Source organism: Drosophila novamexicana, unplaced genomic scaffold (assembly GCF_003285875.2).
Source record: "Drosophila novamexicana strain 15010-1031.04,08,12 unplaced genomic scaffold, DnovRS2.1 tig00002118-arrow-arrow-pilon, whole genome shotgun sequence".
NCBI lineage: Eukaryota > Metazoa > Arthropoda > Insecta > Diptera > Drosophilidae > Drosophila > Drosophila novamexicana.
This window is the reverse complement of record NW_020824942.1, coordinates 32,049-169,611: the sequence shown is the minus strand read 5'-3', so window position 1 is coordinate 169,611 and position 137,563 is coordinate 32,049. Positions and strand designations below refer to the sequence as shown.

The 137,563-nt window shown below is 40.3% G+C and overlaps 2 protein-coding genes across 3 annotated transcripts; one reads left to right on the top strand and one right to left on the bottom strand.

Annotated features, from left to right (window-relative positions):
* The first annotated feature begins 16,732 nt into the window (after positions 1-16,732).
* Positions 16,733-84,682, top strand: LOC115768947. The gene is made up of 4 exons (XM_030713666.1): positions 16,733-16,812; positions 16,867-17,221; positions 84,445-84,581; positions 84,637-84,682. The coding sequence occupies exons 1-4, from the start codon at positions 16,760-16,762 to the stop codon at positions 84,680-84,682; spliced, it is 591 nt and encodes a 196-aa protein (XP_030569526.1). The 5' UTR covers positions 16,733-16,759.
* Positions 84,683-124,381: 39,699 nt separating this feature from the next.
* On the bottom strand, positions 124,382-126,011 carry LOC115768946. Of its 2 annotated transcripts, none has more exons than XM_030713665.1 (2): positions 124,742-126,011; positions 124,382-124,686 (listed from the first exon to the last, which is right to left on the bottom strand). In XM_030713665.1, exons 1-2 carry the CDS (start codon positions 125,918-125,920, stop codon positions 124,675-124,677), a joined length of 1,191 nt encoding a protein of 396 aa, XP_030569525.1. In that variant the 5' UTR covers positions 125,921-126,011; the 3' UTR covers positions 124,382-124,674. The 2 variants fall into 2 exon arrangements, with proteins under 2 accessions (XP_030569525.1, XP_030569524.1); XM_030713664.1 differs by having other exon boundaries at positions 124,764-126,011.
* Positions 126,012-137,563: the final 11,552 nt, after the last annotated feature.

Genomic DNA, 137,563 nt, shown 5'->3' with positions numbered 1-137,563 from the left:
TAGTTATAAAAGCGTAATTGACGAAACACACAAGCCATTGAACCAATTTAAACAACAATTACTTGTTTCTAAAAACAACATAACAATTCATGAAAAATATGAAGCTTTCAACAAAACAAGACATATTATAGAATACGACACAGTGCACAATTTAATAATCATACTTATAGAATTTCTTCAACCAAACCTGACTACAGGAGTTCATTGCAGTCTCGAAGATTAATACGAAATCCAAAACTCATTAAAAAACACTTTTTATTTACTAAAAAGTTTGTCCTAGGCATCGAAAACAAAAATGACCAAGAAATTATAATAGAAGAAACACATGTTCGTGCTCATAGAGGTTTGGACGAAAATCTTAAGCAAATTCTCAAATACTATTATTGGCCAACATTATATAAAACCCTTAAGCAACTCATACGCTACTGCGAAATTTGTAATAAAAATAAATATTACAGAAACCCTAAGCAAATTCCTATTTCTGAAGCCCCTATTCCAGAGAGAGAAGGTGAACAATTACATATTGACATTTTTTATGCTCAAAAATTAACATTCTTGACATGCCTTGACGCATATTCTAAATTTTTAGTGATTAAGGAAATCAATCACAAATCAGATATGGCAAACAAAGTGTTGGAACTTATCCAAACTTTTCCTTTCGCTAAATCCATAATGATGGACAACGAACCTACGTTTTCCTCGACACAATTCAAATCGTCAATGTCTCGTTCAGGTATAGCGATTTATCATGCAGACCCCAGACACAGTTTAAGCAACGGTCAGGTAGAAAGAGTTCATTCAACAATTATCGAAATTTCTCGTTGTATTCAAGAAGAATACAATATAATGGATCATTCCGAAGTCGTATACCGAGCAGTTAAAGAGTATAACAACACAATTCAATCGACAACTCAGCAAAAACCATGTGACATATTATTTAACAAAATAGAACACCCAAAATTGTCAGAAAAATTAAAATCAGCCCAAGCCAAAATGTTAGAGTACCATAACAAAAAGAGGTCACCAAAAAATTACCAAGTAGGTGAAATAATTTATGAAAAAATACATGGCGAACGAAACAAACTACAACCTAGATTTAAAAAACAGGTAGTTAAAGAAGACTTAGGAAAAAAGTCAAAATAAACAATAGGGATCGTATTATTCACAAAGACAATATCAAATTCTAACCTATTTTCTGCTTTTTTAATGTATTTTTAGAATGCACATTTCATGTATCTTATCTGTTATACTGCCGTTTTGCGGTGCAGACATTATTAATTATTCAAATGATGACTATGTCCTACTTGAGGATACAGATAATCTTTTTTTATACGAAGCATACGGAGAAGTTTTTCATGTTACTAATCTAAGTTTTTATAACGATATTTTTGAAAAAGAATTAAATTTAAAAAAAAAAAACAATACAATTGATTGGGAAGTAACCTTGGAATTGAATTTAATCAAAAGACTCCTTTCTGAACTTACACCTCACAAAATTGCCAAACGTAGTATCAATGAACTAAGCACAATTTTTAAATGGATCACAGGAACACCAGACCATGATGACATGATAACTATCCAAACTAAAATCAATGAACTTGTTCAAAACAATAATAAGCAAACTCAAATCAATTCTGCAATTTTCAAAGAAGTCACTAAAATCAGAAATCTTTTAAGAGATATTAAATTTAATCAGGAATTATTTATGAAAAAATATCGACTTAAGTTGTTATCACTTGACCTAGAAAATCTGCTGGATACTATCACATTTTCCAAAGCCAGAATAGTGAATCCAAAAATCTTAAATAAACAAGACATGATAAATATATTTAATCACGAAACACTCAATATCACTCTAATCGATTTTTTAGACATTTCCTCCTTTTCGATCGTTTCATACCAAGGTTTAATCATAGTTTTTATAAAATACTCTTCAATTAATTACAATTGTAAGTTATACCACGCTAAAGCCATATCCCAAACAGATGGAAAAATTTTCGTTAACGACAAAATTGCTAAATGTAATAACACGTTTTACCTCATTGATAACTTTAAAAGAGAAATTTATAATAGTTTTGCCCACATTAATTTTGAACCAAGCTGTTTTGTAAATCTCCTTAATAAAAACTTTACAAGTTGTATAAAATTTCCGAAAAAAATAAACCAATAGAATTTATAACAGACGGCGCTATTTTAGTATCAGGCACAAACTGTATTAACGAAACCTGGCTTACAGGCATTTACCTTGTTACATTTAAAACCATAGTAACCATAAACAATGTTACCTACACCAATGTAAAAGAAAAAATTCTTAATTATGTAAAACACAATAAATTCACAAACTACTTAGTTAGTGAATATCAAGTTACTAATAATACTGAACTCCAATTAGAAAATACAAATATACTGTCAAAAATTGTTATAAAATTAGAAAGTAATCATTCAAAAATAATCTTTTTATTATTTATACTAATTTTTATTTTTATTATGGTAAAGCTTCTTAAACGCTGCCCTTTAATAAATCTAAATCCCCTCAAAATACTGAAATTGAACACTCAAACTACAGAAACAGAGCTTGACATATTAAACCAATTAAACGAACAAATTGAATCTTTAAAAAGAAATCATTAAGAATCGGGGACGATTCTTTTTAAGAAAGGGAGGAGTTATCACCCAGCCCGCAAGGCAATTCTTATTGCAATCATAAACAACATTTCAGTATAAGTCGCTATCCCAATTACTTAGCCCTTTCAGACTTATTAGACCCGTTTCAATCACTACGTCCACTTAACGCACAGCTGCAGCTCTGCTAACATAAATATCCAGATTCCCGGCTCTAACATAAACATAACAGCGCAACCACTTAACATAAATATTCATATTCTCATGCGCAATTTATAACGTAAACTAAAGACCCAGTCTCTAGAACGCAATTGCTAACGTAAACATGACTCAAAGCGTCTAGCTTACGCAAGCCACCCCCGCGAGCTTTTAAACTTTAAGGAAAGAAGCTTTAGCATAAACACAGCTGATTCGCAGCATAAGATCACCGCGAGCTTTTGAGCTTTAAGAGAATAAGCTTTATCATAACCATAGCTGACTTGCAGCATAAGTTCTCAATTGTACTTTAGTTCCAATCTTGGATTCTAATAAATCGGAAGCCTTCAGCCTCCCACTTAAAAACATATTTTTTTCCAATTAGTAGCCACTAATCGGTTAATTGGCGCCCAACGTGGGGCTCGCGATTATAAACACAAAAAATGATAATTAAAAGAAACAAAATCCTTAGTGATTCGCGAGTGAGCAAAAGTGCCGATTTACCAGTCCAAGATTGTCTCAAAAGAGCATTAAAAATTTTCTAAGAAGGAAAATATCGAGTGCCTCTTAAAGAAACATTAAAAATTTCCGACGAACGGAAATACCCTGTTTCTGAAAACTTGAAGAGTAGTGAAAATACCCTGAGCTGGAAATATTGATTGTTCACAAGACTTAAAAATGAAATCAAATTTTCCCCTTCAAGCTAAACAAAAACATTCCAATAAATTAATCGATCAAAGAAGCGCAACAAATATTTTCGCCAACAAAAATTTGTTCACCAATCAAAAACTTTTAACCAAATAAAAAATATCACGTCAACTTGAGACCCCCATAAAAAAAAGACCCTAACACCCAGAAGGATAGAAGGAAGGAAGGAAGACTTGAACGACATATGTATAATCACCCATAAAGAAAGACCTTTTACTTGAGCCATCATCATTTACTTTAAAAAGAAATTTTTTTTACTTAAGTAATTAGAGTTTAAATTTGTGTAAGCATTTGTTAGAATAATAAGTGTTATAAGCTGGATAACCATATAGAAAGTTTAATTGAAGATTTTCAAAATTTAAAAATGACTAACAATAATAACTTGACAGCTGATTTGGTAGCTCAGTTGATTGCAACTCAGACCAGAGCGCTTCAAGAACAATTGCAGAATTGAAGTTACAAATCACTCTCTAATCTAATAATGAACAAGAATATAAGATTACTGAAATAAATGACCTTATTCGTTGCGATGAATCTTTTGATGTTATCAAGTCCATACCAGAATTCTCAGGCAGCTATAATGCATATGTTAGTTGGCGCGAGGCCGCTTGCTGTGCCATGCGAATGTATAAAGAAAGAAGTAGAAAGTACGAAGGTTCTTTAACAATATTAAGAAATAAAATAACAGGTAAAGCTAATGACACCTTGACTAATCACGGTACCGTTCTTAATTTTGAAGCTTTACTTGCAAGGTTGGACTTCGCCTACAGTGATAGACGACCAATCTATATAATAGAACAGGAGTTAAGTATTTTACGACAGGGTATCTTATCCGTTCTCGAATACTACAATTAGTTAATAAAAAACTAACCCTTTTGATAAACAAAACTATTATGACGTATGGTGACAAAGCCCACATCATTACGGAAATGAATAAAAAAACAGAGACAACGCTTTAAGAATTTTCATCACAGGTCTTAACGGTTCTTTATCAGAAGTTTTGTTCTCCCTTAAACCTGAAAATTTTCCAAATACCCATCAACGTAACAATCTAAACCCAGGGCATAACAATCAGCAAAAGAAACCTAAATCCCCAAAACAACCTAATAAAAGATATGACAATCACTTAAGGTTCAATCAAGTTCCACAAAATCAAATTTTTGCGCGAAGCAACAAGACTCCTCAACCTTCACCGGAGCCCATGGATGTAGACAAATCCATACAACTACAGAATAAACCTTATCCGTATCCCCAAAATCGAAATTCGGCTCAACCAAAGAAACGGGAATACGCTCCCCCTTCGGTTCAGCAACTTAACAAACTCATGCGTATCAATAACCTCGAGGAAGACCATTTTGTAGAAGAAGAGGGGGAGACCTCCCGAACATTTTCAGAATAGACAAACAAATAAATAAAATTTTAAAAATATTAATTGACACCGGTGCCGCCGCTAGTTATATAAAAGAGGGTATATACGATAACGCAGAAGAATTAGTTATAAAAAAAAAATTAAAACTGTAAATGGCTACAGTATCATAACTCATTTTCATAACATAAACATATTTTGCAAACGCCACAGATTTTATGAAATTAATAATCTAGCCGCAGATCTATTAGCCGGTTATAATCTACTGAAGGAGATTAAGGCAGTAATCGACTTGTCAAAGAAAACTTTGTTTTATAATAACAAAAAGGAAAATATTAATTTTACATATCCAAGAAACGGTTGGCCATTGTATGGGCATTAAAAAACCTTAGGAACTACTTGTATGGTGTTACAAATTTAGAAATCCAAACAGACCATCAACCACTTTCTTTTGCAGTTTCTGCACGAAACCCTAACTCAAAAATGAAAAGATGGCATGCTTTCATAGAAGATTTTTCCCCTAAAATATTTTACAAACCAGGATCTACCAATATCGTCGCTGACGCGTTATCAAGGGTAATGATCAATCATATTTCCAATGAAAGTAATTTCGTGTCCGAAGAAGAACCGTCGTCCGATAATGAAACCATCCATTCAACCTACAGTAGTTATAAAAGCGTAATTGACGAAACACACAAACCATTGAACCAATTTAAACAACAATTACTTGTTTCTAAAAACAACATAACAATTCATGAAAAATATGAAGCTTTCAACAAAACAAGACATATTATAGAATACGACACAGTGCACAATTTAATAATCATACTTATAGAATTTCTTCAACCAAACCTGACTACAGGAGTTCATTGCAGTCTCGAAGATTTATACGAAATCCAAAACTCATTAAAAAACACTTTTAACAACAAATTTTTATTTACTAAAAAGTTTGTCCTAGGCATCGAAAACAAAAATGACCAAGAAATTATAATAGAAGAAACACATGTTCGTGCTCATAGAGGTTTGGACGAAAATCTTAAGCAAATTCTCAAATACTATTATTGGCCAACATTATATAAAACCCTTAAGCAACTCATACGCTACTGCGAAATTTGTAATAAAAATAAATATTACAGAAACCCTAAGCAAATTCCTATTTCTGAAGCCCCTATTCCAGAGAGAGAAGGTGAACAATTACATATTGACATTTTTTATGCTCAAAAATTAACATTCTTGACATGCCTTGACGCATATTCTAAATTTTTAGTGATTAAGGAAATCAATCACAAATCAGATATGGCAAACAAAGTGTTGGAACTTATCCAAACTTTTCCTTTCGCTAAATCCATAATGATGGACAACGAACCTACGTTTTCCTCGACACAATTCAAATCGTCAATGTCTCGTCCAGGTATAGCGATTTATCATGCAGACCCCAGACACAGTTTAAGGAACGGTCAGGTAGAAAGAGTTCATTCAACAATTATCGAAATTTCCCGTTGTATTCAAGAAGAATACAATATAATGGATCATTCCGAAGTCGTATACCGAGCAGTTAAAGAGTATAACAACACAATTCAATCGACAACTCAACAAAAACCATGTGACATATTATTTAACAAAATAGAACACCCAAAATTGTCAGAAAAATTAAAATCAGCCCAAGCCAAAATGTTAGAGTACCATAACAAAAAGAGGTCACCAAAAAATTACCAAGTAGGTGAAATAATTTATGAAAAAATACATGGCGAACGAAACAAACTACAACCTAGATTTAAAAAACAGGTAGTTAAAGAAGACTTAGGAAAAAAGTCAAAATAAACAATAGGGATCGTATTATTCACAAAGACAATATCAAATTCTAACCTATTTTCTGCTTTTTTAATGTATTTTTAGAATGCACATTTCATGTATCTTATCTGTTATACTGCCGTTTTGCGGTGCAGACATTATTAATTATTCAAATGATGACTATGTCCTACTTGAGGATACAGATAATCTTTTTTTATACGAAGCATACGGAGAAGTTTTTCATGTTACTAATCTAAGTTTTTATAACGATATTTTTGAAAAAGAATTAAATTTAAAAAAAAAAAAACAATACAATTGATTGGGAAGTAACCTTGGAATTGAATTTAATCAAAAGACTCCTTTCTGAACTTACACCTCACAAAATTGCCAAACGTAGTATCAATGAACTAGGCACAATTTTTAAATGGATCACAGGAACACCAGACCATGATGACATGATAACTATCCAAACTAAAATCAATGAACTTGTTCAAAACAATAATAAGCAAACTCAAATCAATTCTGCAATTTTCAAAGAAGTCACTAAAATCAGAAATCTTTTAAGAGATATTAAATTTAATCAGGAATTATTTATGAAAAAATATCGACTTAAGTTGTTATCACTTGACCTAGAAAATCTGCTGGATACTATCACATTTTCCAAAGCCAGAATATTGAATCCAAAAATCTTAAATAAACAAGACATGATAAATATATTTAATCACGAAACACTCAATATCACTCTAATCGATTTTTTAGACATTTCCTCCTTTTCGATCGTTTCATACCAATTGTAAATTATACCACGCTAAAGCCATATCCCAAACAGATGGAAAAATTTTCGTTAACGACAAAATTGCTAAATGTAATAACACGTTTTACCTCATTGATAACTTTAAAAGAGAAATTTATAATAGTTTTGCCCACATTAATTTTGAACCAAGCTGTTTTGTAAATCTCCTTAATAAAAACTTTACAAGTTGTATAAAATTTCCGAAAAAAATAAACCAATAGAATTTATAACAGACGGCGCTATTTTAGTATCAGGCACAAACTGTATTAACGAAACCTGGCTTACAGGCATTTACCTTGTTACATTTAAAACCATAGTAACCATAAACAATGTTACCTACACCAATGTAAAAGAAAAAATTCTTAATTATGTAAAACACAATAAATTCACAAACTACTTAGTTAGTGAATATCAAGTTACTAATAATACTGAACTCCAATTAGAAAATACAAATATACTGTCAAAAATTGTTATAAAATTAGAAAGTAATCATTCAAAAATAATCTTTTTATTATTTATACTAATTTTTATTTTTATTATGGTAAAGCTTCTTAAACGCTGCCCTTTAATAAATCTAAATCCCCTCAAAATACTGAAATTGAACACTCAAACTACAGAAACAGAGCTTGACATATTAAACCAATTAAACGAACAAATTGAATCTTTAAAAAGAAATCATTAAGAATCGGGGACGATTCTTTTTAAGAAAGGGAGGAGTTATCACCCAGCCCGCAAGGCAATTCTTATTGCAATCATAAACAACATTTCAGTATAAGTCGCTATCCCAATTACTTAGCCCTTTCAGACTTATTAGACCCGTTTCAATCACTACGTCCTTAACGCACAGCTGCAGCTCTGCTAACATAAATATCCAGATTCCCGGCTCTAACATAAACATAACAGCGCAACCACTTAACATAAATATTCATATTCTCATGCGCAATTTATAACGTAAACTAAAGACCCAGTCTCTAGAACGCAATTGCTAACGTAAACATGACTCAAAGCGTCTAGCTTACGCAAGCCACCCCCGCGAGCTTTTAAACTTTAAGGAAAGAAGCTTTAGCATAAACACAGCTGATTCGCAGCATAAGATCACCGCGAGCTTTTGAGCTTTAAGAGAATAAGCTTTATCATAACCATAGCTGACTTGCAGCATAAGTTCTCAATTGTACTTTAGTTCTAATCTTGGATTCTAATAAATCGGCAGCCTTCAGCCTCCCACTTAAAAACATATTTTTTTCCAATAAGTAGCCACTAATCGGTTAATTTGTATACAGAAATTCTTGAAGCTGCTGCCCCATCCAATTGCGCAGTTGCATATAACTTTATTTTATTCTTAACCGATCTTTATGAAATTTTGCTACTGTATATCTTATTGTACCATAGAATATTTGTGTATTCTATATAAGTCAATTGCAGTTGAATTGTGGCTTAAATTGGTTGGCAATAAATGTTAGGTTATTAACTTTATATATAGCTTTATGATGTTAGCGGGGAGGTGGCGATAGGTATAAAATAAAAGATACTTGACATAAATATAATATTCTAGAAGCAACATATCATGCTTGGTGACTCTTATTATTTACCCAATTTGCTCAAAACACAGGATGTCGATATCGATTTTTATCGATTGCTTGGAAACGGAGTAAGTTATCGATTATCGGAAACAAACTCGATATGCGCAGTCACTAGGAGCACCTACATGTAAAATTTCAAGTCTCTAACTCTTGTAGGTTCTGAGATCCTTGCGTTCATACATACGGAAGGACGATCGGACGGAAGGACGGACGGACAGACAGACGGACATGGCTAGATCGGCTCGGCTATTGATGCTGACCAAGAATATATATAATTTATGGGGTCGGAGATGCCTCCTTCTGTCTGTTTCATACATTTGGATTTTGCACATATACAATATACCCTTATACCCATTTTTAATGGGTTAAGGGTATAAAAATGTTTCAATACAAAAACTTAATTTTCGAAAAATCTTTCCCATGGCAACTTTATGATATAGTGGTCCGATCTTAATAGGATTTTGTATAAATGAGGAACATAGTAAAACTAATTAATGCCGAGTTTTGTTTGTCATGATATCTTAATAAACAAAATATATTTTCATACAACAACTTAATTTTCGACCGATCGTTGTTATAGCAGCGATATGATATAGCGGTCCGATCTTGATAGGATTTTGCATATATTAGAAGAGCATAGTTAAACTAATAAATGCCGGCTTTGGTCAAAATATCCTGATAAACAAAAATCTTTTTTTAACACAACAACTTAATTTTTGACCGATCCCTCCTATGGCACCTATCCGATCTCAAAAGGATCTTGCAAATATATGATTAGCATAGTAAAACAAATGAATGTCGAGTTTAATAAAGACATCGTGAAAAACAAGAAGCGTTAATTTTCGACCGATGTTTCCAATGGCAGCTATTTCATATAGTGGTCCAATTTATTAGGATTTTGCATATATATGAGGAACATAGTTAAACTAATAAATGCCGAGATTGATACAGATATCTTGATAAACAAAATTTTTTTTCCATACAACAATTTAATTTTCAACTGATTGTTCCTATGGCAGATGTATAATATAGTGGTCCGATGCTGATAGGATTTTGCATATATTTGGGGAGCATAGTTAAACTAAGAAATGCCGAGTTTGGTTAACATATCTTGATAAATTAAATATTTTCAGTACAACATCTTAATTTTCGACCGATCGTTCCTATATCAGCTATATGATATAGTGGTCCAAATCGTTTGTAATGTTAGTATCACGACTTTGTCCAGAGTGTTCTCTCGGTTTTATTCAATTTTATATTTTGCTTATTACATACAATATTTTAAGTGAGCTCTGCCGCTAAGAGCGTTTTTTATACCCTGAACCCATTGAAAATGGGTAAAAACTGTATATTATATTTGTGCAAAATGCAAATGTATATCAAAGGCAGAAGAAGGCATCTCCGACCCCAAAAAGTATAGATATTCTTGATCAGCATCAATAGTCCAGTCGATATAGCCATGTCCGTTTGTCTGTCCGTCCGTCCGTCCGTCCGTCCGTTTCGCGGTCCGATCTTGATAGGAATTTGCATATATATGGGGAGCATAGTTAAACTTAGAATTGCCGAGTTTGATCAAGACATCGTTAAAATCAAAAAATTTTTCCATACAACAACTTAGTTTTCGACCGATCTCTTCTATGACAGCTATATGATATAGTGGTCCAATCTTAACAGAATTTTGCATACATATAAGGATCATAGTAAAACTAATAAATGCCGAGTTTGATCAAGATATCGTGAAAAACAAAAATTTTTTTCCATGCAACAATTTAATTATCGACAGATCGGTCCTATGGCTGTTTAATCATTTATCATATATCATATATCATATATCATATATCATATATCATATATCATATATCATATATCATATATCATATATCATATATCATATATCATATATCATATATCATATATCATATATCATATATCATATATCATATATCATATATCATATATCATATATCATATATCATATATCATATATCATATATCATATATCATATATCATATATCATATATCATATATCATATATCATATATCATATATCATATATCATATATCATATATCATATATCATATATCATATATCATATATCATATATCATATCAGATAGTCAGAGAGCAGAAGCATAAGCAGAGATCAGAGCATCAGCAGAGGATCAGATGCATAGAGCAGATAGCATTATGATCAGAGAGCATATAGCTATAGCATATATCAGAAGCAGTAGCAGATATCATATATCATAGATCATATACGAGCAGATTGCATATATCATATAGCATATATCAGATATCAGATCCAATCGTCAGATTCAGATTCAGCTCATAGATCATATAGCATAATCATATCTCATATATCATATATATCATATATCATATATCATATATCATTATATATATATCTATATCATATATCATATTAATCTCATATATATCATATATCATATATCATATATCATATATATATATGATATATGATATTTCATTATAGTTTCACACATTGGTCCAATTCCAGCTGGTTCCCGACTTTACTGCATATACCCAAAGAGGCACTTTGATTTAGCTTTTAAACTGGGAGACCATTTTGCATCTAAACAAACAGACGGACAGACGGAGAAGTGGACATGGCTGCTTCGACTCGACTATTGATTCTGATCAAGAATATATATACGTTATGGGGTCGGATATGTCTCCTTCTATGCATTACACATTTCATGACAAAATTATAATATCCTCTGCAAAACATAGATTTAAACAACGAGCACGACTATTTCAGAAAACTAAACAAATTTAGATACGAGCTATAACCACAAATCGAAGTACACGCCATAGAAAATCGAATAATACCTTATGTGGAATATGTTGATTTGTACACTCACGCCTCTGGGATAAGAAATTATTGGGAGGTTGAGACTTGCCGTTAGAGTACAGAAAAGTACATATGAATATTCAAAATTGGCGGATATGTATACGTGTGCATGCCTGTGTAATATTCCACCGCTGCAAGCTTAAAAGAGTAGCCAAAATCAATATTGCGATAAAAATATGTTATGACTCAAAGATTGTGCTGGGCCGGACTACGAAAAAAATTGTTCTAGCCATACAAAAATGGTTCCAATTAAATTTTACTACTTCAAGCATACTATGCGGCATGAACACGATATATATTCATTTAAAATAAACTGATTGCATTCGATTCCACCATTCCTAGTTGTTATAGATGCATTTCAATATGTGGATTTTATTAGAAGACATTTAAAAAAATACGTGGTAAATTTATGGATTATCCAAAGTTGGTAAAAAAGTTAAATCATACACATGACATTCAATACCGTAATCAATTTTCTTCAGTTTTACTTTTATAATAAAAGGTAATATAATATTTCCAACAATACCTAATTTTTTTTAAGTAATTAATTTACTAGATTATTTTGGATATGTGTAATAGTTATTTCGGCATGGAATATGGGCTCGATTTTCCTTCTCACGGTGACAAGATTTCATACAGATTCGACAAGTATAGGAGTAACGACTACGTATATTCATTGGTCTAACACTTTTCCCTCAACCAGTATATGTCTTATAAAAAATAAGATAACCAATGATTTTATAGAAGCTTTAAAGAAACGCACCACTAAGAACAAACCTCTTGCAAGTACTTATATAAAAACTATATTTGACTACCTGTTTGTAAGCTCCGAAAACAGTAATATTAAAGAAGTATATTGTAAAGGCTATAATTCCACATGTGGTGTTAATATTTTGGAAATGCGAAGAGAGGTATGTACTTTCGATTATATACAGACATTAGTACAATGAAATAAGTAGTCTCGCCTTTATCGAATGTTTTAATATGTTTTTTTTACCCTGAACCCATTGAAAATGGGTAAAAACTGTATATTGTATTTGTGCAAAATGCAAATGTATGTCAAAGGCAGAAGAAGGCATCTCCGACCCCAAAAAGTATAGATATTCTTGATCAGCATCAATAGTCCAGTCGATATAGCCATGTCCGTTTATCTGTCCGTCCGTCCGTCCGTCCGTCCGACCGTCCGTATATATGAACGCAAGGATCTCAGAACCTATAAGAGCTAGAGACTTGAAATTTTAGATGTAGGTGCTCCTAATGCCTGCGCAGATCGAGTTTGTTTCCGATAATCTATAACTTACTCCGTTTCCAAGCAATCGATAAAAATCGATATCTTATTTTTTGGGCAATTTTGGTAAATAGTAAGAGCTAGAGTCACCAAACTTGACATATAGCTTATAAAATAGAATATATATATGCATTTGATGTTGGGAGAAGAGGGTTCAGGGTATCCTCTAGTCGGGAGCACCCGACTAGAACCTCTCACTTATTTTATCATAACCACTTAATTATTGGTGTGTCTGCTAAGTAGAGGCATAGCAAGTGGTACGGTCTATCGCGAGATCGAGCCCTACCGGGAAAGTATTTTTTATACCCTGAACCCATTAAAAATGGGTATAAGGGTATATTGTATTTGTGCTATATCCAAATGCATGTAACAGGCCGTAACCCTGAACCCATTAAAAATGGGTATAAGGGTATATTGTATTTGTGCTAAATCCAAATGCATGTAACAGGCCGAAGGAAGCATCTCCGACCCCATAAAGTATATATTCTTGATCAGCATCAATAGCCGAGTCGATCTAGCCATGTCCGTCCGTCTGTCCGCCCGTCCGTCCGTCCGTATATATGAACCCATTTTAGATGTAGGTGCTCCTAGTGCCTGCGCAGATCGAGTTTGTTTCCGATAATCGATAACTTACTCCGTTTACAAGCAATCGCTAAAAATTGTTATCGATATCCTGCTTTTTTTTGGGCAATTTTGGTAAGTAATAAGAGCTAGAGTCACCAAACTTGACGTATAGCTTCTGAAATAGAATATATATATGCATTAGATGTTGGCAAATGAGGGTTCAATATCCCCTAGTCGGGAGCTCCCGACTAGAACATCTTCCTTGTTTTATACCCTTGCAGAGGGTATTATAATTTTTTCGTGAAATGTGTAACGCATAGAGGGAGACATCTCCGACCCCATAAAGTATATATATTCTTGATCAGCATCAACAGCCGAGTCGATATAGCCATGTCTGTCTGTCCGTCTGACCATCTGTCCGTCTGTCTGTTTCTATGCGATCTAGTCCCTCGATATCGTGAAAAAACAAAAAATGTTTTCATACTACTTAATTTTCGGCCTATCGCTGCTATGGCAGCTATATGATATAGAGGTCCGATCTTAATAGAATTTTGCGTATATTTGAGGAGCATAGAAAAACTTATAAATGCCAAGTTTGATCAAGACATCGTGAAAAACAAAAAATGTTTCCATATATGAACTTAATTTTCGACCGTTCTCTCCTATGGCAGCTATATAATAAAGTGGTCCAATTTTAATAGGTTTTTGCATAGATATAAGGAGCATAGTTAAACTAATAAATGCCGAGATTGATACAGATATCTTGATAAACAAGATTTTCCATACAACAATTTAATTTTCAACTGATCGTTCCTATGGCAGATGTATAATATAGTGGTCCGATGCTGATAGGATTTTGCATATATTTGGGGAGCATAGTTAAACTAAGAAATGCCGAGTTTGGTTAACATATCTCGATAAATTAAATATTTTCAGTCAACATCTTAATTTTCGACCGATCGTTCCTATGGCAGCTATATGATATAGTGGTCCAAATCGTTTGTAATGTTAGTATCACGACTTCGTCGAGAGTGTTCTCTCGGTTTTATTCAATTTTATATTTTGCTTATTACATACAATATTTTAAGTGAGCTCTGCCGCTAAGAACGTTTTTTATACCCTGAACCCATTGAAAATGGGTAAAAACTGTATATTGTATTTGTGCAAAATGCAAATGTATGTCAAAGGCAGAAGAAGGCATCTCCGACCCCAAAAAGTATAGATATTCTTGATCAGCATCAATAGTCCAGTCGATATAGCCATGTCCGTTTGTCTGTCCGTCCGTCCGTCCGTCCGTCCGTTTCGCGGTCCGATCTTGATAGGAATTTGCATATATATGGGGAGCATAGTTAAACTTAGAATTGCCGAGTTTGATCAAGACATCTTGAAAATCAAAAAATGTTTCCATACAACAACTTAGTTTTCGACCGATCTCTCCTATGGCAGCTATATGATATAGTGGTCCAATCTTAACAGAATTTTGCATACATATAAGGATCATAGTAAAACTAATAAATGCCGAGTTTGATCAAGATATCGTGAAAAACAAAAATTTTTTTCCATGCAACAATTTAATTATCGACAGATCGGTCCTATGGCTGCTTAATCATATATCATATATCATATAACATATATCATATATCATATATCATATATCATATATCATAAATCATAAATCATAAATCATATATCATATATCATATATCATATATCATATATCATATATCATATATCATATATCATATATCATATATCATATATCATATATCATATATCATATATCATATATCATATATCATATATCATATATCATATATCATATATCATATATCATATATCATATATCATATATCATATATCATATATCATATATCATATATCATATATCATATATCATATATCATATATCATATATCATATATCATATATCATATATCATATATCATATATCATATATCATATATCATATATCATATATCATATATCATATATCATATATCATATATCATATATCATATATCATATATATATCATATATCATATATCATATATCATATATCATATATCATATATCATATATCATATATCATATATCATATATCATATATCATATATCATATATCATATATCATATATCATATATCATATAGTTACACACATTGGTCCAATCCAGCTGGTTCCCGCTTGTACTGCATGATACCCAAAGAGGCACTTTTGATTTTAGCTTTTAAACTGGGAGACCATTTTGCATCTAAACAAACAGACGGACAGACGGAGAAGTGGACATGGCTGCTTCGACTCGACTATTGATTCTGATCAAGAATATATATACGTTATGGGGTCGGATATGTCTCCTTCTATGCATTACACATTTCATGACAAAATTATAATATCCTCTGCAAAACATAGATTTAAACAACGAGCACGACTATTTCAGAAAACTAAACAAATTTAGATACGAGCTATAACCACAAATCGAAGTACACGCCATAGAAAATCGAATAATACCTTATGTGAAATATGTTGATTTGTACACTCACGCCTCTGGGATAAGAAATTATTGGGAGGTTGAGACTTGCCGTTAGAGTACAGAAAAGTACATATGAATATTCAAAATTGGCGGATATGTATACGTGTGCATGCCTGTGTAATATTCCACCGCTGCAAGCTTAGAAGAGTAGCCAAAATCAATATTGCGATAAAAATATGTTATGACTCAAAGATTGTGCTTGGCCGGACTACGAAAAAAATTGTTCTAGCCATACAAAAATGGTTCCAATTAAATTTTACAACTTCAAGCATGCTATGCGGCATGAACACGATATATATTCATTTAAAATAAACTGATTGCATTCGATTCCACCATTCCTAGTTGTTATAGATGCATTTCAATATGTGGATTTGATTAGAAGACATTTAAAAAAATACGTGGTAAATTTATGGATTATCCAAAGTTGGTAAAAAAGTTAAATCATACACATGACATTCAATACCGTAATCAATTTTCTTCAGTTTTACTTTTATAATAAAAGGTAATATAATATTTCCAACAATACCTAATTTTTTTTAAGTAATTAATTTACTAGATTATTTTGGATATGTGTAATAGTTATTTCGGCATGGAATATGGGCTCGATTTTCCTTCTCACGGTGACAAGATTTCATACAGATTCGACAAGTATAGGAGTAACGACTACGTATATTCATTGGTCTAACACTTTTCCCACAACCAGTATATGTCTTATAAAAAATAAGATAACCAATGATTTTATAGAAGCTTTAAAGAAACGCACCACTAAGAACAAACCTCTTGCAAGTACTTATATAAAAACTATATTTGACTACCTGTTTGTAAGCTCCGAAAACAGTAATATTAAAGAAGTATATTGTAAAGGCTATAATTCCACATGTGGTGTTAATATTTTGGAAATGCGAAGAGAGGTATGTACTTTCGATTATATACAGACATTAGTACAATGAAATAAGTAGTCTCGCCTTTATCGAATGTTTTAATATGTTTTTTTTACCCTGAACCCATTGAAAATGGGTAAAAACTGTATATTGTATTTGTGCAAAATGCAAATGTATGTCAAAGGCAGAAGAAGGCATCTCCGACCCCAAAAAGTATAGATATTCTTGATCAGCATCAATAGTCCAGTCGATATAGCCATGTCCGTTTATCTGTCCGTCCGTCCGTCCGTCCGTCCGTCCGTATATATAAACGCAAGGATCTCAGAACCTATAAGAGCTAGAGACTTGAAATTTTAGATGTAGGTGCTCCTAATGCCTGCGCAGATCGAGTTTGTTTCCGATAATCTATAACTTACTCCGTTTCCAAGCAATCGATAAAAATCGATATCTTATTTTTTGGGCAATTTTGGTAAATAGTAAGAGCTAGAGTCACCAAACTTGACATATAGCTTATAAAATAGAATATATATATGCATTTGATGTTGGGAGAAGAGGGTTCAGGGTATCCTCTAGTCGGGAGCACCCGACTAGAACCTCTCACTTATTAAAATTATGATAAATCATAACCACTTAATTATTGGTGTGGCTGCTAAGTAGAGGCATAGCAAGTGGTACGGTCTATCGCGAGATCGAGCCCTACCGGGAAAGTATTTTTTATACCCTGAACCCATTAAAAATGGGTATAAGGGTATATTGTATTTGTGCTAAATCCAAATGCATGTAACAGGCCGTAACCCTGAACCCATTAAAAATGGGTATAAGGGTATATTGTATTTGTGCTAAATCCAAATGCATGTAACAGGCCGAAGGAAGCATCTCCGACCCCATAAAGTATATATTCTTGATCAGCATCAATAGCCGAGTCGATCTAGCCATGTCCGTCCGTCTGTCCGCCCGTCCGTCCGTCCGTATATATGAACCCATTTTAGATGTAGGTGCTCCTAGTGCCTGCGCAGATCGAGTTTGTTTCCGATAATCGATAACTTACTCCGTTTACAAGCAATCGCTAAAAATTGTTATCGATATCCTGCTTTTTTTTGGGCAATTTTGGTAAATAATAAGAGCTAGAGTCACCAAACTTGACGTATAGCTTCTGAAATAGAATATATATATGCATTAGATGTTGGCAAATGAGGGTTCAATATCCCCTAGTCGGGAGCTCCCGACTAGAACATCTTCCTTGTTTTATACCCTTGCAGAGGGTATTATAATTTTTTCGTGAAGTGTGTAACGCATAGAAGGAGACATCTCCGACCCCATAAAGTATATATATTCTTGATCAGCATCAACAGCCGAGTCGATATAGCCATGTCTGTCTGTCCGTCTGACCATCTGGCCGTCTGTCTGTTTCTATGCGATCTAGTACCTCAGTTTTAAAGCTATCTTAATGAAACTTTGCAGAAGTCCCTTTTCTGTTGCACGCGGCACATATGTCAAAACCAGCTGGATCGGACAACTATATCATACAGCTGCCATAGGAATGATCGGTCGAAAATTAAGTTTTTGTATGAAAAAACATTTTGTTTATCAAGATATCTTGACCAAGCTCGGCAATAACTATTTTCCCTGTGCTTCTTGGATACGGGCAAAGCACTATAAGCATTATAAAAAGGTTGAGTCTGCAAGGGCATTAGATCTTCGGCGTGCCGAAGATTGCCTTTCTTTCTCGTTCTTATATAATTTGTATTAAGCCATGAACCAATTAGGGTTTTTCTGGGTTTAATCCTAGAACTAGTTTTTAAAAATAACTATTTCTGGACAAATGTGGATCATTAATATTGTTCCCAGAAGACACAACTTCTTTTTAGAAGAAACTGTATTGTAACATTTTCAATTATAATTAAAAAGGTCAATGTATCTTTTGAGGAGGCGTGTTGGAATAATGAGTTTTGAAATACACACAAACACATTCATACAAAAGGTACAATGACCAAGTAGGCTTTTGTTATTTTCAGTTTTGATTCTGAAATGCTTTTATAGCTTAGCCTCACTCTGCTCTGAACCTTAGAGAGTAAAACAAGTTTACGTGCCCAGAAAAGTAAATTAATAAATATTGAGATCAACTAAACCAAACAAAGTATATTATTTAATTTAATTTAACACATTTCAATAGAAGCATTTTGGGGGATGGTGTAGGAGGGCAAATTACCTGCTAGCTTTGGAAGAACATAAGCCGAGGTTTCAATATGAACCCGGGGCGTTATCGAAGAGCCGATATTAAAACAAGTAAGAGGTTCTAGTCGGGAGCTCCCGACTAGGGGATACCCTGAACCCTCTTCTTCCAACATCAAATATATATATATATATATATTCAATTTTAGTAGCTTTATGTCAAGTTTGGTGACTCTAGCCCTTATTATTTACCAAAATTGATCAGAATATATATACTTTATGGGGTCGGAGATACTTCATTCTGCCTGTTACATACATTTGGATTTTGCACAAATACAATATACCCCTATACCCATTTTTAACGGGTTCAGGGTATAAAAAGACGTATGCTTATTGTTTGGTAATTGTTAAGCTCAAGAAGCAGCACGTTTATTCTAAACGCCGCTCAGTGGAAACTTCTTAACTTATAATTATTTTTTATAAATTTTTATAAGAATAAAGAAGAATAATGCATGTGATTGTATTTCATTAATTAAACGCATTTCGATGGCAAAGTGGAAACATACAAAAATATAAAAGTGGCTCAAAATCTCAGATCTTGATATTTTACAACCCTGATGTTGTTTACTTTTTGCACTTGCCAATTAATTGAAAAAAATGAATATTGTCACCAATTGACCGCGCAAGAATACTCCCGGACACATATCCCTCCGTAGCGCATAGGTGACCTATGGCGCATTTATTTAAATAAATGCCAATATTCCAACGCTTGGCCCACATTTCAAATTTGTGAAGATATTGCTGCAGGACATCGGTAGCTTCGTAGACACATTCATTTCTTGATAAGATGGCTGTGTCATCTGCAAAGGTGGCGATGGTAAGGTCGTGTGGATCCGCGCTTTCAATTGTAGAGCCAGTGGGCATGTCGTAGGTAAAGAGGGTGTAGAGCGTGGGCCCTAGCACACTCCCTTGAGGAACGCCAGCCCCGATGGCCTTCATTTTGGACTCAACTCCATCGAGTACTAACGAAAATGACCGGTTTGTCAAATAACTTTGCTCAATCAAATATAGTTGAGGTGGCAACAAGGGCTTGATTTTGCAGAGAAGTCCATCATGCCAGACTCTGTCGAAGGCTTGTTTTATATCTAAGTACGCTGCCACTACTTACTCTTTGGCTTCGAAACCCTCGAGGATAAAATTCACCACCCTATTTAGCTGTTCCGGTGTGCCATGAGATTATCAGAACCCGAACTGAAAGGGGGGAATTTTTTCTTTAATTTTAGCCATAGACATCAGTCTCGTAAGCAGACAACGTTCGAAGAGTTTACCAATCGTGGGCAACAAACTAATAGGCCTGTATGACTCTAGGGGCGAGGGGCTTTTTCGAGCCTTATGGATCATGCATATCCTCGCCTTTTTCCATTGGCTTGGAACATGCCCCACTCTCAATACCGCATTAATGATTAACACAAAAATAGGACTACTCTGACCGGCAATGCTTTAAGTTCTATGTTGTCGATCCCATCTTCGCCAGGAGCTTTTTTTGTCTTAAGTGCTGCTATGTGGTCTGATACTTCGTTGGCAGAGATAGGAGCAACTGGGAGGCTGAGCTGGCCTGGGCTTTCCAGTGTGAGTTGAACCCTCCCGTTCATGCTTGCCGAGCTTGTATTAAAAGGCTTGAAGCGATCCTCCAAGTCTGCGGCGAATGCATCAGCCCGTCCCTTTGGGGATCTGGCCCAAGATTCATCAGGCGTTTGTACCTTCTCGTCAGTCTCCATAGGGAGTGTCTTGAAGATTCATCTGGAGAAACATTTTCCAAAAAACGGTCGGTTTCCCTTTGTCTAATCAGCTGAAGCAGCTTTTTTACGGTTCGACACTCTGCGATAGATCCTGTCCACAATTGGATCTCCGGTTCCACTGTACTGCCTTCTAATCCTTCTCTTAATCAGCAGAAGTGTATAGATTGCTGGCGGAAGTCTTACTTGTGGTCGTGAGCTTTCAGATCGGCGTACTGGCGCAGAAATGAGGGCTGCCGAGTGAACCTTGTTCAGGAATAGCGCATATACATCTTTGATGTCTTCTTCTGCAAGTATTTCCAAGTTTAGGTCTAGAGTTTCCTCTAGATCTCGTCGAAAAGCAGCAATGTTGGCTCCAGGAGGCAGCAGGCGACCTTTAATTGTTTTGCCCTTTGGAAAACAGTTGTAACCATCTACTAGTGGGATATAATCAGAGGATAGCTGAAACTCAGGCCTTATACTTAAGCCATCTGGTTAATGTCCGTTATAAATAAAGAAGTCAATGGCACTCGGCGTGTAACTTTGGGCAAACGGGAAATGAGTGGCTTGTCCAGTCGCTAGTATTTCAGATGATAAGTTTTGCACCGCGTCCAATAAGCAGGTGCCTAAAGCAACCCCAGCATCTGTTTTTGGCGTTCAAATCGCCTCCCATAAGGAACATTTTTCCTAGTCCACTGAAAAGTTGTTGGAACTCCATTGCTGACCACGACAGTTGCGGCGGGAGATATGCCGAAGCAATGGTTGATTCACTCCTGCTAGTTGCAATCTGGATGCTAGCCATTTGTAATTTCTCCATCCTTACCGGTTCAACTTGGGAATATTCAATCTCCTGCTTAATAAGCACAGCCGCCCTCCTCTTGCTCTGTTGCTAGGATGATCAGCTTTGAATTTTGTAGCCTGGAATAAAGATGGATACACCGGCATGTAGCTAGGTCTCTGTAATTAGCATCACATCAATATTATGTTCAGTTAGGAAGTGCTTAAGCTCCTCCACATGCCCAGAGATACCACGGGCATTCCACAATCCGAGGCTTAGTGAACTCTGCATCATTTTTTGGCGTTCAATAGACTGAGAAGGACACTGTGTCCATATCGCATAAACTCCTCTTTAATGCTATCTTCAGGGGTGGTGCTAGCCAAATTGCGGACGATAAGCCAGAAGGCCTTGTCTTCCTTGAGTTGGTATGTAAAGTGTGTGCATTATTTTCTTTGAGAAACTGTACTAGACTACGATAAGAGTTCGAGTTTTCAACGTGAACTTTTGCTTTTCCTTGTGTTCCAACGTAGGAGGGTATAACTCTCTGACCCAATGACTGCATCAAGCTCTGCCTCCATCTGGGTCACATTGTTTACATTTTCGATGAAGATGGGGGGTGGCTTCCTTGATCTGGGTACTCTGACTTCTTTTTCCGCATTCCATCCATCTCTTCTGCAAGTTCCTCGGCATGGACTACTTCCTCCTCTGTAGGATCATCGTTCGCTCCATTAGCCAGCAATGCAAATTTGTTTTTAGAGTTTGTCGGGATCTCCTTTAGACGTCTGTCCGTCGATATCTGAGATCCAATTAACCTCCCTTTTTTACCGTTGGCTTTTGGCAAGCTTAGTTTACGTTTTATTTTGGTAGTCATTCAGTTGAGTGATTTCACAGATGACTTTCCTTGTTCAAGTATATTATTTTCCGATTCGCTTGCAACTACACTTTTGTAGCTAATATTTGGGATAGTACATACTCCTCCGCTTGAAGGGGATGTGGTAGTGTAGGTAGACGCGTAGTTTGAGTTTGGCGGCGTCAAAGTACATGTCGTTGCAGCAAAATTACTATAACTGCATTTAATTGTAGCGTTTGGAGCTTTCGCAGTATTTATGGAAATCATTGAACGAATTTCGGCAGGTGTAGCACCAGCAATACTCATCATTTCCACCAATTCTGGTCGGAGCACCCTTGGCTGAGAGGGAGAGGGTGTATCATCCATACTAGCAACTACGAAACTTTACTCCAAAATTAACCAGTATTTTTGGGAAAGTCACTGTTCTAGAGAGTTATTTGTGGTGATCAAATCATGAGGTGATCGCTCAGCGCCGACACTGTTTATGTCAGTTGCGCAGCACTGGCAAGCTTCCTATTGGTCACTAGTCTGTTCGTATTAGTGAGCGGATTAAAAGGTCGCTCGCGAAAGCTCTAAAGCTCTCACGTACTCGGATAAGAGAGTTATTAGAAGTAAGCTTTTGCAGTTTGACTCGCGCAAGACAACCGGCACGTGTTGACTTGCATTTATTGTTTCTTTAATAATTAAATTAAGCACTGCACCTTAGCTCCCAGCGGCAGTATTCGTAGTTTGAAGAACCACTATGTGAGGGGTTTGTTAAAGGTGCCCTGGAGCGGGCGAGGTAAGTGTCACTTTCACTTTAATGAAGAAGTTTTGTTTAACCGGCACACTATCACAGGCACCCACGGGAGCAGATCGTCACAACAGCATTGAACTGATAGCGTTTCTTAATTTTTTTTGTATGCATTGCATACACTTTTAATGCTAGTGATTCAAGAGATATTGTAGTAATTATAATTAGCGAAATAGTAATATTTTCTAAATTTTCTTTATGGTCAATTACTTTTACGTTATTTATAACATTTGCGGCTAATTTTTATACCCTTGCAGAGGGTATTATAATTTAGTCGTGAAATGTGTAACGCATAGAAGGAGACATCTCCGACCCCATAAAGTATATATATTCTTGATCAGCATCAACAGCCGAGTCGATATAGCCATGTCCGTCTATCCGTCTGTCTGTTTCTATGCGAACTAGTCTCTCAGTTTAACAGCTATCTTAATGAAATTTTGCAGAAGTCCGTCTTTCTGTTGCACGCAGCACATATGTGAAAACCAGCTGGATCGGACCACTATATCATATAGCTGCCATAGGAACGATCGGTCGAAAATTAAGTTTTTGTATGAAAAATCATGTTTTTTATCAAGATATCTTGACCAAACTCGGCATTTATTAGTTTTACTTTATTCCTCATATATATGCAAAATCCTATTAAGATCGGACCACTATATCATATAGCTGCCATAGGAAGGATCGGTCAAAAATTAAGTTTTTGTATGAAAAAACATGTTTTTTGTCAAGGTATCTTGACCAAACTCGGCATTTATTAGTTTTACTTTATTCCTCATATATATGCAAAATCCTATTAAGATCGGACCACTATATCATATAGCTGCCATAGGAAGGATCGGTCGAAAATTAAGTTTTTGTATGAAAAAACATTTTGTTTTTCAAGATATGTTGACCAAAATCGGCGTTTATTAGTTTTACTTTACTCCTCATATATATGCAAAATCCTATTAAGATCGGACCACTATATCATATAGATGTCATAGGATCGATAGGTCGAAAATTAAGTTTTTGTATGAAAAAACATTTTGTTTTTCAAGATATCTTGACCAAACTCGGCATTTAAAGGTTTTACTATGCTCCTCATATATATGCAAAATCCTATTAAGATCGGATCACTAAATCATATAGCTGCCATAGGAACGATCGGTCGAAAATTAAGTTTTTGTATGAAAAAACATTTGGTTTATCTCTTGCCCAAACTCGGCATTAACTATTTTCCCTGAGCTTCTTATATACGGACAAAGCACTATAAGCATTATGAAATGGTTGGGTCTGCAAGGGTATTAGATCTGCGGCGTGCCGAAGAAAGCCTTTCTTTCTCATTTAACCTTGGATTATTTCAAACCGAATACAATGTTTTTAAATTCATATAATGATTTTATGTAAGATATAATGTTTTTAGTTTTAAATGCCAATGTTTTTAGGTTCAAGGTTTCAATATTACTAACAACACAAAATACTACCTAGCGCTTCGCATAGCTTTACGGGCTATTCTGCTAATCGAGCGGAGGTGTTTCCGCTCAATTTAACAAAATATTTTTATTTTATAATTAAAAGTAATTAAGGATATAACTGCATATGTTGTTCATCCGTTGCATAAGCTGGGCGTCGCCGGATGTGGCACGCTGATGCTCCCTCGTATGCGCAAGTGGCGGTGTGCCTCTCGCACTTATTCCGAAGGCACAGCTTGTTGCGCTTGCGGTACCGGTGCTGGTCCTCGCACAGGTGTTTATTTGTTGGAGGTGCCGGCTGTGCAGTGTCTGCACGTATATTCGCAGAAGGGGCTGTCGAATAGGCCTTCGCAATCCCGTGGGCACATTCGTTTTACTTTTGGCAGGCTGGTTGCAGCAATGGGTGTAACTTTATTAGTTGTTTGGTTTATTATAGCTCTTATATTTGAGTGAGTAGTGGTGTTTGGTTTTCTCTGCTTGTCGACCATGCGGGTTTTGGCTGTTTTGTGTATAGCAGCCACCTTAGGTGCAGTATTCTTTTATTAATTTTATTTTTTAAGCCACCGCGCTTATGAGCCATAACACTCACTCTCTACTCACTCAGAATACGGGATGCTCAATGTCCAAGTTACGACGGAGGGTGTTATAGATGGCCTCTTTGTTGATCATGAAGTTCCTTTTCCATTTGGATGTTATACATGGCCTCTTTGTTGACCATGAAGTTCCTTTTCCAATTGGTCTACTGCCTCCAGGCAGGGATATTTGAGTTGATACAGCACGTCAGTGCTTGTTTGGTTATTGAAATCGAATGAATTTATTTAAAGTCAATGTCATGAGCTTATTGGTTAACAGCTACAAAGAGAGGGAGAGTGAGTAGCTAGCATATGCCTGTATAAGTGGGCACTTATATATTGCTTATGGAATGCGCTCAGCGTAAACATAAATGGTCAGGTGCTAGTGAATCGCGCTGCGTAATATGAGACACAGCCAATACATAAAGTGGTTCTGGGTTTGTTTAATGTATATTTGTTATTGTATGCAAGTCCCACATACTTTATATATGAATAGTGGGTGTTATTTTTAGGCATATACACACTACAACTAATTGCTGAACTCTTTCCCTTAAATGTGGGTCTCTTAAATAAACTTCGGCTATCGCTTTGTTGGTAGCTATTCGGATTATTTAGGAGAGATCAAAAAGAAATTAATGGTTTTTATTTTATTTTCTTTTAATTCGTTTAACAAAATATTATGGTTTTATTTTATATCTTATCTAAGTCGTTTGCACGACTCAAATATTTTTTCTTAAGGCACCTCGACTCTATTAATTATATTGGCGGTGGAATCCACCTAATAATCTTATTGTGGAACAAGGGAGATGATTATGTAGAGTGAATAAAGCCTCCGTTTTGAAGGTTTGAAATATAAACAAGAGGTTCTAGTCGGGAGCTCCCTACTAGGGGATACCCTGAACCGTCTTCTTCCAACATCAAATGCATATATATATTATATTTTTGAAGCTATATGTCAAGTTTGGTGACTCTATCTCTTATTATTTGCCAAAATTGCCCAAAAAACAGGATATCGATATCGATTTTTATCGATTGCTTGCAAATGGAGTAAGCTAACGATTATCGGAAACAAACACTAGGAGGACCTGCAGCCAAAATTCTCTAGTCTCTAGGTTCTGATATCCTTGCGTTCATACATACTGACAGACGGACTGACGAACAGACGGACAGACAGACGGACATCCGCTTATGAGCTAAGCTAAGTCAGCAGTCCCACGCTGACCACTTGTAGCATATATATATGTCGAAGCGGCCGTAGTGTCAGAATTTTTTACATTTTGAGCAGCGAGTCCCGGCATCTTTGTTGGTGGCATTTGCTTCTCTTTTCTAAATTTCACAGTGCACAATCACGTCCGTTCGCTCAGACCATTTACTTCTGTCTGTCCACATCAATCCTTTGCCTCGCAACGCCACGAATAGTAACGAAAACCAGCGGTAACCGCTTTTGCTTCTTGCAACGCATCGAAAACCAGCCGTAACCGCTTTTGCTTCTTGTAACGCAACGAAAACCACCCGTAACCGCTTTTTCTTCTTGCAACGCTTTCTTCGTGTCCTTACACGAATCAGCTTACAATGAACTGCACGCACACCAACAACTCTATGCACGGGTCTCACTCAGTGAGAGAATTAACAGTTAGTCCTCTCACCGACTCTCAGTGATATAAGAAATACAAGTCGACAATGACAGTTACTCTGTTTTCTCTATTCTTCTTTCTTTTAATTTCGACTCATACAATATTCATGTTGCTGTACTTAAATTCGAATAACAATAACAATAACAATAGCAATGCTCTGACACGGCCAATTCTGACAATTACACGTCCTCGTGTATGAATTTAGCAATTCATGTTGATATGCTCCGCTCAAGTGTTCTTTCGCCTTTCCTTAAATCAATGTTAAAATAATCTTTACAACTTATTTGATAGCCAAATCATACAGATGAATGTCCAGATAGCGCACCAAATCTACCTATGTTTCTCGAAGAGGCCTTTTGATCATGACGTTACACATTTATGCGGCTGTTTCAACGCTAGTACCTTCACTGGCACTGTCTCTTGCGTCTGTTTCAACGCCAACACCTGTACCTTCACTTGTACCAATTGCGTCTGTTTCAACGCCAACACCTGTACTTTCACTGGTACCAATTGCGTCTGTTTCAACGCTACTACTCATCATATCCTCATCCATCTCCGCAGTAACTGTCTCGACCGGTAACGCTCTTAAACACTCATGAGGATACTTGTAGGTGCGCTTGCTTGTTAATGATTTCAAACCATATCGGTCTCCTTCAAATACTTCTGTTATGACAAATGCGCCTTTAAATTTGGGATCTAGTTTGCCTTTATCGCTTCTGTTTTTATCATAATAGGCATTATTTTCTATATTCTCTTTTGCTTGTGCTCTTAGATTTTGTAGATTATCATATTTTTCATCAACAATGTTTGATAGCATCCCTAATGGTCTTACATCTTTTCCAATTAAAAGCTGTAACGGACTAAACTTAGTGACCCGATTGACTGTGCAATTTATTGCTAACTGTACCTCTTTTAATGCCTCTTGCCACGAACGTTGGCCCGTCTCTGCCGCTGTTAGTAAACTTTTAAGTGTACTCATTACGCGTTCGACCTGTCCATTTGCTCGACTAGCTCCTATGGCAATTAAATGCAACTCGATGTTGTGTGCAGAGCAAAATTCCTTAAACCCAGATCCTGCAAAGCATCGCCCCTGATCTGCTATGATACGGGATGGTACACCAAACAAGGAAATAACCACCTTCAGTGATACTATACAATTAGCTGCATCTATCTTCAGTGTATGGTGCAAATAAACGTACTTTTTAAACGCATCTATAAAGACTATAACATACTCTTTTTGATCGTTCTTGCCACTTAGTTTACCGGTGATGTCTACATGTACCGTATGCCAGGGTATTTCGATTTTAGGAATCGGATGCATCTCTTGTTGAATTTTCCCAGATTGCGGTTTCGATAGCTTGCACGTGATGCAATTATCAACAAACTTTTGTACGTATTTCGTCATACCTTCAAACCAGTAACAACTGTACACTTTGTCGAGGGTCTTTTCCCAACCAAGGTGCATTTTAGCCTCATGAATGTGGTTAATGACAGCCCATCTATAAGATCTTGGAACTACAGGTAACCAACGGGTTCTACCATTTCTTTGAATTTTACGATACAGCAAGCCTAGTCTCAACTCATACGTACTGGCATTCTCGTTTAATTCATTGTTTTTTAGTTTAGAGATTAAAAATGTCATTTCGAGATCTCGCTGCTGTTCACCTATAAGCCAGGTGTCACTTAATTCAGTTAAATCTACGCGCATTTCAGGAGCTTTGACAGTAAACTGTAACTTTTTTGTTATTGGGTTTCTTGAGAAGAAGTCTACATGCGCCATGCGTTTTCCCTTTCTATACACAATATCGAATTCAAAAGATTGCAAGTACAACCACCATCGATATACCTTGTCATCTAACTCAATCTTTTGTTGACTTGCCTTTAAAGAGTTACAGTCAGTATATACTGTAAATTTGATACCTTTTAAATAATGTTGATAATATTTTACTGCGTTAAATACTGCCAAGGTTTCCAAAAGATATGAGTTATACCTTGACTCTGCTGGGGTTGTACATTTACTGTAATACTCGATGACATGGTTTCTATCATTTATTTTGTGCATGAGTATTGCACCATATCCCACAGAGCTAGCATCTGTATGCAGCTCAACCGGATATTGTGGATCGAAAATGGTTAATACCGGGCTACGGGTCAGTGCAAAGATTATCTCCTTTCTCACTATTTCATGACTTTCTTTCCAATCAAAACTATTATTGCCTTTAGACGTAAGACAAAATAGAGGCTTTAAAGTTTCGGAGAATTTCGGCACGAATTGTCTAAAGTATGATGCTAATCCAATGAACTGTCTTAGCTGCGTAACCGTTTGCGGCGGTGGCAATTCAACTAATGCCTGCAATTTTCGAGGATTAGGTCTAAGCTCACCTGCCTCTACTTCGTAACCCAAATACTCTATTTTTGATTTTAAAAATGTACATTTTTCGAAATTAAATGAAATTAAATCCAGCTTGAATAAGAATTTCTATGACTTTCTGCAATCTTGAAATTGCCTCATCTTTAGTTTCGGCCACGACCAATACATCATCTATGTAAACCACAACATACGAATACGAAAGTGGCCCCAACGCTTTTATTATTGTCCGCTGAAACACGGACGGAGCATTTTTTAAACCAAACGGCATTGCCAAAAACTCAAATTGCCCTTCTGGCGTTACAAATGCTATACGCTCTACTGAATCTGGGTGAATAGGTATTTGGTAAAATCCGCTGGCCATATCCAAACAAGAAAAATACCTACCCCCACGTAACCTTGCAATTTGGTCGGAGATAAGAGGCAATGGAAATTTATCCGAAACTGTGTTAGCGTTAAGCTCCCTATAGTCGACGCATAAGCGATCAGTTCCGTTTTTCTTTCTTACCAATAAAATCGGACTCGCAAATGGGGAACAGCTCGGTCTTATAATATTTGCCGCCATCAACTCATTAATTTTTTCGCGAACACTTTGCTTCTCATCTACACTAAGCCTATATGGTCGCCTTTGTACCGTTTTATTTGGATCTATTAACCGAATTTCCAACTGGCCTGTGTTAACCTGTTTCTCTGGAACGCCAGAGATAAAATGTTCCATGTATGGTTACAAAACGTTTATTAAACGGCTTTTGTCAGCTTCGTCTAACTCTACATTTTGGTTAATACATTCTTCATATGTTTTGGGTTCAGTAACAACATTAATCAGCTTTACTTTATAAATGCAGAATCTGTCTGACTCGATCGTCACTCCGAAACCTTGACTTAAAATTTCCCTGCCTATCATAACATCGTGTTTCAAATACTTGTCCATAACTACATGGAATAACATTTCCAAAACAAAGTCATTAATGGTTACATTGGTCAAAATTTGCGTGGAGCTACATACAGAATCGCTTCCAATACCCTTAAGCATTACTACGTTAAAAAGTCTTTTTCCAGAGAATTTTCCAGCTGCGCTTTCCTTAATGAGTGAACACTCGGCTCCAGAGTCAAAACAAAAATCAACGGACTCACCAGAATGAACGAGCACACTTTTTGGTTCCATTACCGAACATATTTTCACTCTCTTTTCAGAGCTTTGTCCAGTCGAAGGGCACCCAGTGGAAATGTGTCCAGCCTATCCACACTTGTAGCATATAACGTTGGATTTTTGCTCTTTTGGCCTCATACCAATACGTCCAGCATGCCCGCTTCCCAATGGTTGTGATTCGCGATTTTTCTTCTGGCGGCAGTCTGCGATTTTGTGCCCTGTCTTTCCACAATAATGGCAAACGATGTTTGAAAACTTCTGCTTCTTCCTTTCAGGTCCCACAGTAGTTTCTGCTTTCGAAGTCTCTTGACGCTGCCCGATTTCATATACCTGCAACTGTTGCTGTAATTCGTTTCGCGATTTGATGTTTGTGGTGCACACAAGCTTTTTTAGTCTGCTGTCCAGTTGCGCAGTATGCGCAAGCACAACTGACACCAACAATTCCTCCAGCTCCATATTTTTCATTTTCGTCATTAACGAAGTGACGAGTCGGCTTGCATACGACGACATGCACTCTCCAGTCCCTGGACGTCCGTCTAGCAGCTTAAGAAATGTTGCTGTGGTTGTCTTTACGCCGACAAATCTTTGCGTAAAAAGTTGCTTGAACTCAACCCAAGTCATGCCAGGAAAACAGATTTGTAAAAGCCATTGCGATGCACTGCCCTCCAAAGCTTTACTGAGGGCAATCACGAGCGCACAACCCTCAAGTGGATTTTCAATAAAAATTATATCGGCCGTAATACTCCAAGCACATGCATCAGCACCGGTAGCTTCGGGGTTGTATTTGGGTAAAAACACCGTCTTTGACTCACGAGGCGCTGCGTTAGCCTGCACTGTTCGCAGCATCTCAATAAAATTTCTATTTTGTTGCTCCAAAATTTGACACAACTGAGAGTTAGGAGGATCCAATCCCACTTCTGATGTCGAAGCGGCCGTAGGGTCAGAATTTTTTACATTTTGAGCAGCGAGTCCCGGCATCTTTGTTGGTGGCATTTGCTTCTCTTTTCTAAATTTCACAGTGCACAATCACGTCCGTTCGCTCAGACCATTTACTTCTGTCTGTCCACATCAATCCTTTGCCTCGCAACGCCACGAATAGTAACGAAAACCAGCGGTAACCGCTTTTGCTTCTTGCAACGCATCGAAAACCAGCCGTAACCGCTTTTTCTTCTTGCAACGCTTTCTTCGTGTCCTTACACGAATCAGCTTACAATGAACTGCACGCACACCAACAACTCTATGTACGGGTCTCACTCAGTGAGAGAATTAACAGTTAGTCCTCTCACCGACTCTCAGTGATATAAAAAATACAAGTCGACAATGACAGTTACTCTGTTTTCTCTATTCTTCTTTCTTTTAATTTCGACTCATACAATATTCATGTTGCTGTACTTAAATTCGAATAACAATAACAATAACTATAGCAATGCTCCGACATATATATACATATATTTACATCAGACTCTCTCTCTCTCCCGATTATGCTGATAAGAGAAAAAATGTATGAAGCCGCTCCGCTGCTGGCGTAACCGGCAGCGCAGCTATGCGGTCTTAGCCATAAGAATATATTGAATAAAACATTCTGAAAACTAAAGTCAAACGGCACAGACATGCCAGTGTATTAAATCAAATTGGATATTACGATATTACGAATTTACAACATTACATGGCGACCGTGACTAAGGTCAAAACAGATCTGGACATGGAAGATCCGCAACAACGGCAGTAACAACAGCAACAGCAACAACAGCAGGACCAACAAATTACAAAGAAACCAAACAAAACAAGTAAGAGGTTCTAGTCGGGAGCTCCCGACTAGGTGATAACCTGAACCCTCTTCTTCCAACCTCAAATGCATATATATATTATTTTTTAGAAGCTATATGTCAAGTTTGGTGACTCTAGCTCTTATCGATATTGATTTTTATCGATTGCTTGGAAACGGAGTAAGTTATCGATTATCGGAAAAAACTCTAAAACTAAAATTTTATGTATCTAGCTCTTGTTGGTTCTGAGATCCTTGCGTTCATACATACGGACGGACAGACGGACGAACGGACGGACAGACAGACGGACATGACTACATCGACTCGGCTATTGATGCTGATCAAGAATATATATACTTTATGGGTTCGGAGAAGCTTCCTTCTGCCTCTTACATACATTTGGATTTTGCACAAATACAATATACCCTTATATCCCTTTTTAATGGGTTCACGGTATAAAAAAAACTGCCAGACCCAATCAGGGGTAAGTTAGATTTTTGCTAGACCGTTTTTTTGGTTGATCCAAAAGACTAAAAAGCACTTATATTTCAACCTGTCTATTGCAGGTATGGCGCTTCGATTAGGATCAACAAAATACTTATAACGAGATATTATAGTCTTCCGACTTTCTGCAATTAGCAGCGGCAAACATTTTTTTTTTTGCCTGCCTGCGCCTGTAACTGTCATCGTTTATTCGCCTTGTCGCAAAAAGCTTAATCAGCTGCGTCCAGCTTTATCGCATCTTGTCAAATCTCGTTGTTTCGTTTCATGCTCTCTAGACTGCTTGAAAATGGGAGTTCGAAAGACGAATTAGTAAGAGTCGATCGCCGTCGCCGAAACTCCAAAAATTAGTTGGAAATCGTTCCCTGGTGGCTGACGTCGTCAAAACAAGCTACATTTATCTTGGTCGCGCAATCATTATACCCTGAGCCCATTGAAAATGGGTAAAAAGGGTATATTGTATTTGTGCAAGCTGCAAATGTATGTAACAGGCAGAAGAAAGCATCTCTGACACCATAAATTATATATATATTCTTGATCAGCATCATTAGCCGAGTCGATCTAGCCATGTCCGCCTGTCTGTCCGTCCGTCCGTCCGTATGTATGAACGCAAGGATCCCAGAACCTATAAGAGCTAGAGACTTGAAATTTTAGATGTAGGTGCTCCTAGTGCCTGCGCCGTTCGAGCTTGTTTCTGATAATCGATAACTTACTCCGTTTCCAAGCAATCGATATCGATATCCTGTTTTTTGGCCAATTTTGGTAAATTATAAGAGCTTAAGTCACCAAACTTGACATATAGCTTCTAAAATAGAATATGCATTTGATGTTGGAAGAAGAGGGTTCAGGGTATCCCCTAGTCGGGAGCTCCCGACTAGAACCTCTTACTTGTTTCGAGTAGGTAGCTTAGCCATTTATGAGTCAACCCACCCCAGCCGACTTCACTGTGCCGGAATCAGCGCGTGCTTCGCTAGACGCTACACGGACATCATATAACAATAACACATGTTTTGTTTGGAGTGACTGGATGCGCTTTAACTTTAAATTTTTATAACTCCGTGCGTCGTAGACTTTGGATATTTGTTATACGGGGAGAAATGTGCAGCGGCAATCCCGTTTACTGCTACACCGATTCAATTATACCCTTCTGTTGCTCTATGGAGTTAACACTACTTTCATATTAAGTCGTTACCTAGGCAATGGCTGTCCCTTGCATCCTAATCTTTTTTTATTTCCTTATGAGAGAGCTTCTGGAGCCTTACTGATGTATGTTATACCAAGTGAATCAAACTGTTGTCTTTCGCCTTTTTGATCTCGCACTGGTCACATCATAAGAGTAAGCCGGATCTCAACCTATCTTTCAATCAATCTATTGTTGAGAAAACAAAGAAGATATTAGTTACTGCTGGAGTCAAGTGTACTTGGTGTAGAACTGGCACTTTCCGCTTAGTTATTAAATTTTCGTTTTCTCATCCATATACCCTTCCTTGTATTAGTTGATCAGTTTTGAAGCTGATGCAGATTATAACCTTTCATGAAAACGAATGCATGGCATCCACACATTTTTATGAAATATTATTCTATATTTTCGCTATGTTTATCGATTTTGCACCTTTTATTTTTTTTGTAATTTTAATCATTGTTAGTATTTTTTTTAGCGTAGGTCGGAAATGTCAATACATCGCAATTGCGAAAACTTAGCAGCTGCTTCGATTAATAAGGAACAGTGCTATATTTGCCTTAATACGATTGAGTTTTCTACACAATTAGTAGCTACCAGTTGCGAGCACACATTCCATCGTGCATGCTATAATACTAGAGTAGGAAAGAAAAATATTTGTCCTGTTTGCAAAACAACAATTTCCCCTTCTAACCCAAGTGTGGTAGACGACGCCCTCGCAAAGCAACCGACGGTAGTTGCTATGCCAATTGGAACCCGAAGTCAAGGGCCCCCAGAAGAGATTTTGTCCCAAGGCACCATGTCGAAGAATCCTCGTCCGCCAAGTGTTCCGCCTTTTGCAGCCGAGCCAGATGCATGCTCTCAAGTATCCCCCACGGTAAGCGAAATATAACAGTCAATTTCTGATTCAATGGCAGCAGCCACAGAAAGACAAACAGCCTCCCTGACCCAAACTTTACAGTCAGGATTCCAAAATCTTTTGTCTGCTTTTACAGCTCAACTAGGCAGCTCCACAGCTCAGCAACCAACTTCGATCATGAGTACTGTCGATCATCCTCAGCCCAGACCGGCTAATTCTATACGAAACGAGTGTAGAACTAGGAGTTCTCCAATGTTAGTAAACTTGCGTCCAGACCGACTTAGCCAAATAATCAGTAAATGGAAACTTAGATTTTCTGGTCGATCGGGCATGGGTATAGATGAGTTTATCTATCGCGTCGAGGCGTTAACAGCCGAGACACTAGATGGAAATAATGAGTTGTTGGCTCGTCATATAAGCCATCTATTTGAAGGCAGCGCTAACGATTAGTTCTGGCGCTACCATAAGAGTTGCCCTATTATCGTATGGTCGGAATTATGTGTCGCTTTACGTGCTCAGTTCAAAGAAAAGCGAACTGATGTTGACATACAAGCGGCAATTGATCGTCGTAAACAAAAAGAGGGTGAGTCTTTCAATGACTTGTACGATGCAATTATTATATTGACCGACAAACTGTCTCTACCCTTATCGAATTCCTCCTGGAATCGTTGCGCTCTAATTTGCTGCCAGAAATTCAGCACGAGCTTCTTTATGAGCCCATACATTCTATCGTGCATCTTAAACATTTAGTGCGAAAGCAGGAAGGTTTTATTCAGACAATTTCTAAAGCTCGAGTGTTTTCACCCCGCCCTGCGCCTCGTCGCTCATTGCACGCTATAGAAGTACAAACTGAAAGCGAAGCAGAGTCCGATGCGATAGACGTTCTCGATTATGATGTATCAATCTAGTCTGCTGGAACTGAAGGAAATCTGGCCATCGGTATCAAGATTGTGTCGCCGAACGCAAAGTGTTTTGCTATGGCTGTGGTCGGACAAACTCTTACAAGCCAACTTGTGCCAAGTGTAACAATGTGCCAAAAAACTACCTGTCTCGTGTACCATTGACCGGTACACGCAGGCCAGTTTCATCCAAGGCAACAAATACCGACTAGAGGGAGAAGTAGAATCCTCTAATCAATCTTTACCTGACTTGCCATTTAACCCAGATTTGCCTTACATACTCGTTTGCAATCTCAATCTGTTAATAAAAATACCTCTGTAAGTCGCAAGATATTAGGAGTATGTCGTACGTCGAATAAATTTCTATAAGCGATGTAAGATCGAGAAACAAGCTCTCGTGTCAGCGATCGTGTGTACCGATTTGAGGCCTTACGATGAAGTAACCGTTTTGGGAAAAACTGTAACAGGATTATTGGATACCGGTGCGTCGATAAATTGTTTTGGTGGTAGTTTCGCTGTGGAATTGTTGAATACAAATGTACTGCATAAACCGATTACTTCACAGGTGAAAACCGCCGATGGAAAACCCCAACAAAATATTGGGACGGTTACGCACAGAAGTTTATTATGGTGGAAAGGTTAAACGAATGACTTTTTATATAGTCCCTTCTCTTGTTCAACCGCTTTATTTGGGCATAGACTTTTGGTCAACGTTTGAGCTGTTGCCTCCATGCTTGTTAAGGCCAGCCTTGCAGCCAAGTGTTGCATGCATTAAGGATCCGCTGCGAGCTTTAACTGCACACCAACAGCAACGTCTTGCAGAAAGTGTGAAGCTATTTCCTTCATTGGCGGAAAAAGGGTTAGGACAACCACCTTACTGTCTCATGTCATAGATGTAGGTAACGCAATTCCTATCAAACAACGACACTATTCCGTATCTCCTGCAAGGGAGAAATTAATGTTAAAAAAAATTGATCGTATGCTTTCCCTTGGCGTTATTGAACAATCGAAGAGTTCGTGGTCTTCCCCAGTAGTGCTCGTTTGTAAACCAGGAAAGGTTCGTCTCTGTATTGATTGCAGAAAAGTTAACGAGGTTACTCGAAAGGATGCCTTTCTGATGCCCCTAATTGATGGGATTATTAGTCGTCTTCCTAAGGATGTATATATTACCAGTCTCGACATAAAAGACGCTTATTGGCAAATACTCTTAGAGCCCAGTTCTCGTGACAAAAAAACAAGTTTTGTCTAAAGGAAGTTAATTATTTTGGTCATATTGTTGGGGTATTATTCGGATGAATGCTGATAAAATAACTGCCATTACCGAGTATCCAGCGCCTCGCTCGCTTAAACAATTGTGTCGCTTTCTCGGTATGACTGGGTGGTACCATAAGTTTATTCGAAATTACGCTTCTATAGTTTCGCCATTGACTGACGCCCTGACAACTCGAAAAAATTTGGAATGGTCAGAAGCGGCAGAGCAAACTTTCCAGGCGCCTAAAACTGAAATGTATAAGGCCCCTGTGTTGCATACACCTAACTTTGAAGCTCCCTTCTACATACATTGTGATGCTAGTCACACTAGTGTGGGTGGTGTTCTCGTCCAAATTAATGATACAGGTGACGAGGTCCCCATAGCATTTATGTCGCGGAAGTTGAACAAGTGCCAACGTAATTACTCAGTTACGGAGAAGGAATGTATATCAGCAATTTTAAGCATCCGCAAGTTTCGAGCTTACGTCGAGGGCCATCCATTTACTGTTATTACCGACCACGCAACCCTTAAATGGCTCATGAATCAAGCAGATCTTAGTAGTCGACTAGCTCGATGGGCTCTAAAGCTTCAAGGATATACATTCTCTATACAACATCGGAAGGCCAGTAAGAATATTGTACCAGATGCTTTATCCCGTACTCACACGGAGGATTTATCGGCTTTAGATGTTGATGACTTTATTGATATGCAGTCCCCATATTTTAAATCCCAGGGTTATGAGTTGTTGAAGTGAAAAGTTTTGCAGAATCAGACTCAAATGCCGGACGTCAAAGTTATCGATGGCTTTATTTATCGAAGGTCCGAGCATGCCTAAGGAGACAGAGTTGCTGATGACATGGTTTGGAAATTATGGCTACCCAAAGAGTTGGTTCCCTATGCTTTGAAATTAGCTCATGATGATTCCTTAGCGTCGCATTGTGGTATGAATAAGACACTAGAGAGATTATGACGATATTATTATTGGCCAAATCTAGTTTCAGACGTGAAAGAGTATATTAATAAATATGAAATTTGGAAAGCGACTAAACATCCGAATCGTGTTTTGGGACCTCCTATGGGAAAAAGTGGAGAAACTCAAAAATTCTTTCAAAAATTGTATGTTGATTATCTTGGACCGTATCCCCGTTCCAAGGCTGGTGATATTGGCATATTTATTGTGCTCGACCTTGTCACAAAGTTTCCTCTTTTGAAACCCTAATCGCAAACTGACAGCAGATGCTATTCTACCATTTTTGAAACAAGAGTTGTTTGACTGCTTCGGGGTTCCAGAAGTGATTGTTTCGGACAATGGTGTTCAATTTAAATCACAAATATTTAACAATTTACTTCAAAAGTATTTGATACACCACTCGTACACTGCAGCTCACGCACCTCAAGCAAACGCATCCGAGCGTGTCAATAGATCTGTTATAGCAGCCATGAAAGCTTATATAAATCCTAATCAGACTAATTGGGATGAAAAATTCAGCAGCATCTGTTGTTCACTGCGATCCAGTTGGCATTCAGCTATTACCCATAGTCCGTATCGCTTGGCTTTTGGTCAGAATATGATTGCCAATGGTTCAACATATAAATTATTACGAGACTTGAATTTATTGGAAGATCGAACAGTGCAATTTAGCAGAGATGATTCCTTTGATTTAATGAGAAATCAGGCTGCCAAAGTTACTCAAAAGCTAAGGTGTAGTCCAGTATTGTTTTTCGAAGGAACTTCCAACAGAGCAATTTCTCTCAAGGTTTTAGTGCTAAGCTAGATCCTACGTTTATCAAGGCAAGAATACGACGTAAGCTTGGTAATAGTAACTATGAGTTGGAGAACCTACAAGGGCAGTTCGTGGGAAAGTACCATGCGAAAGACATAAAACAATAATTAAATGGTGAAAAAATATTCGATCCAAGCGCGAATCGCACTTAGGCGGTTTCAAATAAATAAGATATGTAAGCCCCCCAAAGTCCGATTTTGGCGGAGAGGAATTGTAGTGACGCTTGAAGCAAGAACAATTTGTTTGAGTTTAAATAAACAGCCCAAAAATAGACAATGTAAATCCAGCCAAGGTCTTGTACCTTGCTTACCCTAGTAGATCTCGCCATCTATGGCTCAACCCGGGCGTGATATCGCTTGTAACGAGTGAAAGATAAAGCAAGTAAGAGGTTCTAGTCGGGAGCTCTCGACTAGGGGATACACTGAACCCTCTTCTTCCAACCTCAAATGCATATATTTATTCTATTTTAGAAGCTATATGTCAAGTTTGGTGACTCTAGCTCTTATCGATATCGATTTTTATCGATTGCTTGGAAACGGAGTATGTTATCGATTATCGGAAACAAACTCGATCTGCGCGGGAACTAGGAGCACCTACATCTAAAATTTCAAGTCTCTAGCTCTTATAGGTTCTGAGATCCTTGCGTTCATACATACGGACGGTCATGGCTAGATCGACTCGGCTATTGATGCTGATCAAGAATATATATACTTTACGAGGTCGGAGATGGCTTCTTCTGCCTGTTATATACATTTGGATTTTGCACAAATACAATATACCCCTATACCCATTTTTAATGGGTTCAGGGTATAATTATAGAAATCCTCATAGTCAAAATGACGAAATTCAAGCTCAAGTTGATAAACTAATTAAAGATTGAATAGTTGAACCTTCAGCCTCAGAATACAACAATCCACTCTTACTAGTACCAAAGAAATCCATAGATAACGAAAAGAAAAAATGGCAACTAGTAATTGACTATCGCCAAATTAATAAAAAATTACTATCCGATAAATTTCCACTTCCTGGGATCGATGATACTTAGATCAACTAGGTAGACCAAACTATTTCTCTTGCCTTGACTTAATGTCACGATTCCATCAGATTGAGCTAGACGAAAACTCTAGCGATATAACATCCTTTTTAACGAGCAATGGCTCTTATCGCTTTACACGATTGCCATTTGGTTTGAAAATAGCGCCAAATTCATTCCAAAGAATGATGACTATTGCATTCTCTGGACTTGAACCATCACAAGTATTCCTTTATATGCATGACTTAATAGTAATCGGTTGTTCCGAAAAACACATGCTTAATAATTTAATTGGTGTTTTTGACATATGTAGGAAACACAACTTGAAGCTACATCCTGAAAAATGTTCACTTTTCATGCATGAAGTCACATTTTTGGGACACAGATGCACAGGTAAGGGAATCATGCCAGATGACAAAAAGTTTGATGTCCGATAATCGATAACTTACTCCGTTTCTAAGCAATCGATTAAAGTCGATATCGGCATCCTGTTTTTTGAGCAAATTGGGTAAATATTAAGAGCTATAGTCACCAAACTGGATATGTTGCTTTTAGAATATTATATATAAATATCAAGTATCTTTGATTTTATACGTATCGCCACCTCCCCGCTACCAACGCAGAGCTATAAATCAAGTTAATAGCCCAACGTGTATTGCCCACAGAATACACAAATATTCTATGCTACAATTTGATATACTGTAGAAAATTTCATTAAGATCGGTTAAGAAAAACCCAAGGCTATGTTTTACTGCGCAATTGGAAGGGCTGCAAAATCCAAGAATTTCTCTATACATGTACATACACAAATTCATGCGCGTCTGCTTCGAATTACATACAGAGGTAGTCAAAAGTATTTACACAACATGCATTATTTCGCCTTTACAACTTTAAAAGCTTTTTGCTGTTGTTATTGGAAGTCAGTTGCAAAAATAATGGGTATTGTCGCATTTCTTGATCTATGCAGAAGCAAATGAGAGAAGAATTGGAAATAGCTGTTCATATACCAAAAATATATGCATTTGAACTGAAGCTTATCAGTTGTCAAAATTTTTTACACACATGTTGTTTGCATCAAAATTATTTACATAATGCAATGTAGTACGTGCATATATTGAGGGTACACTGTACCAATAAAGTAACATTTAAGCATAAATATATCAGCAACACATTGTTGCAGTACACAAAAAAAAACATTTCAAGTGAGCGTGTAATATAATTACCCGCCTATGAGCTAAGCTAAGTCAGCAGTCCCACGCTGATCACTTGTAATTATATATATATAATTAAACATATATTTACATAAGACTCTCTGTCTCCCGATTATGCTGATAAGACAAAATATGTATGAAGCCGCTTCGCTGCTGGCGTAACCGGCAGCGGAGCTATGCGGTGTTAGCCATAAGAATATATTTAATAAAACATTCTGAAAACTAAAGTCAAACGGCACAGACGTGCCAGTATATTAAATCAAATTGGATATTAAGATATTACGAATTTACCACATTACAGAAAATTCGAGATTAGACCTTATTTGCCTTGAGTAAGTAAAGTTCTAGTTGATGATAATCTCTTAATTGGAATTTAAGCTAACTGTTAACAGTTAAGTTAATAGAGAAATTAAAGCAGTTAATTAATTGTATGGCAAAAACAAAGGAACTATCAGTTGAGCATCGAGCCGAGATTGTAACTAAATTTAAACCTGGTACTTCTACATCTCAATTGGCTTATATGTACAAAATATCGCGAAAAACTGTGTACAATTTAGTTAAAAAGAAGGACACACTCTGAAATTTGGAAAATAAAACAAGAACTGGCCGATAACATGTGTTGGATCCAACAGAATGCAGACACATAATACGAGTTGTACTAAGCAATCCCACTATAAGTCTTGTTAAAATTGCCGAAGCTTCAAAAATGTTAACTGGAAAACATATAAGCGATAGTACACTGCGTCGCAGATTGAAAAAAGTTGACATTAACACCTCTGTTGTTCGTAAAGTAGTTGAGATTACCCCATCAAACAAGGAAAAACGTCTCGCATTTGCCTTGGAGTACATAGAGAAGCCTCTCGAGTTCTGGTTTGATGTTTTATGGACAGATGAAGTTGCGTTTTAGTTTCAGGGATCCTTTGGTAAGGAATTTATGCATCTCCCAAAACAACTAAAGGGTAAAGCAGTACAGTCAATCAACAATCAAACTATAGTTGAAATTAACGAAAGTTGGTGCAAATTAACTCTTGAGTTCGCGCGCAACTTAGTCCTGTCCATACCAGCAAAACTCCAAGCAGTCATTGATGCCAAAGGCGGGGTAACTAGATATAAGTTGATTTAATTATATGTTTATAAACCTCAGTGTAAATATATTTGACGCACAGAAAATGTGTGTAAATACTTTTGACAACTGATAAGCATCAATTCAGAGCTTATATTTGAAACCCATGAACTGTTATAATTTCTAATTTTTCTTTCATTTTATTCTGCAAATATGTAAAAACTCGACAATAACCGTTATTTTGGTATCTGAGTACAAAAGCAGCAGCAATAAACAATTAAAGTTGAAAGCTCAAAAAAATGTACGCTGTGTAAGTACTTTTGACCACCTCTGATTACCAACATCATTGCAATTGCGATTATTTTCTGTGCTGCTTTTTTAATTCGTTTTTTTTTCTCAATAATACTTAATTATTGGTGTGGCTGTTGAGTAGAGGCATAGCAAGTGTTGCGGTCTGTCGCGAGTTCAAGCCCTACCGGGAAAAACGATTATTTTTATTTTTGGCTGGTGTGGCTGTTGAGTAGAATCGTCAGCAATTAATGCAGTCAGTTCGAAGGGAACTTTTTTTTTAAATTTATCTTTATTACTTCAAACGAGCGCGTTGCTCGAACTGCATTTGTTGTTGGAATAAGAGGGTTCAGGGGATTCCCTAGTCGGGAGCTCCCGACTAGAACCTATTACTTGGTTTGTTTCATTATTTTTTTTTTATTTGAATAATCAATAATCAATTGTTAGTTGAAAACTTTTTCTTTCTTAATTCTTTTTTTGTTGTTTTTTACTTAAATTTAGTTTACCCTACAAAGTGTTTGTTAGTTTCCTAACTGAGACATTGTTAGTTTTCATACCTAGCGCAAGCTAGCTACTTAAAAAATTTTAGCTAGGTGCTAACGTTGGTTAGCCTGCTTCTGCATAATATGAGTCGAGGTCAATATGCGTAATATGTGCCAATATCTGCGTTTTGACTTTATGTTTGTTATTGTATGCACCAAAGTGTCGCATACTTATGTATTTAAGCTCTCTTGCCCCAGTTCTCGAAGTCCTGAGCTTCTGAGTTGCCGTCGTTTGGTCCCGCTCAGAGTTCGTCTCTGCAGGAACGGCTGTTGCTACATCTAGTGGTGATATCGCCATTCTACTGCTCTTTGCAATAACATCATACCTCTCTTTCATTTGTGGGGTTTTTGTTGGGCTCATTTCGTTGGGTCTAAACTCCTAAGCCGTTGTCCTTGGTCGTTCTACAGTCGCGTTCAGACCTGATAGTTGTTCTTGCAAGTAGTAAGGCCACGAGTCGAGGAGAGTGCTTGGAAATTTGCTATGTTTTAACGGTACGGGGGTGGTAAGCATTAGCCTAGCAGACATTTCGGCCGCTTACTGAGATGCTAGAATACTGTCGGCCGTCAGCCCAGGGGTCATCTAGTCCTTTTGGGTTGTCCAGTGTTCGCAACGTAAGTCGTTACTGGTCTTAGTCTCAGTCTCCTTTTCGTGTTTGCTGGCGAGCTACGTGTGTGTAGCGCCTCTCCAGGGGATACCTGGCTGCTACCGGAGGTCACGGGTTACCATTATTGCCCAGGAACGGAATTTATCCGGCCATTGCTAGGTTAATGGCAGTCAGAATCTTCTCGCTTACTAGAGGCACCCTTTAAAGTAATTACATCCTCGAATCATTTCAGTCGCCTCATACGACAATCAACGAAAAACGAAGGGAAAATAAAACAATTAAAGAATGGCAGAATAGGATGTAGTCCGCTCCTGTGTGACAACCGCAAAGTACTACTTCGTTGGTCGGGGGACAGCTCCATAATTATAGCCGCAACGTTGGTTTATTATTTTCGGTGGCCATCATACGCGCCACGAATTTGTGCTCGCATCCCATTTGTTTTGCCATAGTTCAATGGTTTTTGTTCCTCAGTTGCCTGTTGGTAGTTGTCCCAATCTGCCTTTCAGCCGCCAGCAAGCCGAGTGGGATAATGCCTGCCAATACTAAGGCCGCGTCTCCCGATACTGTGCAGAAGCAGGTGGCTACCCGCAGTGCACATCGTCGATCTGCCACCTTGTATCCTCGTTTGTAATATGCAACATCTGTTGTGGGGGCCCATACGTTTATTTCGTATTGGATTGTGGAAGATACTACGCCAGCAATAAATTTTCTGCTCCTCTACCTTGGGCCATTTGTATTTGCCATCATTCGGCTTACGTCGGCTGTGACCGTGGCCGCTTTGTGACTTATGTACTCCAGGTGTTATTTGTACGACAGTCTATCAGTCTAGAACTTTCGTCCAGATTGCTTAGTTTAACGAGTTCCTGACTCCCAATGTACAGACTATCCAGTACAGTTAGGTGCCGCCAGCCTATCTTGTGCCTTGGATTGCGCCTTCTGCAAGATCAGCCACGGCCCTGATGGCATCCGTGGTGTTTTTATGCTTCCTGAAACCGAATTGGCGTTCAGAACGACCATGCACATCATTCTAGGTGATTGCAGGTTATCCGCTTAAGAATTTTCCCCATCGTGTCTAGCATGCATAGAGGGCGGTAAGAGGAGGAATCATCCAATTCCTTGCCGGGCTTCGTTACGAGCACAAGTCGCTGGAGTTTCCATCTATGCGGTACTGTGCCTTCCGCGATTCATTGGTTGTACATCTCCACGAATCTTCTGGGGTGTGCAGCGATGACAGCCTTGATGAAGACGTTCCTGATTCATAGTGTTCATCTTGTATCCAGTGTGTTGCCTTCTACGGATGCTTCTGCGTCCAGGTTGGGAGGTGTCTATTACCATTTTACAGTCTGTTTTAGCGTCGTGGGTGTGCAGTATTTTTTTTTTAAGTATAGTGTGTTTTACTGAAGGCAATGGCATTTTGTACATTTCTATACGTTAAATAAACGTACTCGCAAGTAAAGCGTACACACAGACGAAGGGAAAAGGAGCGCACAGAGCGCAGAAAGAGACGTGAACGATGCTGAAGAGAAAGAGAAGCCAATGCCATTAGGAGCAGCAGCAGCAGTCGCCGTGACCGTGATCGTGAGCGAGACAGCAGACGCAACCGGGATAGGGAACGAGCGAGGGGCAGGCGTTCGAGATTCCGCTCGCGTAGTACCGGTTCGGATCCATCCACATCGAGACGCGCCACACGCAACAATTCAGCGAGTGCAGCTACTGCGTTTTTTTACGTTCTTTGCGCGTCACATAATGCAACGTCAAAGCGACGGACCTGCAATTTTATACAATAGACCGCTTTACAAAATTTCACAAATTTGCACAATCACCACAGAACACAACATACACATACAAATTCCTCATATGTAACAAGCTAGTTATTTATTAATTTAAATCATTTATGTTGTTTTAAAACTAGCATTTGCACGCCTCGAAACAGTAAACAGAAAGAGTTTAAATTCGGGAGCTCCCGACTAGGGGATACCCTGAACCCGCGCTACGCGCTCGTTTACGGTAATAGAGATAAAAAAAAACGAGAAAGAAAGGCTATCTTCGGCACGCCGCGCTTTTTGACGTGGAGATTGAAATTTAATTTAATATATTTTATGTTTCTTGTACCTTGTGTTAGTGTCCAGAAGACGGTTTGCTGGTGTGCAACCGAAAAAATTTGGAAGCAAAATACAATAAAATTGTTTTCATTTAAACAAACCCGGACCTGGAGCCAGCCAACTTTATAATCATATCATGTAATTTTTTGTAATACTCAGCATACCAACAGCAAATTTATTAATCACAAGTGCCAAGTGAAAACTACCAACAACAAAGCAGGTAAATTAAACAAGTTTATGTTTAAGTGCAGACGCAAATTAAGTAAATAACAAGTAAGAGGTTCTAGTCGGAAGCTCCCGACTAGGGCATACCCTGAACCCTCTTATTCCAGCACAGAATAAATTAAAAAAAAAAAAGTTTCCTTGGCAGGGTTCGAACTCGCAACTGACCGCATTACTTACTGTCGACTCTACTCAACAGCCACACCAGCAAAAAAAAAAAAAAAATACTTTCCCCGGTAGGGCTCGAACTTGCGACAGACCGCACCACTTGCTATGCCTCTACTCAGCAGCCACGGTAACACTTAAGTACTTATGATAAAAAAAGGAACTAAAATAGCATTACAGGAAAAAGACGCTTTCACCATTATGTTAAAATGCGAAGCAGACGCGCATGAATGTGTGTGTACATGTATACAGAAATTCTTAAAGCTGCTCCCCATCCAATTGCGCAGTTGCATATAACATTGTTTTTTTCTTGACGGATCTTTATGAAATTTTCTACAGTATATCTTATTGTACCATAGAATATTTGTGTATTCTGAAAGTCAATTGCATTTAAATTGTGGCTTAAATTGGTTGGAAATAAGTTGGGTTATAAAGTTGATTTATAGCTCTATGGTGGTAGCGTTGAGGGGGCGATAGGTATAAAATGAAAGATTCTTGACATAAATATAATATTCTAGAAGCAACATGTCAGGTTTGGTGACTCTAGCTCTTATTATTTACCAAAATTGCCCAAAAACAGGATATCGATATCGATTTTTATCGATTGCTTGGAAACTGAGTAAGTTATCGATTATCGGAAACAAAACCGATCTACGCAGGCACTAGGAGCACCTACATCTAAATTTCTCTTGCTCTTATAGGTTCTGAGATCCTTGCGTTTATACATACGGATGGACGGACGGACGGACGGACAGACAGACGGACATGGCTAGATCGACTCGGCTATTGATGCTGATTAACAATATACCCACTTTATGGGGTCGGAGATGCTTCTTTCTGCCTGTTACATACATTTGGATTTTGCACAAATACAATATACCCCTATACCCATTTATAATGGGTTCAGGGTATAAAAATTAAAATCCCCGCAAAGTGGTCGCTGTGACTTGTGTGTAGACATCGGAGACATGCCATATAACGTCTCGGGCAATGTCTGGGCTGGCGAATGTCAGGTCTATGATTGACACGCGGCCCGCTTTGCTGTAGGTGCTTCTTGTGCCGCTGTTCAACAGATAGGCATTCAGTGAGGCGAAGGTGTCCAACAGGATGGCTCCCCTTAGTGATGTTCTGCTGCTGCCGTATTCAGTAGCCCATTGAAGTCGCCGGCGATTATCAGTGGAGATTCGACGTGCGCGTCCTGTGCGATATTTTCTAGGATGGCTGCGTTCTCTGCCAGGGGAATGCTTTGTGGATTGTAGCAGCTGTAGACATATGCGCGACCACATTTTGCCCTTGCAATTCCTTTGCAAGCAATTAGTTGGGTTAGTTGGCTTTCATGCTACACTCCGATATGTTTGGGTGTGTACGGCTCGCTAATGATTGCTACATCTATTCTCATTTTCAGGGCCGTTTGTGCAAGCAGATCCTGGGCTGCTCTGCAGTGATTGAGACTAAGTTGCAGGAACTTAACCATCTTTGAGCGCTTTGTAGGCCTTCTTATACTCTGGGCTGTTCCGGCTCATAGTTGAGAGAGCGGCTTTGCTATTGCCCACACTTCTTGTGTAGAGGTTACACTTTGCCTCATGCGTGCACTGGCGTGACTTGTGCCCATTACGTGCGATGAAACCCATTCACAGTTAGCATATCTTTGGCTCAGTCTTTCGGCTTAAACTTTCGGCGTATGCGGCACATAACCCATCATATGCGGACTTTTCCAGATATAAGCAGTTTCGTGGCTAGGCTCGGTTGCAGGGCCATCGTTGCGATCTAGTTCCGCCATAGGCCGTCCACATTGTTGGCGTCGCTTCGACTGGTATGTCGCCTTCCACCGAGGCAAAGAGAGCTGTAAGGACTTCATCTGCTGTCGTGTACTTGTCGTTATCGAGAACCTCAATTTTAACCGTTTCCTGGATGCCTCCAGACAGCGCGGCTCTAATTGCCGTATGCGGCTGATCTGTAACTGGGTCTGATGGATTCCAGAGCCTGAGGATCAGTTCTCCTGCTGCTGATTTACGGACGCCCTGCACACTGCTTTTCAGCGCCTGGTGTGGAGGAGTTGTTTGTGTGGAGGAGTTGTTTTATGTGCGCTTGACCAGAATCGCATAAGGCCGATTCGGCTGTTTCCGCCTGGCCTGTTTGCCTTTCACCTCTTCCATTTCTTTCTGAACTCACGGACGATTTGTTCTGCTGCTCCTTCCTACCGCGGATTAGTTGTTGTTTTTCGCTTCGTTTACTTGGGGGCTGTTGCCGGTCTGATTTTGCTTGGGGCTGCGTATCGACTTTTTGCTGGGATTGCATTCCACGATTGTAGGGAACTGCCAGGGCTGATTATTCGACTCGTCGTTGCATCGCATACACAGGTTTTGTATGTTTAAGTTGACGACCATGCGCTCAAGTTTGGGGCTGATTGCAGTTGTTCGGATGGCTCCAACGGTGGCCAATGGTTTCCCACTGAAGTTTGACCGGTGGGAGTTTAACCGCTCCGACTCGGTTACCAACGCCCCTTTTTTTTAGTACACCGCTATGAGGCTGGGGTTGGCTAGGTCGGATCTGTGACCTTCTGTACTATTTTTGCTGCAATGCGGTATATGGGATAGCTTTATATGGGTACCAGTGGGCTACAAAAGCGTGGCATACTTTCACTCGCATAAGCAGCTTAAGTCCATGAGGCGTGCCACCGCAGCCTCTCCGTGTGTTCATGCAGACGACTCTGTGTGTGTGTGTGTGCACGAATGAGAGAAAGCATGAAATACTCTTTTAAAATCTTATTTTGGGCCTTAAACTTGCGTAGCGCTGTCTTTCAGTGCTACGCAAGGATTTGATATATTCTGCAGCCATGTGGGTCAGTTTGTTCGAACTTCCTGCTTATCCACGACCGTAGGTCTTGGATTATGCGATTAGTCCAGCTGGTATTGGGGGAAGTCGTCCATCGTGCCTGCCATTCTTCGTTATTGCCTCTGCAGTGCGATCTCCACTTGTGAGGAGATCCAACGGCGGCATTCCGGCCAGCATTAGTGCTGCGTTGTCTGAGACGGTACCACATTGCAGATGAGCCGTCTGCTGCGCTGTCTAGGTCAGTCATGTTCACTATTATGCCGGAAAGTGCATATGTGGCTTTACTCGCCTTTTCTGAAGCGTCTTTTAGGTGGTGTTTTAAGCTGAGCCTATGATCCAGCATGACGCCTAGATATTTTATCGCCGGTTGTGTATTACCTCGGTGCCGTCTAGTATAATGTTGACGGTTTCCACTTGCTTTCGCTTGATGATAAGAACTACGTATGTTTTGTGTGCAGCTCGCAGCTCTACGTTGTTTTTGTTGTTGCCTCTATTGTTTCGGGATGAATGTGTCCCCCTATAGAACTAAATCCACTTGAGGCTTGACTTCGGTCCTCATGAGAGCAATGTCTACTGACCCTGCACGGCTTTCTTAATGGTTACGGACAACAAGCGTTTCTCATGGTTTTAACCGGGGGCAAGTGCAGCATTAGATCAGCAGCCGCTTCCACTCGATTTCACACAGCTTACTAAGGTGCAAGAATACTATGGTCTGTCAGCCCGGTGTCGTCAGATGTGTAAGTGGCTCTGTGTGCGTGTGTTTTTTCCTTTTATACCCTTGCAGAGGGTATTATAATTTGGTCGTGATATGTGTAACGCATAGAAGGAGACATCTCCGACCTCATAAAGTATATATATTCTTGATCAGCATCAACAGCCGAGTCGATATAGCCATGTCCGTCTGTGTGTTTCTAGAACTAGTAGAAGTCCGTCTTTCTGTTGCAAGCAGCACATATGTGAAAACCAGCTAGATCGGACCACTATATCATATAGCTGCCATAGGAACGATCGGTCGAAAATTAAGTTTTTATATGAAAAAACATTTTGTTTATCAAGATATCTTGACCAAACTCGGCATTTATTAGTTTTACTTGACTCCTCATATATAAACAAAATCATATTAAGATCGGACCACTATATTATATAGCTGCCATAAGAACGATCGGTCGAAAATTAAGTTTTTGTATGAAAAAAACATTTTGTTTATCAAGATATCTTGACCAAACTCGGCATTTATTAGTTTTACTTAACTTCTCATGTATATGCAAAATCCTATTAAGATCGGACCACTATATCATATAGCTGCCATAGGAACGATCGGTCGAAAATTAAGTTGGTGCATAAAAAAACATTTTGTTTATCAAGATATCTTGCCCAAGCTCGGCATTAACTTTTTGCCCTGTGCTTCTTAGATACGGACAAAGCACTATAAGCATTATGAAAAGGTTGGGTCTGCAAGGGTATTAGATCTTCGGCGTGCCGAAGATAGCCTTTCTTTCTCGTTTTTTTTGTGCTTACGGCATGGCGCTGAATATTTCTCAGTGCTGCATACAGTAGAACGGAGGCTCCCACTCTCGCGCGGAGCCGACGTCTCCTATGTTAGGTAGCATCTTCAAAAGGGTGGCCTGCATTTGGATTCTGCATTTGCATTTCTGGCTAAAATAATCTACGTAAGGTCGAAAGCTAAGCCTGTTGTCTAACATGACCCCCAGATACTTGATGGAAGCCCTTATGGCCTGCCAGCTCAAAGTTAGCACCACTCGTCCAGTAGATCTCGTTCCTTATGGCTGCAATAGCTGCCGCTTCTACTTCTTTTATTTCTTTTCCCGCCACTACTAGATCCAGATCATCTGCAAAAATTCCATAGAAGTAGACCCACGAGCGACCCCTGCTGAAACCATGTTACTCCTATCACTGTCATCCGTATCGTAACTATAAGCGCCAGGACGCTCCTAAGCAAGGGGCATCTGCCGGTCCTTTCCTCCGCATCGTCGGCACAGATTCGATATGTCCAGTTCACTCTTGCAGTGTCTTGCAAGGTGTCCAAGCTCAAGGCATCTGAAACATTTGGCGATATTTATCCGCTAGCGGATTCTGGAGTTGACCCAGCCTATTTTCAGGAAACCTACTGAAAGGGCTTTTTTCGCGTTTTCCGCTGGCAGCCTAATCGTCGCCGTCTGTGTTTGGCCACACGGCTTTCGGAGGCTAATAGTCACTGGGGCTTTGTCCAATATTTGGATTTGACCCCTCAGTGCTATGCAGATGTCCCGTCTGGACGTGATCTCGTCCAGGTCCTTGCATTCAATTGACACTCGGTGGGACAGCGTCCCGACCTCTGCAATTACGCCTAGCGTTTTGCCTACAAGGCGAAAATTCCCAAATTCTGTGGTAATCTCTCCCGAAATGCTTACCTGAAATAACAGTTATCAATTTGTCTCTTCCTTATTTTTTTACAGCTTTTCCGAGCTAGCCTATCATCTTGTTCGCTTTAACTTTCCTCAGTATCTCTGAGTAACCCGAGATGACTCAAGCATCCGCACGTGTCTTTTCCTTAAGCAATCCCTTGCTCTTTTTCCGGGTGACCTCCTTCCTTTTTTGTAGGTGACCTCCTTCCACATGTCGCCATTGCCTTTGGGGCTTGGTGTCTCCTGCAGCGCTGTTACGGTAGCCTGGCTACCGAGTGGTCCTCGGATTCGCCTTGTTTGGGGCGTCCGTGCTGTGGCTGCTTCCGCTTGATATCTACCGTAGTCCTGAACAAAGGCGAGGTTCGAGACGACTGGTACAGCTGGATGGCCGCCAGCTCATAGAGCACTCTGATGCTCTCAATCGACTCTCACATGGGCTGGTGGTTGGAGCGTCGCTTGCCGTCTTCGAGCATGTCGTCTCTGAAGGGAAGGCTGTTGCTACACATAGTGGTGATCTCACTATTCTGCTGCTCTTTGGCAAAGGCATCACAGCTCTCCTTCATTTGTGGGGCTTTTGTTGTACTCATTTTGTTGGTTCCCAACTCCTAAGCCGTTGTCCTTGGTCGTTGGACAGTCTCGTTTAGATCTCATGGTTGTCGTTGCAAGCAGTGATGCCATGCGAGGGTTGACGCCCGCATTCATTGGGTCGAGTGTTCAGAGCCAGATCCGCGTTAATCAGGAATATTACAGCTGAACCTATACTGCCAACTAAATGGCGACGAGTAGAGAAACGTGTTTGGGGATTTGACATGTTTTAACGGGACGGGGGCGGTAACAGCATTCGCCTAGCTGTCATTTCGGTCAGACTTAACTGCGCTTACTGAGATGCTAGAAAACTGTCGGCAGTCAGCCCAGGGGTCATCTAGTCGGGTTGTCCAGTGTTCTCAACCTAAGACGTTGCTGGTCTCAGTTTCGGTCGTCTAGTGTTTGCTAGGCGCGTCACGGGTGTGCAGCGCCTATCCAGGGGATACCTGGCCACCTGGCCGAAGGTCACGAGTTGCTTTAATTGACCAGGAACGGAATAAATCTGGCCATTGCCAGGTTAATGACAGTCAGAATATATTTGCCTGCTAGTGGGACCTCTACGAGCAGCTGGGTCAGGTAGAAGTCGGCTTGTCCGTACTTCCTGCTTACCCACGGCCGTAGGTCAGGGACTATGTGTTAAGTCCAGCTGCCATTTTCTATATTTCTGTCGACTGGCTCGATGACTCGTATAAAAGCATCGACCGGACTCCGTTGCAGATGGGCCGTCTGCTGCGTTGTCTAGGCCCTCCAATGTTCGCCGCTATGCCGGCCACCATATTTGAGATGGTGGTTAAGGCTGTGCCTGGGGTCCACCAAGATGAGCCTTATCGTCGCCGTCTATGCATGGCCATATGCCTTTCTGAGGCTAATATTCTCTCGCAGATGTCCTCTCTGGTCGTGTTCTCGTCCAGGTCCTTCCACTCAATGGATACTCGGTGGGACAGCGTCCGGACCTCTGCATTTTCGCCTACCAGGCTCCCGAATTCTGTAGCAATCTCTTCCGAATTGCAAAGCCGAAGTAACGTTCTGCTTTTTGTATTCTTATTTTTGTCACCGCTTTTCCGAGCTCCCCAGCTTCTCGTCCGTTTTCACTTTCCTCAGTATCTCTGAGTAGGACTCAAGCGTCTGGTCGGGTCTTTTCCTTATGCATTCCCTTGCTCTTTTTCCGGGTGACCTCCATCCTCTTTTTGTAGGTGACCTCCTTGCACTTGTCGCCATTTGCTTTGGGGCTTGGTGTCTCCTGCAGCGTTGTTACGGTAGCCTGGCTACCGACTGGGGCGTCCGTGCTGTGGCCTGCTTTCGCTTTACGTCTACTGGCCGCCAGCTCGTAGAGCACTCTGATGCTCTCCATCGAGTCTCGCATGGGCTGGTGGATGGAGCCTCGCTTGCCGAGTTCTCGAAATGCTGAGCTGCTCTGAGTTGCCGTCGTCTGGTTCCGCTCAGAGTGCGTCCCTGCAGGGACGGCTGTTGCTGTACCTAGTGGTTATCTCGCCATTCTGCTGCTCCTTGCAAAAGCGTCACACCAATCCTTCATTTGTGGAGTTTTTGTTGGGGTCCGTTTGTCGGGTGTGCGTTTGTTTTTATTTTTATTTATTTGTATTCTATTTATTACAATTAAGCGTTGTTTAGTATGTCCAATATATAAATTTTTATATATAAAAATTTTACGCCTATGCTGTAGTTGGGGGATGCGGGTTTGAAAAGGTAGCGTGGACAGCCTGCGGAACGGCCGCGAAGCTTTGCACAAGCATGTTTTTGCTATCTAGTCTTCCTCCGTTCTCCGTTTGATGCGCTCAACTCTCCTGAGCTCCAGCAAAGGTGCTGGATGCGTTCCACGTTCGTACTGTCTCTAGCATGATTGTGACTAGGTTTACTTGCGGCTTATCCAGGCTTCCAAGTTTAGGATAAGCTTATGTGCACGAAGGCAAGTGCTATGCTTTGCATCCTTGCTGCAGTGCGAACAGAATTTGTTGTGCTGTTTCCATAAAGAGCTCTGTAGCAAACTACCGCTTAGGTTGCCAGTTCATTCAGCGGAACCACCCCTGCGATAGCCATCGCCGTTTCGTCTGATACCGTACGGAATGCGCAGCTGACCGTAGAGCGCTTCGGCGATATAAAGAGTTTACGCCCCGGCTGTAGCTTGGAACAGCTATTGCTCGGGTCCAGATGGGGGACGCGGCATTATTACTGTATTGTTGACGGTTATGAGAAGATGGCGTCTATGCTGTTTTGGACCTCGAGTGTTCAGCATAATCCTGGATAGCGCTGGACAGGATTCTGCTCCTTTTTTGTGAACATACACCAAGTGCCCTCTGAATGACATCCTTGTGTCTAACATGACGGCCAGGTACTTTAAAGCCCTTGCCGATCCTATTAACGTGCTGCTGACTCTAATGTGCGCTGTTTCCACCTTTTTTGTCTGTTGACTAACACCGCTTCTGTTTTATGAGCAGCTAGCTCGAGTCCAGCTGCTGCTAGCCATTGGTATACACAGTCCGAGATTGCACGATTCCTCTGCGTCCTTCAATTTCTTTCCGGCGACTTCAAGGGCTACATCGTCGGCGAAGCGGATGATACTTGTATCGATCGGAAGTTCCAGTCGGAAGTTCCATTATACATTATGTTCCAAAGGAGAGATCCTAGAACTGAGCCTTGGGGCACTCCAGCGGACAACTGATGTGCGTTGGCGCAAGCGTTCGCTTGCGTCCGTTGACTGCTGTCCAGCTCTCTGTATTGCCTTTATGACCAGATAGTTTAGAGCTAACCTCGGCTGGATTTGGTTGCGTGCTTGCATTTTTTTGCGCTCCGAGCTTCGTTGGGCGCATCCGCAGCACGTTCGGCTCACCACGCATGGCTAATGACGCCCTTTAATGTGTCGTTGTCCGTTGAACAGCGCCGCTAAGCCGTCTAGGACTATGCCCATTTTCGATGGAATGGAATTTCGTTTGTTCCGAGACCTTTTGCTCCTTTTTGCCTTGTTACCTTGGACAGCTTATCGCCTGGTTGCTGTCTTTGATGCACAATACTACTAACAGCTGTTAGAGTGAATGCAACCAATTGCACAAATAGCTTCGCGAGACGGTGATGGTGATGTCATGAAAGCCTGTTCTAGAATCTCATTAAGGGATAGAGCTTGAATTGCGTTGTCTTTCAGCGCGACGCAAGGATTTGATGATTTCTGCAGCAATGTGGGTTACTGCAACCCAATTGTTTTGCGAGCTGAGTAGGATATCTATCAAGTCAATGACTGTTAAAATGCACCCAATACTTTGGCTTAGCTCTTCCCGTTCAGCAGAAAATCTGAGACAGACAAAAAAGACGTGCTCTGTGTGTGTAAAACGGATCCGCCTCATGCCTAATCCTAAGGAGGTAAAATTTAAAACATAAATGTCCTGTCAGTAGCTGGGTCAGGTAGAAGTAGGTTTGTCCGTACTTTCTGCTTAACAACGGCCGTAGGCTCGGAATATGTGTTTAGTCCAGCATCCATTGGGAGAAGTCGCTTATCGTGCTTGCCATTCTTTTGTTAATTTCTGTCGACTACGTGCTGCGGTGCGGGTAGATCCAGCGGCGGCATTCTGGCCAGCATTAGTGCTGTGTCGTCTGAGATGGTCCGAAAGGCGCAGAGTAACCGGAGTCTGCATTTGCTGTATGCTGCCCTGCGTCATCCTCAGATCGATGACTCGTAAAGAAGCATCAACCGGAACACATTGCAGGTGAGCCGCCTGCTGCGTTGTCTAGGCCCTCCAATGTTCGCCGTTATGCCAACTACTGAATTTGTAGCTCTACTTGCCTTTTCTCCACCATATTTGAGATGGAGGTTAAAGCTGAGCCAGTGGTCCAGCTTTATAGCGGGCTTGGAATTGCCGTCCACTATAATTTTTGGCGGTTTCCACTTGCTTTCGGCTGCTGATTAGAACTGCCTCCGTTTTTTGTGCAGCTAGGTTTGGGCCATTTTCTACAAGCCACCTAGTCACCTGTTGGGCTGCTTCAGTGGTTTTTCTCTCTACCAGCACTTTTTCTTTCGACACCGTGACAATAGCGATGTCGTCTGTGAATTCTACGATGCTGCAGCCTGGTGGTAGGGCGAGTTGAAGCACTCCGTCATACATTACGTTCCAAAACAAAGGTTCATGCACCGATCCTTGAGGGACGCACTGCAGGTAATGGCGTACTTGCGCCGTCCTACAGTCGTGTCGTACATGAGTCTTTGAAGTATCCGGCAACAAGATTGACGAGGTACTCGTAGATCTGCAGCCTGGAGAGTGCCAAGAGTATATTTTTCCAGCTTGCCGAGTTAAACGCATTTTCTATGTCTAGCGTTGTCACAAGGCAGTTCTTTCTAGCCCCCCACCGCCATCGCGTGCATTTTATTGCGTTCCGTGCCATGTCCACTACCAGTTTAATTGCCTCGGCAGTTCTCCTTTGCTTACGGAGTCCGAACTGCTGGTCAGAGAGTCCGTGGCGATAAGCGATTTCCTTCTCTGGGCGAAAGCGTCTAGCGTGCATGCATGGCCTGTATGCTGACAACTTCCAGCTCGTCGGAAAGGTTCTCTCTGCATCTGTTGAACACATTTGTACTGGTTTAAGAAATGTCACATTTTCCAATTTCACATATTGGTGTTCCACCGGTTGGCGGTAGCATATGAGTGGACAAAGAACCGCTTCTTTAAAAAAATAGCTGATCGAGCTGCTTTAATTAACATAAGCGCTGCAAAGTTTTTCTTCCCAAACTCTAAAATTGCGCTCTCGAAGGTACTCCATTTTAGGTACTCTTTTCGACATTTGGCCATGTTTCAATTCAAACAAGTATGAGGTTCTAGTCGGGCGCTCCCGACTAGGGGATACCCTGAACCCTCCTATTCCAACACAAAACAAATTAATAAAAAAAAGTTCCCTTGGCAGGGCTCGAATTTGCAACTGACCGCATTACTTGCTGTCGACTCGACTCAACAGCCACACCAGCAAAAAAAAAATTTATACTTTCCCCGGTAGGGCTCGAACTTGCGACAGACCGCACCACTTGATATGCCTCTTCTCAGCAGCCACACCAACAATAAAGTACTTATGATAAAAAAGGAACTAAAATAAAATTACAAACAAGTAAGAGGTTCTAGTCGGGAGCTCCCGACTAGGGGATACCCTGAACCCTCTTCTTCCAACATCAAATGCATATATATATTCTTTTTTAGAAGCTATATGTCAAATTTGGTGACTCTAGCTCTTATTATTTACCAAACTTGACCAAAAAACAGGATATCGATATAGATTTTTATCGATTGCTTGGCAACGGAGTAAGTTATCGATTGTCGGAAACAAACTCGATATTCGCGGGAGCTATGAGCATCTACATCTAACATTTCCAGTCTCTAGCTCTCATAGGTTCTGAAATCCTTGCCTTCATACATACGGACGGACGGACAGACAGACGGACATGGCTAGATCGACTCGGCTATTGGTGCTGATCAAGAATATAAATACTTTTTGGGGTCGGAGATGCTTCTTTCTGCCTGTTACATACATTTGGATTTTGCACAAATACAATATACCCTTATACCCATTTTTAATGGGTTCAGGGTATAAACATGTGCACAACACGCTCTATTCTACCAGCGACGTTTTCGCTGCTTACATATAAGCTACATATACTCGTTTTATATGTCCGCTACTGCGGACTGCGCAGCCTAAGGCTTGGTTATACTTAATACCAAAATGTAAAATCAGATCAATAAAATATCCGGAGCGACATGAACAGTTGCTCCTTGCAAAACTCAAATAAATTGTTTCCACATGGCGACCGTGACTAAGGTCAAAACAACAACAATAGCATCAACGGCAGTAACAACAGCAACAGCAGCAACGGCAGTAACAACAACAACAACAGCAGCAACGGCGGAATTACATCAGCAACAGCAGCAACGGCAGTAACAACGATAACAACAACAACAGCAGGAACAACAAATTACAAAAAAAAACAAACAAAACAAAAACGCAGTGAGTAGAGTGTGATGAGTGCAAAGCGAAGCGGTGTGGTAAAAAGACTTAAAGCAAGAAAGGCAGATTTGTTGAAGCTGTTAAACAGCAAAAATGTCATAAGTTGGGACAACTCGGTTAAATTACATGCCGAAGTTGAATACATATAAAACTTATTTTCAACACGAAAACGTCAAGCACCAGCCACGCACACACCCACTTACCCTGTTATCAAAAATATTGCAAAGCAAAAATTAATCCAATCTTCACCCAAATTAAAGGAGATTCCGAAGCTGAAAAAGATCTGCCATAATGACTGCGAGGGACCGTTAAACTCACCTCACTGTGAGTACACCTGTGCTGCCATCACCGGTGCCCCAACATAGAGGAAACAGCCTGTGCAGCCAGCACCGGCACAGTCTGGCGCATCAAGCCAGACCACGGACAAGAGTGCCGACAGCGTTTCCAAAAGCGCACAACATAATAAAAACAACATACGAATTTTTATACCCTGAACCCATTAAAAATGGGTATAAGGGTATATTGTATTTGTGCAAAATCTAAATGTATGTAACAGGCAGAAGGAAGCATCTCCGACCCCATAAAGTATATATATTCTTGATCAGCATGAATAGCCGAGTCGATCTAGCCATGTCTGTCTGTCCGTCCCTCCGTCCGTCCGTCCGTATGTATGAGTCAAAGGATCTCAGAACCTATAAGAGCTAGAGAGAAATTTTAGATGTAGATGCTCCTAGTTCCCGCGCAGATCGAGTTTGTTTCCGATAATCGATAACTTACTCCGTTTCCAAGCAATCGATAAAAATCGATATCGATATCCTGTTTTTTTTAGCAAATTGGGTAAATAATAAGAGCTAGAGCCACCAAACATGATATGTTGCTTCTAGAATATTATAGATATTTCAAGTATCTTTCATTTCATACCTATCGCCACCTCCCCGCTACCACACCAGAGCTATAAATCAAGTTAATAACCCAACTTTTATTGCCAACCAATTTAAACCACAATTTAAATGCAATTGATTTTTTCAGAATACACAAATATTCTATGGTACAATAAGATATACTGTAGAAAATTTCATAATGATCGGTTAAGAAAAACCAAAGTTATATGCAACTGCGCAATTGAATGGGGCAGCAGCTTTATGAATTTCTGTATACATGTACACACACACATTCATGCGCGTCTCCTTCGCAGTCTAATAGCATGAACTAGGACTAGGAGCAGCTACATATCAAATTTCAAGTCTCTAGCTCTTATAGGTTCTGAGATCCTTGCGTTCATACATACGGACGGACGGACGGACGGACGGACGGACGGATGGACGGACGGACGGACGGATGGACGGACGGACGGACGGATGGACGGACGGACGGACGGACGGACGGACGGATGGACGGACGGACGGACGGATGGATGGATGCTTCCTTCTGCCTGTTACACACATTTGGATTTTGCACAAATACAATATACCCTTATACCCATTTTTAATGGGTTCAGGGTATAAAAATAAAAAAAACCCAAGAATAACTAAGTCATTATAAGATCAGGATCAAGAACATTATCCACAAAGATATTAGAAATATACATAAGTTCAAGACTTGATCCAGAAAATCATGGAATAACCTATCAGGCAGTCAAATATTAGATATGGCTTGGCAACAGATACATGCCATACACTAATACATAACAACAGCGAAAATCGAAATCAATCACACTGGTCATTAGCATCGAAATTATTGGTCAAATTTCGATCAAATTTAGTATCAGTCCAAAGGAGGTATGATCTAGATATATCGATACCGACAATCTTAAATACCCCTTTGACAGTTAGAATTTGTGAACAACTAAATAAAGACCGGGAAGATATAGATTCGACCAAGGAATACGAATCAGAAAGTAATACTGACCCAAAACTCAAAGAAAAAGATATAAAAGATATAACTTTACCTGCGGTAATAAAGTTACCCGAAATAGCAGAAAATAATTATTGGTCAGATTCAGATTCAGCGTTGTTGAACAAAAACGAGTAATCATGGAGCAAACAAATATTGAATTTATAAACACTGCATCAAAGATTATACCGGACTTCCGCGGTAAAGCTGAAAACCTACGCAGTTTTAATATAAATATAAATATAATAAGCAATGAAAATACGGTACATCAAATAATCACCAGACTCAAAACTTAAGTAAAGGGTGAGTCAATTGGCATTGTATCTGCAAGAGATGCAAGAGTCACCTAACGTCTGTACTCAGGAAGTAGAAAAATTAGCTAAGTCTCTAGAAGGAATATATATTGAAAAAGAATATACCCTAGAATAAGATAAATCATTAAGTACCAAACAGGCTGTATCAGCAATGAAGAAAACTTGCCTAAATAAAGATGTTAAGACAGTTATGCGTTCTCGTCTATTCAACAATATAGACGAAGTAATAGCTGCATTCATTGAAACATCCAATGATATAGCCGAAGAAACATATAATATTATGTATTACCAAAATTACTCACACCGCGGTGGAAATAGGGCTCGTAGTAAGTATAAAGGCCGTAACTATAACAGAGGCGGCCAACGGTACAATAATAATAATGATAATAATACTAACTCTAGAGGCGGCTCGAGAAGAAGCGGATCGAATAGAGGCAATAGAACTAACTAACTAATCAAGTGCGAGTTACACAAGGTAACTCGGAAAACGCTCAAACCCCCTTGAGCAATTAAATATAAAAGATTCTAATGTAAGTCTTAGTCTCAGCAGCATAATAAAAACACATAACAAAAAAAAATAATGAACCATTAACTTTACTAGTAGATACTGGAGCTAACATATCAATTCTAAAATATAATAGCTTATGTTCTGAAATCAATCAAGATTTTAAAACAAATTTAACAGGTATTGGTCAGGGAACAATACAATCAATTTACTTTTATTATTTCATACTTACTTTTCGATTATTTCATAATCAGTCACGACTTCCAAATAGTTCATAATGAATTCCCCGTACCATGTGACGGAATTCTGGGACTTGATTTCTATTCACACAAGAAGTGTATCTAGCTGTCGCTACTTCAATGAAGTTGGTTCTGACTCCGAAACCATAACAAAAACATATTCACCACTTTCACTTACACTTACACTAAAGCATTGTAACGACAAATAACCTAAAGAGTGAACAAACGTGTTTTTCTTAAAACCAACGGAAAAATTTTGTGCAGATCATAAACGCTCCCCCAAGGATTCAGCAATTCAACAGAAGTTTACCTGGACGCCTGCGGACGCCCTACCACAACATTTGGTCCTTCGAGCCGGATTTTTACAATTTTTGGCTATTTATATCCAGTTTGCCCCACCAAGTATCGGTGGACCTGCAATAAAAGTTTCCAGGAACCGCTACAAATCCAAGCAAGATAAGTAGCAGTACACCTACCTCAACTTGTCCATTGCCAAAATTCCGGCAGCTCCTGTCCGACTTATTAATATTTATAAGTCTGAACATATTTTTTCGCTTCACATTATCCATGGTTAAAGCGAGGTGCAGTTTCATTTAAACAAACAAAAAAAACCTCAAATAAAATTTTGTTCGTGGCCATAAGGGCATCTAAAAAGTGACAGATATTAAAAGAAATAAAACAGAAAGTGACTAAAAAAAAAAAGGTCGCAATATTGGTGTTCGTATATTTGTATATATGAACAAGTACATACCCAAAATATTTAACCGATCGCCATATTGATGTATGCAAATTATTAATCAGTATAGTCGTCCCGCATTGAAACACAGCTCTATGTGTAAGTGTAAGCTCACTGTGACGAGCCGCGTATCCTTCCTAATGCTGGTATAAACCTCTTATCGCAGCAGTGTCCCCTCGGGTCCAGCGCTGTAAAGAAGGTTATGTTGGCAGTTGACTGACTGATATTGCTGGCCTCGGGCTTAGACAATAATAAAAGATATACGTTTTCTTTACGGCTATGCCGGAGTTTTTATTTATTCGGCAACTTCAGTGTTGCTCTGTTCACATCAAACTGCAGTTCGAGTTTACAATAAGTACGATATTGCCCTAAGCGACCATGCATCACTCCACAAAGTTGTTCGTTCTTAGCGCATCAGCATTATTCATACAAAGCTTCGTAATAACTGGGCCAATACATTGTGCAATATTTAACTTAGTTGTTAATTTGCAAGTACATTACTTTTACAACATTGCTTGTCAAACGCAGAGGTACATTTTTATCAAAAAATAAAAATAAAAATTGTGTACCATTAAATTTATTACCTTTCGTTAAAAATTAATAAGAAAAAAAACAACATTGAGCCAAACAACATTGGGCATGGATGTTAGTGCATCCGCGCCCTCTCAACCGAGAGAGCTGCGACCAGAATTCGCTAAAATGATGAGAATTGCTGGCGCTACACCTACGGAAATTCGTGAAATGATTTCCTTAAATACTGTAAGTGCTTCAAATACTGCAATTAAGTGCAGTAGTAGCAATTTTGCAGCAACGACATGCACATTGACGTAGACAAACTCCATCTACGCGTCTACCTACACTGTCACAACTTCAAGTGGAGGAGTGTGCACCATCCCAAATATTAACTACAAAAATGTGCAAGCGAATCAGAAAATAATATCAATGAACAAGGAAAGTCATCAGTGAAATCACTCAGCTGGATGACGACCAAAATAAAACGTAAACTGTCTTCAAGCTTTCCAAAAGCAAACGGTAGAAAAGGGAGGTTAATTGCATCTCTGATATCGATGGAAAGACGTCTAAAGGAGATCCCAATAAACTCAAAATACCAATTTGCATGACTGGATGAAGAACGATGATCCTACAGAGGAAGGAATAGCCCATGCCGAGGCACTGGCAGAAGAGATGGAAGTAGAGCTGAATGCGGAAAAAGAAGCCAGAGTAGCCAGTCTAGTGCAGTTTCTCAAAGAAAATAATGCACATCACTTTACATACCAACTGAAGGAAGACAAGGCCGAGGCTTATCTTCCGCATTTTGGCTAGCACAGTGTCCTTCGTGTCCACAACCCTCGTCCTCGTAAGATCCAACAACAGGAAAACGGTGAAGCTATTGAGGAACTGATACAAAATAAATTATTTTTCATTGATTTGGCTCGCGAGCCTAAGGATGCGCTGAAAATCAAGCAAATAAGGCGACAAAGAGTCTTGGTTGAAATACCAAAGAAAAATTTGAATGCCATCCTGTGCCACACATGCCAAGGATTTGGACATACAAAAAACTACTGTATGACGCCTTATATCTGTGGAAAGTGTGCTCAAAATCATCCAACCGCTCAATGCAAGAAATGCTTATTAAGCAGGAGATCGAATATTTGCAAAATGCACCGGTAAGGATGGTGAAATTGCAAATGGCCAGCATCCAGATTGCAACTAGCAGGGGTGAATTAACCATTGATTCGGCATATCTCCCGCCGCATCTGTCCTGGTCCAGCAACTTTGCAGCGGACTAGGAGAATGTTCCTTATGGGAGGCGATTTTAACGCCAAAAACAGATGCTGGGGTTGCTTTAGAGCTAACGCAAGAGGCACCTGCTTACTGGACGCGGTGCAAAACTCATCATCATCAGTTGTAGCTATCCTCTGATCATATCCGACTAGTAGTTGGTTACGACTGTATTCCAAAGGGCAAAACAATTAAAGGTCGTCTGCTGCCTACTGGAGCAAACATTGCTGCTTTTCGAGATCTAGAGGAAACTCTAGACCTAAACTTGGAAATACTTGCACTAGAAGACATCGAAGATGTATATGCGCTATTCCTGAACAAGGTTCACTCGGCAGCCCTCACTTCTGCGCCAGTAGGCCGATCATAAAGCTCACGACCACAAGTGAGACTTCCGCCAGCAATCTATACACTTCTGCCGATTAAGAGAAGGATTAGAAGGCAGTACAGTGGAACCGGAGATCCAATTGTGGACAGGATCTATCGCAGAGTGTCGAACCGTAAAAAAGCTGCTTCAGCTGATTAGACAAAGGGAAACCGACCGTTTTTTGGAAAATGTTTCTCCAGATGAATCTTCAAGACACTCCCTATGGAGACTGACGAGAAGGTACAAACGCCTGATGGATCTTGGGCCAGATCCCCAAAGGGACGGGCTGATGCATTCGCCGAAGACTTGGAGGATCGCTTCAAGCCTTTTAATACAAGCTCGGCAAGCATGAACGGGAGGGTTCAACTCACACTGGAAAGCCCAGGCCAGCTCAGCCTCCCAGTTGCTCCTATCTCTGCCAACGAAGTATCAGACCACATAGCAGCACTTAAGACAAAAAAAGCTCCTGGCGAAGATGGGATCGACAACATAACACTTAAAGCATTGCCGGTCAGAGTAGTCCTATTTTTGTGTTAATCATTAATGCGGTATTGAGAGTGGGGCATGTTCCAAGCCAATGGAAAAAGGCGAGGATATGCATGATCTATAAGGCTCGAAAAAGCCCCTCGCCCCTAGAGTCATACAGGCCTATTAGTTTGTTGCCCACGATTGGTAAACTCTTCGAACGTTGTCTGCTTACGAGACTGATGTCTATGGCTAAAATTAAAGAAAAAATTCCCCCCTTTCAGTTCGGGTTCTGATAATCTCATGGCACACCGGAACAGCTAAATAGGGTGGTGAATTTTATCCTCGAGGGTTTCGAAGCCAAAGAGTAAGTAGTGGCAGCGTACTTAGATATAAAACAAGCCTTCGACAGAGTCTGGCATGATGGACTTCTCTGCAAAATCAAGCCCTTGTTGCCACCTCAGCTATATTTGATTGAGCAAAGTTATTTGACAAACCGGTCATTTTCGTTAGTACTCGATGGAGTTGAGTCCAAAATGAAGGCCATTGGGGCTGGCGTTCCTCAAGGGAGTGTGCTAGGGCCCACGCTCTACACCCTCTTTACCTACGACATGCCCACTGGCTCTACAATTGAAGTCGCGGATCCACACGACCTTACCATCGCCACCTTTGCAGATGACACAGCCATCTTGTCAAGAAATGAATGTGTCTACGAAGCTACCGATGTCCTGCAGGAATATCTTCACAAATTTGAAATGTGGGCCAAGCGTTGGAATATTGGCATTTATTTAAATAAATGCGCCATAGGTCACCTATGCGCTACGGTGGGATATGTGTCCGGGAGTATTCTTGCGCGGTCAATTGATGACAATATTCATTTTTTTCAATTAATTGGCAAGTGCAAAAAGTAAACAACATCAGGGTTGTAAAATATCAAGATCTGAGATTTTGAGCCACTTTTATATTTTTGTATGTTTCCACTTTGCCATCGAACTGCGTATAATTAATGAAATACAAGCACATGCATTATTCTTCTTTATTCTTATAAAAATTTATAAAAAATAATTATAAGTTACTCATAATGCTTATAGTGCTTTGCCGTATCCAAGAAGCACAGGGAAAATAGTTAATGCCGAGCTTGGTCAAGATATCTTGATAAACAAAATGTTTTTTCATACAACAACTTAATTTTCGACCGATCGTTCCTATGGCAGCTATATGATATAGTGGTCCGATCTTAACAGGATTTTGCATATATATGAGGAGTATAATAAAACTAATAAATGCCAAGTTTGGTCAAGATATCTTGATAAACAAAATGTTTTTCATTCAAAAACTTAATTTTCGACCGATCGTTCCTATGGCAGCTATATGATATAGTGGTCCGATCCTGCTGGTTTTCACATATGGGCTGCGTGCAACAGAAAGAGGGACTTCTGCAAAATTTTATTAAGATACTTAGTTTTAAAGCTGAGAGACACATTTCACGACAAAATTATAATACCCTCTGCAAGGGTATAAAAATTGTATTAAACAAAATTTAGTTTGTGAGACCCAATTCATTTCTGAGAGTCATAAATCTGGCTGCAGGCAACGGCTTTGTCATGATATCGGAAACTTGGTGCTCTGTGGAAATACTTATATTGAAGAGTGATTATTTTATTTTCAATTTGTTTTCTTGAAAAATGATACTTTATGTCAATGTGTATTGATCTTTTGTGGCAAGTGGGATTATTGGCTATACTCATACAACCTTCATTATATTCTAGTATTCTGATTGACCCTTTTAATTCGAATTTTGTACTAGATATTAAAGATTTTAGCCATAGAACTTCTCTTACTGCTTCAAACAACGCCATATATTCTGCTTCAGTAGAAGAAGCAGTCACTGAGTTCTGTTTCTTTGTATTCCAACATATTAGGCATGTCCCGAACATTTTTAATATATACCCAGTTGTACTTTTTCTATCAGTTTCACTACCAGCCCATTCAGAATCACCATATCCGATTATAGTTTTTTTTAAATTAAAATTTCTTACGAATGTTAGTTTTAAATCAATAGTACCTTTTAGATAACTCAATACTCTTTTAAGCCATTGCCATAACTCTTGATTGTTTTTATTTGTATATCAACTCAATATACTGATTGATGTACTTAAGTCGGGACGAGTACATAATATTATGTACATTAAACAACCAATTAGATTTCTACATGGCGCATCACATTGAACATCAGAGTTCAAGGCAATATAATTGAGCTTACTAGGAAGTGGCGTAGTAACTGAGTTACATTCCTCCATGTTAAACTTCATTAGAATATTACTAATATATACTGACGGACTTAGATATATATGATCATCACGTCTTTCTACTTTAATTCCTAGGAAATGTCTTATTTCACATAAGTCTTTTATCCTAAATCTACTCATTAAATATGACTTAAAATTACTCAATGAATCATAATTCTCAGTTGCAATCACTAAATCATCTACGTACAAAGGTATGTAAATATTTTTCGTTATCTCCCCTTTATCAAGAGAATAGATACAACGATCTACGGATGAATTAACAAAGCCCAAACCTTTTAAAGCTTTTTCAAAACACTCAAACCAACATCGTGCTGCCTGCTTCAATCCATAAATTGACTTAGTTTGCAGACTTGATCACTTGCATGTGGTAAGCCTTCTGGAATACTCATTTAGATTTCTTCTTGTAGAAATGCAATTTTCACATCCATATGGTTTACCATTAGCTTAAATTGGTTTGCAGTTGATAAAATGAATCTAAAGCTAGATATTCTTGCAACTAGAGCAAATGTCTCATCGTAGTCTATAAGATACTCCTGTGTGAATCCTCGAGCTACTAATCTGGCTTTATATCTGATTGGATTGCCATTTATTACTTTTACTGTAAAAAATCCACCTGCAATCAACTATGTTTCTACCTTCTGGCTGGTCTACTAAAGTCTATGTCTTATTATACAAATGAGAATCTAATTCTTCTTTAATGGCTTCTTCCCACTTACTTCGGTCACTTCTATTCTTAGTTTCAGCATATGTAACTGGAATACTATAAGTTAAATTGTGCGCGTTTAGTAAGCAACTGTTTAACAATTTATATAAAACCTGTGGCTTATCTTTCAACCTATCACTTCTTCTGACTACAATTTCCTCCTTATTTGATTTCATACAAGACACATTATCCCCAACCATTTCAGTTGGACTGGCATTTTCAGTAGATGTACCCACTACGCTGTTCTACTGATATTTCACTATCAGTTTTTCCTTCCGTACTCTCATTCCGGAAATTTGACTCAATTTCATTCGAATCTATGTTCGAAATTGATTGTAGATTATCCAGATAATTATGGATATTTTCTACCCGTTCCATACTCTTGGTATGGAATCTTGAGTCCAACAGTCCTAGAATTTTTTTCGTTGTACCACTAGGCTGTTCATCTGATATTTCGCTGTCAGATTTCTCTTCCGTTCTCTCATTCCGGAAATTTGACTCAGTTTCATTCGAATCTATGTTCGAAATTGATTGTAGATTATCCAGATCACTCTGGATATTTTCTACCCATTCCATACTCTTAGTATGGAATCTTGAGTCCAACAGTCCTCGATTTTCTCGATTATTTTCATCAACCACAACATCTCTGCTACCAAGAATCTTCCAGCACTCATATCCCACACCTTATATTCATTTGATACATATCCAACAAGTATACCTTTTAATTGTTTATCATCGAATTTTCGTTTCCTCGTTTTATTGAGAACATAAACCGTTGAACCAAATATTTTTAAAAATTTTAAAATAGGTTTTTTGTTGTGCCACATCTCAAATGGAGTTTTCTTTTCTCGTAATGCCCTACTTGAGTTATATTCATTAAAAATATTGCTGTTAAAACAGCTTCACTCCAAAACCTTTTATCCAAATTTGCAGAATTGATCATTGTTCTTGCCTTCTCTGTTATATATCTAATCATGCGTTCTGATACTCCGTTTAGTTGCGGTGTATGAGGAACTGTTAAATGGTAGCTTATTCCTTTTTCTACACAATAGTGACGCATGTCGTTAGACAAGTACTCTCTCCCATTATCAATGTAGAGATTCGCAACCTTTAAGTTAAAATGTGTCTCGCTCTTTGCCACTTAATCTTTAAAAACTGAAAACACATCAGATTTATAGGTTATCAAATAGGTTACACAATCATGTGTTAATTGATCGACAAAAACTACATAATAGTTTTCACCATCAATACTTGAAGGTGTTATAAGACCACAAACATCCGAATGAACCACAAATAAAGGTCTCTAGACATGATCCTTATTTTTAGTTTCACAAAAAGGAAGTCTAGTTTGTTTACCATTAACACATGCCTCACATAAATTGTCATTCAGTTGTACATTTCTTAAAATTTCTATATCCTCAAACATATTATTTCGCACAATTTCTAAAAACTTTCCTCTACTTATGTGTCCTAATCTTTCATGCCACAAGCGATAATTTTTTTCTGTTTTAGATTCAATCGTAAATGCTCTATGGTATAGCTAGAATTTAACCATATGAACATTCATTACATACGAACCTTCTAAAACGTCTTGTCCGTTCTTGAACACTCGTACTCCAGTTGAATTGAACTGGATTGCCATACCAGCATCCTGAATCTTTGGCACCGATAGTTAATTGTGTGGGATGTCTTTTTTCCAAAATCACATTTTCTAGGGTAATATTTTTATCAAGATTGCTCTCTAATTTCACCCTTAGCAGTAGCATAAATGTACTCTCCAAGTTTTGCAATAGCAATTTCAATTGGTGTTTCCAGTAAATCATATTCCACAAACAGGTTTACATTATTTATCGTATGGTCTGAGGCTCCTGAATCCAATATGAATGAGATATTACCTTCGTCTTTATAATTCATACCACCCTGCTGCTTCAACATAAAAGCAAAACCTCCGCTCGGCTGTGTGGTTGCTACTTGGTCCTGTCTATTTATTTCATTGTTTTTCAAAAAAAATTTTTAAATTAAAACAATCCCCTTTAAAATGTCTTTTTTTGCAGCAAAAATGGCATTGAACATTAATTTTACAATTTGTGTGTCCGATTTAAGAAGCCACGGTCCTGTTTTATTGCCCTTTTTGCCATTTTGAGTTACAGCTTGCAAAATTTTACTTCTCGTATCTTTACTAGCATTCTGAAGTTTGATCTCATGATCAAACAAATGCCAGTCAGGTTTTCAAATAACAAGGTTTCAATAGCATTTACCATCTCATCATATGTGGAAGGTAAAGTTAAAAGTAGGCAAATTTATTAAAATTACTCATAAGTGGAGTGTCGCCATATAATTTAAATATTAATAATTGCTTCTGTATAAAAAGCTGCGATGCTAAACTCTTACGATCGTATACTGAGTCTTACTTCTTTAAAATTTCCTTTGCAGAATTCTCATTCTCAGCAATTGACAGAAAAGAAACGCTAAGAAATTAAATTATTTTACTCTTTGCTGTTCTTTCTGCCTTAGCCCATTTTTCGTGTATCATTTCCGGTTTCTCCTTTTCAATAACATATAAAATCTTGTTCTGAACAAAAAGATCTATCATACGAAATTTCCATACAGAATACTTTTCTCCATTTTAAGGAGTAATATTCACTCACCCACCTTCAATTATTTGTGCACAGTTAAGATTTGTCTTACATATAAACGATAAGAAAAAAAAATCCAAAAGGGTTGTTTAAAAAACTTTTACTAAATATATTTTTTTTTGCTTTTGAATTTCACTCCAGAAAAAAAATTTTTTTTATTATTTAATTGTTTATTGAATTGTGTACGATTTTAATTTTGTTTGGTTATGCGATGTCTGGGCCCATAACTTATTGAAATTGTACACAATTAAATAAAATACGTTGTTTGGTTTAGTTGATCTCAATATTTATTAATTTACTTTTCTGGGCACGTTAACTTGTTTTACTCTCTAAGGCTCAGAGAAGAGTGAGGCTAAACTATAGCTACCAGAAAAACGTTCTTCTCGGCGCCGATATCCTCCCATCCATATTGTTAAGTGGCTCCTATCCTATATATCTATATGCAATATGCCATATATGTGGCACTCTCCTTGGTCAAGAAACAATTTTCGGCTGGATCCTTACAGGCCCCGTTTCTAAGACCAGTGCCAAATTTGTCGCATCCTTTTCAACTCAAGTCTCGCCGAATCCCAATGCGAGCTTGGTTAAATTTCTCACAAAATTTTGGGAGGTGGAGGATATTCCAGTAAAGCTGGAAAAGGAATCCGACCTGTTTTGTGAGCGCAAATTTCAAAAAAACACTAAAAACGGTAAAAACGGCAGAGACTTGGTCACACTCCCATTCGAGAATTCCGATCACATCCAGTTAGGCCATTCAAGGTCCATCGCACTAGCACAATTTCTTCGAAACGAGAATTGTTTGGCAAAAAATGTCCCCCTTAAGGAGCAGTACGATGCGGTGATCCAGGAATATATGGATTTAGGTCACATGCGACAAGTACCTCTATGGGTTCGGATAAGCTCCGCGTAGTATTTAACGCCTCCCACCCGTCATCGAATGGTAAATGTCTGAACGATGTGCTACATGCAGGACCCGTTCTACAATCCGACTTGACCATTCAAATTCTAAAATGGCGCTTCTTCCGATATGTCTTGTGCATCCCAAACACACGGTCTATCAGAGAATTCTGTTCCGAACAAAGGACAACGAGCTTCGTGACTTCGAGCTCAACACAGTCACGTTTGGAGTTAACTGTACCCCCTTTTTGGCAATCCGGGTACTACATCAATTATCTGATGACGTTCGTTCGCTATATCTCTAGCAAGTCACATTATCGCAAACAATATGTATGTCGACGATGTACTAGCGGGAGCCCATTCCAAATCAACAGCAGGTCAGGCAATAGCAGAACTCCGCAAAGCCCTTGAATCTGCCGGGTTCCCCTTGCGAAAATGTTCTTCCAATGAAAAGGACTTGCTTAGAGCGATACCCAAGGACCACTTGCTTCGCGCCGACTTCCTAGAGATCGAGGAGGCCTGTTCGACGAAGATTCTCGGGATTAGATGGAAAGCTGACACCGATGAGTTATTTTTCGCTCCATCCGAGCTAACAACCAATCAGTCCGTCTCCAACCGTGAAATCCTTTCACAGATTGCCAAACTGTTCGATCAAGCAGGTTGGCTGGGTCCAGTCATTGTTCATGCAAAAATTTTTATGCAGGTGATCTGGCTCCAGGAGCTGGGCTGGGACGATCCGCTACCTGAGAGTCTTCTTAGTAAGTGGAATTTATTTCTCCAAGAGTATCTGGGCCTCAGTGCGATTCGCATCCCTAGATAAGTCGAATTTCGCCCACAGGGGACTATTCAATACCATGGGTTTTGTGACGCTTCGCAGCGTGCATACGGGGCCGCCATTTACGTGCGCACTGAGATGCAAGATCGCCTCTCAGTACATCTCCTAACCGCGAAAACGAGGGTTGCTCCAGTCAAGACGGTATCCTTACCACGACTAGAGCTGTGCGGAGCACCACTTCTGTCCGAGTTATCTGCTGCACTCAGTCCCCAGCTACCTTCCGCTGGCGTCGACTGGTTCTATTGTACAGATTCCACAATTGTGCTAGCCTTGCTTCATAAGCCACCATGCGCCTGGACTAACTTTGTAGCAAACAGCGGTCAACAATGAGCTGTGGTGGCACGGGCCAGAATGGTTACGCCTTCCTCAGAGCCAATGGCCCATTCCTTCGGAACCCATCCCAGATACGACAAAAGTGCAAAGCACGATTCAAGTAAACCTCGAACGCTTCTCCAAATTCGATCGAGCCCTGAGAGTGTTGGCATACATTTATCACTTCTTCAAGCCTTGCAAACGATTGTCGCTCCCGTCAACGATTGAAATTGACAGCAACGAGATTTCTTATGCACAAGAAAGACTCGTTCTCCTGACCTAGAGACAAGCATACTCGTCAGAGTACATTTGCTTGAGCACGAAAAATCAGCTCACTTCCAGCAAACTCCTTAATTTGAACCCCTTTCTAGATGGTAATGGAATTATTCGAGCATGTGGTCGCGTAAGAGCGGCCGAAGTACTCGGCTACGATGAGCGGCATCCAATAATACTGCCATACACATGTGTATATTCGCGTCTCTTGACCGCTTTCACTAATCTTATATCATTGCATGGAGGCAACCAGCTCATGATGCGCTTAATACGATTACAGTTCTGGATTCCTGCAAAATTTGCGTCATCCATAAAAAGAAACTGCAAACGCAGCTCATGGCGACTTGCCTGTGGAGGGAGTCACATTCTCTCGTCCGTTCACTCACACAGGAGTCGATTTTGCAGGCCCCTTCGATCTTAAAAATTACACAGGGTGCGCCTGCCTTATTACAAAAGGCTACGTATGCGCCTTTGTGTGTTTCAGCACTTAAGCCATCCGCCTAGAAGGTACATCTGACCTGACCACAGAAAAATTCCAAGCCAAATGCATTCCAACAACGGCAAAACTTTCCTCGGAGCGGCCAAAGTTCTTGCGACGAAGGTGCCCAAGTCAAATGCATTCCGACAACGGCAGAACTTTTCTCGGAGCGGCCAAAGATCTTGCGCGCGATTTTGTGGAAACGCTTAAGACGCAACTCAAGGCCACTTACAGTCTCCAGAAACTGTCCTGGCACTTCAACCCCCTTTCCCAAAATTGAAGCATGCCTGAATTCAAGAAGATCCTACTGATCTTTTAGCTCTGACTCCCGGTCATTTTCTAGTCGGGGGTTTCCGCCAGAGCCAGAGATCAAGAAAAACGGCACGTCCATCATCAACCGCTGGCAGCGCTTGAAGGCTTTGCAACAACAACTCTGCCTCCGTTGGAAACATGAATATCTTTCAAAACTACAAAAAAGAAACAAATGGCAAACTCCAACGCGAGATTTATAACGGGACGATAAATTCATTATTAAAGAAGATAATCCTCCAGCTAATGACTGGCGTCTGGGCCGAATTCAATCGAACTATCCTGGCGACGTCCAAAGAGTCCGAGTGGTCGACGTGCTAACAGCCCGATTTGAGCCCAATTTGCTCAAAAAACAGGATTTCGATATCAATTTTTATTGATTGCTTGGAAACGGAGTAAGTTATCGAATATAAGAAACAAACTAGATCTGTTCAGGCACTAGGAGCACCTGCATCTAAAATTTCAAGTATCTAGCTCTTATAGGTTCTGAGATCCTTGCGTTCATACATACGGACAGACGGACAGACAGACAGACGGACATGGCTAGATCGACTCGGCTATTGGTGGTGATCGAAAATATATTTACTTTATAGGGTCGGAGATGCTTCCTTCTGACTGTCACATTCATTGGCAAAAATGCATTATACCATATTTCCCCATTTTCAATGGGTTTAGGGTATAAAAAACGAAATCTAACCAGCGTGTTGAAGATCTCTGGCTGAATGGATGCACCAGCTAGCAGCAAATTATTAAGAAATGCGCCTGATGTCGACTTAGCGGATCCGTCAAAAACCACGCCGCATGACTGCGCGTGATTCACCAAAGGCATCGAAGTTCGTTTTCGCAGGCAGGCGCATGGAATATTGCCCTGAGATGAGGCGTATGCAGCCTTGCACAAATAATTTTTCATAGGGAGCGTCTTCATCAGAAAAAGTGGGTGTGGAGCCACAGCAATTGCTTGACATGCAGGTCAGCAAATTCTCTGCTGTGCGTGGGTTAGCCTTATTGTGAAGAACAGCTAAAGAAGTGTTATGTGAAAGTCCGCCAGAGACAATTCACCCGAGTTTCGTCTTCTGGATTGTTGGTAAAATATTCTTCAACACAAATGGCCGCTGGCTCTTAAAGAATAATGGGTCAGCGAGTTTGATGTTTTTGGGAATTTTTTTTCAAAATGAGCCTGGTAATCGCGTTATGACGGCGGAAAATACTCTGCTGAGTTTTCTGTCAAGCGACTGAGCAAGAACATCGCCAATCGCTGAAATTGAGACGCTCTTACATTGAGTTGTCTGCTCAAGAGCTTTTGCGAGTCTGCGTGGCAGGGCCTTCTACCTGGCCGTTTCCTCTTGGAACTCCTGTAGCTATCGTAAGATGCTTCCTTGAACAAGTTTGAAACGAAAGCTGCACGCCTATCTGATATTATGCGCTTAGGATTTCCAAACAGTGCCGCCTGCCGTCTTAGTCGATCTACAATTCCTTCTGCGGTGGTATTTTTTGTTGGATAGAGCCAAACGAATTTTGAACACGCATCGACTATCACCAGAATATAGTCTGCTCTATTGGACCGACATGATCCACATGGTACGTGCCTAAGACTTGTCCTCTTTGTTGATTGGTGCCCTTCTTTCTTGCCTGATTTGCTCTCAGATATTATGCATTCTTTGCAACTTTTTACGACTTTTGGTTTCGTCTTCCATAGGCGATGGTACGACTATAAATTCCTTGATGGGATCCTTGTATAATATTCCATGCCTAACATACAAATCTTCGTACGTGCTATAATCTAAGACAGCTAGCACAGCTCGGACTCAAGCATCTCTTGTGCTTGCTGAAATCTGTGCTGCAGTGAGTCTTCAAGCATAAGACAGGATACGCGGCTTAGAGCATCAACATGCCTCATTTTGCTGCCATTTCGATGCTCAATACCGTAGTCAAAATCTTGAAGGAAAAGTGCCCAACGCGAGACTCTTAATGGAATATCGCCGCGTTTTTTCATGGTCAACGCGAAAGCGTTACAATCGGTCACAATCTTAAATTTAATGCCAAATAAGTAAACGCGTCACTTTTTCAAAGCCTCGACTATAGCCAGCACCTCAAGCTCATAAGAATGATATTTCTCCTCTGAGGGTTTCGTTTTCCGAATTAAATATTGAATTGAATGGAACAATTGATCATCCGAGTCTTTTTGCAAGAGAAGGTCACCATAACCATTGAAGCGTCCGTATGCACTTCAGTCTGAGCTTTCGGTTTATATAATCGCAATACTGGAGTGCTAACTAATGCTGATTTCAATTGCCTTAATGCGACGAGTTATTCTTCATCAACTTTAAACTGCACGTCTTTCCGTAACAAATCAGAAAGTGGTTTGGCTATCAGCGCATAGTCTTCTACAAAGCGCCTAAAGTTATTCCGAGAAAACGCTGCAAACTCTTTCGGTCATGCGGTATAGGAAAATTTTGAACTGCCCGGTTTTTATCACAGATGGTCTTATTGTGCCTCCCTGTATAACATACCCTAAAAAGTCAACTTCTTTCATAAGAAACTGATAATTGCTCACTCTCTTACTTAATACGCTAGTTTAACTCTGCTTCTCTGCCCAGTACGCGCTTTATTTTTTGGATACCTTCATCTATATCCTTGGAGGGAATTATAAGATCATCCATATAAGTTACGACTGTACCATCTTGTACAAGATCTACAAGAATCGCACGAATGAATCTGGAAAGTACAACTGGGGAGTTCGATATTGCTCTGCACTTATTACAAGTGATGTAAATTTTCTCGAATTGGGCTCCTCCTCCTCCTCTATGCCTTGCTTATTATTTTCGACAGTATCTTCTGTTATTGCTGATGTCTTGTCAATTACTCTCTTGTTCGCATTGTCCTTCACTTTGGGTCGAAATTCTACAAAATGTTCCGATAGTATTAAGTTCGCTTGCTACAATACGCAGTTTCCTATTACAGCTGAGTATTGAATGTCGTCTCTGCTCGTAACATGAAAGGTTATATCCAGTAAGTTACCATCAACTTCGACTTGAGTGACAAAGTTTCCTAGTGTATTTAGCTCACTATTACAGATGCCAGCAAGACACTGTTTTTCATTATTCAGTTCAACCTCTCCTAGCTCTTTGACGATATAATTGCGTATCAGACAGAGGTCACAGCCTGTATCAATTAATGCAGAGAAGCATATGTTCTTATAGGACATCTCCTTAAAAATGCATTTTCCACTACTGTTAGCCTTGTTAATCATCGTGTTGTTTCGCCCTCTCTCTTCTCTACTACACGCGATCCTGAAAAGTTGGCTGCCTTATGCCCTGGTTGAGCAGATGTCATGGATCGCCGCATTTGAAACGTTTCTTAGTTTGTTCTTTATTCAAGTCAGGTTTCTTTTCTTCGGTACCGTTATGCATTCTACCCGTGTTAGACGCTTGAGGGCGACTACTACGAATTTTCTAATATACCTTGATCTATTCTTTTAGATGCTGCAGAGTCTTTGCCTGATACAAATTACTTTGGTTACTCTTCGAGTCAGGTATTCCCTCAACTAAGTATTCTATCAGACTTGAGTCATCCAGGTTAAGAGGTCCGCTAATTTCCATAAGGCTATACAGATACTCTCTATAACCTTCACCTTGACGCTTACGCCTATTTCGCAACATGCGGTGGACGTCTATAGATGAAATTACTGTCCCGAATTCTGCTAATAGCGTTTGCTTAAGAGATATCCAATCTGAAATTCCATGCTGACTGCGCACGAATAATTTTTTGCTGCACCTTTTAGTAATTGCTTTGAGTAAATAAATTTCTGAACGTCGTTCCACTGAATCCATTTTTCAACAGCTGGTTGACTTGACCCATTGAACTGCGAAAGTATATCTTCAACCAATGCTTTAGATTGAGTCTTGCAAATAAACAATTCAATGTACATAACTTAATGGTATAAGTAATTAAACTTTTATGAATCAAATTTTTGTTTTTTCGTTCTAGCAACTTTAGAAATTATTAAATTAATATTTTCGTCTGTATTAGCTTCTTCTTTTACTATGTGTTGGCTTACACTTAATGTCTTCTTTGATATAATTTGATTCTTTTTTTTCAAAATAGATGAATATTTTTCACTGATTCCACACTTTTTGCTCAACAACTATTTAATTATTTTCATATAATGACAACATAACATACTCTGTTATTGATCTACAACTTGATACATCCCGTGATCATCGTTGTTGTGTTGACGCACGTTCCAGTCACACACTTTTTTTATTGAAAGATTCCGCGCTCTTTGCTCTTCGCTTATTAGATCTGCAACTTCCTATTTCATCACGAAATGAAAATTTTTCGCTACCCAGCCTTTGCTATACAAAACTTAAAACATCTCCTCCTCGCTTGCGCTTACCGACCACTATTTGTCTCGCTCTTACTAGAGCTCTTTAGGCATACTTCGCCGCTGTCGCCAATTGATAGACGATGCTAGACTTTCTCAATTCTTTTCATTCTTTCGGGAATTCAAATTTGATGAATTTTCATGCACCCGCTTCGTTTTATCAGTTTGTACTCGAATTTCACAGGTTCTGTCTACCCCACTTCTGACACCAAATTTGTAGGGACGGCCATTCGATGGATTTCACAAGCACTTGAGTTCTGTATGTTCTTAGTATTTTATTTAAAGAAATTGGTGAACAAACATAAACTTAAAATTAGTATACATATTCCGACAAGTATTTCAAACGAGCAATAGCGAACACATCTTTTCATTGACTCTCTTAGCTTAAAAGTGAACTTCTTATTCTTATTTATCGATATATCGTGGATTAGATATGCATAGCAGGGTTACATGTGATAAGTGATTTAATATTACCAAATGAGTATAATGTCAACATTATACTCGCCTGTTTAATTTAACTGATTATAAATTCGACCACTCCTAGTTCTATCTCTGACTACTACATATCTTATTGTAAATTGTATCAAAATTGTAGCTTAAATGGGTGGGCAATACACGTTGGGTTATTAACTTCATTTATAGCTATTATGTAGCAGTGGCGATACGTGGTGGTGGCGATGACGTGGCGATAGGTACAAAATGAAAGATACTTGCTATATATATACTATTCTAGAATAAACATATCAAGTTTGGTGACTCTAGCCCTTATTATTTACCAAATTGCTAAAAAAAGGATTTCGATATCGATTTTTATTGATTGCTTGGAAACGGAGTAAGTAATCGAATATTAGAAACAAACTAGATCTGCGCGTGCTTTTATAGGTTTTGAGAGCCTCCTTCATGCATACGGACGGAAAGATGGACAAACAGACGGACATGGCTAGATTGACTCGGCTATTAATGCTGATCGAAAATATATTTACTTTATGGGGTCGGAGATGCTTCTTTCTGACTGTCACATACATTTGCAAAAATGTATTTTACCATATTTCCCCATTTTCAATGGGTTTAGGGCATAAAAAACGAATTCTAACCAGTGTGTTGAAGATCTCTGGCTGAATGGACGACCAGCTAGCAGCAAATTATTAAGAGATGCGCCTGATGTCGACATGGGGAGAATTAATGAGGTTTGAGGTAGCGTAGACGGAATATGAGAAGGCATATCTCTAGCAGCCTGCGATGATTAATTGTGTCATATGCAGTAGAGAGAGGTGTTTATATTGACATGGCCTGATCGGCACTGCTGCAAGCTATGGCCCTTTCGTAAGCAATTCAAGCAGTTCGTTTGGCTTTCTTTTGGCGCAGATTGGGTGACAAATTTAAAAATCGAGGGCATTTAGCGAGATAATGATCTTTAGATTTGGATACGTTTCTGCCCACCTGCAGGCTAGGTGTATGTGCCGTAGCGCTCCTCAAATTTTCCAACATGCGACATCTCTTTTCCAGATATGCTGACATATCCTTCTACGTTGGCAATTTATCCACTGAAAATGCCTCTTCCCATCTCTCTTGAGTGCCCTGATCAAGCTTGACCTTATCGTGTCGATAGCAGCGACATCTAGGCGAGACTTACGGCCAAGCGATTGTGATATTTTGTTTGTCTTCTAAATGTAGCTGAGTGCCTTGTTTATAGAATGCAGATGACCTGAGTAAATTCTGCACAGGCGTCTGATGCTATCTCCAGCAGATCGAGTTTTTCGAGCCTGGACTGGTAGTTCTCAAATATTGACTTCATTGACTTCCTCCGAATCCATTCGAACCTTATATCGGGTTCGTCGAAGCTGTCCATGTTGCCAGCGCTCAAATATGTGTTCAGAGCGGAGAGTTGACGCCTCAATAATGCACACTTAGACCTTCAAAAGGCTATTTAGCTTGGTTCCATTTCACATCTGCCCGTAGAAAAAGAATAAAATTATTACATCGATTTTTAATAAAGACGGCCAAGACAGCGACGTTCGAAACGATAAAGAACAGAGTGAAAAAAAATCATATCGATTTCACCAATGTTTAAGTTCTGTGCGTGTATTTTAAGCTGCTGTTTTAGTAGAATAGTGATGGCAAAGAACATGGATGATTGGTGATGTAACTTTTTAGGATATTTACAAAGTATTTTAAAGTGACAATGTACGTGCAGTGTCATATGATATAGTTTCTGTAATAATTAATTTAATTGACGTTCTGCCGCGATCACAAGCCACTGTCAGCTATTTATTTAAAGAAGCGATACTTTTGCCACTAACAAGTTACCGGAAACGGACACTTGCCAATGGAACAGAAAAATGGGAAATTTTTAATTAAACAAAAAAAACTGCCCAACGCAGCTGAAAGACAACTGATACAAACACCACCCACAAGAAGACTGAACTAATTCAACTTACACATTGTCTCAGACCTGGCGAACATTAAGAGACATATAATATTAGATCTCATTATGCTTATCAAACTAATAAACTGAAAAAAAAAACAAACAAATTACAAAAAAAAAAAAACAAATTGAACAAAAAAGTAACAATTGTTTCCCAGCACAAACACACACACACACACAAAATGAGAACTGCTTCTTCAGCTTGGCAATTCGGGAAACGCTAGGTGAAAATGCAATGAGCCGCTGACCGACCAGTGTCTATTGAGTGGTCAAATCCAAATATTGGACATAGCCCCACAAAATATTAACCTCCAAAAGGCAGACAGCGGAAAGCGCGAAAGAAAACCCTTTTAGTAGGTTTCCTGAAAGTAGGCTGTGTAAGCGTCTGGCAATCTCAACCCATTGCCATTCACAGCGAATCGATAATTAGGCGAAGAAGTATCGAGTTAAGCATCACTAGAGAAAAAGCAGCAAGCCAATAAAGAAGGAAAACGGACGCTTAATAAGAATCTAAGATATAAGCAAATCTTTGTGAAGTTAACGCATTAAACTATTCTATCTTTACTTATGTTTGTATAAGCGTATCTCACTCAGTCGACCTGACCGATTCTTACAGTTCAGAAGTGGGATAGATAGATATATGTATGTACATAGATATGCAGTGTTCGCCTACACGCAACGACAAGTGGCACACGGGATGAATTAATTCGTCGATTACAAGAGCATGAAGGCTCAGATGAAGTTGAAATGCCACATACCCCTCGGCAAAGCCATGGAGAAGAGGGAGGATCACTTTATCAGCTACAGAATGAAATAAAAGGGTTAAGCGAAATTATGAGTCAGTTAATAAACATGCAATGCGCTAGTGCTAGTAGACAAATGTCGAGTTCGCAACCGGCTATAAACAACTTTTGATGAGTATCAACAAAGCACAGCCACACGTCAAGCTTCGGTCAAGGAAATTGCTAACACGTTGCCTGAGTTTGACCCGACAGATGAGAATGCCATTTCAGTCAATCAGTTCATTGATCGTGTCAACAAAGTGGTTGAGGCATATCAATGGGACGAAAAGTTTTTAATGTTCGCAATCTACACTCGACTCAAAGGTCCAGCCAGAATGTGGTTTGACTCTTCGCCAAGACTCCATACGACACGGCACGACTTTGCAGACGCACTTCGCGACGAATTTGGTGATACACCAGATGAAGCAGAAATCCATTACGCCATGGCTAAATCGATTAGACGTCCAAAAGAGACAATAAAGGAATATTGTTTTCGTATGTCCGCCCTGGGAGTTCGATATAATCTTAGTGAGGCCGCTGTAATACGATACACACGATCAGGTCTTCAGCACCGTGAACACTTCTCAACAATGAAGCAGGTGCGAGAAACGGCGGAATCATATTTTGCCAATCGAGGTAGACAACATGAAGTCAGAGACAGCACAGCTCTAAGGTATAGCAACGTTGAACAAAGGCCTGAGAAAGATTCAAAGACAAAGACAACCAAAGGCAACACTCAAATGTTATAATTGCAACGAGTGACCTACTTTGCAAATCAGTGTCCAAAAGAACCGAAATTTCAGCGCTGTACCAACTGCAACAAATTCCACCCGAGTAACGTCAAGTGCAAGTCAGCTGAAGTAAATGTAAATCGTCTTGGTGCCATAAATAGAGACAAACGGTTCTCTAAGCAGATAATCGTCCAAAAACAACCGTACGTCGCTTTTATAGATACTGGTAGCCTAGTGAGTATGGTTCGCAAGTCGGTTGCTCAGTATATTAATGGGGATCGTCAAAAATGCTCAATTCGTATAAGAGGCTTTTGCGGTGGTACCCGATTTCTAACTGAATCTTAGATTTTGGATGTATGGATCGACGGAAGGATCTTTAAGGCCCAAGCTTACATCGCCGATGATGAGATCTTACAGGAAGACTTCTTGCTGGGACAGGATGTTATAATCGATGCGCACCTCACGTTTACTTTCACAAATGGCAAAAGAGCAGTTCAGCATACAGAAACAAGTGATTCCAAGTTTGCTAAGCTTCTTTCTAATTTTAAGCACGAAGCTGATAAAGCAGACAGCTTAAAGATATCCACAACAATCATGGATGAAGCGGATTGGTTATTTGCTACTTGTAACCGATATAAAATCCGCCAAGTAACCGAAAATGACGAGTTTGTCATTGAACTAGATCGGCTCTATCGCAAATATAACAACAAATTCTTGTGGGATCAGATCCTTTATGAATGCGAAATTATGTCAAAGGCTATATAAAGTCCTGTGTGGGCTGCGCATTTTTTAAGCAACGAGGTGGTCGCAAAGAGGGACAATATCATTATGACGACATCAAGCCAATACCATTTTCAACTCTTTTCCAAAGAGTTCGAAACGCAACGAGCACATACTTGTCTGTGTCGATGCATTTATATAATTGACCCGGATAAACATCATGTTTCAGATGCCTCGAGTTTGGACACCTTGCAAGACACTGCAAGAGTGAACTGGACAGATCTAATCTGTGCCTATGATGCGGAGGAAAGGACCATCGGGCTAAGGACAGGAACGCTGGCTCCAAACACTTTGCGGCAGATGCCCCGTGCTCTGTGCTGTGCTGCTTAGGCCTGCTGACGCAATCAACACCGGAGAGAAAGACTGACGTCGCAATAATCTGCGAGCCATTCAAGCCTATCGCTGGAAGTGGCTGGGTGGCAGGTAAATGCGGAAAAGCCGCCATTTGGGCCTTCACATCACCGCTCTAGGAAGTAAGAGCAGCACACGACGGATTCGTGAGAGCGAAAACTAATGGAATCACAATTTACAGTTCCCAATCTGCGAACCGCGGCGATTTCAGAATATGCTGGAGGTGTGGGACGAGGCAGCCACTGTACTGGCGGACATGCTGCCAGTGGATATTTTTGCGAGGGAAATGGCGAAAATATACTCAGGCAGGATAGCGATGGATGATGCTATCTTAATGGACGTCATCCGGAGATCGGAGGGAGCAGCGACCAGGCATGAAACAGCACATTCGCAACCTGGAGCAATGGACCAAGAGGCGGAAAGGAGAAACGAACTTCAACCTAACGCAGTTTTACTAGACACAGTGGATACAAGAAGTATCTTCACAGATTTAGGCAAATCTGGACAAAGACCTGGAACACGTGCTGTACCACTGTCTGATTTACAGAAAAGAGTTGCGAAGAACATAGATAGCCTAAAATAGGCAACGAGCTTCTAGCTTTAAGAGTTGGATTGTGCTTACATTAAATTGGATTTCAGTCCATCGGATACAGGGCTTGCAAGGTCAACTGGTTTGAGGTCGACATTATATTGGTGTAAATGGGGTGGTGACGTCGAGGGCATAACTCGCATGAATGTGTGTGTGTGTACATGTATACAGAAATTCTTAAAGCTGCTGCCCCATTCAATATATCTTTGGTTTTTTCTTAACCGATCTTTATGAAATTTTCTACAGTATATCTTATTGTACCATAGAACATTTTTTGTATTCTGAAAAAGTCAATTGCATTTAAATTGTGGCTTAAATTGATTGGCAATAAAAGTTTTGTTATTAACTTGATGTATAACTCTGGGGTGGTAGCGGGGAGGTGGCGATAGGTATAAAACATAGGTCGCAAATAACAGTCAACACTTATTTTCAATGCGATCTGCACACAAAAAAAACCGAAAACAAGAGGTTCTAGTCGGGAGCTCCCGACTAGGGGATACCTCTCCTTCCAACATCAAATGCATACATATGTTCTATTTTAAAAGCTATATGTCAAGTTTGGTGACTCTAGCTGTTTTTATTTAGCTCTTATAGGTTCTGAGATCCTTGCGTTCATACATACGGACGGACGGACGGACGGACAGACAGACAGACAGATGGACATGGCTAGATCGACTCGGCTATTGATGGTGATCAAGAATATATATACTTTATGGGGTCGGAGATGCTTCCTTCTGCCTGTTACATACAGTTGGATTTTGCACAAATACAATATACGCTTATACCCATTCAATGGGTTCAGGGTATAAAAATGTTCAACTGAATAAATGTTAATTTTCTAACTGACTTGATTGATATATTTACTCAAAAAGTACAAAATATCTTTACTCTTCTAATTTGTCTGTTAAGCTGACATGTGTGATGTGCTCATAGGTAACATTCTAAAACTCGATATGTTACCGGGGTGCGAGTTCTATTGCAAAAATTAATTTCCTTAATTGCTTATCAGCATTTTGTTTTTTTACCAATAGGGTTTCGTACAATTGTTCAGTTTCAGATTGTATCCAAGTCACTTCATTTAACCCTGTCTGTTTTTTGGGAGTCTATTCTGTCTGAACTTGATCAGCTCCCAATCATCAAATTCCTTGCTATTACTATTAAAACTGTCCTTAGTAAATTTATGCCATGGCCGTTCCTATGATATTCAATATTCCTATGACTGTCTGGATGTGTCTAAGGTCTGTGGTCAGTACTTACTTTATGTGGTTGAATTTAGTGTAGAAAAAAGAGTCTACTTGCTGAACTAAAAACCAGAATTCTTTTCTTTCAGTTGCTGGCCCAATCATGTGCTAATGTTATTAAGAGAATCTATTTCGCTGATGTTTTATTGCCCAATTGCGAAGCAATATTTAAATTTCATGAACTGGAAATGGGTAATTGCTTCCTTTCTAACAATTTAATTGACTTGTAAGTATTTTTTTTAATTCTTTTGAATTCGTATAAAAACATTTTGCTTATCAAGCTATCTGGAACAAACCCGGCAGAAATATACATATCGCTTACTATGATGAATCGCTCGACAAATTAGTTTATAATTAAAGTTAATCTGTATTACAAGATATTTTTATCCATCTCGGCATTTACAAGCTTCGCGGTTCTCACATGTATCTGTATCTGCAAACCGAAAGGGCATTTTCTACAAGGGTATTTATTCTTTTTATACCCTGAACCCATTGAAAATGGGTTAAAAGGGTATATTGTATTTGTGCAAAATGCAAATGTGTGTAACAGGCAGAAGCAAGCATCTCCGAAACCATAAAGTATAAAGATTCTTGATCAGCATCAATTCGATCTAGCCATGTCCGTCTGTCTGTCCGAAATTTTAGATGTAGGTGCTCCTAGTGCCCGCGCAGATCGATTTTGTTTCCGATAATCGATAACTTACTCCATTTCTAAGCAGTCGATAAAAATCGATATCGATATCCTGTTTTTTGGGAAATTTTGGCAAATAATAAGAGCTAGAGTCACCAAACTTGACATATAGCTTCTAAAATAGAATATATACATGCATTTGATGTTGGAAGAAGAGAGTTCAGGGTATCCGCGAGTCGGGAGCTCCAGACTAGAACCTCTTACTTGTTTTTTTGTGCAGGTGTGGCTAGTGTGTAGAGTCGACAGCAAGTAATGCGGTCAGTTGCGAAATCGAACCCTGCTAAAGGAACTTTTTTTACCCTTGCAGAGGGTATTATAATTTTGTCGTGCAATGTGTAACGCATAGAAGGAGACATATCCGATCCCATAAAGTATTAATATTCTTGATCAGTATCAACAGCCGAGTCGATATAGCCATGTCCGTCTGTCTGTTTCTATGGGAACTAGTCTCTCAGTTTTAAAGCTTTCATAATGAAACTTTGCAGAAGTCATTCTTTTTGTCGCACGCAACACATATGCCAACACCAAAATCGGACCACTATATCACATAGCTGCAATAGGAACGATCGGTCGAAAATTAAGTTGTTGTATGAAAAAACATTTTGTTTTTCAAAATATCTTGACCAATTTCGGCATTTATTAGTTTAACTATACTCTTCAGATATATGCAAAATCCTATTAAGATATCATATAGCTGCCATAGGAACGATCGGTCGAAAATTAAGTTGTTGTATGAAAAAACATTTTGTTTTTCAAAATATCTTGACCAATTTCGGCATTTATTAGTTTAACTATACTCTTCAGATATATGCAAAATCCTATTAAGATATCATATAGCTGCCATAGGAATGATCGGTCGAAAATTAAGTTGTTGTTTTAAAAAACATTTTGTTTATCAAGATATCTTGACCAAATTCGGCATTTATTAGATTTACCATGCTCCTCATGTATATGAAAAACCCTATTAAGATCCGACCACTATATCATATAGTTGCCATAGGAACCATCGGTCGAAAATTAAGTTGTTGTATCAAAAAACATTTTGTTTATCAAGATATCTTGACCAATCTCGGCATTTATTAGTTTTACTTTACTCCTCAAATATATGCAAAATCCTATTATTATCGGACAACTATATCATTTAGCTGCCATAGGAACGATCGGTCGAAAATTAAGTTTTTGTATCAAAAAACATTTTGTTTATCAAGATATCTTGACCAAACTCAGCATTTATTAGATTTACTATACTCCTCATATATATGCCAAATCATATTAAGATTGGACCTTTATATCATATAGCTGTCATAGGAACGATCGGACAAAAATTAAGTTTTTTTATCAAAAAACTTTTTGTTTTTCAAGATATCTTGACCAAACTCGGCATTTATTAGTTTCACTATACTCCCCATATATGTATATGCAAAATTCTATTAAGATCGGTGTACTATATCATATATCTGCCATAGGAACGATCGGTCGAAAACAAGGTTTTTGATTAAAAACTTTTTTTCCTTATTTATTTATTTATTACTGGTCGACAAACCGAGTGTCTTCCTCATTATTCAATAGGTTATACAATAGATAATAGAATTATATGCTAAAAGATACAATTTTCTAAATAGCATCACCGACCGATGGAGGTGTTTTATTTGCCAGTCCGGCCAGCTGTGCCCCTTTTCACAGCTAATTTTGTCAGTGACGCTATTAGAGCCTACCTCTAAGCAGAAGGTTGTAAGTAGGAAAAAAGTGTTCTCAAGTAAAATTAAAAATAATCTTAATTTGTTATATTAATAAAGAAAATTCAATAAATAGGAAAAAAGAGAAAGTATGAAGATTGTTAATAAAGTAAAGCAATGTAAGTTAGATGAAGAGTGTTAAGTAGATAGGACAAAGAGAAAAGTAAGGGGAAATCACCGACCCGGTGGGGGAAAATTTTTCAGCCTGTCCGGCAAGCTATGCCCCTGCTCATAGCTGGGAGTGGTTAGCGACTTCCCGAAGGTATCCTGAAAGCAACGATTTTATTAGGGGTAGAGACAGTTCTGTAGAGAAAACGTGATGCAAACTATTATAATTTTTACATAGCACGCGAAACGGATTGTGCATAGCGTAGTCTGTTGTGCACGTAGATAGGAATAAGGGGCGATAATTTGTAGTTGGTCTATTCGGAACAGAGAATTGAAGACGCCCTAGCAGAAAAGGGGAATCTATGTCGCCAATAATCAACTTATGTAGAAGGACTATACCGAGAATTGTTCTACGGTTGGTTAAAGACGGAAGGTTGAGAAGAAGCAGTCTGCTGGAGTAGGATGGCAACCGAAGATTAGGGTCCCAATTTAAACCTCGTAAGGCAAAAAGCAGAAATTGCTTCTGAACAGATTCAATACGATCTTGGCTATTGTTATACTGTGGAGACCAGATGCAAGAGCAGTATTCAAGGATAGGGCGAACAAGAGAGATGTACAGAAGTTTTGTAATAAAAGGATCGTTAAACTCTTTAGACCATCGTTTAATAAATCCAAGTACACCTTTTGCCTCATTAACGATGGTATCTATGTGAAGATTGAAACAGAGTTTAGAATCAAAAATTACGCCTAGATCCTTAACTGTTAGTATACGTTGCAAAGGGATATTGTCGATTGTATAACTGACAAGATAAGGCGTAGTACGATTAAAAGTCATAAACATACACTTTGAACAATTTAGATGCAATTGATTGGCCGAACACCATAGTTGCATAGCGTTCAAATCGTCTTGTAGACGAGAATGATGTAGGGGATTAGTGTATGATAGAAAAAGTTTGACATCGTCCGCATACATGAGTACGCGGGCATGTGATATAACAGAGGGGAGATCATTTATAAAAAGAGTAAAGAGTAAAGGTCCAAGATGACTACCTTGAGGAACACCAGAAGTAACGTGAACCCGTTTAGAGGTAGTCAGCCTCAGCATTACTCTTTGGGTCCTACCTTTTAAATAAGAATTAATCCAAAGCAGAAGAGACAGGGGGAAACCTATTTGGTCAAGTTTAAAAAGTAAAATGTCATGGTGCACAGAGTCAAACGACATTTTCATTTTCGAAAGGAAAGAAAAAGAAAAAAAAACTTGAAGATTCACGCTTCAAGTTTACAAAATTATAAAACTGTCTCGGATTTTGGGCAGATTGCCTTTTACAACGAGTTAGATAATTCTCATAGCATTGAGAATTAAGAAGAAAGAAGTTCAACTTGGCTATGAAATATTTAGCCAAGTCTGTACACGAACCAGACTTTTTAAACTTCTTAAAATATTTAGATTTTACATTTTTTAGATGTGATGATCTGGGAGTAAACCAGGGTGGTTTGGAAAAAGTAGTCGAAGGAATTGACTTAGGAATACACACATCTAAGATGGAGTTTAGGGTGTTATAAAAAAAATTAATGGCAGTATTCATATCAACCGAGTCATATAAGAAAGACCAATCGGTTGCATAAATAAGCTGATTCAGCAAAGAATAATTTCCTTTGCGAAAGCAACAACGGGGCTTATTGGCTGATAAGCTCGAAATGAAAGTATTACAATTGAGCATTGCAATCTCTAAAGTAGGATGATAGACATCCTCAGGAAGAGATAAAGGAGGAGACCTAGACACATTAGAAATAAGGTAGTCGTTAACAAATACAAGGTCAAGTGTTCTAGTCAAATGATTAGAAATTGAATTGATTTGAAACAATGAAAGATTAAGCATGCAGTCTATAAAATCGTGCTGTGCTGAGGGCACTAGATCATTTTTGGCAGTAAATAATGACCAAGAGATATTGGGCAAATTAAAATCACCCAACACCATAAATAGGTCATTATCACGCACGTGTGAAGAAACTTCTTTAATACAAGTAATATGTTTCATATAAACTTGAATGTCAGAAGAGGGTGGGACATAAGAGCATGTTACATAGACATTTCGTCTAGGAAAAGACACCTGAACTGAGACAATCTCAGCGTCAGTAGGCGTACTAAAACAGAAAAGTTCAGACTGGAGAGTGGCCTTAACGGCAATTAACACCCCACCACCTCGAGTCGGCCGATCATTTCTATACAAAATAAAATTATTAGATAAAATCTCAAAATCAGATATGTTTGAGTTCAACCATGTTTCTGAAAATGCTATTATATCCGAATTGAAGGAAGTGCTGGCCATGAAAAGATTTTTAAGCTTTGAAATGAGACCTCTAACATTCTGATAATGAATAAAGATTTGGTCAGAAGCTGAAGCTAGTTTTTTGGGGCAGAAATGGTACCCTGTATTGAAGGGACTGGAAGGGTGACAGGCTGGTTACGCTTTTTAGGCTTGAACTCGTGAACAATCATGTGTGGAGGCCAAAATTCGGGATCACAAATAATTGGAAACATATCAAATGAAACATTTATTTTGAATGATGATATTTCACGAGGGGTGGATAAATTTAATTTGGTTATTGACACGCTAGCAGAAGATTTGCTAGCAATATAGGCTGCCAATGACTCAGAAGTGTTGTCCGACGAAGTCGAGACACAAAAACTTGCTTACGAGGGTCAACTACCGTTAAAATAGGCGCTGGTGGGGCTGTAGGTAATACAGGAGTTGGAGGAGCTAAAGAGACAACATGATTGTTTTGAACAATATGGGCAAGATTGCGCGCAGGTCTACCTTTGCGGCCAGGAGCTGACGGGGCTGAGGCAGTTTGATTAATTGGGACGGGATCAGGTACGGGCTCTACTGGGACTACAACAGGGGTTGAAATAGGGGAAATTGGATAGTCGCTTGGAGAAGGCGATAGGGACAACATTGGAGATACATATCTAGATACGGGCAAAGCACTATAAGCGTTAGGAAAAGGTTGGTTCTACAAAGGTATTAGATCTTTGGCGTGCCGAAGATAGCCTTTCTTTCTCGTTTTTTATACCCTGAACCCATTAAAAATGGGTATAAGGGTATATTGTATTTCTGCAAAATCCAAATTTATGTAACAGCCAGAAGGAAGCATCTCCGACCCCATAAAGTATATATATTCTTGATCAGTACCAATAGCCGAATCGATCTAGCTATGTCCGTCTGTCTGTCTGTCCGTCCGTCCGTCTGTCCGTATGTATGAAGGCAAGCATCTCAGAACCTATAAGAGCTAGAAGAGCTTGACATTTTAGATGTTGGTGCTCCAAGTGCCCGCGCAGATCGAGTTTGTTTCCGATAATCGATAACTTACTCCGTTTCCAAGCAATCGATAAAATTCACCCTTGCAGAGGGTATTATAATTTTGTCGTGCAAAGTGTAACGCATAGAAGGAGACATCTCCGACCCCATAAAGTATATACATTCTTGATCAGTATTAACAGCCGAGTCGATATAGCCATATCCGGCTGTCCGTCTGTCTGCTTCTATGGGAACTAGTCTTTCAGTTTTAAAGCTATCTCAATGAAACTTTGCAGAAGTCCTTCTTTCTGTTGCACGCAGCACATATGCCAAAACCAAAATCGGACCACTATATCACATAGCTGCAATAGGAACGATCGGTCGAAAATTAAGTTGCTGTATGAAAAAACATTTTGTTTTTCAAAATATCTTGACCAAACTCGGCATTTATTAGTTTTACTATGGTCCTCATATAAATGCAAAATCGTATTAAGATATCATATTGCTGCCATTGGAACGATCGGTCGAAAATTAAGTTGTATGGAAAAACATTTCGTTTTTCAAGATATCTTGACCAATTTCGGCATTTATTAGTTTAACTATACTCCTCATATATATGCAAAATCTTGTTAATATATCATATAGCTGCCATAGGAATGATCGGTCGAAAATTAAGTTGTTGTTTTAAAAAACATTTTGTTTATCAAGATATCTTGACCAAATTCGGCATTTATTAGATTAACCATGCTCCTCATATATATGAAAAACCCTATTAAGATCCGACCACTATATCATATAGTTGCCATAGGAACCATCGGTCGAAAATTAAGTTGTTATATCAAAAAACATTTTGTTTATCACGATATCTTGACCAAACTCGGCATTTATTAGTTTTACTATGCTCCTCATATATATGCAAAATCCTATTAATATCGGACTACTATATCATATATCTGCCACAGGAACGATCTGTCGAAAACTAGGTTTTTATTTAAAAACCTTTTTTGCCTATCTATCTAGATTCGGGCGAAGCACTATAAGCGTTAGGAAATGGTTGGTTCTACAAAGGTATTAGATCTTCGGCGTGCCGAAGATAGCCTTTCTTTCTCGTTTTTTATACCCTGAACCCATTAAAAATGGGTATAAGGGTATATTGTATTTCTGCAAAATCCAAATTTATGTAACAGGCAGATGGAAGCATCTCCGACCCCATAAAGTATATATATTCTTGATCAGCACCAATAGCCGAGTCTATCTAGCCATGTCCGTCTGTCTGTCTGTCCATCTGTCCGTCCGTCCGTCCGTCCGTCTGTCCGTCTGTCCGTATGTATGAACGCAAGGATCTCAGAACCTATAAGAGGTTGAAATTTTAGATGTTGGTGCTCCTAGTGCCCGCGCAGATCGAGTTTGTTTCCGATAATCGATAAATTACTCCGTTTCCAAGCAATCGATTAGAATCGATATCGATATTCTGTTTTTGGGGCAATTTTGGTAAATAATAAGAGCTAGAGTCACCAAACTTGACATATAGCTTCTAAAATAGAATATATATATATGCATTTGATGTTGGAAGAAGAGGGTTCAGGGTATCCCTTAGTCGAGAGCTCCCGACTAGAACCTCTTACTTGTTATGCCCTGAACCCATAGAAAATGGGTAATAAGGGTATATTGTATTTGTGCAAAATACAAATGTATGTAACAGGCAGAAGCAAGCATCTCCGGCCCCATAAAGTATATATATTCTTGATCAGCACCAATAGCCGAGTCGATCTAGCCATGTCCGTCTGTCTGTCCGTCCGTCCGTTCGTCCGTCCGTATGTACCAACGCAAGGATCTCAGAACCTACAAGAGCTAGAGACTTGAAATTTTTTATGTATATGCTCCTAGCTCCCGCGCAGATCGAGTTTGTTTCCGATAATCGATAACTTACTCCGTTTCCAAGCAATCGACAAAAATCGATATCGATATCCTGTTTTTACACCCTGAACCCATTAAATATGGGTATAAGGGTAAATTGTATTTGTGCAAAATCCGAATGTATGTAACAGGCAGAAGGAAGCATCTCCGAACCCATAAAGTATATATATTCTTGATCAGCATCAATAGCCGAGTCGATCTAGTCATTTCCGTCTGTCTGTTCGTCCGTCCGTCCGTATGAATGAACGCAACGATCTCAGAACCTCTAGAAGCTAGAGACCTGAAATTTTAGATGTAGGTGCTCCTAGGGCCTGTGCAGATCGAGTTTGTTTCCGATAATCGATAACTTACTCCGTTTCCAAGCAATCGATAAAAATCGATATCGATATCTTGTTTTTTGGGCAATTTTGGTGAGCAATAAGAGTTTGAGTCACCAAACTTGTTATATAACTTCTAAAATATAAAATATATATTCATTTGATGTTGGAAGAAGAGGGTTTACGGTATACCCTTGTCGGAAGCTTCCGACTAGAACCTCTTACTTGTTTATCATAAGTACTTTATTATTGGTGTGGATGCTGAGGCATAGCAAGTGGTGCGGTCTGTCGCGAGTTCGAGCCCTACCGGGAAGGTATTTTTTTTTTCTTTTTGCTGGTGTGGCTGTTGAGTAGAGTCGACAGCAAGTAATGCGGTCAGTTACGAGTTTGAACCCTGCAAAGGGAACTTTTTTTATACCCTGAACCCATTAAAAATGGGTAAAAGGGTATATTGTATTTGTGCAAAATCCGAATGTATGTAACAAGCAGAAGGAAGCATCCCCATAAAGTATATATATTCTCGATCAGCACCATTAGCCGAGTCGATCTAGCCCCGTCCGTCTGCCTGTCCGTATGTATGAACGCAAGGATCTTAGAACCTATAAAAGCTAGAGACTTGAAATTTTGGAAGTAGATGCTCCTAGTTCCCGCTTTTGTTTGTTTCCGATGATCGATAACTTACTCCGTTTCCAAGCAATCGATAAAAATCGATATCGATATCCTGTGCTTTGGGACATTTTTTCAAATAATAAGAGCTAGTGTCACCAAACTTGTCATATAGCTTCTAAAATAGAATATATATATATGCATTTGATGTTGGAAGAAGAGAGTTCAGGGTTTCCCTTTGTCGGGAGCTCCCGACTAAAAGCTCTTACTTGTTATACCCTGAACCCATAAAAAATGGATATAAGGGTATATTGTATTTGTGCAAAATCCAAATGTATGTAACAGGCAAAAGGAAGCATCTCCGACCCCATAAAGTATATATATACTTCTGAAGTGGGATCAGTGCCAACTCCTGCATTGTGTACAGATCAGTGGCGTGTTATTTTGGAAACGCAGAATCGGAAAATAAACCATAGCGAGAATTGCGGAGTGTAACCTGTTACTGATGTGGACAGCTTGGACTTCTTGCAAATCGCTGCGCGAGTAATGCAACAAAATCTGGAGCGGTTTCCGAGAAGAAATGTAATCAGTGCTTTATGTCTGAGCCAATTGAGTTATGATACACCGAGGTGAGACCTTTCCAGTTTGTTTCGACTCCGGAGCGGAATGCTTGCTTATTCGAAGGAATGTTGCCGATAAATTTTATGGCAAGCTTGTTAACAATGTTGTCGTAATACGCGGTATTGGCGACGCTGGCATATACAGCACCCACTAAAAGTTATGTAAATGTTCGATTAACGCAAATATCATAGAAAACTATTCCATATTATATCAGACAAGCATCTCACCAATGATATTGTAACCGGTAGAGAAATCCTTAATCAAGGATATGAAATTTCGTTAAATTCTGATAAATATGAAATTGTTAAGACAAAGTCCGTAAATTCTTGTGCAGTGTCTGAATCATCTGCTCTTTCATTTAATATTGATACTGAATTACTTGATAAAGACAAAGAAAACTTGATTAAATTACTAAAAAATTATTCAGCAGCATTTATTGATGGAGTCCCTTGCACAAAGGTAAATACAGGTGACATGACCATTTGGTTGATTGACTCTTACAAAACGGTGCAGAGGCGTCCATATGGACTGAGTCCTAATGAAAAAGAAATTGTACGTGAACGGATAAATTATTTGTTAAACTGTAACAGCATTCGACCTAGTTGTTCTCCCTATGCTAGTCCTATATTATTGGTTAAAAAGAAAAATGGATCAGACCGCCTTTGCATTGATTATCGTGAGCTGAACACCAATACGGTGATAGGTTTTCTTTGCCACTTATTAATGACCAAATTGCGCAAATCAGGGGTTCAAAGTATTTTACGTGTTTGGATATGGCTAGCGGGTACCATCAGATTCCAATTCACCCCGATTCCATTGAAATTACTGCGTTTGTGACACCTAAAGGGCCATACGAGTATTTGACAATGCCATTTGGCCTAAAGAACTCTCCGTCCGTTTTCCAGCGAACCGTCCTAGACGCCTTGGGAAACCTAGCACATTCCTAATAGTGTACATGGACGATATCATGGTAATATCACCAACCATAGAATTGGATTTTGAGAGATTAATGGTTGTGTTGGATGTGCTAACTTCCGCTGGATTCCCATTTAATATTGCTAAATGTGGGTTTCTAAAAAGTACTGTAGAGTATCTGGGGTATGTGGTGCGAGCTGGAGAGTTGGGACCTAATCCACGAAAAATTCTTGCTCTAAGTTCTTTGGCACCGCCACCAACAATTAGTAGTGTGGGACAATTTATTGGATTGACGTCTTATTTCCGTAAATTCGTGCCTCAATTCTCTCAAATTATGAAACCGATATATTCACTAACTTCGAGCAAAAACATTTTAAGTTGGAATAATGAGCTGGAAGCAATTAGAAAACAAATCATTGCGGTTCTTACAAATGAGCCAGTGCTTATAATATTTGATCCACAGTATCCGATGAAACTACACACCGATGCAAGCTCTCAATGGCTATCCTCACGTCGTGGAATATTTTAGTAAAACAACCTCCCCTGCTGAGTCCAGATACCATTGTTATGAATTGGAAACATTGGAGGTTGTTGAGTCTGTTAAGCATTTTCGGCATAATTGGCTTGGTTGTGAATTCGTTGTGTATACAGATTGCAATTCTCTCAAAGCATCGAGAACAAAGATGGATCTAACGCCAAGGGTGCACCGCTGGTAGGCATATTTACAGTCCAGATAGAATATAGAGAAGGAAAGCGTATGGCGCACGTAGACTTTTTATCCACCACTTTCACCAGGGGAAAATTTGCAGAGTTTTGTGCGTCACGGATGATTAAACTACTTCTCATAGCTACAGGAGGAAGCGCGCGAATGGACAAGTTGAGCGAGTTATGAGCACCCTTAGGATGCTCTTGGCGAGGTACAGCATGCGTTGAATTGCACAGTTAGTAGTGTAACCAAAGCAAATCCTCTAGAGTTTCTATTCGGCAAAGAGCCACGTCCTCTGGGTTTGATTCCACCGCGATTCCACCATACAGAGATTAAGATCGACAAAGCAGATATTAGAATTAGGGCATTGGAAAACATAAATAACCAGGCTATTTACGACAAAACCAGATTCGATAAAAATAAATCGGCTGTTATTGGACACAAAGTTGGGGATTTTGCTCTATTGGGAAATGAAGAGCGGCATCAGACCAAGTTGGATGCAAAGTTTAGAGGACCACTTGTGGTTAGTGAAGTTTTAGAAGGCAATAGGTACATTTTGAAGTCGTTGCATAATAAGAGAACATATAAATATTGCCATGAGGATTTGAGAAAGATGCAAGATGGTTATGCTCCGGAGGAGTTGGAATACCCGCCTGAGATTTGTTAACATTGTTGGCAGATATCCGTGAGAGAGGATATGTTGTGCGATAAAAATTGTCCAATGTTGCAATGGAGTTGCAATAACCTTGGATATAGACATTTTTGTGAATGGCGGAAGACCATAGAGATGGTGTTTGAGAATTCGAGTGGAAATAGCCTGGCGAATATATAATTGATGCATTGTTAGTGGCATAGTAATATTTGGTCGATTTCGAAAAGAAAAATATTGGGCAAGAACAAGGGAAAAACGAAAGTTGGAACATGGCGTGTGGCGCTCTTGACGGAACCATGCTCATAATCAAAAGGAAATCATAGAGAAAATAACTAAAGTCGAATTGTGACCCCTTAATATGCAACTGACTAAAATGTTAAGATATCCAATTATGTAATAAATGTTGCGTTTGACGTTATCGGCAGCACCAAGGGTTTACTTAGTTGGTTGCGTGCGATATTATCGGCCACGCCGGTTCGCTCTTAAAAAGACTATGAGGAGAGTGGATCGCATGCCCTTGGATATGCCCTTGGATATGCCCTTGGCCGTCATTTGGGCCATTGACCCAAAAAAAAATGCTGCTTTGCAGATAGGCAGCAACGGTGCCGCCTCGCCAATGTATGCGTGTGCCGAAAGTCGGCACCGATGATGTTGCTGCCAAAATGTAAAGGCAGTTCGATTTGATCAGCGGTTAACGCCGGGCGCGCCAGCTCAAAGTGAGCATAAAATTTGCATATTGCTTATCGGCTGAAAAGATTCGAATTTTTTCCCATCTGGCAAGTTAAGCCGGCGTGTAATAATAAAAACCCTAACAGACAAATGAAAATTTTGGTTTTGTTTGTTCTTCAATTTAATAAATATACGGCAATTAAACCGCTCGAGTCACAAAATATATAAAAAAAAGAAAAATCTTAAAACTTAAGTGCGACGAGACGAACCAAATAATAAAACAAAATAAAAATTACGGGTCCGGCAACAAAGCGACCAGCTCCCGCACCAGAGAAGCCCACGAAGCATACCAAAGGCCAGGATTCGGCTCAGCGGCGCACACCAGCCATATCCGCGACGCCGCCAGCCAAGCGTCGGCGCAACCCTAAAGGCGACGAGGCAAGTCACAAACGACCGGACTCTAACAACGAAGAAGCGGCCACAGGCGAGACCACGCCCACATCCTCCGAGTGGGTCCGTTCCATTTTGCCCATTCTCGTTCGAGCTCTTGGCAGAGAAATGATGGAGACCAGGAGTCTCGTAATCCCTGAAAAGAGCAGATTTTTTTTGTCGTTAAATTTAGTTACTTTTGTATTTATAAATTATATCTATACATACACAGGCACTTACGCCGAGCTTCACTTTAGAGTGCGAACGGTGAGGGAAACTCCAAAGGTGATGCATCTGCGCCTGTAATATATAAAAATTTAAAATTAACACTTGCGCGAACTATGCTCACATACTTACCTAATTGGAATTAACCATTTATATCGCCCCTTACCACCCCCATAGAGCTCTTTAGGTAGGGTAAGGTAGAATTAAGCGATTTAATACAGATTTATATCACCTACCTGTTGCACGACTGATAATCGTGACATACCCATTTAAGGAGTTGTGGGGGCACATTGTTCCTAAATCGGCGCATCGATTGCTTCTAAATTTCCTCCGTGCGTGTTTCTTTTGCGGCGACTATCAATATCTTTGTAGTATTTCGTCGCCTGTTCCATCAAGTGCTGTTAAAATAAAACGAAAAAGAAAGGCTATCTTCGGCACGCCGAAGATCTACTATCCTTACAGATCCAACCTTTTCATAATGCTTATAGTGCTTTGCCCGAATCTAAGCACAGGGAAAATAGTAAATCTTGATATCTTGTTTTTTCACACAACAACTTAATTTTCGACCGATCGTTCCTATGGCAGCTATATGATATAGTAGTACGATCTTAATAGGATTTTGCAAATATATGAGGAGCATAGTAAAACTAATAAATGCCGAGTTTGGTCAAGATATCTTGAAAAACAAAATGTTTTTTCATACAAAAACTTTAGTTTCGACCGATCGTTCGTATGGCAGCTATATGATATAGTAGTCCGATCTTAATAGGATTTGGCATATATATGAGGAGTAAAGTAAAACTAATAAATGCCGAGTTTGGTTAAGATATCTTGAAAAACAAATTGTTTTTTCATACAAAAACCTAATTTTCGACCGATCGATCCTATGGTAGCTATATGATATAGTAGTCCGATCTTAATGGGATTTTGCATATATATGAGGAGTAAAGTAAAACCAATATATGCCGAGTTTGGTCAAGATATCTTGATAAACAAAATGTTAATTTTCGACCGATCGTTCCTATGGCAGCTATATGATATAGTGGTCCGATCTAGCTGGTTTTCACATATGTGCTGCGTGCAATAGAAAGAGGGACTTCTGCAAAATTTCATTAAGAAAGCTTTAAAACTAAGAGACTAGTTCGCATAGAAACAGACAGACGGACATACGGACATGGCTCTATCGATTCGGCTGTTGATGCTGATCAAGAATATATATACTTTATGGGGTCGGAGATGTCTCTTTCTATAAATGTCTCCTTCTATAAAAATGAATGCTGTAAGATAAGACAAAAATTTAGGAATTAATACAATTTGTCCATTAGTTTAAATCCCGGTCCATTAGTTTAAAGCCGATTCTGCGCCGCACCAGTCACACAGCATACCCTAAGGGTGCCCAGAAGTGCGACAGAAACCAAATAGCTTTCAAGGTAGCGTTCCTTGAATGCCGTTCTTCCGTCAAACTGACGAACTGAGCATTTGACGAATGCTTAAGTGTTGTCCACTGTCCAGATTATGCGTAGATTAGTTAGCCTCTGTTAGAATTTGTCTTCTCTCCCCCAAGTATTTGTAATTAATTAGAAAGAAAAAAAATTTATTTTTGTGTATGTTTTCGTGGTCGATGTGTATTAATTTATTATTCTTTATTAGTAAGATTTGTTAGTGGGTGTTTATTTATTTATTAACGTTTTTTTATAAGGGTAGTAAGCCTTGTAGAAGAGAGGGGTGCAGTTCTCAGAAGGGATAAGTATGGCTGAGGAACAGGTGTCTGATTGGGCTTCTGATGCTGATGGGGTGTCGGCACTGCCACTGCCGCGCCCGGCTGGGGGCTGGTGCGAACGCCAATGAATTTCCGGGGATGTCCAGAGAGACAGATCCCGGAAGAGGGTCATCTGGTAGACTTGGAGAAAGAATTGGCGCAACAAAATAAACCTCCACGGAACCTGAAGTTCCCAAAAGCCCCGGAAGACTCAGTGCTCAAATCGGCGGCAAACGCGGCGATCGCTCAGGCCCACCAAACGTATCGTCATGATCTACCATCTGGCATCAGCGAGTCCATCCGCGAGGAGATGCGAGCTGGCTTCATGGAAATGATGAAGGGCATCATTGATGTGCTCAGGCCGCCAGGGAGCCAAGCCGCCGAGACTAACACTGCGCCGAACCTGCCGAAACATGTCGAGCCGGGACCACGAACAGGTGCCATCCCGAAAGAACGGGAAGTGTTCCAGCGCGAGGCATTTCCACCACCGGAGCCACCGAAGCCACACAGACATGGCGCACGAGGGGCGGAGTCCAGCAGCCCAGTTTACGCCGCAAATGCTCAGTCGAGGAACTGGCGTAACCCGAATAACCGCCATTTCCGAGTAGAGGACCGGAGAGCGGATGATTTTCAACCGGAGGAGGCGTACGCCAACGTACGTACATGAAGCTCGAGCGGTGGAACGTCAAGTCTGACGGCGAGGACGCGATAAATTCGGTCGAGGACTTCGTGTTCCGCCTGGAGTTCATGCAGAGACAGTATCAATGCCCGTGGAAGGAGGTCCTGCGCTGTTTCCACCTACTCCTGACCGGCCGCGCCCGTGAGTGGTATTGGATGCACGTGCGGTATTCTAGGGTCGACAGCCGGATGCAAATACGGCATGCCCTCTTGGACAGGTCCCGGGGCTACCAGACGGAACACGATGTGATGCAGGAGCTATTACAACGAGAGCAAAAGGCCAGCGACGGGGTGGATGATTATATCCACCACATGCGTCAATTCGCCGCGCGATTCCAGAAGCCGCTGAAAGACCACGAGCTGGTGAAGATTATAAAGCGTGGTTTGAAAGAAAGTCTGGCGAAATATATCTATGTCATGGACGTACTTACCGTGGATGAGCTGCGCCAAGAGTGCCTAGAAATGGAGAGGCACATGTGTCGCAGAAGCCGGACGGGGTACTAGCCGTCGCGTCCACAAGGAACGAGGCCCGTAGTCCATGAGGTTGAAGTACCAACACATCGTACAGAAACGCCGCCGGGAGAACTGGAGGAAGCAGTCGTGCGAGGCAGGAACTCATCCCGACTTGAATGCCGGAACTGCAGACAGTTCGATCACGTCTTTAGGGACTGCCTGTCCAAGGAGCGGAAGATATTCTGCTAAAGGTGTGGAAAGCCGGACACTTTCTGCTTCCAGTGTGAAAACTGTCCGGGAAACCCCAGAGGGAATGCGATGAGGGGTACCTACCAAAGCCAAAAATCATTGGAAAGGAGACGGAGATTTGGAATAAGGATCAGGGTAAGGATAATTATAATAATAATATAAGCGAAGGAGGAACACTTAGGGGCTTACCATATGAAGAACGTGTTCGGGCATACATGTCGGCCCGGAATATAATGATTGGTGAGCGACAGCTGGAAGGGATGACACTAGCCAGCCGGAGAGTGGTAAAGGCGCGTGCGCGCTTCCGCAGACGCTGGATTACCCGGCGCCAGGTCATCGAAGCAGTGAGACGGGAGGATAGTATAGACCCACGCGTAGTCGCCGAAGTGGAAGTCGCCGGGACAAAGATGAAAGGGTTGCTGGACACGGGGGCCTCAGTCAGTCTGTTGGGACGAGGATGCCGGGAGTTAGTGGAGGATCTGCGATGGGAAGCGCGGCCATACGAATCGATGGTGAGGACAGCGGCGGGTGCCAATCGCCCAATTTTAGGTTGCGTTGTTCTGCCAGTGAAATACGAGAATAGAAAGGAAGATATCGTATTTTACATGTGCCCGGACCTGCGACAGGAACTATACCTGGGAATCGACTTCTGGCGAGCCTTCGAGATTGTACCAGAGCTACTCGGTCCGGCCAGAAAGTCCGAAACATGCCACCAGTGGCATCTGAGGTAACGGTATCGAACACAGAGGTGGCTTATTACCGGGACGACGACGACTGCGCGGCGGATCCGGAAATGTAGGACCTGGACAACGATCAGTGGAGTCAGTTGGAAAGCGTGAAGCGCAGATTTCTCCAATTTGAGTAGGATGGCCTAGGGAGCAGAACCCGTGACAGACATTATCCGCTGTCTCCGGCCAAACAAGAAATCGTGTGGGCCGAGGTGGATAAAATGCTAAAGTTAGGCATCATCGAGGAGAGTGACAGCCCCTGGAGCAACCGGACGACACGAATCGACGAGACTCATTTTATCTCTAGCGTCGGCCTTAAGTTCCCTTTCTGGCAGATCGAGATGGAGGAGAAGAGCAGGGCGTATACGGCGTTTACCGTACCAGGGAAGCCCAAACAGGCCATACATCGATTCCGAGCGTACGTGGAGATGATGCCGTTCACGGTAATCACCGATCATGCGAGCCTGCAGTGGTCCCTAGAACTGCAAGCGTTCCCTTTCTCCATGCAGTACCGCAAGGGAGCCGACAACGTCGTCGCAGACACGTTGTCCCGAAGCGTGGAAGAGGTCGAACTGACCCCGGAGGATCTGTTGGGGCGGATGTCGTGAACATCCTAGTGCATGAGGTGTTCTTCAAATTTGGCGTGCCGGAAATGATTCATTCGGATAATGGACGACAATTCGTGTCAAAGTTGTTCGATGCGATGGTCCAGGCGTTTGGCATTACTCACCTGCGCACACCAGTGTATTCGCCTCGGAGCAACGCCGCCGAACGCGTGCACCGCACAGTGCTGTCTGCAATCAGAACCTACCTGGGTCAGGATCATCGGGATTGGGACGCGTATCTACCGGAGGTGGAAGTGGCGATCCTGAATGCAGTCCACAGCGCTACGGGAGTGACTCCGTTCTTCGCGGTCTTTGAACAGCAGATGAACCTGAATGGATCCAGTTACAAACTGGCCAGGACCTTGACGCGAAGGACAGACTGGCTGTAATCCGAAGCCAAGTCAAGGACCACCTGCACACCGCGTACGAGCGAAGTCGCTAACGATACGACCACCGCGCGCGCCAGCTCCATCTGGAACCGGGACAGGAAATGTGGAGGCGAGTCCGAGTCGTGGGCACCAATGCCTACGAGTTAGAAGATCTCCAGGGACGCTTGCTAGGCGTCTTCCACGCAAATGATATACGAACATAATCGTAATTTGCCCACCTCCCTGCCAGGCAATGGCGGCGGTAGCGCCCGTCCTCCTTTTTTTTTTTGGGGTCAGTGCCGAAAATATAGATTTCTTGTCGTGGCCTACGTTGGGCATCGTTATTAGCCAGCTGGGTCAATCCATGAAATGCGCACGCAGATTCCTTGTAACGGTCATTTATGTCATTACAATAATCTGCGTGGTGATGTTGCATTTGACGTTATCGGCAGCACCAAGGGTTTACTTAGTTGGTTGCGTGCGATATAATCGGCCACGCCGATATCTTTTTGTCATATGGTCAGAGTATGCGGGGTGAAGCTGGGCCCACGGTGGAGCCCAAATTTTTGTAGGGTGGCAACGCCAGACTTGCAATCCACGGCGCCAAAAGCGACGATTGCCTTTGGCCGCCCAGTTCGCTCTTAAAGAGACTATGAGGAGAGTGGATCGCATGCCCTTGGCCGTCATTTGGGCCATGACCCAAAAAAAATGCAGCTGTGCAGATGGGCAGCAACGGTACTGGTTGCTGCCAAAATGTAAAGGGAGTTCGATTTGATCAGCGGTTAATGGCGGGCGTGCCAGCTCGAAGTGAACATAAAATTTGCATATTGCATATCGGCTGAAAAGATTCGAATTTTTTCCCATCTGGCAAGTTAAGACGGCGTGTAATAATAAATAACCTAACAGACAAATGAAAATTTTGGTTTTGTTTGTTCTGCAATTTAATAAATATACGCAAATTAAACCGCTCGAGTCACAAAATATATAAAAAAAGAAAAAACTTAAAACTTAAGTGCGACGAGACGAACCAAAAAATAAATAAAAAATAAAAATTAACGGCTCCGGCAACAAGGCGACCAGCTCCCGCATCAGAGAAGCCTACGAAACATACCAAAGGCCAGGATTCGGCTCAGCGACGCACACCAGCCATATCCGCGACGCCGCCAGCAAAGCGTCGGCGCAACCCTTTAGGCGACGAGACGAGCCACCAACGACCGGACGCCAACAACGAAGAAGTGGCCACAGGCGAGACCACGCCCACATCCTCCGAGTGAGTCCGTTCCATTATGCCCATTATCGTTCGAGCCCTTAGCAGAGAAATGATGGAGACTCCTGACCGTACTCCCTGAAAAGAGCAGATTTTTTACATAGACACTTACGCCGAGCTTCACTTTAGAGTGCGAACGGTGAGGTAAACTCCAAAGGTGATGCATCTGCGCGCGAACTATGCTCACATACTTACCTAATTAGAATTAACCATTTATATCGCCCCTTACCACCCCCAGAGAGCTCTTTAGGTAGGGTTAGGTAGAATTAAGCGATTTAATACAGATTTATATCACCTACCTGTTGCACGACTGATTATCGTGACATACCCAGTTAAGGATTGCTTCTAAATTGCCTCTGTGCGTGTTTCTTTTGCGGCGCCTAACAATATCTTTGTAGTATTTCGTCGCCTGTTCCATCTACTGCTGTTTAAATAAAACAATGAATTCTGTAAGATAAGAGAAAAAGTTAGGAACTAATACACTTTGTCCATAAGTATAAATATATGCAACATTAAGACGCACCCGGGGAAGAAATGTTCACGTGCCTGAATAGTAATTCATCTGAATGGAAACCTCGTGCAAATTAAAAAGAAATAAAAGAAATATTAATGCCAATAGTTATAAGAATACACAAACCAGTATACGCACCTGTGAAGCTAACGAAATGTCCACTTGCATGAGATTCTAAATAGCTGCAAAGATAAATGCCATAAGCGATGATTATAATTGTTATAAATTTTAAGAAAACGCAACCAATTATACGCACATATTGAAAGAAAGCATGTCCGGCTAAAGTAATATTTTTGGGGAGAGTGGGCATGATGGTCGACACGGTCTAATGTAGGCCATTTAGTGGCCAAAATGTGGGAGACGAGTAGGTGATCGTCTCATGGTTGGGCAGGTACGCGTACGGGTAATGTGGATAAATAGTGTTTTTTGTTAATTTATATTGAGTGACTCACCTTTGATGTTTACATTTTCATTGTTGTTAGAGCTGTTTATTTTGATCACGAGTTAGAAGCTCTGATTGTTTGACGTTATCGATTTGTTGTTCGCTTTGCATAGTTATGTGTAAGTCTGTTTTGCTACAGACGTGTAGCTTCGTTGTTATCGATTGTGCGGACTACGGGCCAGGGATGGGACGTCACCCAGAGAAACCGATGAGCTAGCCGGCGCGGCGACCGAGAAACAAACAGTTCCGTAACATAAAACAAGATATTAATATTGAAATAATAAATGAAAATTTAAATTAAAAAATGTAAACAGAAATAACATTTGGATAACGTCTGTTAATATACTTTTAGATTGCATGGGTAAAGTCTGTTGATGTTCTAGTGTACACGATGACGTGTAATGTCAGTATGGCCGTGTCGGGACTATATTGTGGACGACATTGTAGTAGAACACTTTTGTGACTATTGGCGACTGCGCTATGTTCCGTTATTCGCCATATGGTCAGCTTAGTTTGATGCAGATGTAGAGAAATGTTGCGGAAGGTCCGAAGAAAGAGTTACGCTGGAGATAATTGTTGTGCGTGTTATATTGAGTCACTGAGAGAGAAAGAGATAGCAGTAGTACTATAGTGTTAAAAGAAGGCGTGTGAGGTTGCATGGAAGATGCGATTATTATTTGGCAATCGAACAGAACAGTGCACTCGGTATTCTTCGCCATAGACAATTAATAAATAATAATTAAAAATGAGTAACAACCCGCAAGAAAACCATAATGATAACCCGTTGCAGTTGTAAAGAGCTTACATTACTTGTATAGTAAATAGGCTGCCGCTACATATGATATGTTTTCTATTGTATTGGAGAGCATGTTTAATTGTTCAGATAGTGCTAGAAACAGGTGACTCAGGACGATATAAAGCCGATTCTGCGCCGCACCAGTCACACAGCATACCCTAAGGGTGCCCAGAAGTGCGACAGAAACCAAATAGCCTTCAAGGTAGCGTTCCTTGAATGCCGTTCTTCCGTCAAACTGACGAACTGAGCATTTGACGAATGCTTAAGTGTTGTCCACTGTCCAGATTATGCGTAGATTAGTTAGCCTGTGTTAGAATTTGTCATCTCTCCCCCAAGTATTTAAAATTAATTAGAAAGAAAATAAATTTATTTTTGTGCATGTTTTCGTGTTCGATGTGTATTAATTTATTATTCTTTATTAGTAAGATTTGTTAGTGGGTGTTTATTTATTTATTAACGTTTTTTTATAAGGGTAGTAAGCCTTGTAGAAGAGAGGGGTGCAGTTCTCAGAAGAGATAAGTATGGCTGAGGAACTGGTGTCTGATTGGGCTTCTGATGCTGATGGGGTGTCGGCACTGCCACTGCCGCGCCCGGCTGGGGGCTGGTGCGAACGCCAATGAATTTCCGGGGATGTCCAGAGAGACAGATCCCGGAAGAGGGTCACCTGGTAGACTTGGAGAAAGAATTGGCGCAACAAAATAAACCTCCACGGAACCTGAAGTTCCCAAAAGCCCCGGAAGACTCAGTGCTCAAATCGGCGGCAAACGCGGCGATCGCTCAGGCCCACCAAACGTATCGTCATGATCTACCATCTGGCATCAGCGAGTCCATCCGCGAGGAGATGCGAGCTGGCTTCATGGAAATGATGAAGGGCATCATTGATGTGCTCAGGCCGCCAGGGAGCCAAGCCGCCGAGACTAACACTGCGCCGAACCTGTCGAAACATGTCGAGCCGGGACCACGAACAGGTGCCATCCCGAAAGAACGGGAAGTGTTCCAGCGTGAGGCATTTCCACCACCGGAGCCACCGAAGCCACACAGACAAGGCGCACGAGGGGCGGAGTCCAGCAGCCCAGTTTACGCCGCAGATGCTCAGTCGAGGAACTGGCGTAACCCGAATAACCGCCATTTCCGAGTAGAGGACCGGAGAGCGGATGATTTTCAACCGGAGGAGGCGTACGCCAACGTACGTACATGAAGCTCGAGCGGTGGAACGTCAAGTCTGACGGCGAGGACGCGATAAATTCGGTCGAGGACTTCGTGTTCCGCCTGGAGTTCCTGCAGAGACAGTATCAATGCCCGTGGAAGGAGGTCCTGCGCGGTTTCCACCTACTCCTGACCGGCCGCACCCGCGAGTGGTATTGGATGCACGTGCGGTATTCTAGGGTCGACAGCCGGATGCAAATACGGCATGCCCTCTTGGACAGGTCCCGGGGCTACCAGACGGAACACGATGTGATGCAGGAGCTATTAAAACGAGAGCAAAAGGCCAGCGAAGGGGTGGATGATTATATCCACCACATGCGTCAATTCGCCGCGCGATTCCAGAAGCCGCTGAGAGACCACGAGCTGGTGAAGATTATAAAGCGTGGTTTGAAAGAAAGTCTGGCGAAATATATCTATGTCATGGACGTACTCACCGTGGATGAGCTGCGCCAAGAGTGCCTAGAAATGGAGAGGCACATGTGTCGCAGAAGCCGGACGGGGTACCTGCAGCCGTCGCGTTGTCCACAAGGAACGAGGCCCGTAATCCATGAGGTTGAAGTACCAACACATCGTACAGAAACGCCGCCGGGAGAACTGGAGGAAGCAGTCCTGCGAGGCAGGAACTCATCCCGACTTGAATGCCGGAACTGCAGACAGTTCGATCACGTCTTTAGGGACTGCCTGTCCAAGGAGCGGAAGATATTCTGCTAAAGGTGTGGAAAGCCGGACACTTTCTGCTTCCAGTGTGAAAACTGTCCGGGAAACCCCAGAGGGAACGCGATGAGGGGTACCTACCAAAGCCAATAATCATTGGAAAGGAGACGGAGATTTGGAATAAGGATCAGGATAAGGATAATTATAATAATAATATAAGCGAAGGAGGAACACTTAGGGGCTTACCATATGATGAACGTGTTCGGGCATGCATGTCGGCCCGGAATATAATGGTTGGTGAGCGACAGCTGGAAGGGATGACACTAGCCAGCCGGAGAGTGGTGAAGGAGCGTGCGCGCTTCCGCAGACGCTGGATTACCCGGCGCCAGGTCATCGAAGCGGTGAGACGGGAGGATAGTATAGACCCACGCGTAGTCGCCGAAGTGGAAGTCGCCGGGACAAAGATGAAAGGGTTGCTGGACACGGGGGCCTCAGTCAGTCTGTTGGGACGAGGATGCCGGGAGTTAGTGGAGGATCTGCGATGGGAAGCGCGGCCATACGAATCGATGGTGAGGACAGCGGCGGGTGCCAATCGCCCAATTTTAGGTTGCGTTGTTCTGCCAGTGAAATACGAGAATAGAAAGGAAGATATCGTATTTTACATGTGCCCGGACCTGCGACAGGAACTATACCTGGGAATCGACTTCTGGCGAGCCTTCGAGATTGTACCAGAGCTACTCGGTCCGGCCAGAAAGTCCGAAACATGCCACCAGTGGCATCTGAGGTAACGGTATCGAACACAGAGGTGGCTTATTACCGGGACGACGACGACTGCGCGGCGGATCCGGAAATGTAGGACCTGGATAACGATCAGAGGAGTCAGTTGGAAAGCGTGAAGCGCAGATTTCTCCAATTTGAGTAGGATGGCCTAGGGAGCAGAACCCGTGACAGACATTATGCGCTGTCTCCGGCCAAACAAGAAATCGTGTGGGCCGAGGTGGATAAAATGCTAAAGTTAGGCATCATCGAGGAGAGTGACAGCCCCTGGAGCAACCGGACGACACGAATCGACGAGACTCATTTTATCTCTAGCGTCGGCCTTAAGTTCCCTTTCTGGCAGATCGAGATGGAGGAGAAGAGCAGGGCGTATACGGCGTTTACCGTACCAGGGAGGCCCAAACAGGCCATACATCGATTTCGGGCGTACGTGGAGATGATGCCGTTCACGGTAATCACCGATCATGCGAGCCTGCAGTGGTCCCTAGAACTGCAAGCGTTCCCTTTCTCCATGCAGTACCGCAAGGGAGCCGACAACGTCGTCGCAGCGTGGAAGAGGTCGAACTTACCCCGGAGGATCTGTTGGGATTGTAGACCCCGGAGTTCGAGAGCACCGAATATCGAGAACTGATAAAAGACGTGATGAGCCAACGAGGGAAGTTGCCGGATCTTAGAGTGCAGGACGGATTTCTGTTCAAGAGGACCGTGAATGGGAGCTTGGAGGATGAGGTCGAAGGCACAAGTTGGAAGCTCTGGGTGCCGGAGTCGCTTTGCTGCAGGACTCATCCAACAAGCACACGCGGACGAGACGTCAGCTCATGGAGGCATGAGGAAAACGCTGCACAGGCGATATTATTGGCCCAACAAGGCCATACAAGTCAGGGACTATGTACGGAAATGCGAGTCATGTAAGGAGACCAAAGCACAAAACTACCGGATGCAGGTCGGAATTGTGGAAGAAGTGCGCACCGACCGCCCCTTCCTGAAGGCCATGAGGAAAGCCATCGCGGCGGATGTCGTGAACATCCTAGTGCATGAGGTGCAATGGTGTTGGCAATGGTGTTCGATGCAATGGTGTTGGCGATGGTGATGGCGTTTGGCATTACTCACCTGCGCACACCAGTGTACACTCAGAGCAACGCCGCCGAACGCGTGAACCGCACAGTGCTGTCTGCAATCAGAACCTACCTGGGTCAGGATCATCGGGATTGGGACGCGTATCTACCAGAGGTGGAAGTGGCGATCCTGAATGCAGTCCACAGCGCTACGGGAGTGACTACGTTCTTCGCGGTCTTTGAACAGCAGATGTACCTGAATGGTTCCAGTTACAAACTGGCCAGGACCTTGACGCGAAGGACAGACTGGCTGTAATCCGAAGCCAAGTCAAGGACCACCTGCACACCGCGTACGAGCGAAGTCGCTAACGATACGACCACCGCGCGCGCCAGCTCCATCTGGAACCGGGACAGGAAATGTGGAGGCGAGTCCGAGTCGTGGGCACCAATGCCTACGAGTTAGAAGATCTCCAGGGACGCTTGCTAGGCGTCTTCCCCGCAAATGATATACGAACATAATCGTAATTTGCCCACCTCCCTGCCAGGCAATGGCGGCGGTAGCGCCCGTCCTCCTTTTTTTTTGGGGGTCAGTGGGGGTCTTGTCATGGCCTACGTTGGGCATCGTTATTAGCCAGCTGGGTCAATCCATGAAATGCGCACGCAGATTCCTTGTAACGGTCATTTATGTCATTACAATAATCTGAGTGATGATGTTGCATTTGACGTTATCGGCAGCACCAAGGGTTTACTTAGTTGGTTGCGTGCGATATTATCGGCCACGCCGATATCTTTTTGTCATATGGTCAGAGTATGCGGGGTGAAGCTGGGCCCACGGTGGAGCCCAAATTTTTGTAGGATGGCAACGCCAGACTTGCAATCCACGGCGCCAAAAGCGACGATTGCCTTTGGCCGCCCAGTTCGCTCTTAAAGAGACTATGAGGAGAGTGGATCGCATGCCCTTGGCCGTCATTTGGGCCATGACCCAAAAAAAATGCAGCTGTGCAGATGGGCAGCAACGGTACTGGTTGCTGCCAAAATGTAAAGGGAGTTCGATTTGATCAGCGGTTAATGGCGGGCGTGCCAGCTCGAAGTGAACATAAAATTTGCATATTGCATATCGGCTGAAAAGATTCGAATTTTTTCCCATCTGGCAAGTTAAGCCGGCGTGTAATAATAAATAACCTAACAGACAAATGAAAATTTTGGTTTTGTTTGTTCTGCAATTTAATAAATATACGCAAATTAAACCGCTCGAGTCACAAAATATATAAAAAAAGAAAAAACTTAAAACTTAAGTGCGACGAGACGAACCAAAAAATAAAAAAAAAATAAAAATTAACGGCTCCGGCAACAAGGCGACCAGCTCCCGCATCAGAGAAGCCCACGAAACATACCAAAGGCCAGGATTCGGCTCAGCGGCGCACACCAGCCATATCCGCGACGCCGCCAGCAAAGCGTCGGCGCAACCCTTTAGGCGACGAGACGAGCCACCAACGACCGGACGCCAACAACGAAGAAGTGGCCACAGGCGAGACCACGCCCACATCCTCCGAGTGAGTCCGTTCAATTATGCCCATTCTCGTTCGAGCCCTTAGCAGAGAAATGATGGAGACTCCTGACCGTACTCCCTGAAAAGAGCAGATTTTTTTTGTAAATTATATCTATACATACATAGACACTTACGCCGAGCTTCACTTTAGAGTGCGAACGGTGAGGGAAACTCCAAAGGTGATGCATCTGCGCCTGTAAAATATAATTATTTAAAATTAACACTTACGCGAACTATGCTCACATACTTACCTAATTCGAATTAACCATTTATATCGCCCCTTACCACCCCCATAGAGCTCTTTAGGTAGAGTAAGGTAGAATTAAGCGATTTAATACAGATTTATATCACCTCCCTGTTGCACGACAGATTATCGTGACATACCCAGTTAAGGAGTTGTGTGGGCACATTGTTCCTAAATCGGCGCAACGATTGCTTCTAAATTGCCTCCGTGCGTGTTTCTTTTGCGGTGCCTAACAATATCTTTGTAGTATTTCGTCGCCTGTTCCATCTACTGCTGTTTAAATAAAAAAATGAATTCTGTAAGATAAGAGAAAAATTTAGGAACTAATACACTTTGTCCATAAGTATAAATATATGCAACATTAAGACGCACCCGGGGAAGAAATGTTCACGTGCCTGAATACTAATTCATCTGAATGGAAACCTCGTGCAAATTAAAAAGAAATAAAAGAAATATTAATGCCAATAGTTATAAGAATACACAAAACAGTATACGCACCTGTGAAGCTAACGAAATGTCCACTTGCATGAGATTCTAAATAGCTGCAAAGATAAATGCCATAAGCGATGATTATAATTGTTATAAATTTTAAGAAAACGCAACCAATTATACGCACATATTGAAAGAAAGCATGTCCGGCTAAAGTAATATTTTTGGGGAGAGTGGGCATGATGGTCGACACGGTCTAATGTAGGCCATTTAGTGGCCAAAATGTGGGAGACGAGTAGGTGATCGTCTCATGGTTGGGCAGGTACGCGTACGGGTAATGTGGATAAATAGTGTTTTTTGTTAATTTATATTGAGTGACTCACCTTTGATGTTTACATTTTCATTGTTGTTAGAGCTGTTTATTTTGATCACGAGTTAGAAGCTCTGATTGTTTGACGTTATCGATTTGTTGTTCGCTTTGCATAGTTATGTGTAAGTCTGTTTTGCTACAGACGTGTAGCTTCGTTGTTATCGATTGTGCGGACTACGGGCCAGGGATGGGACGTCACCCAGAGAAACCGATGAGCTAGCCGGCGCGGCGACCGAGAAACAAACAGTTCCGTAACATAAAACAAGATATTAATATTGAAATAATAAATGAAAATGTAAATTAAAAAATGTAAACAGAAATAACATTTGGATAACGTCTGTTAATATACTTTTAGATTGCATGGGTAAAGTCTGTTGATGTTCTAGTGTACACGATGACGTGTAAGTGTCAGTATGGCCGTGTCGGGACTATATTGTGGACGACATTGTAGTAGAACACTTTTGTGACTATTGGCGACTGCGCTATGTTCCGTTATTCGCCATATGGTCAGCTTAGTTTGATGCAGATGTAGAGAAATGTTGCGTAAGGTCCTAAGGTCCGAAGAAAGAGTTACGCTGGAGATAATTGTTGTGCGTGTTATATTGAGTCACTGAGAAAGAAAGAGATAGCAGTAGTACTATAGTGTTAAAAGAAGGCGTGTGAGGTTGCATGGAAGATGCGATTATTATTTGGCAATCGAACAGAACAATGCACTCGGTATTCTTCGCCATAGACAATTAATAAATAATAATTAAAAATGAGTAACAACCCGCAAGAAAACCATAATGATAACCCGACATATACATCTTTATTTTACTTTAGTCTTAGCTACGGTCGTGTCAAATTTTGCAAAGCAAGCTGTTGCAGTTGTAAAGAGCTTACATTACTTGTATAGTAAATAGGCTGCCGCTACATATGATATGTTTTCTATTGTATTGGAGAGCATGTTTAATTGTTCAGATAGTGCTAGAAACAGGTGACCCAGGACGATATAAAGCCGATTCTGCGCCGCACCAGTCACACAGCATACCCTAAGGGTGCCCAGAAGTGCGACAGAAACCAAATAGCCTTCAAGGTAGCGTTCCTTGAATGCCGTTCTTCCGTGAAACTGACGAACTGAGCATTTGACGAATGCTTAAGTGTTGTCCACTGTCCAGATTATGCGTAGATTAGTTAGCCTGTGTTAGAATTTGTCATCTCTCCCCCAAGTATTTGAAATTAATTAGAAGAAAAAAAATTTATTTTTGTGCATGTTTTCGTGGTCGATGTGTATTAATTTATTATTCTTTATTAGTAAGATTTGTTAGTGGGTGTTTATTTATTTATTAACGTTTTCTTATAACGGTAGTAAGCCTTGTAGAAGAGAGGGGTGCAGTTCTCAGAAGAGATAAGTATGGCTGAGGAACAGGTGTCTGATTGGGCTTCTGATGCTGATGGGGTGTCGGCACTGCCACTGCCGCGCCCGGCTGGGGGCTGGTGCGAACGCCAATGAATTTCCGGGGATGTCCAGAGAGACAGATCCCGGAAGAGGGTCATCTGGTAGACTTGGAGAAAGAATTGGCGCAACAAAATAAACCTCCACGGAACCTGAAGTTCCCAAAAGCCCCGGAATACTCAGTGCTCAAATCGGCGGCAAACGCGGCGATCGCTCAGGCCCACCAAACGTATCGTCATGATCTACCATCTGGCATCAGCGAGTCCATCCGCGAGGAGATGCGAGCTGGCTTCATGGAAATGATGAAGGGCATCATTGATGTGCTCAGGCCGCCAGGGAGCCAAGCCGCCGAGACTAACACTGCGCCGAACCTGCCGAAACATGTCGAGCCGGGACCACGAACAGGTGCCATCCTGAAAGAACGGGAAGTGTTCCAGCGCGAGGCATTTCCACCACCGGAGCCACCGAAGCCACACAGACATGGCGCACGAGGGGCGGAGTCCAGCAGCCCAGTTTACGCCGCAGATGCTCAGTCGAGGAACTGGCGTAACCCGAATAACCGCCATTTCCGAGTAGAGGACCGGAGAGCGGATGATTTTCAACCGGAGGAGGCGTACGCCAACGTACGTACATGAAGCTCGAGCGGTGGAACGTCAAGTCTGACGGCGAGGACGCGATAAATTCGGTCGAGGACTTCGTGTTCCGCCTGGAGTTCATGCAGAGACAGTATCAATGCCCGTGGAAGGAGGTCCTGCGCTGTTTCCACCTACTCCTGACCGGCCGCGCCCGTGAGTGGTATTGGATGCACGTGCGGTATTCTAGGGTCGACAGCCGGATGCAAATACGGCATGCCCTCTTGGACAGGTCCCGGGGCTACCAGACGGAACACGATGTGATGCAGGAGCTATTACAACGAGAGCAAAAGGCCAGCGACGGGGTGGATGATTATATCCACCACATGCGTCAATTCGCCGCGCGATTCCAGAAGCCGCTGAAAGACCACGAGCTGGTGAAGATTATAAAGCGTGGTTTGAAAGAAAGTCTGGCGAAATATATCTATGTCATGGACGTACTTACCGTGGATGAGCTGCGCCAAGAGTGCCTAGAAATGGAGAGGCACATGTGTCGCAGAAGCCGGACGGGGTACTAGCCGTCGCGTCCACAAGGAACGAGGCCCGTAGTCCATGAGGTTGAAGAACACATCGTACAGAAACGCCGCCGGGAGAACTGGAGGAAGCAGTCCTGCGAGGCAGGAACTCATCCCGACTTGAATGCCGGAACTGCAGACAGTTCGATCACGTCTTTAGGGACTGCCTGTCCAAGGAGCGGAAGATATTCTGCTAAAGGTGTGGAAAGCCGGACACTTTCTGCTTCCAGTGTGAAAACTGTCCGGGAAACCCCAGAGGGAACGCGATGAGGGGTACCTACCAAAGCCAATAATCATTGGAAAGGAGACGGAGATTTGGAATACGGATCAGGATAAGGATAATTATAATAATAATATAAGCGAAGGAGGAACACTTAGGGGCTTACCATATGAAGAACGTGTTCGGGCATACATGTCGGCCCGGAATATAATGGTTGGTGAGCGACAGCTGGAAGGGATGACACTAGCCAGCCGGAGAGTGGTGAAGGCGCGTGCGCGCTTCCGCAGACGCTGGATTACCCGGCGCCAGGTCATCGAAGCGGTGAGACGGGAGGATAGTATAGACCCACGCGTAGTCGCCGAAGTGGAAGTCGCCGGGACAAAGATGAAAGGGTTGCTGGACACGGGGGCCTCAGTCAGTCTGTTGGGACGAGGATGCCGGGAGTTAGTGGAGGAACTGGGATGGGGAGCGCGGCCATACGAATCGATGGTGAGGACAGCGGCGGGTGCCAATCGCCCAATTTTAGGTCGCGTTATTCTGCCTGTGAAACACGAGAATAGAAAGGAAAATATCGTATTTTACATGTGCCCGGACCTGCGACAGGAACTATACCTGGGAATCGACTTCTGGCGAGCCTTCGAGATTGTACCAGAGCTACTCGGTCCGGCCAGAAAGTCCGAAACATGCCAACAGTGGCATCTGAGGTAACGGTATCGAACACAGAGGTGGCTTATTACCGGGACGACGACGACTACGCGGCGGATCCGGAAATGTAGGACCTGGACAACGATCAGTGGAGTCAGTTGGAAAGCGTGAAGCGCAGATTTCTCCAATTTGAGTAGGATGGCCTAGGGAGCAGAACCCGTGACAGACATTATCCGCTGTCTCCGGCCAAACAAGAAATCGTGTGGGCCGAGGTGGATAAAATGCTAAAGTTAGGCATCATCGAGGAGAGTGACAGCCCCTGGAGCAACCGGACGACACGAATCGACGAGACTCATTTTATCTCTAGCGTCGGCCTTAAGTTCCCTTTCTGGCAGATCGAGATGGAGGAGAAGAGCAGGGCGTATACGGCGTTTACCGTACCAGGGAGGCCCAAACAGGCCATACATCGATTTCGGGCGTACGTGGAGATGATGCCGTTCACGGTAATCACCGATCATGCGAGCCTGCAGTGGTTCCCTTTCTCCATGCAGTACCGCAAGGGAGCCGACAACGTCGTCGCAGCGTGGAAGAGGTCGAACTTACCCCGGAGGATCTGTTGGGATTGTAGACCCCGGAGTTCGAGAGCACCGAATATCGAGAACTGATAAAAGACGTGATGAGCCAACGAGGGAAGTTGCCGGATCTTAGAGTGCAGGACGGATTTCTGTTCAAGAGGACCGTGAATGGGAGCTTGGAGGATGAGGTCGAAGGCACAAGTTGGAAGCTCTGGGTGCCGGAGTCGCTTTGCTGCAGGACTCATCCAACAAGCACACGCGGACGAGACGTCAGCTCATGGAGGCATGAGGAAAACGCTGCACGCGCTGCACAGGCGATATTATTGGCCCAACAAGGCCATACAAGTCAGGGACTATGTACGGAAATGCGAGTCATGTAAGGAGACCAAAGCACAAAACTACCGGATGCAGGTCGGAATTGTGGAAGAAGTGCGCACCGACCGCCCCTTCCTGAAGGCCATGAGGAAAGCCATCGCGGCGGATGTCGTGAACATCCTAGTGCATGAGGTGTTCTTCAAATTTCGTGTCAAAGTCGTTCGATGCAATGGTGTTGGCGATGGTGATGGCGTTTGGCATTACTCACCTGCGCACACCAGTGTACACTCAGAGCAACGCCGCCGAACGCGTGAACCGCACAGTGCTGTCTGCAATCAGAACCTACCTGGGTCAGGATCATCGGGATTGGGACGCGTATCTACCAGAGGTGGAAGTGGCAATCCTGAATGCAGTCCACAGCGCTACGGGAGTGACTACGTTCTTCGCGGTCTTTGAACAGCAGATGTACCTGAATGGTTCCAGTTACAAACTGGCCAGGACCTTGACGCGAAGGACAGACTGGCTGTAATCCGAAGCCAAGTCAAGGACCACCTGCACACCGCGTACGAGCGAAGTCGCTAACGATACGACCACCGCGCGCGCCAGCTCCATCTGGAACCGGGACAGGAAATGTGGAGGCGAGTCCGAGTCGTGGGCACCAATGCCTACGAGTTAGAAGATCTCCAGGGACGCTTGCTAGGCGTCTTCCACGCAAATGATATACGAACATAATCGTAATTTGCCCACCTCCCTGCCAGGCAATGGCGGCGGTAGCGCCCGTCCTCCTTTTTTTTTTTGGAGGTCAGTGCCGAAAATATAGATTTCTTGTCGTGGCCTACGTTGGGCATCGTTATTAGCCAGCTGGGTCAATCCATGAAATGCGCACGCAGATTCCTTGTAACGGTCATTTATGTCATTACAATAATCTGCGTGGTGATGTTGCATTTGACGTTATCGGCAGCACCAAGGGTTTACTTAGTTGGTTGCGTGCGATATTATCGGCCACGCCGATATCTTTTTGTCATATGGTCAGAGTATGCGGGGTGAAGCTGGGCCCACGGTGGAGCCCAAATTTTTGTAGGATGGCAACGCCAGACTTGCAATCCACGGCGCCAAAAGCGACGATTGCCTTTGGCCGCCCAGTTCGCTCTTAAAGAGACTATGAGGAGAGTGGATCGCATGCCCTTGGCCGTCATTTGGGCCATGACCCAAAAAAAATGCAGCTGTGCAGATGGGTAGCAACGGTACTGGTTGCTGCCAAAATGTAAAGGGAGTTCGATTTGATCAGCGGTTAATGGCGGGCGTGCCAGCTCGAAGTGAACATAAAATTTGCATATTGCATATCGGCTGAAAAGATTCGAATTTTTTCCCATCTGGCAAGTTAAGCCGGCGTGTAATAATAAATAACCTAACAGACAAATGAAAATTTTGGTTTTGTTTGTTCTGCAATTTAATAAATATACGCAAATTAAACCGCTCGAGTCACAAAATATATAAAAAAAGAAAAAACTTAAAACTTAAGTGCGACGAGACGAACCAAAAAATAAAAAAAAAATAAAAATTAACGGCTCCGGCAACAAGGCGACCAGCTCCCGCATCAGAGAAGCCCACGAAACATACCAAAGGCCAGGATTCGGCTCAGCGGCGCACACCAGCCATATCCGCGACGCCGCCAGCAAAGCGTCGGCGCAACCCTTTAGGCGACGAGACGAGCCACTAACGACCGGACGCCAACAACGAAGAAGTGGCCACAGGCGAGACCACGCCCACATCCTCCGAGTGAGTCCGTTCAATTATGCCCATTCTCGTTCGAGCCCTTAGCAGAGAAATGATGGAGACTCCTGACCGTACTCCCTGAAAAGAGCAGATTTTTTTTGTAAATTATATCTATACATACATAGACACTTACGCCGAGCTTCACTTTAGAGTGCGAACGGTGAGGGAAACTCCAAAGGTGATGCATCTGCGCCTGTAAAATATAATTATTTAAAATTAACACTTACGCGAACTATGCTCACATACTTACCTAATTCGAATTAACCATTTATATCGCCCCTTACCACCCCCATAGAGCTCTTTAGGTAGAGTAAGGTAGAATTAAGCGATTTAATACAGATTTATATCACCTCCCTGTTGCACGACAGATTATCGTGACATACCCAGTTAAGGAGTTGTGTGGGCACATTGTTCCTAAATCGGCGCAACGATTGCTTCTAAATTGCCTCCGTGCGTGTTTCTTTTGCGGTGCCTAACAATATCTTTGTAGTATTTCGTCGCCTGTTCCATCTACTGCTGTTTAAATAAAAAAATGAATTCTGTAAGATAAGAGAAAAATTTAGGAACTAATACACTTTGTCCATAAGTATAAATATATGCAACATTAAGACGCACCCGGGGAAGAAATGTTCACGTGCCTGAATACTAATTCATCTGAATGGAAACCTCGTGCAAATTAGAAAGAAATAAAAGAAATATTAATGCCAATAGTTATAAGAATACACAAACCAGTATACGCACCTGTGAAGCTAACGAAATGTCCACTTGCATGAGATTCTAAATAGCTACAAAGATAAATGCCATAAGCGATGATTATAATTGTTATAAATTTTAAGAAAACGCAACCAATTATACGCACATATTGAAAGAAAGCATGTCCGGCTAAAGTAATATTTTTGGGGAGAGTGGGCATGATGGTCGACACGGTCTAATGTAGGCCATTTAGTGGCCAAAATGTGGGAGACGAGTAGGTGATATTCTCATGGTTGGGCAGGTACGCGTACGGGTAATGTGGATAAATAGTGTTTTTTGTTAATTTATATTGAGTGACTCACCTTTGATGTTTACATTTTCATAGTTGTTAGAGCTGTTTATTTTGATCACGAGTTAGAAGCTCCGATTGTTTGACGTTATCGATTTGTTGTTCGCTTTGCATAGTTATGTGTAAGTCTGTTTTGCTACAGACGTGTAGCTTCTTTGTTATCGATTGTGCGGACTACGGGCCAGGGATGGGACGACACCCAGAGAAACCGATGAGCCAGCCGGCGCTGCGACCGAGAAACAAACAGTTCCGTAACATAAAACAAGATATTAATATTGAAATAATAAATGAAAATTTAAATTAAAAAATGTAAACAGAAATAACATTTGGATAACGTCTGTTAATATACTTTTAGATTGCATGGGTAAAGTCTGTTGATGTTCTAGTGTACACGATGACGTGTAAGTGTCAGTATGGCCGTGTCGGGACAATATTGTGGACGACATTGTAGTAGAACACTTTTGTGACTATTGGCGACTGCGCTATGTTCCGTTATTCGCCATATGGTCAGCTTAGTTACATGCAGATGTATAGAAATGTTGCGGAAGGTCCTAAGGTCCGAAGAAAGAGTTACGCTGGAGATAATTGTTGTGCGTGTTATATTGAGTCACTGAGAGAGAAAGAGATAGCAGTAGTACTATAGTGTTAAAAGAAGGCGTGTGAGGTTGCATGGAAGATGCGATTATTATTTGGCAATCGAACAGAACAGTGCACTCGGTATTCTTCGCCATAGACAATTAATAAATAATAATTAAAAATGAGTAACAACCCGCAAGAAAATCATAATGATAACCCGACATATACATCTTTATTTTACTTTAGTCTTAGCTACGGTCGTGTCAAATTTTGCAAAGCAAGCTGTTGCTGTTGTAAAAAGCTTACATTACTTGTATAGTAAATAGGCTGCCGCTACATATGATATGTTTTCTATTGTATTGGAGAGCATGTTAAATTGTTCAGATAGTGCTAGAAACATTAACTAAATCCGGATTTTTATTCAATATAACAAACTGTTCGTTCCTCAAAACTCGTATAAGGTATATAGATGTTAAACAGGTTAAAAACAGGACAGCCGCCTTAGCGTAATGCTACACAGTTAGGACAGTTTATTGGTTTAGCTTCTCATTTCCGGCAATTTGTTCCAAAACTTTCCGAGTCATTAAAACCTCTGTATTTGCCAATTTAAAGAGAAACACCCACAATATCCAATATAATTACACACAGGTGATAACTCTGTTGGCTATGGGGCAATACTGCTGTATAAAATGAGCAACAAACCCCATTTTGATGCAAGAACATAAATTCGTCGTATATACGGACTGTAATTCTATAAAGGCTAGCTGTACCAAAATGGATCTTACTCCCAGGGTACACAGATGGTGGGGATTTTTGCAGTCATTTAACTACAGTCATTTAATTTCGATCTCGAATACAGTAAAGGGAAGCGAATGGCGCATGTTGATTTCCTTTCCCGAAAACTACTAACAAAAAAAAAACAATTGCATGAATAAAATAACTAAAAAACGAATTAATTATACGGAAATAACAGACCTGATCAGATCTGTACAACAGCGTAATTCTGTATGGAAGCGTGAACATGGAAGATAATGCACGATATGACAAACGTAGGTTTGGTAAAAATAAAGCAAAAATTATAAAGCATGACGAAGGTGATCACGTGTTGTTGAAGAATGAAGACCGTCATTAAACTAAGCTTGATCCAAAATTTAAAGGTCCGTTTCAGGTAGACGGAGATCGATATATTTTAAGATCACTAAGAAATAAGCGAACGTGTTAGTATTCGCACGAATTTTAACAGCGTTACCAAACATCAGTTAGTTGGTGAATTAAATGAAGACATGGACGACAGAAGTTAAGATGCGTCTGATTCCCAAATGGGGAAAATAGATATGGAGTGCACAAGAGGTGCATTTAAGTCCCAAGAAGGGGAAGGAATACCGCACCATAACAGCTGTCTCGCATAAACAAGAGGTGTTGTGGCGGGAGTCGAGGCAATTGTCTGTAGAAGGACATACAGCAATGTTGTTAAGGTAAACAAAGGTTGAATTATGTAATATGTCTTGATTTAATTCGATTTGAAAAAAACAAATGGTTATTAGAAGAAAACATGAATGTCATGGAACCAATAAAATCTGATGTTTGGTCAATGTACTCTAATTTTTTGAATCATAGTCGTAAGCAAATGAATAAAGATAGAAAAGAACAAGTAATAGGTTCTAGTCGGGAGCTCCCGATCAGGGGATACCTTGAACTCTCTTCTTCCAACATCAAATGCTATTTTAGTTCCATTTGTATCATAAGTACTGTAATAGTATGATTTTCTTTGTTGATTTAACTTATGTTCGGGTTGCCTTTTTATTTTTAACAACACGTCTTCTTACTGCTAGTACTGTAGAGAGACTCCCTTCCACTTCTTCTCTGCAGCCGCTTTTCTTTATCGATATTACATTTGCTTCATTATCGATATATACTTATCGTACTGTTATAATTAACATAGATAGTGACACTATAATACCCTGGCTAGGGTTACCAATGATGCTCTTATCCTATTACAACTCGGCCATCCTGACAAAGAGAGCTCCCGATCTCTGTCTTTTATATGTGTATCTATCTTTATAACTAATGCTTATTGCCTATTTTCGCATCCAATGCTTAAAGTTTTGGCTATTCCAGATACCAACGTACGGGTTGCGAGATAATTGAAAGCCTTCTACATCCTTTAACAAGTATCTATCATTTTTTAAAATCTTTTCTATACTATAAGGCCCTTTATATCTTGGTATTAACTTTTTTGAAACTCCTGGTGTGCTATCAAAATTTTTTACCATGACATAGTCACCTATTTTATATTCTACTGATACTTTCTTCTTTTTATTAATCCGCTCTTCATTTCTGATTTGAGCTTCTTTTTGATATATTTCTCCACTCTTTCTTATATTTTCTAAATTTCTTTTATCACACGTGTTCACCTGTGTAAACTCTTCTAATTTTTCTTTTAATTCATCAACAACTTTTCCTTTCTGTTGTAATCCGAATAACATTTCGCTTGGAAATTTCTTTATGCTTTTGTGTTGTGTGTTGTTTATTGCATATTCAACATTTTCTATAATAACATCCCAATGTAAACCATTTTCTGGCTCCGCCATTTTTGCCATCATCGGACCCAAGTCTCTATTCAACCTTTCCACCTGACCATTTGCTTGCGGACAACCCGTTGCTATTTTAATATGCGTTACTCCCTCATTTTTTAAAAATTCATCAAACTCTTTTGCAGTAAAACAACTCCCTCTGTCCGATACAATGAACTTAGGTCTACTATACGCTCTGAAATAATCTTTTAATGCCTTAATCGCTTCTTTCGTACTTGTTGTCTTTGCTGTATATAGTCTAACAAATTTTGAAAATCCGTCAACCACCGCCAATATATATTTATTAGCCCTTCCTGCATTAATTGGTCCATAATGGTCTATATGGATCATCTCCCACGGTTTGTTTCCTTTCGGTATGCTATGTAATAGTCCTTCACTCTTACCCGTCTTGGGGGCGAAGGCAATGCATTTTAAACAATTCCCTATATGCTTTATTGCTTTTTCCTTAATATATGGGAACCAGTAACTCTTTCCAATGGCATCGATCATCTTATCTCTCCCAGCATGTCCCAACTCATCATGATATTTGTAAAGTACATGTTCTTCCATATCCTTTGGTACATAAAAAACTAATCTGCCATCATTTGTTTTTCTGTAAATGACCCCATTTCTCATTTCGAGTAGCTTGTGCTCTTCTTTTTCTAACATCTTTCTAATATCTACCAGTTTGTCATCTTTGCTTTGGCAAATAACTAAATTGTCCTCAAAACTATTGGATTCAATAACTAAAATGTCCTCATAACATCTGCTTAACGCATCCACATGTTGCATTTGCTTGCCCGATCTATGCACTAACTCAAAATCGTAATTTTGTAGTTCTAACGCCCATCTAGCAATTCTCGGATTTAAATCTATTTTGTTAAGCGTTAAAGTTAAAGAGTTGCAATCTGTCATTATTTTAAATCGTTTTCCCTGCAGATATATACGAAATCTGCGTAATGCGTAAATGATGGCTAGCGTTTCTAACTCAAAACTATGATATTTAGACTCTACTTCGGTTGTTCTTTTAGAAAAATAAAAAATCGGGTGTAATTTCCTATCTTCTTTTTTTTGAAATAAAACAGCCCCAAATCCCACTGCGCTGGCATCACAATGTAGTTCTATTTCTTCTTTGTAATTATATATTGATAGTACTGGCGCCTCTAACAATTTATCTTTTAACATATTAAAACACTTAAACTCCTCTTCTCCAAACTTGAATTTCTTATCTTTTTTCAATAAATCATATAAGGGTTTAGCTAATATAGAAAAGTTTAAAATGAACCTCCTGAAGTAGGAGCATAACCCTAGGAAACTTTGTACTCCCTGAATTTTGTTTGGTATTGGAAAGGATTTAACCGCTTCTAACCCTTTTTCATCAGCCCTAACGCCTTTACTATCCACCACAAATCCTAAATATTTAACGCTGCTTTTAAAAAATTCACACTTATCTAATTTCAACTCTAATTTGTTTTGCACCAGTCTTATAAACACTTCCTTTAAGGTCTCCATGTGTTCCTTTATGTTTGTACTTGCTATCATAATATCATCCATGTAAACAATTACCTTATTATCTCTTATCATATCACAAAATATGTTATTAACAAATCTTTGAAATACATGTGGCGCAGTTTTTAAACCCATGGGCATCCTAAGAAATTCATATTGTCCTAAAGGGGTAACAAATGAAGTGTATTTAATAGATTGCTCATTAACAAAAACATGAAAATACCCGTTTTTTAGATCCAACTTTGAAAATACTGTTTTTCCGCATAGTCTGTCTAATAAATCGTCGATCAATGGTAGCGGGTAGTTGTCTCTACATATAATTTTGTTCAGTCTTCTAAAATCAATACATAACCTCATGTCTCCAGTTTTTTTCTTCACTAGTACTATAGGTGATGCATACTCTGAACAACTTGGCCTAATGATTCCATCTTTTAAATAGTCGTCTAATAATTCTTGCAACTTTTCTTTTTCCATATAAGATAACCGCCTAGGTGTACAATTAAATACTTTGTCGTTTTCTAATCTTATGCTTAACTCATGTCTTAATTTTGGCTGATTTGGCCTTTTCGCTTTTACATAAGTATTTTCAAATAAATTTTCAAATTCACACTTTGTGCTGTAATCAATATCTTCACTTAAAATATATATATTTTCTCTTTTGTTAGAATCTTCCCAACTTATTGTTAAGATATCCTTCTCAAAATTCTCTTCTAACACTCCCATGATTTCGCTATTCACTGGCGCTTCATTAACATGATTATTAATTTTAACTGCACTGTTTCCTATATCTTCTATAATCACTTTTTCAATCCCGGTTTGATTATAGATAATTTCATCACTAACAACTTCTTCACTATCAGGTTCGAGCTTAAGCTCTCCATAACTAACTATCTCATCACTAACAGTTTCGATCCCAATCACTTCATTTCTAACTATTTCACCACTAATTATTTTATTTCTAACTATCTCATCACTACCAACTTTATCACCAAGCGTTTCCGGACTAACAATTTTCTCACTAACTAATTCATCACTAACAGTTTCATTACTGACTATTTCCTTATTAACGATTTTATCATTTAACAATATAGTTTCATTTTGCTCGTGTTTGATATCTTCATCGTCCACTTTTTTTTGTTTTTCTTTGTAACTTGTAGCTATGATATCATTTTTACCATTATTCTGGTGATCAACTTTATGCCCGTTCACAATTTTCAATGTTCTTAAATCAATATTTAAACCAAAAGAATCCATAAAATCTCTACCAAGCACAGCGTCATACCTCATAGACTCATTTGCCACAATTATAACATTAAAATAAACATTTATTAACTTTTTCTTCATAAAACATAAAATTTTTCCAAAATTTTTCAATTTACTTTCATTTAAACCTACATACGAATTTGCATCTGGCATACGCTTTACTTTTAATGGCACAAACTTTTCCTTTAAAAATGAAATAGGGCTGCCAGAGTCTATAAGGCATTCTGCAATTATTGATTTGTTAAATGAGTTACTAAAATGAATTCTTAAGTATCTTACATATTTGTTTTCCATATCATACTTTTTATTTGGACATCCTGCTATTAAATGATCCTTTGAGCCGCACGCATAGCAAGATCCTGCCTCCCGTTTGGGCTTTAAACAATCTTTGGCCCAATGGCCCTTAACATTGCAATTGTAGCAACGTTGTTGTTTGTCCGCCTGTGCTTCCTGTGCAGTTTGTTTCACTACATGGTTTCGTACCCGTTTAATTGGCAACTTTATAGCTGCAAACGCACGTAAAATTTGAGCCGGATTGGTAAAGCAATGCATACTAGCTTGAGTGCGCAAGTTTTCGCAAGGTATGCCTCGAATAATACCCTCCATTAACTCCTCTACATCAATGTTGATGTCCTGTGCCAATATGCTTTTTTCGCTAAAATATGTGGCGAACACCTCATCTGGTTTCCAAACCCGATCCTCGAACTTCTGTCGTAGTTCCGACTTCGAAAATCCTCCCCCGAAGGCCAAAACCAATTGATTTAGCATCTCGTCAATCGGAGCAATGATGCGCATAGGGTCTGCATGCAACCACTTCAAAGCACCGCCTTTCAATTTGCTTATACAAAGCAAGTGCTGTTGCATATCATTTAGTCTGTAGATCTTGGCCACATTGAAGAATTGCATTACCCATTTACGCACCTCACTTTCTCCAGTAAATTCTAATAAAATTTCCTTGGCTAACATCATCGCTCCAGTTTGGATGCAATTATTTAAGTTGCCTCCGACAGCGTTGCCACTTTCGTCGATCCTTCCAGCTGCCCCAGCGTTGCCCGCTGCACCAGCGTGATCAGCTGCACCAGCGTTGCCATCCGTTCCAGTGTAATCAGCTGCACCAGCGTTGCCATCCGTCGACCGTGGTCTTTCTTCAGTGTGACCATCCTCTAGCTGCAATAAATCGCCGACTTCACTTTCTTGCTCTCCCCCGTCGCTCCCGCCGATGTGCGAGTTGCGGTTCACCGTTACTTGAAATTCTTCTAGGAATTTTCGAGACGCTTCAATTTCGAGACGCATCAATTTCAGCATCTCGGCGCCATTTGCTATTTCGTCACGCTGTTGTTGCATTATGTTTTGCAACTCATTTTGAGCCTCAATTGTCTGTTCCTTGTTACGTTGAACTTCAAGTTCCTTTGCAGCATCGTCTCGGATATCCACTGGTACCTTATTTAATCTCGCCATCAGCTCAGTTTTGGTACCCTCTGTTGGCAAATTTAGTAATGCCAACCAACTTTTCAATGTCGCTATTGACACGTCATTTATATTTATATTTTCCATTTTGTTGTGTTCTTTTTTTTTTCTGAGTTAATCCCACTTCTGATATTGTAATAGTATGATTTTCTTTGTTGATTTAACTTATGTTCGGGTTGCCTTTTTATTTTTAACAACACGTCTTCTTACTGCTAGTACTGTAGAGAGACTCCCTTCCACTTCTTCTCTGCAGCCGCTTTTCTTTATCGATATTACATTTGCTTCATTATCGATATATACTTATCGTACTGTTATAATTAACATAGATAGTGACACTATAATACCCTGGCTAGGGTTACCAATGATGCTCTTATCCTATTACAGTACTTAATTGTTGGTGTGGCTGCTGAGTAGAGGCATAGCAAGTGGTTCGAGCCCTACCGGGGAAAGTATTTTTTTTTTTTTATTTGCTGGTGTGGCTGTTGAGTAGAGTCGACAGTAAGTAATGCGGGAGCTCCCGACTAGGGAAAACCCTGAATCCTCTTATTCCAGCACCGAATAAATTAAAAACAAGTAAGAGGTTCTAGTCGGGAGCTCCCGATCAGGGGATACCTTGAACTCTCTTCTTCCAACATCAAATGCTATTTTAGTTCCATTTGTATCATAAGTACTTAATTGTTGGTGTGGCTGCTGAGTAGAGGCATAGCAAGTGGTTCGAGCCCTACCGGGGAAAGTATTTTTTTTTTTTTTTTGCTGGTGTGGCTGTTGAGTAGAGTCGACAGTAAGTAATGCGGTCGGTTGTGAGTTCGAACCCTGCCGATTGAACTTTTTTTATACCCTGAACCCATTAAAAATGGGTATAAGGGTATATTGTATTTGTGCAAAATCCAAATGTATGTAACAGGCAGAAGGAAGCATCTCCGACCCCAAAAAGTATGTATATTCTTGATCAGCACCAATAGCCCAGTCGATCTAGCCATGTCTGCAGTCTGTCCGTCCGTCCGTCCGTCCGTCCGTCCGTCCGTCCGTCCGTCCGTCCGTATGAACGCAAGGATCTCAGATTTATAAGAGCTAGAGACTTGAAATTTTAGATGTAGGTGCTCCTAGGGCCTGCGCAGATCGAGTTAGTTTCCAAAATCGATTACCTACTCCGTTTCCAAGCAGTCGATGAAAATCGTTATCGATTTCCTGATTTTTGGGCAATTTTGGTAAATAATAAGAGCTAGAGTCACCAAACTTGACATATAGCTTCTAAAAAAGAATATATACATATATGCATTTGATGTTGGAAGAAGAGGGTTCAGGGTATCCCCTAGTCGGGAGCTCCCGACTAGAACCTCTTACTTGTTTAATTATATATTTGTGCATGCAATAATTCAAATTAATCTCGATAATTCGATTAATAAAATATTAAATATATATTCTATTTATTTGTTTTTGTTTGTCCTTGTTTTTTTTTATATAAAAAACGAGAAAGAAAGTCTATCTTCGGCACGCCGAAGATCTAATACCCTTGCAGACCCAACCTTTTCATAATGCTTATAGTGCTTTGCCCGTATCTAAGAAGCTCAGGGAAAATAGTTAATGCAAAGTTTGGTCAAGATATCGTGATAAACAAACGAGAAATAAGGACTATCTTCGGCACGCCGAAGATATGACACCCTTGCAGACCCAACCTTTTCATAATGCTCATAGTGCTTTGCTCGTATCTAAGAAGTACCGGGTAAATAGTAAATGCCGAGTTTGGTCAAGATATCTGATAACCAAAAAAAGGATTTAATCAAAAGCCTGGTTTTCGACCGATCGCGCTTATGGCAGTTGTATGATATAGAGGTCCGATGTTGATAGGATTTTGTATTTATATAAGGAGCACGGTTCAACTAATAAATGCCGAATTTGGACAATATATCGTTAAAAACAAAAAATTTGTCCATACATTAACTTAATTTTCGACCGGTCGTTCCTATGGCAGCTATGTGATATAGTCCGATCTTAATAGGATATTGCATGCATATGAGGAGTATAGTAACTCTAAAATATGCCGAGTTTGGTCAAGATATCTTGAAAAATAAAATGTTTTTTCATACAAAAACTTAATTTGCGACCGATTGTTCATATGGCAGATGCCATAGGAACGATCGGTCGAAAATTAAGTTGTTGTATGGAAAACTTTTGTGTCATTGATTAAACACGGCATTTAAAGATTTCACTATGCTCCCTTTATTTTTGCAAAATCTTATTTACATCGGTCTACTATATCATATTTCTGCCATAGGAACGATCGGTCGAAAACTATGTTTGTGAATCAAAACCTTTGTTGCTTATAAAGATATCTTGCCCAAAATTGGCATTAACTATTTTCCCTGTGCTTCTTAGATACGGGCAAAGCAATATTAGCAATAATGCTCAAAAGGTTGGGTCTGCAAGGGTGTAAGATCTTCGGCGTGCCGAAGATTGCTTTTCTTTCTCGTTAGTTTCGTTTTTGTGATACATACGTAAACACTATTGCACTTGTTTTTGTTTTGCCCGCCACATGGTATTTGGTAAATGACGTTACCTTTGTCAATCATGGGGATTTTAGATTTTATCTTGTTGAAGAACTTCTGTAATGTGTTCGTAGGTTTGTGTGCTATTTTTTTTTTCTTTGTTGTAACAGTCTGAGTTTGTGAGACGTTCTGATAGTCGTTGTACATATATTAGGGATTTGTATATTTTGTCAGCTTCTCTTGGCTTATTCCTCTCAATTTGTCGTCTTTTTAATAAAGTTTTGATTACATATTGTGGGAAGTCATTTTTCGCCAAGAGCTTATTAATTTTATGTTGAATTTCTTTGATTCTTTTTATACAGCCTACTGTTGTATTGATTATCATACTCTTTGGGTGGTTTAAATTGAAGTTGAGTAATCGTCCGGAAGCTATGGGTTTCTTATACCACTTGATTTTGAGTGCGTTGTCCAATCTGCTAACTATAGAGTCTAAAAATGGTAATTTCCCGTCCTTTTCTAATTCCATGGTAAATTTTATTTGTTTGTGAAAGGAATTCAATTCTTTTAGAGTTTTGTGTATATCTGTTTTTTCTGTTATGGCAAAAGGGTCATCTACATATTTACTTAAATGTCTTGGTTCGATTATTAATTTGTCTGTAATGTTGTCAAATAGTTACTCCATTATTATGTCTGCGATTACTGGAGAGGCCGGTGATCCCCTTGGCATTCCTTTAAGTTGTGTGTATACTTTATCCTCGTATTTGAAATATCGGTTTTCCTGAAAGCAGAATCTTACTGTCCATAAATAGTTGCTTTGGTACACTGGTGTGTTCTTTATTTATATATACTTCTTATACCCTTGCAGACGTTATTGTCGTGAAATGTGTAACGCATAAAAGGAAACATCTCCGCCCCATAAAGTATATATATTCTTGATCAGTATCAATAGCCGAGTCGATCTAGCCATGTCCGTCTGTCTGTCTGTCTGTTTCTATGGGAACTAGTCTCTCAGTTTAAAGCTATCATTATAAAACTTTGCAGAAGTCCCCCTTTCTGTTGCACGCAGAACATATGTCGGAACCAGCTGGATCAGACCACTATGTCATATAGCTGCCATAGGAACTATCGGTCGAAAATTAAATTGTATGAGAAAAAACTCGGCATCTAATAAGATTTACTATGCTTCTCATATACATGTCAAATCCTATTAAGATCGGGCCACTATATCATATAGCTGCTATAGGAACGAAAACTAGTTTCTTGTAAACAAAACGTATTTGAACATCAAAAAATCTTGACCAAACTCATTAACTATTTTCCCTGTGCTTCTTAGATACGGGCAAGGCACTATGAGCATTATGAAAGGGTTGGGTCTCCAAGGGTATTAGATCTTCGGCGTGCCGAAGATAGCCCTTCTTTCTCGTTTATTTTACTTTAGTTTTGGTCACAGTCATGTCACATTTTGCAAAGTAAGCTGTTGCTGTTATAGAAAGCTTACATTACTTGTATGGTTAAGAGGAGAGCGTGCTTAATTGTTTCAAGATAAGCTTCTGGTAAAAATAGAGAAATTATGAAGAAACTTCCCCCCGTATTGGTCCACAACAGTAAAAGTGGTTGGCGAGTTAGACTTTGATTTATCGGCGTAAAGCCAACTCCAGTTGGTGAACTTTACTCCTTTTCCTGCAGGCAGCTGTTTTAACACTAACTTCGTTCTCACGGACTTGGGGAATAAGTGAAGTTGTAAGATACTTCTCGTGTATTGATATGGCTAGCGGTTTCTACAAAATCCCTGTACACGCAGATTCAATAGAGATAACACGTATAGAGTATCCTGTATATGAAATAAGCAACCTGGAAGTTTGGCCAAATGAACGCAAAATTCAAGCGTAAAAAGATTTGCTGCTCTATATTTGCTGACTTTAAAGAGAAACCCCGAATTTCTTTGAGTGCCAGAGCATGAGCAAACTCGTTTAAAAATAATAGCTGTATTGACTCAGGCACTTGTGTTAACCATATTTGTCGTATATACGGACTGTAATTCTCTGAAGGCTAGCTGTACCAAAATGGATCTTACTCCCAGATTACACAGATGGTGGGATGATAAGATACTTCAGTTGGTGAATTAAATGAAGACATAGGCGGCAGAAGTGAAGATGCGTCTGATTCCCAAATGGGGAAAATAGATATGGAGTGCACAAGAGGTGCATCTAAATGCCAAGAAGGGGAAGGAAACCGCACCATAGCCGCTGTCTCGCATAAACAAGAGGTATTGTGGCGGGGTCGAATGGTTAAGTTAAGCCAGGGTTGAATTATGTCATATGTCTTGATTTAATTCGATTTGAAAAAAACAATTGGTTATTTAAAAATGTATGTTATGAAACCAATAAGATCTGATGTTTAGACAATGTACTCTAAGCTTGTGAATCATAGTCGTAGGAAAATGAATGAAGAGAGAAAAGAAAAAAAGGAAGATAATGAAAGAAAAATGTTTTAGTGCGGGGAAGAAGCGGTAACATGGTGAGGTACCAACAAAATCATGGAAGCTTAAAGACAACATACAAGGTTTGTCGACGTGTGGACTGTCAGGAAGGCCGTGTCGTAGATGGCTTACTGTATGCCACTGTAGATGCGCGTACATTTTTTTGTGGCGACATATAAATGCCTTTATAACTCGCTATGTCTGTTTCCAAGAATTTGCAATTGAGTGTAAGCATAGTAGCAGAGACAAAGAAAGACTCTGCTGCTGAGTGTGGTCTGATCGTAGAGAGTTGACTGAAGAAGAGTAACGGAGAGAACAATAGTTGCACACATTTGAGTGACTAATTGATTGGTGAAATTGAGCTAAAGGAAATTTGAGAAGACAGTCCCCACGCGCTCTTGACACGGACAGAACTTACTGAGCTGCCAAATTGCAACTACGATGGATAACCATCTCTATATTCTGACATATTAAATATTTTTGTGCGTTTTTATTTCCATCATTTATTATTATTACTCTTTATACCCTGAACCCTGAAAATGGGTAAAAAGGGTATATTGTATTTGTGCAAACTGCAGAAGGAAGCATCTCCGACCCCATAAAGTATATATATTCTTGATCAGCATCAATAGCCGATTAGATCTAGTCGTGTCCGTCTATCTGTCCGTCCGCCCGTATGTATGAACGCAAGGATCTCAGAACCTATAAGAGCTAGAGACTTGAAAATTAGATGTAGGTGCTCCTAGCGCCTGCGCAGATCGTGTATGTTTCCGATAATCAATAACTTACTCGGCTTCCAAGCAATCGATAGAAATCGATATCGACATCCTGTTAATTGAGCAAATTGGGTAAATAATAAGAGCTAGAGTCACCAAACATGATATGTTGCTTCTAGAATATTATATATACATATGTCAAGTATCTTTAATTTTATACCTTTCGCCACCTCCCCGCTACCACCACACAGACATAAATCAAGTTAATAGCCCAAAGTTTATTGCCAACCAATTTAAGCCACAATTTACTTTTTGAGAATACACAAATATTCTATGGTACAATAAGATGTACCGTACAATAATGTATACCGTAATTTGCAACTGCGCAATTGAATGGGGCAGCAGCTTTAAGAATTTCTGTATACATGTACACACACACATTCATGCGCGTCTGCTTCGCATTCTAACAGCATGGTAAATGCGACTTTTTTCTGTTATGCTATTTTAGTTCCTTATTTTATCATAAGTACTTAATTGTTGATGTGGCTGCTGAGTAGAGGGAAAGCAAGAGGTGCGGTCGGTCGCGAGTTCGAGCCCTACCGGGGAGTTTTTTTTTTATACCCTGAACCCATTTAAAATGGGTATAAGGGTATACCTTTGTATTTGTGCAAAATCGAAATGTATGTAACAGGCAGAAGGAAGCATCTCCGACCCCATAAAGTATATATATTCGTGATCAGCATCAATAGCCGAGTCGATCCAGCCATGTCCGTCTGTCTGTCCGTCCGTCCGTCCCTGAGTATGTATGAACGCAAGGATCTCAGAACCTATAAGAGCTAGAGACATGAAATTTTAGATGTAGATGCTCCTAGTTCCCGCGCAGATCGAGTTTGGTTCCGATAATCGATAACTTGCTCCGTTTCCAAGCAATCGATAAGAATCCATATCGATATCCTGTTTTTTGGGCAATTTTGGTAAATAATAAGAGCTATAGTCACCAAACTTGACATATAGCTTCTAAACCAGAATATATATATGCATTTGATGTTGGAAGAAAAGGGTTCAGGGTATCCCCTAGTCGGAAGTTCCCGACTAGAAGCTCTTACTTGTTTTTTTTGCTGGTGTGGCTGTTGAGTAGAGTCGACAGCAAGTAATGCGGTTAGCTGCGAGCTCGAACCCTGTCAAAGAACTTTTTTTATACCCTTGCAAAGGGTTTTATAATTTTGTCGTGAAATGTATAACGCATAGAAGGAGACATCTTCGACCCAATAAAGTATATATATTCTTGATCAGCATCAACAGCCGAGTCGATAGAGCCATGTCCGTCTGTCTGTTTCTATGCGAACTAGTCTCTCAGTTTTAAAGCTATCTTAATGAAATTTTGCAGAAGTCCCTCTTTCTGTTGCACGCAGATCATATGTGAAAACCAGCTGGATCGGACCACTATATCATATAGCTGTCATAGGAACGATCGGTCGAAAATTCAGTTTTTGTATGAAAAAACATTTTGTTTTTCAAGATATCTTGACCAAACTCGGCATTTATTAGTTTTACTTTACTCCTCATATATATGCAAAATCCTGTTAAGATCGGACCACTATATCATATAGCTGTCATAGGATCGATCGGTCGAAAATTAAGTTTTTGTATGAAAAAAGAATTTGTGTTTCAAGATATCTTGACCAAACTCGGCATTTATTAGTTTTACTATACTCCTCATATATATGCAAAATCCTCTTAAGATCGGACCACTATATCATATAGCTGCCATAGGAACGATCGGTCGAAAATTTAGTTTTTGTATGAAAAAATATTTTGTTTATCAAGATATCTTGACCAAACTCGGCATTAACTATTTTCCCTGTGCTTCTTGGATACGGGCAAAGAAGTCAAGAATGAGTTTACACATTGACTAAAAATGCAAAATTTTAAGCTTATAACAATGAGAATGAACTATTTATTTCAGTACATTGTTTTATATTTTTTTTTAATATGTTAACTTATCCCTCTCACTTAAATATGTAACAAAAAAGGTAAAATTAGTTAGCAAATTCAACGAAGTAAAACAAAAAAAGAAGTAACTCTACATTTTTAGGTGTCAAGAAACTCTTTACACAAATAATAAAAAGTGACTTTATACTTAATTTATAGGAAAAAAATGATCGAAATTAAAGTTTAATATTTAGTATGTCCACCCTTAGCATTAATGACACATTGTAGTCGGGTTTTCATTGACTGGATTAATTTTTTTAAGTCATAATTTGTTGGTAACTTTTGCCACTCATCTAAAATGAAGGCTTTAAGTTCCGACCTAGTTTTTGGCTGCTTTTTAGCCATTTTTTTTTTGAGAAAACACCATACAGTTTCTATGGGATTTAAGTCTGGACTCTGGGCAGGTGTATCCATCACTTTTCCACAGTTAAAGAGAAGCCACATGCGCACCATATTCGCTTTGTGCTTAGGGTCATTGTCTTGATAAAATTTAAAACATGGCTTGTTATCTCTTATGAGCCCAAATTTAAGAGCACTGTTCCACAAGTGACTTTTCAAATTATTGAGATATTGATGCACATCCATAGTGGTCTCAATAAATGCTAAGTCTCCAACTGCAATGCTTTAAATGAACCTCCAAATCATCACCGACAATTTTCCAAATTTAACAGTGGGTATTATGTTCTGTTTTTCCAACGAAGTTAATGGCTTCCGCCATACTCTACTAGGCCCATCATTGTAGTAAAGCATCATTTTTGTATCATCACAAAATATGACGTTGTCCCAATAATCAATTGAATAAGAAATGTGCATATAGGCGAAGCACAATCGTTTTTTAATGTTTATTTTAGAAAGGAGCGGTTTTTTGCGCGCAGCTCTTGACTTGTAATTATTGCGAATTATGGCTTGCCTTACTGTTTCATGAGAAACCGCAACATCAAATTCATCCTTCAGCTCCCTGGCAAGAGCCCTGGTTGAGATCTGAGGATTTAGAGCCACCTTACTCATCATTAAACGCTCTGTACGCTCCGCTATTTTAGGCTTAGGTCCACCTCCACTTTTGGGTTCCAACGAACCTTCATTTTCAATGCGATTTAAGACGTTGTATATAGTCTTCCGTGTAACAGAAAACATTGCTGATAGCTCAAGCACACTTTTTCCAATCTGGGGGTTATAGAATATTAGCTGGACAACTTCAAACGATAATCTTATGCCTGAAATCTTTTAAAAAGCAAAAAGCATCTCAAAACACGTGATATCATCAAAAATAATCGCCGAATGAAAATGAAATGCATTGAAAACAATGCAAAGCAAAGAATAGATAACGGTAAATGCACCGTTGTTCTTGCAATATTGAAAAAAAAGGAGAAGGAAAAGAATGTGTAAAGAGTTTCTTGACAGTAGTCAAACTGAGTCATTTTTGTATTTGTGTGTTTTTTTTTTGTTTTCTTATTGTTAAAATGTCTTTTTGATGTTACTGTTTCATTAAAAATAGCACCACTAACTATAAATTCCCAAAAGCGAGTTAAAAATGTCAGGCGGGTGTTCATATTTTTAGTCTAATAGATGAAAATGTATACTTTTATTCAATGTGTAAACTCATTCTTGACAAAATGTATATAAATTAAGTTTTAAATAATAAGGTCTTCGCGGATTTTCGTCACAAGACTTTATTTTGGTTATTTATAAAGCACTAGGCCGATACGCCGTAGTGAGTGAGTTAATTTAAGCGCGAAGTCCCTGAGCCGATGTGCCTCAGTGAAAGCCGCATTAAAAACTAAATTTAGAAAAGATTGATCAAAAATACCTAAGCTATTGTGTGCTTTCACAATGGCCGCTAGAATGCTTAGCTTGCGCCTCGTGCGCTGTCGTCGTGCATAAACATCCGGCCCAGAGCTATGTCAGCATCTGCGGCTGGTGTTATGTTGCATTTTGCTGACCCCTGTTAGCTAGTAAGAACATCCGGCTCAGTGCTATATCAGCATCTGGAGCTGGTGTCGTTGCTCTCTGTTAACTTATATATATATATATATCTATATATAAATATATTCTGTTTATTTATTTTTGTTTGTCCTTGCTTTTTTTTATAAAAAACGAGAAAGAAAGGCTATCTTCGGCACGCCGAAAATCTAATACCCTTGCAGACCCAACCTTTTCATAATGCTTATGGTGCTTTAATGCCGAGTTTGGTCAAGATATCTTGATAAACAAAATGTTTTTTTCACACAAAAACTTAATTTTCGACCGATCATTCCTATGGCAGCTATATGATATAGTTGTGCGATCTTAATAGGATTTTTCATATATATGAGGAGCTTTGTAAAACTAATAAATGCCGAGTTTGGTCAAGATATCTTGATAAACAAAAAAGGTTTTTAATTAAAAATCTAGTTTTCGACTGATCGTTCCTATGGCAGATATATGATATAGTAGTCCGGTCTTAATAGGGTTTTGCATGTATATGAGGAGCTTAGTAAAACTAATAAATGCAGAGTTTGGTCGAGATATCTTGCAAAACAAAATGTTTTTTCATACAACTTAATTTTCGACCGACCGTTCCTATGGCAGCTATATGATATAGTGGTCAGATCTTAATAGGATTTTTATATATATGAGGAGCTTTGTAAAACTAATAAATACGGAGTTTGGTCGAGATATCTATATAAACAAAATGGTTTTTCATACAAAAACTTAATTTTCGACCGATCGTTCCTATGGCAGCTATATGATATAGTGGTCCGATCTTAATAGGATTTTTCATATATATGAGGAGCTTTGTAAAACTAATAAATGCCGAGTTTGGTCAAGATATCTTGATAAACAAAAAGTTTTTTCGGACAAAAACTTAATTTTCGACCGATCGTTCCTATGGCAGCTATATGATATAGTGGTCCGATCCACTTCGTTTTGACTTATGTGCTGCGTGCAACAGAAAGAGGGACTTCTGCAAAGTTTAATTAAGGTAGCTTTAAAACTGAGAGACTAGTTCGCATAGAAACAGACAGACGGACAGACGGGCATGGCTATATCGACTCGGCTGTTGATGCTGATCAAGAATTTATATACTTTATGGGGTCGGAGATGTCTACTTCTATGCGTTACACATTTCACGACAAAATTACAATACCCTCTGCAAGCATAACAAAAACAAAAATCACTTCATCCAAATTGGACAGATTCCATCGTCTCAATTTATGTAAACAAATTTTGTTGTTGTTGATTTTTCCACAATATTAACCAGAACCACAACATCAAAATTGGAACAATTCCCTTGTTCCATTTAATATTGATTATTTAATTAAATTAAACAATTAATCTCTATGCTTATCCGCTGTCATCCAAGTCCGAGGCTCTTTAGAAGCCTAGTGTGCCAATTGATAGCAATAAAAGCTGTAAACAAAAGCATCAACACAGCACTGTAGATCAACTTCACTTCCGCATCGTCCAATAAATATTGATTTTGCGCCATCAATCCTCCTTCCTCAGAAAAGTTAGCTATCCAAGCAACTTCTCCAAGAGTGTCCGCTAATGGTCCGACAATTTCGGTATCCGGTCCTCTCATTTTCCAGTAATCAAAAATGGCACTCACCGAATTCATTGCCGTGACTGAAAGGGGCAATCAGTTTGAGGCGAGAATTAACTCGTCTCTGAAACTTGTCGTGTCGCTCTACCCTCTTAAAGTCCGCTTAAACCAAGTGCGTGCCCTTTGGGGTAAGGTCGAGCAAGAGCTGTTCCAACGTTCTCAGCCAAGAAGAGACGAACGTGCAAGATATGCAAGCCATAGCCGTGCAAGCAAAATATGACCACTGCTACTTTGTTTATAAGCGCTGTGTCTCTACTCTTAATGAGGAAATAGAGAGGGCACCCGCCGTGCTCGCGGCTCTTGCGCCCAGCCAACAGGTTGTAGTCTGGAGATTGACGTTTTTATGAGGAGTATTTAAAATGGCCCACTTTCCGAGAC

Excerpts from the sequence above, each read along its gene's own strand:
- LOC115768946 (XM_030713664.1), bottom strand. The coding sequence starts at position 125,920 with ATGGCGAGATTAAATAAGGTACCAGTGGATATCCGAGACGATGCTGCA. Across the intron at positions 124,687-124,763 it reads GCAGGATGTCCAAATAAAAA|AATGCCTTATAGACTCTGGC; the intron begins GTATGATATGGA and ends CAATAATTGCAG.
- LOC115768947 (XM_030713666.1), top strand. The coding sequence starts at position 16,760 with ATGACATTCAATACCGTAATCAATTTTCTTCAGTTTTACTTTTATAAT. Across the intron at positions 16,813-16,866 it reads TTTTACTTTTATAATAAAAG|ATTATTTTGGATATGTGTAA; the intron begins GTAATATAATAT and ends TTAATTTACTAG. Across the intron at positions 17,222-84,444 it reads TTTTGGAAATGCGAAGAGAG|TTGCTGGCCCAATCATGTGC; the intron begins GTATGTACTTTC and ends CTTTTCTTTCAG.